Source organism: Aquila chrysaetos, chromosome 21, assembly GCF_900496995.4.
Source record: "Aquila chrysaetos chrysaetos chromosome 21, bAquChr1.4, whole genome shotgun sequence".
Classification (NCBI taxonomy): Eukaryota; Metazoa; Chordata; class Aves; order Accipitriformes; family Accipitridae; genus Aquila; species Aquila chrysaetos.
Window position 1 is genome coordinate 357,003 of NC_044024.1, and position 141,461 is coordinate 498,463.

Sequence of the window (141,461 nt, forward strand, 5' to 3'; positions counted from 1 at the left end):
AGTTCTCTTGTTTGGCGGTGATACAACAAAGCAAAGCCCTCTGTGACTGTCAGAGGAAAGATGTTCTGTTTCCAACAGGTTTTACTACAAACATGCCAAAAATATAAATAAAAAAATTATTGCATACTTGCTGCATAGGGAGAAACAACAACCTTGGCACTAGAGAGATGCTTTTGTGTTTCCACTGTTCTGCTGCTTATGATCAAAGCTGTTTTGCTGCCCAAACTAGAGGCAGTGCCAATATGGGGTACGTAGCATCTGCTCCAACTGGGACATCTGCTACCCCTGTCTTAACTCCTGTTGCCTTCTTCCTCTGCAGCTTCTCCCAGGCTTCAGGTCTTCTGAGGAAGTTGCCCAGACCTCCTCAGAGCAGACCAGCGCTGGGAGGAATTGAAAGTTGGAAAAATCATGGTGTTACATAGTCAGTGAGGGAACTTGGAGCTGAGAGCTTATAATGGCAGCAAATCTTGCATAAAACATTAGGCTAATTGAAAATGAAGGAAGATGGCACTTGTGGGGCAGGGGGAGGGAGTGCCATGCCCTGTGTTTTGGGCCTGGATCTGCTGATGTGAGGCTGGGGAAGCTGAGAAGTTTTCAGTTCCCTTCCCACACAGCATCGACCTTGCACCACACGCTTCTGCCCTGCATGAGGATGGTTGCAGCTCCCTGTTCCCCTCATTTCTTTTGTTTTGCACCACCTCTGAGATCACTGACACCAGCAGCTGCTGCTCCAGCCCGGTGTCTCCAAGGCCAGCTTCTGGGAGGGTATGCACTAGCTACAGCAAATGCACTGCTGTGTGGGGTGGATTACCTCACCCCAGGTGCAAAGCAGGAGAGACCCTCACACACACTTCTAATGGTCCCCGCGCTTCTTGCCCTTGGTCAGGGCACAGCTCCCCTCCTCTCCATCTGGGACGGGGGAGCTGGCCAGGTCTGGGAGCTAAGACACCAGTGCTTGGAGTGGGGCCTGGGACTGCCATCGTCCCTGCGAGGACAGGCAGGCCCTGCTGGCTGCTGCCTGCCTCCCCTGGGAAGCGCAGCAGCCTGATGCTGCAGCACAACCATCCCTGCGCATCCATTGCTGTGTTTATGAAACCTTCATAGTACAGACAGGAGACATTCCTCTCTGATCTTGCCTGATCATCACCTGACATCCCAAAGAAGTGTCATTGTAATTCAGAGCACTAAAGGCAAAAGTGAGGCTCTTCTTCCCAGTGCTCAGGCCATAAAAAGCTACGTGAACCTGCTGTTAGGCTGCTGACCTGGGAAGGGAAGATCCATGGCAGCTGAGACAAAAGCCATGTGGGTCCAAGTCAATAGAGGCCTGTACTGATTTAATAAAAGCCAATAACTCTTCCTACAAATTTGCCTTGCTAAAGCCAGGTGGCATGCCCCCTCCCTGCCCCTGGTCTGCCTGCCAAGCCTGTAGGACAGAGGGATGCTGGCTGTAGGTCTCCGACAGACAGGGAAGGCAGAGCATGGCAGCAGCACCCCGGCACATGTAAGATGCAAGTGATTAATACTGAGGAAGCAAACTAGGCTGTTGAGTAACAGAGCGTATTGCAGGAAATCCAGGCACAGCTAAGCACGCAGCCTTGCTGCTTTTGTAAAAAGGAATTTTTCTTCTATTTTATTTTTGCCAGGGATCCAGGAATGCCCTGGGGTGGGTTTAAGCAGCAGTGACAGATGCCATACTCCACAGAAAAGCCTGCACCCCATTAGCACAGGGCTCAGAGTCTGGGGGCTCCTCATCAGGACTGCACAAAATCCAGCGTTAGTGAAAGTGATGGGGTTTGCATTACAGACAGTACAGTTCAGCCCTCCTGCTTGAGATGAAGATCTTAGAAATGCAAAGTATGGCCTTGTAGCTCAGGACCCACTTGGCATAAAAGGAGAAGCCAAAATGCACATTAGGTCATGCGGGCTGCTTATTTTTAAGCTGATCTCATGATTTTTAGAGCAGTCAGCAACAGAAGTACGGCTGATCTAAAAGACACATGGGCCAAACAGCTCCAAAGCCTGCAAGCATCAGAAGATGAGGAAGATAATGGCCCCCCCCCCTCTCCAATTTCTTCAGCATACATCTGCAGTGCTTTGTCACTTCTCCTGCCTTACAGAGGGCTCCTTCAGCTTCAGACACCCTCTTTCAGAGTTGGTATCTCGCTGTGAGCCCTGACGTGCTTCAGCTGAGCAGAGGTATTTCTTTCCCCACAGGAGTTCCAGTGCCACTAATGGACCTGGACCCCATCTCTCACCCCTCTGTTCACAAAGCACCCCCCATTGCTCCTGGAGGATTAGCCTCCTCCTCCTCCTCCTCTCCGAGGCTGCAACTGCGGCATGCCCAGCTGTCGCCCAGGTTGGCCACAGAACTATTTTCCACTTGGAAGGGAATATTTGATTTGAGTGTCTGAGAGCCAATATATAGGGAGTTGCAGAACTTTTTTTTTTTTTAAATAACTAACTGCTTTTTAGAGCAAACCAATGTGTTAAGCAATGGCATAAAATTAAAGAAGTCACGGATTTTTAACTCCTGAGCTAAATCACATGCAAGTTTGTAACATCATTTAGATGACCTCTCTTCTCAGGCTCTTGAGCATACTTTAGCCTTCTGCTGGCAGTGATGGAAGACTCAGTAATAAGCATCCCCAGAATCCTTCTAACCTCTGTCAGTGATTTAGTAGCACAACACTTTACACCCTGCTGTGAGTGATAAATTCCTAAAAAACCCCTAGAACTAGATGAAGCATCTGGAGGAAAGGTGCTAATGGCAAACCTTCCGCCCTAAATATGCCCAGCTCAAGCACTGATGCTGCTAACCAGCTCACTAAAATGAGAGTTTTCCCATTGACTCCAGGCCTCAGCCTGATGTCATCAGTGTTTGGAGCACTGTGCCTTACCAGGCTTTCACTGCAGTAGTAGGTGGCTGCAGGTTTGTGACTTTGCACACCATGACCCTAACAACTAGCTTTGGGGGCTCTGGTGACATGTAGTCATGCAAGGAGTCTGGGGTGGGCTGACTTGATGCCCCCCCCCCCCCCCCCTCCTGTCGTCTCCTCTTTAAAAGGGAAACCCAAGTCAAACTTCCAAGTCAACCTGTGGCCACGACTGTACCCCTGCCTGTTCTGCAGAATTAAATCAGAAGACTGAGAAAAAGCATAAATTTGCAAGCAACAGAAGAATGATAGTGCTGGATGGTGAAGTACCAAGGAAGTCAGAATCCATATGCAACAAAATCCTTTGAAGCCTTTTGTATTTGCCCTGGGAAAGAAAATACATTGTGCTAATAAAGCACTTTTCAAGGCATTTTTACAAACATGACCACTCACAGCATCCCCGTGACATAGGTCAGCATTAATATCTCTGTTGTAATCAGACAGATTGACTGGTGTCCCACAGAGTGAATCAGTGTCAGTCTGTAGCATCCAGGGAGGCTCCTTGCTCAATCATTATTCCAAATGCCTCAAATTTCTCTCTATTTTGTTACACCTCTGGCCCCTACCCTGTAAAAATAAAATGCTAGCATTTCCTTCAACACCGGTTCTGCTTTTCCAGGAGAAAACCAGAGGGTGGCAGTTAGGAGGCTCAACGCCTACAGGGCCATTCCTTCTTCCTCTAAGCAATGAGCTCCAGTCCGATAGCAAAAATTACATTCCTGGGACATCACCACCCCCCCCCCCCCCCCCCCCCCCTGCTTTGTTGTCCTTTTGCCATGCTCTAACAAAAAAGACTCAAGGACAAGCAGGATGTACAAGCAGTATTTGTTGAGCTGTAAAAGCCAGAGGATGCCCATTTCCAGCACGATCGATCCCTGGCTCCTCGCAGTCTGGGATGTCCTAACAGGGGAGCATGCACGTGCTAGTACACCTTGCTAGTGTTATAGGCTAGCAGCATTGCACCCAGCTACACCTTGATTTGCACGCTAAAGGCATTTGTGTTTCCACTCCTTCAGATCCTCTCTTCCTCACTTTGGTCCTTCAGGCTGCTCAGAAATTATTTGCTCTATAAAAGTAGATAGATGACCACTTGGCTGAGAGTTTCTGCACCAATGGGCAGGCCCTCATTTGCCAAAGCCCAAGAAGGTTATGCAGTTCCTCTGCATTAAAGAAAGCAGTGAGGCTGGTATATTTATCAGAGCAGAAGGCAGACAGGAAGAAGAGTTTCCTCTGGTAAAGTTTACCATCCAATATCTGCAGCTCTGCATGGCTGCTCATGTGGAAAAGCTGGTACTCTACTAAATGCTTTCATATTCTGATTCCATTGCATTCACCAAGTTCTCATACTCAGGATTTTTCCTGATGCATATGCTGTCATGGCCGTTGTCTTTCATGGTGAAAGTGTCATTGGATGTTTCAGTCTTAGAATTTGTCTCCTTGTGTAGGTGCTTAACAGGGACTTCCACATCAGTCTCCAGTCTTGTGACATCTGCAGTGCTATGGCTGAAACAAGAGAGACACTATTGAGAAGAATGACTAAATCAGAAGTCATTTGATTTACATCTTAGTCAAAGACAAAATGTACCACATATAATCTGTGGAACAGCAAAATTTATATTAATCTAGTGAGGACCTGGGAGGCTCTGAAAGACACTAGAAAGTAACATTAAAAGAATTGCATACACAAAAAGAAGCAATAAACAGTTAACATTGGTACCATAAACTCTCATGGCATTAGCATATTATACTCAGAAGAGTTACCAGCAGACAGTCTAGCCTTTAGAAAGTAACTACCAGTAATAATTGGGGAAAATGGCAATGTGTGAAGCTACAGATGGCTAAGGTAGGTCTCTGAATAGGAAAGCAGTATGACAGGATTAAAGGTTGAGATTAGGACAGAGCAGAAGATGTGTTTGTATAATTGTAAGCAAATAGGAATTGCACAAAATAATGCTTGGATAAGCACTGGGATGTGTTTCTTAAAAAGAAAGGCATGTATAGAAGGAACTTATCTCAAAAGAAGAGCTGGGAATTCCTGTCCTTTGCCTTGTGAAATAATGGTGGGAATTTACTACAGAGACCAGTTTTCCCACAGCACCTGCAAGGCAGAGTGAAGGACCCAGAATATCTTTCTTTCATTCTAACATATTAAAGAACAGACTCTTGCTACCTCCCTCCTGCACCAAAATGTTAATGTCCTCATGCTGCTAAGTAAATGGGCTGTCAAGGTATTCAGGTCCTCCCCCTGCCAAGTCAAAGAAATCTTTGGCTTTTCACTGAGCAAAGAGGCTTTTTGGAAACAGACATCAGCCCTCAAAGTCTTCTTAACGTCCCAGATGAAAAACTGTACTCACAAAGTGACTTCATAGAGAGGTTCTGGGAAAAAAAAAGGGGAATCGAAGATGTGCATCGACATGTTTTATGTCTCACAGAAAAAAAACCCCAGCTGCTTCCAGGTATTCCCACCTTCCGGAATCACCCTCCCAGCCTGCCTCTCCCCACAAGGGACGGGCTGGGGCCGATGGGGCCGGGGGGGACGGGGATGGGGACGTCGGGGATGGGGGAGGGTCGGTCCGTCCGTCCGTCCGTCCGTCCGTCCGTCCGTCCGCCCTGCCCTGCCCCCCCCCCCCCCCCCCCCCCCCCTCGGACCCGCCCCTCCCGCTCGCGACCCCCCTTTCTCGCCACCGCCCCCGCCCCCTCGGACCCGCCCCTCCCGCCCGCGACCCCCCTTTCTCGCCACCGCCCCGCCCCCGGCCCCGCCCGGCCCCGCCCGGCCCCGCCCCGGCCCGCCGCTCACCCTCCCGGTTTCGCCGCCGGCGCAGCAGCGCGGCCGGGAGCGCCACGAGCGCGGCCCCGCCCAGCGCGGCCGCCAGCGCGTAGAGGGACGGGGGCGGCGCGGCGGGCGGGGGACCTGCGGGTGGAGGAGAGAGCGCCGTGAGGGCGGCGGAGGCAGAGGCCCGCCGAGCCCCCCGCCCCCGGCCGCCCTCGGCGGAGCCCCGGGGCGGGGGGGGGCGTTCGATACCCGCGGGGAACCGGCAACTGCGGCCAAACCCCGGAGAAACCGCGCAGGCCGGAGCTGCGGTCAGCGGCGGCGCGCCCGGACCCTTTCGGGCAGAAGGGCAAAGCGAACCGCGGGCAGTCGTTGAGCTCCCGGGGGGCGGGGGGAGCACGGCGGCTCCCGCCCGGGGGAACCCCCGGTGTTTGACAGCCCCGGGGTTCGTTCCCGGCGGCGGCCGGGTTCGGGCCTTCGGTCTGCGGGCGGCGTTCGCCAACCTGGCCCTCGGCAGCACGGGTCCCCTCACCTGTGGCAACGGGCGGCCCCTCCGAAACGGCATCCCTCCCGGCGGCCTGCTTCGCGGCGGGCGCATCTGCCAAAGCGTGAGGGTGAATGAGTCGTAACGCTCCCCGGAGCTGCCCTGCGGCCTCGGCAGAGCCGGGGTTGCTCCGCCAAGCAGCAGCGGGGCGGGCAGCGGTCTCCCGGCTGCCCAGCGCTGGGGGTCACCGGCACAGCTCTCCTGAGCTGGAGGCGACCGCTGCCCTGAAGCTGCCTGCCCTGGTTTGACGAGTGATGCCGTGAAAAGCCAGGCTCAGGCTTCACAAGCACGCTGCTTTGATTCTCTTGGGTCTGAGGTGGATGGGAAGAAAACACCCACTGGACCTGCTCTCGGGGTGACGGGCCAGATTTTTATCCCTGACGTGTCATCCTGTGCGTGTTCTGCAGGCAGCCTGTGGCACCCACGTCCCCCCCTCCCCGGCCGTTGCCCCTGGGGCTCCCTGGCAGCCCTGGCTGACATGTCACGTCTCTGTGCACCAGCACTTGTGGCTGGCTACACCACGGCCAGGGAATGCTTTGGCTTTGTCTTGCTGGGACTGATCTGGGTTTCCACAGGATTTTCTCACTTCATCTCTCCTATGGTGACTCCCTGGCTGGTCTGGGGGGGGGGGGGGGGGGGGTGTTGCCATCGGCAGCTGCACCTTAAGGCTCCCTGACACATGGAGCCCCAAGCCAGGCTTCTTGCCCCAGGTGACCTCCCCCTGAAGCTGTGCAACCCCCAGGTTTCCCAGGCCGTGGTCCCTCTAGCACTGGCTCTGCTGCTGTCCCTGGGGTGGGGCTCTGACCCAGGTACCCACAGCTGAGCACCTGCACCCCGGGGATGGGGTGGACTGTTTCTATCCCACCTGCAAAGAGGATCCACAGCCCAAAAGGAATGTCAAGTGGATTTGTCTCGCTCACCTTCTGTCACTCACAGAGTGCCAGGGTTTTGCACCCCTTCCCCTGCAGCCCAGGTCACTTACCCGTGGGCACTCGCTGGGGCGCACCGCCTCGGGGGGTGAATGGGGGTCTGGTGTGCCTGCTGGTCCCCGGGCTGGGCTGCTGTGTGACTGGGGACTCTGCGGGAAAGACTGGTCATCAGGCCATTTCCCCCACTCCCTGTCTGCAGTACAAGCCATGTAAGAGCAAGATGTGCCAAGGGCAGGAGCCAGCCTCCTATCCTGCACAGTCCTGAGCCCAGAGGGACACAGGGGACATTTTCCTGACCCCTTCTGAAGCAGGGAGGATGCCAGCCCCTGTGGTTTCTTCTCTAGGTAGGAAACAAAACGCAGTTCATATTTGGCATTATGTGTCTGATCCTGCTATGAAAGAGGAAACTCCCTGCCTCACTCCTGTGCAGCAGAGATGAGGAGCTCTAAGCTGTGGACTCACCTCTCACCGTCAGCTGAACGGCATCGCTCTGCTGCACAGCCCTGGCCCCAACCCTGTTTTCGGCCTCACAGTAGTACTTCCCGGTGTCGGAGGGCTGCAGGCTGTCCCACGCCAGCTCGGCCTGGCTGCTCAGGAGCAGGGCTTTCCCTCCCGGCACGCTCCTGAACCAGCGGTAGCTGATGGGGGGGGACCCGTTGGCCACACAGGTCAGGCTGGCCCTGGCTCCTGGCGGGAAAGTCAGTCCCGGCTCGCTGGCCCTGATGACGGGCTTGGTCGCTGCAACTGGAAGACAAAGCAGATGGGGCCCAGGTCACGCTGGCCCTGGTCGCGGTGGGGAAGGTTCCTCCCCACCTGCCATGGCAGTTCTTGCTCTGGCTTTCAGTGCTTTCCCAGGAGGAAGAGGGGCACCGCTCTCACGACACCTCTCTGCACAGGTTAAGCTCAGTTAACCCGTGCCTAAAGCCAGGTTTACACCAGCTATGCCACCGTTGCTGCTGCCGATCACGCAAGTCCTGCTCTGTTGAGTGGGTGCCCCCCTTACAGAAGGACAGTTCTTTCTAGCGGACACTGAGGACGCTTGGGAAGGGGAGAAAGCAGATTTGGCTAGTACAACGCCCACTTGCTGTCCCACTTGCTACAAGAACCAGAGATGCTGGCTACCTGCACAAAACCAAAACCAGATGTGGATGTTATCTCAAGCACCACAGGTTCAAGTGGCCCATGAGCAGATCCAGATTAGGGTGCGTACTAACTGATCCCCCTTCCCCAGTCCATCCCTACACCTCCATGAGTGGAGAAGAAGGGCTAACACAGCAAGGGAGGAGGATGCCTCAACACCCAGCCTGGATGTGGGTAGACAGTATGGTGTTAAAGAGTATTCCCACAAGCTGCTGCTTCTCCGGCATGCTCTGTGGATTAGACTGGCTACACAAGAGCAGGGCTTTATTGCTGGATTTACCTTTGACAACTTTAACCGTAGTGGTCACCTCCTTTGTTATCAAGCTGTTATTTTTAGACCTCCAGATGACTTGACAGGTGTAGTGTCCACTGTCGGGGATTTCAAGGTTCTCGATTAGGAGTGAGGCGTCCCCTGGGCTGTGCTTTGGGACGCTGACCCGGTCTCGGAACTGAGACAACAAGACATGGTCACCAGAATCGTCCCTCCGAAAGATGGTAGAGGTGCCATAGTCTCGCTCCATGCTCCAGATGAGCGTTTGCTGTGTGAAACCCTCTGAGGGCATGTAGGTACACGGTAAAGTGGTGGATCTCATCCATGTGCCCTTGATCTCTTGGACACCAGACAGATCCAGCAGGGCTGCAGGGAACAACAGTTGAAAGGAAGAAATAAGAACAGAGCAGACAAGGAGAACATCCTTAGCATAGGTGGGAATCACTAGGAGGTGGAAGCCAGCATGCGGCCACATCTTAGATGTGCTGTAGACGACAGCCAGCTAAACCAGGGCCTGTCCCCACCTCACTGAGCATAGGGAAGTGAACAGTTGCTTCGACCTCATGGCTATTTTTATTGTTTCTCTCTGGACACTTGCCAGTTCTCAATTCCTTCTCAGTACAAAGAGGCACAAATCCTGCTCCTGGTGGCAGCATCACAGCTACAGTCTTCACAAAACCTTAAGGAGCATCTCTTATTCCTGCTCTCTAGCCCCAATCTTTACACCCTACTTCTGCTGCTTGGCTTTCTGCTTACACTTGCACATGATGAGTCAAACAGCAATGGCCTCCCCCCACTGACATGGGATGCTCTGACAACACGACTTGCAGTGTTGACTTCTACATTCTACATGGGAGGAAGGATGAACAAAGCAAGTTTACTGCTTCACTGCAATTAACAATGAATGCAACATGCTTGCATTCATTAACATCACTATTTTTTTATGCAACTTCCCTGGTGCTCACAGGACCCAGCAGTAGCTGTGTGGGCAGAAGCACTTCTCTTTGCAACAGCCTGTCCCAGAGCTAACAGGAGGTGCCAGCTGGGGGAAGGCAAGTATCTGTGGATCTGTGTCCATGAGGACAGCCAAGGGGACTGCTGGGACTGAGCATAGTGGAAGCTTGTTTCTGAAATGGAGCTTTGGTTTTCCTTTATCAGATGACTTTGAGAGGGCAGGCACAACTCCATTCTTCAAATCTCACATCCCATTCAAACACAGCTCCTTGATGTATAAGCTTTTAAAGGTTTTCCATTTCTTTTCTTCCTCTTTTCATAGACTCCCACCAAGAAAAACTAAGAAGGGCGAAAGCTATTTAGAAAACTGCTCAGAAATACACTCAAGGCATTTGGTGTGCTCAAGTTCAAGTATGTTTGCTATGCATTGTATTCATCTGGACACAATTTTGTTTAAACATCTCTCCTGTATTGTTTTGCATTGCTGTGTGCCGTGAAATAGCTGCCAGTTTCCACTGGTTGCCTGCAGAGCAGCTGCACTCTGTATGTGACCAATTTCAACATTAGCAGGGATGATTTCAAAGGAGGGCTGATTGGAAGGAATGGGAGAAACTCAGCATTTTTTAAAGAAATATTTCCTCCCAGTGACACTTCTTAAACTGGGATGTAGTCTTCTAGACAAACAATGTGAATTCTCCCACTGGAGGGAAATAGAGCTGGACCAGGCAAAAACCTGAGGGGCTGTGTTAGAGATTAGAAGACTGATCAGAAGGATTTGTATTATCTATAATGCATGCTAATGGAAAAAAAAGTTGAACTCTCATATTCTGGCCCATCTGCTAAAACAGCTGAGCATCTTCCTTCCTAGCCTGCCAGCACCAGCTGTCCTGGTGGCATGGAAGCACCATGCAGGCAGGAGCCTTTAGAGATCTGCTCTGAAGTACTGGACCTGGAACAGCAACAGTGGACCAAACACAATCTTTTTGCTTTAGCCTTAGAAGACTTCAGATCTGACCTAGATTTCTTGGATCATACCTGCTTCAACCAGATAAGCACCCTGCCAAGCACTCAAGTGGGCACAGGAGAAGAGGGGGTGGATTTTGTGGTACACAGCTCATTCTCACAATCTGCCCACTGAGACCACAGCTCCTCTGGGAAGTGCTTCTTGTAAGTAGCAAATTACCTGAATTTAGCTGGATTTGGCTCTACCCATACCCTCTTACCCCGCTCCCCCTTTCCCCTCCGCCCCAGAAAGGCACTGGTTATGTTCAGCTGCATTAACTCACAAGAAGTCGCTTGAAAGACAGATCCCATAAATCTGCAAAGCTGTTTTTTTCTGATGAAATGGGGGACTTACTTTAACCCATTTTTCTAAATGTCAGGAGCAATTCTGTGCTTCTGTGTGCAACTTGTTAAAGCACCTTTTTCCTGTCTCCCAAAACTTTCCTCTGCCGGTGTCAGTGTCGAAAGTGCCCTGGGAGGGGCCATATGCCTCATGGGCATATGAATCAAAGCAAAGATACCAGTGTCACCTCTCCTAATGCACCTAGAGAGTCAGCAGATCAGGAGAGACCAAACAGAATCATGTGTGTGCCCGCACTTAGTCTCACAATTACAGCTCCTCTTCTTCCCAGGACCACGCTAGCAGACAATGGTGATGCATTATTAAACTCTAGAAGAATGCATATTCCAGCTTCACAAAGGCTGTTTTGGAAGCTAACTCACCAGAGCAGGTCCTCTCCAAGGGACTTGAACAATCCTCTTTTGTTCTTGCTTTTGGGCATAGGAGCTGACCTTTTGCCCAATACTGGTCCGTTTGTACCAGTCTTAAAAGCACCTTTTTGTATCTGCTACCAAAAGAGACTTGTGAATTCTCAGGCTCTATTTTTCATACAAGAAACTAAAGACTTTCCACGCTTGACAATTTTTAAAAATTAAGACACTATAATTCAAAAGATTTTCCCTACCCTCTTAGTAGTCTGATTTGTTCTTACACATTGAAGTGTTTACTCACCGTTGCAGCTGATGAAAGCCATCACAAACACCACTATCCGCACAACTTCTCCCATTCTCCCAGAACTGCAGGTCCGTCCTCCTTTCCCTGCACTTTGTGAGAGCCCCCCACACTCCTGGGACCAGAATGCAAGTGAAGGACACTTCCCTTTCTTCTGTCCTTTGTCATCTAGGATCCTCTTTCTGAAATATCACGAGTCCATTTCACTGCTGAATTAGGTGGAGGGTAAAGGATGGACAAAGACTATATGGATCTTCCCAGTTCCATTTCATATTCCCCTGTCCCCACCCACTTCTCTTACCATTGTCTTGACTTTTCTGACTAGTGCTCTTCTTTATTCTTCATAATTGTGTGTTTCTTTTTTTCTTTCTTTTTTTCCTTTCTTCCACATTTGCATTCACTTCACAGTGAAAGAGCTTTATGATGACTACACAGTCAAGCACTCGGTAGCAAGGGAAAGCAAACTTGAGGAGCTAGCTTGTGAAGCAAGAATTCAGTTCCCTCTGACTTGTGTGTGTGATGATATTGCTCAGCAGAGTGCTCAGCATCTCTTTCCATTGTACATGAGGGCTCAAAATGGGGCATCCAGAAATGGAAAAGCACAGGTCTGAGTACACTGACTCACCTAACACCACGCAGGAGCATGAGGCAGAGACCAACTTGTTGATGCTCAATTCCATTTCCTTAGTGTCTTCTCCTGCTGATGGTACTCAGCTCTTCCACCATGCACATGTACCAACTTCTACAGCAACACACTGTCTGAGGGCAACCCCGTTCACCTTCTGAGTAGGTCAGTCTGTGACCTGAGTGAGGAAGAAAACCAGCCCTAGTTCCTTTGCCAAAGACTCTGAGCCTTTTAGACCAGAAAACTTAGCACGCCACTTCTACTGCTTTCTTCTGTTTTAACAGAAAATGTGTAGAGAAGAAGTATTAAAAAAACCAGCATCCTGCTCTTTACTATGATAGGAATTTCCCTGCAGAAGCTCCATTTTCTACCACCTGCCCAGAATCTGTGCCCTATTGCAGTGCAGCTACAGATGTAGTTATACCGACGAGGGCCATGGAGAAGATGCATGAGGAAACGAAAGGTTAACAAGCTAGAGTCAGCCACATTTAATGTTACACAAGATTTTACCATCTACCGGTGATCAGATGGTCACTGCCTGGTACTCTGATTTTCACAGCATCACAGACTATCTTGGTACACATTTCTGCTGCAATAGTCCAAGCTCATGGGCAAAAGTCAGCATGTTTCATGCCATGCAAGCACATGCAGTGTTTTCTAAGGAGGTGACTTATGGCTGGTGCCAGAGGGACTTTAATCCAGGAGACATTCTGGCTATGCTCTGTAGGGGTATCTTTGAAAGTACATTCAGTTATCAATAGGTGTTATGCACAGGATTAGTATGTGCCTGCTCATTATTACCAAAAGGAGGAGGAATTACAGAAGATAAGAAACATGTATAAAAGCAAATCTACTGACCTAGTGAATTCTGTTATAGGCTTTTAATCAGTCACTAAAGCAACTTTTTGGCATTTATTCAATAGACATGCCTTAGCATACAGTTTTAACAACTGCACCAGGAGAATAGTATCTTTGAGCAGGAGGCAGATGTGTCTGAAATACAGGGAGACATTTTCTGTTGGAGCTGGGAGGGAAAGGTAATTGGTGTACTTTTGCCACAGCTACATCCTGTCATGACAGATACCTGTTTGCTTTAGCTGACATGTTTACATTGCAGCTGAGCTCAGACTGTTCTCTGGACATGCTGCCATTCATCAATGATGGCTTGTTCCCTCTCTGCACAGGACAATGAAAACAAAGTCAGTAAACTCATGGGAACTGTGCAGGTCTCGTTTCAGTCTTTGGGTGGAGGCACGTCCACACTTGGATGGCTTGCTGAGTGCGGTTTCAGTTGAGCTCTGCTTATTGCTGCAGTAATACTCGCCTGTGGCAAGCATGTGCAGCCTGGAGCAAAAAGCTGAATGTGGTGTGGCAAGACCTGGTACAACAAATTCATACGAGTTCCAGGCTAAGAGCTACCACCAGCTGTCATCCTGCCCAGGAAGACAACGGAGGCAGCAGCAACCCCCTTTCTTGCAGAGCATGTCCTTGCTGGTGCAGCGGAAACTTGATTTTTAGTGCCTTTTCTTCCTGACTTTGCTGAAGCTACCAGTGTGGTACTAGTTCATACTGCCTGTACCCCATCTGCCCACTATGCCACCAAGAAGCCATTAGCTGTGTTTAAATCCTGCCCAAAAGCAAGCAAGCAAGCAAGCAAACAAAAAAGAACTTGTTAAAATTCAAGCAATGTCACTGAAAGAGTGAATATGACTCCATTTTCAAAGAGGTGATTTAAACCCAACCTTTTGCACAGCCTGGCCCATGACTGGCAATAGAAGCTTATCCCAACAATCTACCATCTCCTACACAAAAGACTTTAAAAGAGCTGGATTTTGGGGAACATGCCCTGGGACAAGCTGAAAACCCAAGCTAAAACTGCTGATATGACTACTTTCTGAACCAGACATGCAAGACTTCCTGAAGCTGTAATTATACATGATAAAAAATGACGATTTAGCTAAAACAAACACAAAGAACTGTAGTTCCTCAAATGTGATGTACATGACATCTTTCTCTCCCTGGGACAGAGATGTAGCTGCTAGTTTTCTTCTCCCCGAGTCATATAGTCAGCCCATTTCTTTCTTACCAGAGGGACTCCTCATAGTTTTGCATCTGAACACATGAAGAAAAAACCTTTAATGTCTCAGACATTATGGCTAGTTACCTGGTTTATTATAATGAAATACATTTATTTCAGTTTCTCTGCTTTGGATTGAATCCATGGCTTTCTCCCTTGCAGTGCCAGGTGGGTAAGGCACCCTGCAGCCTTTCCCCCTGCAGGCACCCACCTTCCATCCACATACTGGACATGACATGCTGTCAAGCACGATTTCTTCAAGTATCGCAGCTCAGGCAGTGACCAGTATGACTCTTTGTTCTGCAAGTTCTGCTACTATATCTCGGGCTAATTAGAGGTGGCACAGTAAACTCCCCGTTTCCCCCAAAATGAGTGCAGATGAGACCTCAGACCCTGCTCATAGGGACAACATCTGCAGAGCTTCATGTTTTGACATAGTCTGCCAGAGGCTAGAGAAGTTTGCTATAATTTTCCTGGTGATGAAAGAAGATTTTTAGCCTGCAAGGGGGTGAAATTCAGTACCAAGCTTTGAGCAAACCACCAAAAATGTAGGTAACTGAAGAAGGTCTCAAAGTGCTCTTTTTGAACCATTTGCACTCAGAAAAAAAGGTGATTTTTACTGCAAGACTTGAGACATTTGTATTTGGTCCATCCATAGCCAACTCACAGATCTGACTAAACAGATTGTTGTGTACTAAGTATTTTTTGGATGTCACACAGAAGCTAATTGTATGAGCCCCTAGTCATGTACACCACAATTCTCTCACATGTATCAGACAATCGTACAGATAGTCATGAAAACTTGACCTTTGTTCCACCTTAAGAAACAGAAACTTAGTGTAAACGAGCGTCTCCTTCAAGGCCTGTGTGGCAGAAATGTGATATACAAGTGCTCTTTCTGAAAACCAGCTTCCCTTCCCAGGAAATCCCAGGTCAATCACATCAGTTCTGGGTTACCCATTATCTCGGCCAAATCCTTGTAAGTACTTCCTAGCACTAAGAAAGAGACCCATGTATATGATGTCATCTGAATATTCATTTCCTACTTGGTGCCACAGATGGGCTTCACAAATTCAGCTGTTAGAGCAATACAGATTTTACCTTTACCTGCAGTTATCACACGCACTAGCTACTGATGCTTTTGATAGCCTCACTGCTATCATAATACTTGCTGTTTGCAAGCTTCCCAGTTTCCCTTTTAGTGGCTCCATGAAGGCTGGTTGAGCTCTGGTTTTGGTAAACACAAGTGCTGGTCTAGGAAAATTTGCCTTAACCTCAGCTTGTCTTCCTGGCATGCAGCTGTACACCACGGATGTGTTGCAAAAGATGCACAGCAACTGCCCTTTTTCCCAGAGATATCCCACACTGAATTAGGATCCAATGCCTGTCTTGCATTGTCCAGCTGTCCAACAGCGCATGCAGCCACAAAATGCACAGAGAACCTAGTTCATGGATTCCTTTTCAGTTTCATGAGCTTGCCTTTTCCTGCTTGCCTTAAAACCATTTTATTTAGCATCACCAGCTCCTGGTTATGGTTGTCTAGCCAGTATAAAACTGCTATTTATCCATGTTTGTACAGCTACATTGCCTGTGGCTTTGCAGTGCAACTGAAATTGAATTGTTTTTTGATTTTGTGGCACAGCTGTGGGATACCCGATAGCAGTCATCCACAGAGTGTCAACAGTGAGAGTGCCTGATGTGCTCAGACCACGTTGTGACCAGCCTGCTCTTCCTTGGAAAGCCCTTTGTCTCCATACCTCTATCTTGCCTTAGTGCTCTCTTCTTCTGGGACTGGAGCTCTGGCCACATCACACCACCTCAGAGGAACAGCACTGCAAGTCATCTCGGGCAGTCAGAGCCAAGTCCCTGTTTGGGGAGCCGTGGCAGTCATGCTGAGGTACTCTGAGTGTATCGAACGTTACCACACTCCCACCTGAGAAAACACACCTTGCAAACCCAGTGCTTTTACTGATGCAGTGGGTGTCTTTGTCCGACTGATGACACTTTGACTTCCCCAGAACCTTTAGGGGCGTTTCATCATCAAGTGCAAAATCCACAATTTCTCTCTGAAAACAAGGACAAAAGGAGAAGGGAAAGCAAGCTAACTCCTGAGAGAACTGATAGCAGGGATGACATTGCTTAAAATAACTGCCTCAGCCTAGCACAGCACAGAGGGTCTTTCCCAGCTAGGTCAAGACCAGCAGTGGTGGAAATACAGGCAGGGAGGGAAGAGCTCATGGTGCTGGCTGCATTGCTGTTCTTTTGTTCATACAGAGCTCGGCTCTCTCCCCTTTGAAGACCCAAGGCTACTGGTCTGGATGGCTGTACCCATCACACCACTTACAGAAAGGACAAGCTCTTTTCTTCTCATTCTCCAAGCAGCACATGTCATGTCCACCTCCTTGCTCAGAAGTTCACCCTGTCGCTTGAATTCTTTGGAGTATGTCTGCTTCCCAGTTGCTCCATATAGCACTGAAGCCCCATATTCCCATTGCAGTAGGTTTGTTTCTGGGGTGGAGCTCAGACAGGTGGGCTGCTTTCCAGTAACAGTGACATTCCCTTCCCACCCCCTCCCTACCAAACACATGCACACATACACACACGCTTTTTTTAAACACCCTTTTTAAAGAATGAGAACATTACCACAGGGCTCCAAAAACTGCAGCCTCATCTAGAATTGAAAGATTAAGAAAACATGACAGTTTCCCTGAAAATTTCAACATTGTCGCTTTGTCATCACATTAACACACTATCCAGTTGTCGTGGTTTCAGCCCAGCCAGCAACAAAGCACCACGAGGCCGCTTGCTCACTCTTCCCCACCCTGGTGGGATGGGAAGCAGAAAATAGAAAGAAAAGCTTGTGGGATGATGCAAGGACAGGGAGGGATCACTCGCTGATTATGGTCACAGGCAAAAAACAAGACTCAACTTGGGGAAAAAACAAAATCAATTTAATTTACTACCAATCAAATAAAAAATAATGAGAATTAAAACCAAACACCTTCCCTCACCCGTCTCTCCTTCCTGGCTCACCTCCACTCCTGGTTTTCTCTACCTCCTCCCCCACAGTGGCACGAGGAATGGGAGTTGTGGTCAGTTCGCAACATGTCTCTGCCGCTCCTTCCTCCTCAGGGGGAGGAATCCTCACTCTTCCCCTGCTCCAGTTGGGGTGCCTCCCATGGGAGACAGTTCTCCACAAAATTCTCCGGCATGGGGTCTTCCCATGGGCTGCAGTCCTTCAGGCACAGGCTGCTCCAGTGCAGGCTTTCCCACGGAGTCACGGCCATCTTCAGGCCATCCGCCTCCTCCGGCGTGTGGTCCTGCACCAGTGGCAGGTGGGCATCTCCTCCACCATTCACCTCCATGGACTTCCGTCTCACCATGGGCTGCAGGGCCGTCCCCTCCTCCGGTGCACCTCCTTCCTCTCCTTCTTCACTGACCTCGGTATCTGCACAGGGGTTTCTCTCACTTTCCACTCCCCTCTCCACTGCAGGTTTCCCCTCTGAAATCTGTTCTCCCAGAGGTGCTACTACCGTCACTGATGGGCTCAGCCTTGGCCAGAGGCAGGTCTGACTTGGAGCCAGGGAAGCTTCTAGCAGCTTCTCACAGGAGCCACCCCTGCGGTCCTTCCCACTACCAAAATCCTACCACACAAACCCAAAACACCAGTCATGATTTTTCTGTTGTTCTCTGGAAAACCCTTTTAGTGATAATTGTGTGCCTTGCAGTACTATTGCAACAGTTCTCCTCCCCTACTCACTTTCCTGCTTAGGAAGAAAGACTGTCAGACTTCACTGGCTTTTTACACACTTCGTAAGAGAACTCATTTTCTTTCACATCCTAAACTAATTCCTCTGCTTTCAAGTAGAGGGATCTAATATGTTCCTAGGAGTGTAATTCCTGGGCACACACAGACATTCACACCCACCCACTTTCATAGGCAAAATAAAGAGAACTATTACAAAATCTACTAACTTTGCAGTCCTGAAGTTTAATGATTTTCACCTGCTTCTCCACATTGCAATAAACTGCATGTACATGTCGACAATTTTTTCCAAGAGATCATCACCAACCAAAGCAGCTGTTTGTTCCCCTTCCATTTTGAAATCAAGGTTTCCCAGTCCTTAATTTTTAAGTACATTCTTAACAAAGAGAAATAAAACTTGTGGTACAGGAAATTCAGGGAGAATGTATAAGGTCACTGATAAATACCTGTAAAGTGTGCCTTGCGGTTTGTGAATTTTGATGAACTTTTACATCATTCATTCCTCTAATTTCTCATTGGACCTCTGTGTACTTTGGGTTTTCATAGCACTAGGTGAGTAGCATTGTGTTCTACCCTCATTTCTGTATTGCATAGAAGAAGTACCTTTCCTCTCCTTTTAAAAGTGCTACCAGATAATTTTTAGCTAACGTCTGCTTCCTTTTCCTTTGGAGAAACTGTAAACAAATAGTCCCTACTGATCTTCTCCACACTGGTCATGATGAGTAGAATTTGCTCATTTTGCTTGTTCTTTTTTTTTTCCAAGCTGAGAAAGTATAATGCATTCGCACAGAAGTGGTTTCATGCTGCTCATCATCCTTTATTATCATTCTCAGTAACTTTTCTAGCTCTGTTAAACCCTTTCAGGATGAGAAACATCCTACATGCATACATAAGGTAGAAGCATTCCATGAGTTTTTACAGTACCACAGTCCTGTTTTCTGTTGCACTGGAATGCCTTTTCTAATAGCACCTAATACTCTTTTTGAATGCTGGTGAATTTTGAGCTGATGCTTGCAGAGAAGTGCAGATGCAGATCTTTCCTGAGTGTGAACAGCAAATCTGGGGGCCCACTAATCCTGTGTCTGTGTCACCAATATCCTCCTCACCCCTCAGATCACCTGTTATGTTTTACATCTGTCTGCATGGCTTTTAATCGAACACGGTATTGCCCTGTCGTTCACTATAGAAAGGTTCTTCCATAACTCTGCAGTACCCATGTTACAGATTTACTCAGGGCAGTAGAAATTACGAATAACACAGCTTTTTGGCTCCGTACTTGCCCTTCAGGCCTTCTAAGGTGGGAGGAAATTAATTCATGAATATCTACTGAGGAGCTGTAATTGTGAGTGCTTGCTGGTATTTTAAAGATGAGCCAGTTGTGCAAAAACATTCATACCAAAATAATGTAGGCATGTGTAAACAATCTTACCCACAAACTTATGGAAAAGTATCTAATATCTTTCAAATATTAAACATGCATTAAAAGAGAGAATAGAGAAGGTGAACTTGGAAAGAATGTGCCTTGTTGCAGTATCGGAATCGCCCAAGCTGTCCTGCGCCAAAACTATAGAAAGTGTGCCCAGACCTTATGGCGAGTGCTGCAGAAAGGCACATTGAGTACAGCACGATGGGTGCATGAGACATTTCTTCTTTTTGTACTGCTGCTCCTAGTATGGTAAGGTTCTTGGTTTTATCCTAGCTTTAATCTTTCAGTGTTTCTTTAAGGGCTATCTCACATTAAAAGGACATTCTACCACCTATGCAGCACTTGAGGTGGATGGGAGGAGAAACGCCGATTCCCAGGCCAGCCTCATTCTGTACTTCTTACCCAAAGGTGATGGGGAGGTTGAGCAGCCCTTGGTGCTGGTTCTACTCCTACCCCATGAAGACTGTGAACGCAGATCCTTTTGGTCATATAAAGCAGTAAGTTTAGTACAGTGCTCTTGGCCAGGGATCTGTATACCCTAGCTTTCAAAGGGCTTTCTTCTACAGAGGCGGTGAAAGGGAAGCAAAAAAAGCAAAATCAGAAGATCTATACAGCAGTCTGTAACTGAAGTTCCTAAAGAGGTTTGCATTTTCACAGCAGAGATTGTTAAGGCTCCACAAATTGTGAAGGAGCAAAAACTTCTTGTCCAACCTATTTTTCAGAGGCAAAGGTGAATAGGAAGATAAATTTTGCCTGGATGAAGGTACTCTTCAGGACGGCTACCTGTAGAACACTGTTGGTTATCATACAGTGTCCCCTACTTCATATACAGATTCTTCGGTGTTTCCAACATATTCATTCTTTTTTGTATTTATTTCTTCATATCTTTTGTTTTCCACGGGCTCCATCACATAGTTGTTTTCAGTGGAGGAGATGGGTGCCTCATAATGATCCGTACTTTCACACCTTGAAGAAGCTGCTGTTCTTGAGTTATGGCTGAAATCAAAATACAATATGAAAGAATAGTTGCAACCAGAGTAGACAAAGCATCTCCCAACCATCAAGATTTTGAGCAAGATTGTTGTCTGATCCAAACCTATGTAAACCTGGGCCACTGGATTATGATAGGAGAGAACCTTGTCCTTTACTTCTAGGTGGCAGGAGAACCTTGGACGTTATAGCAGCATTGCCTCCAATCCAGGGAGAGTTTCAGAGGCAGCAAAAGGTATGTAAGCAGCACAAGGATTACCACCATTTCTTGGAATGGCACAGCCAGACAACTGCTCTTTGCAAGATACACACACACACATATATATATATAAAGTGGTGGAGGAATGGTAAATGGTGAACTGCATGCAGACTACACCCACCATGTAGCTTTTTGTATCTTTAAAATTAAGGTAAATCCTCTGAGGAGAAATGCCATCAGGGCAATTTGTTCAGTTGCTCAGGGTTCAACTGTTACTTAAAATGTTGCTTTATAAACTGCTTGGGAAACACAGCACCTGGGCAAACACTGCTGGCATGTTCTACCATGGCACTCAAATCATCAGCACTTCAATTTATATCTAGATAAGTGGTTCTCCTTTTATGTTTTGACTGGATTATGAGGCTTTTCAGTATAGCTTCCATAGGTTACAAGTAGATCAGGATGTTGAAACTTGAGTTTAGAAATAGCTGTACCTTCCTGCCACAGCTATGATTAAGAGAGACAAGTTCAGCCAAGGATATTTCAGGGATAAATCAGAGTATAATCTCTGCATCGGGAGCCATAGCTCTGTAGAAGGGGAATTCCTGTTCTTTGCATTTGAAAAAACACTGGGAATTTATCCTTGGCAATGATCTTCAATAGGCCTCATTGGTCTGAGGAGTTAATAAACAACTCTTGCTCATTTTTATGATTCTAATACTGCAAAGGAAAAGCTCTTTCTTCCTGCACTATGTGTTGATGTGGAAAGCCCACAGATCATCAGTACAATGTACTACTGAGCTAACTTTGAACCTCTTCATCCATGCTGCTTACGAGGCTTTTCATCCTGACAGGTAAGTAGCACCATGAGTTTGGTGTTTTTTCCCCCTGCTCTCGTGCAGGCCCCAAAGACCCATCAATATGCTAGAGAAAGGGTTATACTCACAATTTTACTTCATAGACTTGAACTGGAAAAGAAGAATCAGAAATGTGTGTCAATAATTTGCATTTATATTCACACAAAAAAAATTTCTACTATGTCTCTTCTTGATATAAGAAAGCGACCTCTGGAGACAAAATAAAAATAGGAACCGTAGACATCATGTTAGGTGGGTGATGACTCCTATTCCCAGGATTCAGTGCAAGAAAATGAAAACAACCCATATCCCAGCTGCAGCACAACTGGCTCAAAATAACTGGCCCAAGGTCAAAGGTAAAGTTGAGTTTAGAAACTAGAAGTTCCCAGTTCCCACAGTTTTTCTATTCATTAGAAGTTCAATAAAGAACAATTTAGAAAGAGGTTATTCTGGATTCCGTAAAAAAAAAGAAAAAAGAAAGAGGGCAAAAAGTATTTGATCATAATTCTTATTAATTGGTGGCACAGAGTTGTAGAAGGGTAATCAAAGAAATAAAGGGACAAGGAGAAAACTGTGGCCATCAGCATTAAAAAACCCCAACCCAAACCCCAGGGTGTTCTCTGTGCACTACCAAGTGCTCGTGGTGAGAAAGGGGACGCTAAGAAAGCGTCTGTCAGGCGTTTTCTGGCGTCAGCGCAGAAAAGAGGCGTTCAGTAAATACATCCTGGGTCTGAAGACTAGAAAGGAAATGAATCCGTACTGAACGGGGAGGATCGGGGGTGAGCTCTTTTCCTCCGGGTCCCAAGGGAAATACTAAACAGCAGCTGGTGCAAACAGGTGTGTTAGAGTAGCAGGACGCGATTACCGGCTGCCGGCTACCTCAACGGATCTGAGCGACGAGCTCGGTCGAGCAGGTAAGCCTGCGGGCCACCGGCTGCCCGTGCGGAGCAGAGGGACAGGGACGGAGCCGTCCCCGGGCGGCGGTGGGCGGCGGGCCGCCGAGCGGGCCGCCCGGGGGGGCACAGACCCAGGGCCCCGCACCCAGCGCGGGGATGAGCGCTGCCCGCGGCCGGGCTGGGGCGGGCAGCGCGGGCAGGGCGGGCAGCGGGGCTGGGGCGGGCAGCGCGGGCAGCGCAGGCAGGGCGGGCAGCGCCTGCCCTCTGCTGCGCGCTGCCGGCGGCCCGCGGGGACGGTCCCGGCTGGGTCCCGGGAGCCCGCTGCGGCCGGCGCCTGGCAGACTCCCCCATCCCCGGCTGCTGCGACTGGTTTTCCCTGAGGGAAAGGGGCTCCTCTGCCTCGTTAGATCTTCCGCCACCTCATTTGATCCATGCGCCTTTTGATGGACTGCCTGCGCGATGCCGGGGTGTGCGGGTTTGGGCTGGGATAGTTAGTTTTCTTCACAGCAGCTGGTATGGGGCCACGTTTTGGGTTTGCGCTGGTAACAGTGAGATGTGTTAGTTATGACTGAGCCAGGTTTGCACAGCCCCAAGGGCTGTTCTACTCCTCACCCTGCCCTGCCAGTGGGCAGGCTGGGGCTGCACAAGGAGCTGGGGGGGCACAGCCACGACAGCTGACCCCAACTGACCCACGGGATTTTCCAGACCATATGATGTCATGCTCAGCAATAAAACTGGAAGGAAGGCGGGGATGTTCGGAGTGATGGTGTTTGTCTTCCCAAGCCACCCTTACACACAATGGAGCCCCACTTTGCTAGAGATGGCTGAACACCTGCCTGCCCATGGGAAGTGGGGAATGAATTCCTTGTTTTGCTTTACTTGCACATGCGGCTTTTGCTTTACCTATTAAGCTGTCTTTATCCGAACCCAGGAGTTTTCTCATTTTTACCCTTCTGATTCTCTCCCCCATCCTACTGGGGGGGAGTGAACGAGTTGCTGCATGGGGCTGAGCTGCTGGCAGGGATTAAACCACAATGAGGTGCCAGAGCTGCTACCGGTAGCTGCAAGCACAGTACCAGCCCCATCCCCAAAACCCCTCAAAGGTAAAACCAAGCGGGGCACGTACAACACATTCAAGTTTTCCAGAACATTCTACTCACCGTCTTTGGGCTTTCTAATGCAAATGATAAGAAAGATGACGAGGAAAACCACAGCACCACAAACCACAGCAATCAGGATGACCAGGTACAGGGACAGGTGAGTCCCTTGGAAATCTAGAACAGTACAGCAGAAGACTTTCAGAGAAGCCCTCCCAGGTCACAGTAGCAGTTACATGACACTGACCGCTTCCCTGAGGACAACAGCAGCCAGCCCTGTCATGGGCACGCAGGGTTGTACTGCATGTGCCTGTCCCTGCTTGTCCCCAACCTAACAGCACCTTACTCACATGGCTCTGAATAGGTGCAACTGTGTGAGCCAGCCAGACTGACTGCGTACATCTCGCTGAGAGACTACAGCCATAAAGCCAACCGGCAAAGTCTCTCAATGCTAAGGCTAACTAAGGCTGTGAGCTGGGCAGAATAGTTGCAGTACGCATCATGAAATAAAGGGTCTCAGCTTTTCTTTCAAGGATACTGTTCAGTTGTATTTGGAACATATTTAAACCTACCACGGCACTGCAAAGCTATAGGAGGTATAGAAGATCTGCTGGAGTTGCACACTGGGGCTTTTCTGCTGTTCCAGCTTTGACACTCAAAGAAAAGACCAAAATGGACTACTGTTGGGAAACACAGCAACAACTCTGTATGCTCAAACTATGAAAGCTTCCCCCCCTGCTCCATAAAACCATCTGGAGTCTTTTAAAAAGAGAATAGCCATTAATACAAATTGCAGCCAAAAAGCAGAACACTAATTTTAAGGCTGAAGGTACTGACTACTGTCCCTAATCTCGTTCTTAGTTTTGTTTTGCTCTCCACTTACTCTGGGTTGTGTAATTCTTTTCTGGATATCCCACACCATTCTCAGGAGTCACTACTGGCATGGGCAGATCTGCAAAACAAACAGGAGTGAAAGGCTCACAGTGCATTTCCAATCCTTATTTTAGCACCAGGAGATCTGGGATTATAGCTGTAGGATCAAAAGAGAATGTCTCCATCACCTTTACAAGGCAGTGAAAATAGACAAACTCTATAAATGAGTACTATATACACACTATAATATATAGAGTATACTATATACTATATGCACTAGAGAGATACTACATATAGTATATATACACTATATATACTATGTATACAGGAACTATATATAGTATGTATGTCAATACACATACACACAGCTATAATAGTGGTGGAGCCCCATGGAGTCCAAGAGGTTACTGAGGTACCTCTGAACACCAGCTCTGTTTGGTTTTTTTCTGTAAGAATAGTCAACAACTGTCAACATCTTCCCTTAGCTCCTGGTCACTGATGCCGATTCCCACAACATGCTGTGTGATTGGTGGGGCACTATAAATTCAAATGAAACATAACCCCAAAATACAAAGTTTCCACAAGCAGATCTACTCTAGCCCAGGTCTGAATTCCCACATCCCACAAAACCAAATGGGAAACGACAAGCCCTCCCTGAAAACAACTGTCCTTGCTAAGATAGGCTGTTTCCAGTCAGATCTGAAGCAGCTTTTGCATCACTTGTATCTGCTACTAGAGATACCAGCTCTGCCTCCCACTTCAGCAGCTTTCATTCAAGACCGGAAAACAAGCAAAAAAGCCCTTTAAAAAAGAAGAGAACAGAACCCAGAACATCCTATATGGCCTACAAGTTAGGAAATGGTATTTCTAGCAGCCCTAAGACACATACAGAGCCTCTCCTACAGAGACACAGCCTCCCTAAGAGCAAGCTAAAAGCCCTCTGCAGACTGGAGACTGAGGAAAGGAGGATGTTCTATGTTCAGAAACATCTGGATTAATAACTGAGGCATATGGACTAAAATTCAATATTGTCAAGACTGCATTCCCCAGCAACCAAATCCACTGCTAAGCGCTGGTGTCAAATCCTCCCGCTGACTCCTTGTCCTTGCTGTCAGCCATAACTGCTGTTACCCCAAGCTGTGGTTGGCTAGCGTCTCCCCGAGGTTCCCACATCCCTCGGAGAGGGATGTTGTGGGCAGGTCTGCAAGGTGAACAAGAGAGAGGCTCACACAGGAGCTGGACCATGTTTGTGATGCTGCTGCAATACAGAATTTTCCACTGGTGGGCCAAGACCATGAGGAACCAGCCACCATCTAAGGACAGGTGGGGGACTGCATGCTAGTAGCGTTGACAACCATGGCCATCATTAATTCCTGTTCCCTTGCTGTATGTTCTGAAGTGCGACTGCTATGAAAAACAACATGTTGTTTCAGCCATAACCTCCATTCCACTGGGAGCCCAGCAGGCTTTGCCTCTTTCGAAGGTCACTGTGTGGTGTCCGACCTTGGCTCTGCGATCACAGGCTTCAGGGCTCTGATGACCGAGTTACCACCCAAGGAAAGTAGCAAGTCTTCCACAAGGAAGGCATCCATCACGTACCATCTTGCAGAGCCTGGATACATCAGAGTGTGTATAAAGCACAATGTGTTTTCCTGAAACATGTAGCCAATCACAAGGAACAAAGGCCAGTTTGATTTTTTTCACCCACTGAATTGCCACTCGTATGTTCCTCATACTCAAAATGAAGTCCTGATTCCTCATCTAAACTTGCTAAACTGCAATAGGCAGCATTACACAGCCACCAAGAATTTAAAAAAAGCCGAAGAGGAATAAATATGTGTTTCAAATACAGAACCTCTTCTGCATCAGAAAAGAGCAGTTCTTCTAAAGAGGAGGAGGGAAATAGAATACGGAAATAAAAAAGGATAGAAAGCCAGAGCCAGTGATGAGAGGCGCTTCAGAGTGCAGAAGGCTAAGGCTTTTTGCATTTTCTTCTTTCAGGGAAGGGAAGTAGGAACATTGTTCCGTTCCAGTACGGAAGGACTCCAGATGTTTTCTGTCCAGCTGCAGCTCTGGGGACTCACCTCTCACCGTCAGCTGAACGGCATCGCTCTGCTGCACAGCCCTGGCCCCAACCCTGTTTTCGGCCTCACAGTAGTACTTCCCGGTGTCGGAGGGCTGCAGGCTGTCCCACGCCAGCTCGGCCTGGCTGCTCAGGAGCAGGGCTTTCCCTCCCGGCACGCTCCTGAACCAGCGGTAGCTGATGGGGGGGGGACCCGTTGGCCACACAGGTCAGGCTGGCCCTGGCTCCTGGCGGGAAAGTCAGTCCCGGCTCGCTGGCCCTGATGACGGGCTTGGTCGCTGCAACTGGAAGACAAAGCAGATGGGGCCCAGGTCACGCTGGCCCTGGTCGCGGTGGGGAAGGTTCCTCCCCCCCTGCCATGGCAGTTCTTGCTCTGGCTTTCAGTGCTTTCCCAGGAGGAAGAGGGGCACCGCTCTCACGACACCTCTCTGCACAGGTTAAGCTTAGCTTAGCTGTGCCTGTACCAGCTCTGCCACCCATTGCACCTCCTACACAAGGGCGGGTTTGCTGGGTTGATGCCATCTCCGTTCCTATATAAATCACTACTGCCCAGGCAAAGGGAGATGGGGCACATGCTGATGAAGTTTGGTCAAAGAAAAGCAATGCAATATCCCAGGGACTTCCCCTCTGGTGCATGTCCCTTGGAAACATTGAGCCATCGGATACAGGTAGAGCCAGGGACAAATAGGTAAGAGAGGCCACAAGTCCTCCCCCAGCCCCTGAACTGCAGGGCACAGTATTGTGGGCAGAATTCCTCTCACTGACCTATTTATTGCTTCTCGCTGGAGTCTGACACTGCTCAGCAAAACACTCCTGCATTGGAAGCGGGTGGTCACTGCCTACCTGGTCTACTCAATTCCCAAAAGCCTTCCTGAGCCAAGCCTTCCACTCCTGCGCAGCTTCCTTCTTGGGTTTACCTTTAACAACCTCCACTTTAGTGGTGATGTCTTTTGCTATCAGGCTGTTGTTGCTGGCTCTCCAGGTGACCTGGCAAGTGTAGGTTCCCCTGTCAGAGACCTCCAGGTTCAGGATGTGGAGAGACACGTTCCCTGGGGTGTCCTTCAGGACACTGACCCTGTCCCTGTACTTGGACAGGAGAACGTGGTCACCAGAACTGTCCCTCCGAAAGACGGTGCCAGAGCTCTGGTCATGTATCACAGTCCACTTGAGTGTTTGCTGCACAAAGTCCTTCTCAGGCACATAGGCACATGGCAAGGTGATAGATCCCTTCCATATGCCTTCAACCTCACTGGGGCCAGTCAGGTCCAGAAAAGCTGCAGGAAGAATGGAGAAAGAAAAAAAAAAAAAAAAAACAATCACGGTGAAGGCAGCTCCTGGGGGATGAAGGGGTGGTGAGAGCATTAGCAAATGGAATCCACCAAATCAAAAGCATGGGCAGTCAGTATAGATGATGACGGACAGTCTGTTCAGGGACAGGCTAACAAAAAAGCAATGTGGCATGAGGAAGACAGATGGGAGACAGCTGATTGCCAGGGGCACTGATGTGTGCCACCTGTGCAGTTTGGCTCATGCTCTGCCTGGTGCTCACCTGCAAGCAAGGGAACACCATGCAGAGCATAGGATCAGAATTAGCGGATGACTTAGACCTGAGGGAAGGAGTTTGTCTCAAGCCTGAGTTGCACAGCTCCCTGGTCACAGCTGGTGTCTGCCCCTGCCACCTGATGTCACTCTTGGGGCTTTCCTGGGAAGCACCGCACGTTAACATCGAACCAGGGGTTTTATGGTTTTGTCTCCTCCACTGCCCATTTGGTCTTCTGAAAGACACTGCTTTTTCAGACTAAGCTGAATTTAAGCAACGGATCAAAGTCTAAAACTCTTTAAATTTTCCTATAAAAGTGAGGTCCGTTGCCTTTGTCTCAATACACCTTTGTCATTCCTGGGGCTGAACCTATGATTCCACAGACATTTCTTTACCCTTTCCTCCTGGTTTCCAAACCTCCCCTTTCCTGGGGACACAAGAACTAACCAGACCCTTTGTGCTGGGCTGCTGGTTGTGCTCCACGAAATAACCATCACAACATATATGGGATCTTTGTACTTTAAGTACGTGGGCAGCGTTTCCATAGCCTTCACGGACCATTGCACTCCGCAGCCAGTGGATGTGAAACAAGTGAACACCAAGCCAGCAAGACATTGGCCTTTTTGCCATACTTCTATTCCCGAAACAGAGCCACCCCTGTACAAACACACACAGACACACCAGCGAGAGAGACGGAACTGCCCCGAGCAGGAGACCTTTCCATAGACTCACCGTTACAGAAGAGAAGAGGACTCATAAGCATGGCTGCTCTCACCAGCATTCCCATCCTTCCCAGGGCTGCAGCTTCTCCCTCTCGAGCAGGACAGACCTTCTCCCTCTAAGTCAGGGGGTAAATCAGGAACACTTCCCTTTCTTTGCTCACTTTGTCATCGAGAATGCAGGACAGCTGCTGATGGTTTTTCCTTCCGCTTTTTAAAAAACAAAATGTGTCTCAGTGACTACTGTCAGAGATGTGGGCAGGGCAGGAGCCCTAAGGGAGAGTGAAAAGAGGAAAATTTAAGAACTACTTCTACTCTATTTCATATTTCCTGCTGACTATGCTTTTTCACCCCTTTTGTTTTCTAATTTCACTTTAAAAAGTTTCCTTTGTTCCTTTTTATTCCTAAGCACCTATTTCTTCCTCTTTTCCTCTTTGCATTTCTTTCTAAATAATAAGTTTTAACACATATGTTACATACAAGAAGGTCTGAGAGAGTACTTGTAAGGAACTAAACAACCAGGGTCCTTACTATTCGTTTTCTTACCAGCTTTTCCGTGAAGCTCACCACTGTGTTTTAAATTAAGATTCATGAAACACCCTAAGTCTTTACATTACCAGTGTGAGACAGATGATCATTATAGGTCACTGCCAACTGAAATATTCTATTCTGTATCATTATATCCCTTTTAAGAGGTGGGGAATTTAGGTATTAAATTCTGAAAACAAATAATTTCCAAGAGCTGCAGGCACCTGGCTTGACCATCCCACTCTATGCCACAGATTGATCCTTCTTTCTCACATAGCAATTTAGCTGCTTGGTTGAATTGATTACTTGCATTCAATTAAAAACATGGATTAGGGCCATATGCACCTGCATCTCCCTGTAGACTAATTTGGAAACAGGTAAACAATTATACACCTAGAGAGAAAAAAAGGAACTTATCAAAGTAGAGTATCTCTGAGACTATGAATTTGTGACTTCTTAACTGCAATGAGATGTGTTATTATTAATTAAAGGTAATATTAGCTACAGTTAATCTGTATTATTAAGTAACTGAGCACTAGGCCTGTCTAGGAGAAGTATCTGTTCTCTACTGAAACATTATCTTCAAGAGATTTTACATGCCCTTTTCTGTCTTCTGTAGCTCTTTATTTTTCTTATGCTCTAATGACAAATCTCTTCTGCTTCATTGTATTGAGCTAAATTGATATGAGCACTTTGCTATCATCACATCCAAATTCAACATCCAGTCCTCAAATGCAAGTAACCAGAATAATTAAACAACGCAGTCAACAAAATCCTAGACCACGTTCTAAAGTCCAACCCTCCCTTAATGATAGTGAGACAATATTTGCATCTGTAGAAGCACAGTACAGGATACCAGAGCAATCCATGCTGCATACCTCATTCTGAAGTAGTGGCAATGTGGCGAAAAAAATATTTCTTATAGTCTTACATATGGCTTAAAGATGGCTCCACCTACGTTGTCATTCGTAGGCAGCTTCATTAGGTTGTTATGTAATTTAACATTAAAAACAGGAGATTTGTCTATACAACCCTGGGAGCTCTGATATTATCTTGTTCCTTTTCTTTTGAGGTCTTTGCTTTCATTGCGATTGCTTGCTTTTACATATATTCTTACCTTAGACTAATTGATAGCTCATTCTGCAAAACAATGGTGCTTAAAAGCCTATATGTATATAGAAGTGTGATTTTTTTTGACTACTTGTTATTAACATTGATCTAATTAAGACAATGTTATTGGTATGAGTTTGAATTTGGTTCTTTTCAGGTTATAACATCCTGATCTCTGTTTCCCTGAAGCTGGTGATTTTACTACACACAATTGTCATGCCTTTATTTGGTTAGAAAATCTTTATATCCTTGTGGTTGTTTCAGTCATGGCCTAGAGAATCATCTGTTCAATTAATTTCTTACCATCTCCTATATTTGCAGTTATACCTGTAATTAAAGAGGACATCTAACCAGCTTAAGGCCTAAATGCTTCTGAAAATATCCTACTTGATAAAGCTGAGAAAAAGGTTCAACAGAGATTCAAGAGATTTTGGGACCTGATTTCACATGCTCCTCCCTTGTAGCCCTGTATTCCTCCGTCAGAAATTTTCCATGAGATGCAACTCCAATCTGCAGTCACTAGGATGGGGAGAAGCAGGAAAAGCTTGGGTGGGTTGCAGTGTCCACATACTTCTTCGTTCAGAAAAGGAAGAGAAAAGAACATGTTAAGTTCAAATTAATTAAACTCCTTCCTGGGGAACACGGCTGGCTGGACAGGAGGGCAGAAGCTTAAACTGACTCGGACTAAGTCATAAGGGAACCTACCACTAACAGGGCATGTACGGACCAGGAAGCTAAAGCTCAAACTGCTTGACAAAAAAAAGATGTGTATATGTTTATATGTTTATTTATATATTTACATTTACATTTACCTTTATGGTTGGGGGGACAGTGGCAGGAGAAATCTCTTGTCCTTTATATGATGCGAGTACAAACACCTGTACACTAAGACGACCCTTGGTAGCACTCTCTTGCTTCTTCTTCGGGGAACTATGATAACACAGATGATACTACTTTTCAAAATGGCAATCTTGTTTTAGGAGATAGCAAAGCATTTTGAGCATGGACTGGATGAGGTGGCATCATACAGTCCAGGAGAGACAGACCAAAATAATTTTTTCACGTATTCTGGAAAGCTCTGTGTTAGCAAGCACACAGCAATATGAGATAAAAAATTGATGGCTAGGCTGCCGTGGTTGGTGTGGGGAGGGCTAGTCTGGAACAGTATGAAAAATAATTATGAAAGGAGCATGTGAGGGGCACTTTTCACTTTCTCACGCTGTGCTTGCTATGCCTGGGCGTTCTGCAAATTCTCAGCACAAGAAAGTCAAGGAAAAGCAGCCTTTCCTTCCCCACATACAGGACACTAAAACCAAGAAGTAAATGCGGCAGCTGTGCACATCGATGCTGGAGGAGGAAGGAAACTTGCAATATATTGAGGCAACGGTGATCACGGGTAACCGAAACTCCTTACGCATCAAGTTGCAGTGACATAGTAGTCCTGACCAGCAGGCTGTTGTACGTCAAGGGGTTAGTGACCCGCTGCCTCCCAGACCCCCGCGCTGCACCCACTGCTGGGCCCTGGGGCTTGTGCCGTGCTGCAGATACCACCTGGCTGCAGACAGACCTGCCCGGCTCCTCGCAATGGAGCTGTCTGTCTGTGGCTCCCCACGCCGACGGCGCTGACGTCTCCTTGTCCTTACTTTGAAGTGGAGCGACACGTTTTCATATAAACATCCTTTTTCTGGGCAGTGGAAATGATGAACAGATTTCTTTACTTTGAGGAGAATCCTACAAAGACTGTGAAGCCCACAGTGCCGGTTAACCTCGGTGCGGGCTCTGCACAGTGTGCCATGCCCAGATCAGAGGTCTGCCTGATGCTAGGGTTATCTATGCTCTTCCCTGTTTCCTTCTCGTGTTATCTCCCACAAACATTGTTTTAATCAATACCTTATGGAGCTGAGGTCCTTTCTTACTGGAGTCTGTGAAGAATGCTTGTGCTGGTGCGCTACATCTGGTGTAGTTGGCAGAGCCCCAGCAAGAAATAGCTTTTTGGGAAAGGACAGGGAGGCGAGGACCAGGCAGGTGCCAGGCTGGCCCCACATGCAGGCGTGAGAGCACTTGCACAATCTTTGGGCTGAGTGACTGTCCTGTGAGTTGGCAAACAGGGACAGAGTAATCTGGGTGTCCCAGCCCAGCTGAAATATCAACTTGTCTCTGAAAGGAAAAGGAAAGGGTGGTAAAAAAAAAACCAAAAAAAACCCAGCAGAATTTACATTGTAGGTGGTTGTTACTAACACACTTTCCAAACAGTTCTGGTAAGTTTTGACCAGGCAGAGAGTTACAAAAGACTGAGATATGGGAAGAGCTGGTGTGGGTACCGCAGCAACAAGAAGAGCTGATGAAAGAGCAGGAGCTGCTGTGCCAGCTGGGGGGACAGCCGTGGTCCTGGCAGCAGGTACAAGGCTGAGGCCTGGATCCTGCAATGTGGGACCATGAGTTACGAACAAGCAACAGGGACCGTGGACAGCCTTTCAGACTGTCTCTGTGTGAGATGGCATCCAGGGAGAATTGTAGAGCGTGGTTGAAACTTACCAGCAAAAAAACGGGGAAGAAACTAGGGCAATGGCTCTAGAATAGAATTGTTGATTTCAGTAATGTTTTTTCTTTTTAAACAAATGCATAAGGGAATGAATCTAGAAATCAGAATAGAAGTTAATGTTAAAGGAAGAAGGCACAGATAAGTATTAGAAGATACTCAAACCCGTCTGATAATCCACCTTAACAGCTGTAGTCTAGTGAATCTAAGTTAACCTTGTATGATACATGACCTTAAGGTGCCAACACCTTCCTTTTAAAGGAAAGGAAAGAGAAGATGGTGTCTCAGTAAATATACCAACCGCTGATTTAAACTAAAATGTAAAGTTTGTCTGTTTATTATAGAGAAGACGGGGGAGATGGAGAAATGGAGGCAGCAGGGGGTGTGTGTGGGGGGAAGGTGAGTGAATATATTGGGTGCTCCTATGAAGGAAAATTCTCCAGCTCTGGGAACAAAGATAGTTACTAATGAAAAGCTTTTGTTACTCTTTTTTTTCAACTGGTAACAGAGGAACTGGATATCCCCAAAACTTCTGGACTCTTACCAACTTAATGCCATTTTATCCTCCAGGACTTTTGCACAGAGCCCCATTGACTGCTCCAGATTATTTGAGGGGACAGATGGTTCCTACACCTTGGCAGCGCAGCTGAGGGCATCCAGAGATTTCTATTAACTTTGTCCTAATAATTTTCATCCTGTCTTTCATCTTACTCTCCCTTTCACATCCCATGGATTCACTTCAGTTGATTTGTGTTTACATAGACCTCTTATATTACTCAGAGGATACCTCTGCTCCTCCAAGTAACATAAGAGGATTCAAGGACACTTGCTCCTTTGAAACAGCAGTAGCATTTGTTTTGCTGAGCTTGGGGCATGGTGGCAATCTTTACAACAGCACTTGTTTGTACAACAGGTTCCTGAAGTTGCCATTTCACAGTGCTCAATCTGTCACCACTTCCAGTTGTCAGCAGGGGAGCTTTCCACTGCAAGTCCATTTCTCACTGGCACCCAAGACAGTATTGTGTGCTTTCACGTCACCACCTATGAAAAAACAGTATCAGGTCCCCTCACTGCTTAGATGTGAAGGCTGGCTCCCTGCAGGCTACCTGCCTATAGGCAATGAATAAATGCCCAAAGCCAGCCTGGCCCTACGCTCTCAGTGGTGGCCAGTCCCATTCCCACAAGCTTTGATTCCACAACATGTTGAATATGGGTTAATAATAAACCTAAACTTCCTTCTTTCTCAGGCTGACAGCTCTGAAAAGAGGTGCCAGGCTGACCTTAGCATTTCAGTTATTTTTGAATCAGCAGCAACTGCATAATGAGATCCTCCAGAGAGTATTAAAGCTCTCCTTTCTAGAAAATTCAGTAAACAGGTTTTGGAAGTGTTGGCACACACAGGAACACACACAAAAGGAAAGTACAAGAAACACAGTAATGGTTTTGCAATTGTGGAGTTTAATTACTTCAGCATGTAGGTTTTTGTTGCTATTCAGCCTTCCCCTTTCCATTGCAATCTTTCCCAGTAAACTTGCATAAACACTTTTCCTAGACCAGTACATAAACCAGACACAGATACACAAGTTTTTATTTGCAGTTTTCTTAAGCCTTGGTTTCTTAACTTCTTAAGAGAGAAAGTGTATTAAAAAGCTATTATGCAATCAGATCAAATATCTGATGGTGAGATGCACTGAGATCAGAGGACTCCATGACGGAAGAACATGACAGTAACCCATAACAGGAACTACACTTCAGTCTAACCTGTTCAGAGTGAGAGGCTGATCTTCTGTAGCTCTCACAAGAACTTTGTTGTCTGCACTGTGCTGTCAAAACAGCACAGAAAAGTTTGCTGTTTCACTCTTGGCAAAATTGAGGCCCTTGGGGAAGAAATAAAAAAACCCAAACAACAGAACCCAAGACAGAGACACAATTCACTAATTTCCTCCTCTCCCTTTAGCTCACAAAACCTTCAGACTATTCAGCCCTTTGTCTCAAGAAATAAGCAAAAGAAAGACGAAAAAAGGCTAGAATAAGACACACTTGACAAAAGGCAATTCAAAAGATACAAACATGAAGGATCACGAGGTAAAGAACAGTTACAGCAGCACAGGAATAAAATGACACTGTGAAGGCATTACACATATACACACACTCAGTAGCAAGATCCTCCTCTGCAACTCAAAAGATTTGACAATGAAGCACAAATCCAGTTAAGCAAGGCCAGCACAGATAACATGCATTATCTAGTAGGCTTCAGAATATCAAATTACCTTGGATTCTTTAATATAAAAGAACTGAAAACTTAGTACTTCAGAAACTTCGGAGAGAACAAAGCCTGTAGGTAGCCTGAATTCCTAAACCTGAAAAAAACTGCAAGTAATTGCATTGGTAGGAAATATCACGTGATATTATACAACGGGTTTTCTACCTGCCTCCAGGCATCTTCTAGCCCCAACAGTTTTGTATCGCTACAGCAAATTTCAGGTTTGTGTGGGCTAGTGGTAGACTGCTACAAACTTGGTATCAATGAAGGAGAACTTGCTATTCCACTGACACCAGGGGCTGATGTCTACATGACAGCTGCTCAAAGAAGTTAGGAAAACAGTGTAGAAAGGGATTTTGAGAAAAGATTTTTTGATTAAGCAGACACTAGTTTTTGTAATTTGCTGTCAAAGAACTCAAATGCATCTAGTTAATTTAGCTTTAAGATTCCACAAGCAGAAAATGCAGCAAGAAGTCCAGTGTTCATATAGGGTCAGGCAAACAAATAGCTACTGCAAGCAGAAGAGAAATCTCAATGTGATGTCCTATGTCAATGCAAGTTACCCCATGACTCCCTTTTTTTTTTCTTTTTTTTTTTTTTTTTTTCTTCTTTTCCCTTCTCATTTTAAAGGACAGCTGCTGGACTTGCTAGACATGAATCAGTTCTACTCAAAATTTCTGAGGACACATGACCTGTGAGCTAGGTGCAAGTTACCCTAGAAGAACTGCCATGCAATGTGCATGAGAAATCAGCATTACGCAGGGTGGCAAGCACTTCCTACCACAACACCTACAATCCGTGGCAATGGATGTGTGTTAGCATGTTAAAAAGTAATATCCCACAGTTAAAATGTAATTTTCCATAGGAAAAATGTTCCCTGTACCTAGGAGCAAATCTAGGAGTACGAAAGTGATCTAAGCAGATGCAAACAATTGTAGCCACAAACTATCAAAAAAGAAATCTCAAATTAAAAACAAAATTAAAAAAAAAAAAAATCTTAATTTCAAACAGTAGACAAGCCACCTATTGAAACAGGCTCTCAGAAAGAGTAAAACTCATGTTTAAAATATTACATACCACATTACTATCCAGCTAATTAAAAAAAACCAAACAACAAAAAACCCCAGCCAAACTTTACAAACAGGATACAAACAGATCTCCTCTTGCAATAAGGGTATCGGATAAAAAGTTACGGAATACATTGCGGTATGTTTACAGGGACATTGTTCTTCTCCTCTGCCCACTGCCTTCACTCCCACCAGCTCTTGTTTTGAGCCTGTTTTCAGTTTTTCCAGATGTGCTCTTTGCTTGTAAGAAAGAGAACGTTCTTTTGTCTATACAGACTATGACACCCAGGAAGTAGGTGAGGAGAGAGGTCAAACTTCTTGCTGATCCATTTCTTGTTGTCTATTCACACCACTAAGCCAGTTACAGATGTTATGTGAGTTCAAGAAGTTTCTATCTCAGAGGCCTCTTCTATGAAGTTAGCAACAGGACTGAGGAGCAAGAGTGGAAACAGTTTATACTCTCCGTTCCCATCTTCCGAGAGGAGAGGTGGATCACCCATTCCCAGAGCATCCAGAGGCTCAGCCTGGCTTGCTGGAGCTGCTAGCGGCAAGCCAGTTCCACTACCTGAGGGAGGATGAAGAGCAGGTTTCTCCTCCAGGGGGGGCAGCAGAAGGTCTTTTGGATCCTCTGTCTTCCCTGCAGCTTCACTTGAAGGTAGTTCTTCAAATAATGAGAGCAGAGGATTGGCCCTGTACTCTATCAGCTGCATATCTGAGGGAAAACAAACAGTTTAAACTCCAGGCTCCTGTGTCACATTAGTGACAAGACAAGCAAAACCAGAGAGGCTGCTTCAAAACCTGGTTCACTAAAGAAAACCACACAGCTGAGCTCTGACGGACTACATCCACAGCTGCAAGAGGGGAGCTAAGGCTCCTGTGCCTGTTCAGATCAATATCTGAAGCACACTTCAAGCCCCTAATACATACAGCATGCAATGGCAGCACTGAAGTAGTAAAATGAGTAGCACTGCATTTGTGGGGGTCGTAGCCCATAGAGGAGATACTTCCACAAGGACATTTGCAGTTCTGCTCCCTATTGTGGCACTCTGTCACGTATAAGAAAAAGGAAATGGTTAACACCAACATGGGGCATAGGATGGGGCCTCTTGATTGAGGCACAGCTTCATCAAGATCAGTGAAACATTCCAGTCTTCACAAAAATGTTAAGCCCAGACCAAAGACGGAGAAAAACCACATTACAGGCTACAAAAAATCCATTTCAACACACAGTTTTGGAAGAGTTTGGACCTGTCACAGCTCTTTATGTTCCTTCCTGCCCACCTTTGCTTCCGGCTGTTTCTCTCTCTCTCGCTCCCAGATCTTCAGTGCTCTCTGCCAAGTTTGCAATCTGAAGCAAAATGGGCAGAGAGTAAGACAGAATGCTCAACAACAACAAAATCCAAGCCTTCATTGACTGGCTCATAAAATTAAAGGTGAAAGGAGTAGGGAAGAGAAATGAAACACTTGACCAATGAGCCCACTGTTCCACATGAGGGCCAGCAAACAGGAGCTCTCAGAAGGAGGCATGGTGAAATACAGACAAACTTAACTTACTAAAGCCAAACAAGCTTCTGACTAGCAAATATTTATTTTATGTTCCAAAGCAGAAGCTTTATTATAGTCTATCTTATTGGAATAACACCGTTAAACATGATTTCATCAATACAATTACATTTTGCAAGCCCTGCTTGAACACAGCTGCATTTTACCTCAGTTGTGGTGTAAGCTCTTATGACTGGGAAGTCCTAGTTTAAATATTATTTCAGGACTACAAAATAAGTGACACTTGCAAGGTTTTTTTTAACATGAGTCAGTTTTAGGAACTGGACCAAGAGAAGTAAATTTGCACTGAACTTTTGTATGTCCTCTGAGGAAATTCCATACAGCAGCGTTCAGAATAAATACAGTATATTGCATTATATTTTTCATTTAGTACTTTTTGTTCAGACAGGCTGAAGGCACTCAATGTTATCTGAACTATAACCCCAGACCTAGTTATTACCTGGCTAAAAGACATCATGGGAATCCCTGAGGCTAGGAGAAACAAGCCAAGAAACTGTTCTCACAAACTTACATCCCCAAAAGACAAGATTTTCTACCCTCCTCATTCTAAACAGAAGGTACAGAAGTAATAGATGGGGGGGGCGGGAATCCTCAATACAGACATCTAATTCAACAGACGCCAGTTTGTTTCCCTCTTCGTTATGTTCTAAGGTGTATTCAGAAAGCAAAAAACATGTTATTCAAAGCGAAGTGACAGTTTAAATCAGCCCACTGAGTGTATTACTGCAGCTAGGAACGTAAGACTTGAAATTATCTTGAGAACCCTCTTAAATTCATATATGCCAACAGCAATAACTGAAAACATTAAGTCAGCGGGACTAGATAAACAGGCAGTTTCATCCTGTGCTATCAATCCGGTCCCTACCTTCAAACTGCATCAGTCAAAACTTAGCTCTCGACATCGTATTAACCCTCCCCATCACAGAAGCAACTCTTACTCTTACATTTTCCATACCAGGGGAAGTTTCCATCAAGCTCATGTCCAGGGCTGGCAGCTCAGGATTAAGCGTCTGAAAATAAAAACAGACAGTATGTGGTATAATACAGTTCTTAAACGAAACTTCAGAGAACTCCTGAAAGGACAGCAGGATCCAGAACACCATTCCATCCACTGAAGCACAGGGAAGGTGGCTCCTCCACAGGCCTACAGCGATATACTTTCGACATGTGGCAGTAAACTGAGGTCACATGAGAAGAAAAGGACACCATATTTCCCAGTGATTCCAGGTATATGGCTGAGTTTCATTCCATACCATAATGCATAATCAAACACATAGTCAGGATGCAATGCTATGTGACAAAGGCTTGAGGAGAAGAGTGTCCAATTTTTTCCTTCCCCCCCCCCCCCCTTGAGTTATGTATAACAGAAATACAGTATGAACTGAAAAAGGCTCTCAATGTTACAGTGTACATTGTTAGACTCCTAGAAAGACTATGTATCATTCTATCCCTAACTATTTGTTTTTCAGGATTTTCCACCCTCTTGCTCATTACAACTCAGAATAAAACAGTAAAATTTCATGATGCAACCTAGTAAGTATTTTTCAGAAATCAGAAAAAGTGAAAAGACACTCACATCGCTGAAAGCTTCAGAACCAAAGTTATACTGCTTCCCAGATAACATTGCTTGAAGCTCTTCAAGGCTGGCATCAATGCAATTAAGAAAATCCTGAATTTCTTCCCTAAAAAGACAAAATGATATAGTAGTACTGTAAGAAACAGTTAGCAGTTAGGACCTTCTTTTGCACCACAAGGCAGGAAAAACTCTCAGAAATTATCTGCTAACCTCTCAGCTATTACAGCTGTGGGACAAGATGAGAGCCAGACTAGGTTGCTCACAATCCAAAATAGCTTATTGCCAAATGAGTGAAACTGCATTCCTGTATCACTTTTCACGGTCCAACTCTTTGAAGGACAGGTACAAAGAAGACCATCTGAACAGCACGTATAATAATAGCTATCACATCAAAAAGCAGCTCCTCCTTCCATACGTACTACTTCCTTCATTTTAATATCTTTCAAATGTTCTCAGATCCCATCCTATATACCAGTATCTGTTCAAACTAAGGTCTGACGGCTTTCACCTGGGGACAATAAATGATAAGCAAAGGGCTGAAAATAATCTGGATCTGAAGAAACACTACCTGTTTTGAACCATCAGATTGTTGCCAACTTGTACACGTTTCCAAGGACAGTGGGCAGGACACAAAGGACAGTGAATGAAGTGGAAAGGAAGCTGCACGCACGGTGCCAGTGCTGAACTTCTCGCTGTGCTGCAAGCTACCTCCTATGCTGGAACTCCCAGCTACAAGGAACAGAGAGTTCCAAGGCACTGCCCCACATTTTGCAGTGCCACCGAGGCACTCTGCTCTGTGAGACCCCACTTGCAGTACTGTGTTCAGCTCTGGGGCCCCCAATGTAAGAAGGACATGGATGTTGCTTTGGCCAGCCTGGTCTGGTGGAAGGTGTCCCTGCCCATGGCAGGGGGTTGGAACTAGATGATCCCCAAGGTCCCTTCCAACCCAAACTATTCTGGGATTCAGTGATATTACAGGGCCTTCAGTTTACACTGAGTGCTGTGACACATCATCTCAGTACTTCCTACCTGAAGCTAAGCACAGCAGAGAAGCTGTCAGGAGAAAGAACTAAAAAGTTTGTTCCTTGATCCAGCTCACCCTGCAGCCACACAAGTGACAGCACTGATAAAGCTCAGGGGCCAGTGCAGAGTTGGGAACTGCTTAAGCAGCAGTGCTGCTGAGTGTGAAACCACAGCCTGCATGGTTTTGAACCCAGGGGCGAGTCTGACCTGACAATGCGCAAGGGAAATGAACCTTTGCGAAAGTGAGGAGCAAAGAAAGGAAGCAACAGCGAAACAACATCAGACTACCACCGATACGAATCCATATCCAGCCCTCAGAAACCAATCAACATGTGGTGCCCTCCTGAAATCACCACCCTTGACCTGCTGTTTGGCAGTCCTTGGCAGTGCCAGTAGTTGGCAATACAAGGGCTGATTTGACAGACCGACCTCACCAGTCCTCAGAGTGACACACCAGAAGTCAGGCACACTCATTATCAGAGATGTGACAGATGAACTTGCCCTGCTTTTAGTGCATGATGCTAACACTTGTCTTTTTTAAGACCTACTAATGAAGGGGCAGAAAATTCCGTTCATCAACGACATTTAAAAAGCTAAACGCATCCTCTGAAACTTTGACAAGATCCCACAAGATGACGACAGCAGAACAGTTTCCAGAAACAAGTTAATACCTGTCCAGTAAAGGATCATTTTGGTTTCCAGAGTTGTTCTCGTTCAAGATGGAGTCAATCACTGACACAGGGTCTTCTGGAGCATTAGGTTGTGCAGCATGGAGTTCCACAGCAACATTTCCTATTTCACTGGATTTGCTGACATCATTTATATGAACTGGTGGGATAGTTTCTGCACAGTTTAACTCATTTGGCTGCGATACTTGACAAATAGGTAAGCCAGGATCCAGAGCTGCCTGTGTCTCTCTAAAACATGACCCAAAGAGAAACAATACACAGAAGAATTCATCAACTGTAGTACTACTCATTTCAAGTTTAGTACCTCAAATCTTAACACTGAATAAGGTCAGGGTAGTCAAGGGTTCAAACAACCAACTGGTCTTTAGGAAAAGAAGAGAAGTGCCTTCCTAAAGCCAGATGAAGAATCTCTTATTACAGCTTATACAGATAATATTTTTCAGAGCAAACCACCCCATTTTGCCGGGCCAAAAGCGGCAAAATAGTATATGGAAATTAGGCAGGAGGGACCCTCTTAACATTGTGTCTCTGGAAAGAAAAGATTCCAAATTGGTCCCTATGTCACTGTGGATGTTAACAGCTAAACGGTTTTTCACAAGAATCTGATGCCACACAAAAGAATGCCTTCCCTTCAGTTACGCTTAGCATAATATTAGCGAGAGTAGTAGTGAAACTGGAGATAAAACTATACATCTTGGTTTGTTTATTAGTAACCTATATACATTTTGGATTGTTTATTAGTAACCTATATATGCATTCAGGTCCCTGTTCAGTCAAAACGTTAAGTATGTGCTTATTTGTTGAATAGACAGAAAAGCCTCAGCAAATTAAACTTCAAGCGCCGATCAGCTTGATAGGCCTCCAGGCACTCCTGAAGAGACATGAGCTCTTAAAAAGCTTTGCTGACCAGGACCAATGCTACACACTGTAAAAAAGACAGCCTACAAACAGGCCTGTCATGCACAAATAGAGTAAAAATTCAGAGAGGTTGTTTCCCAGAATTCATATGGATCACTTATACTAATGTAACTACCTAGTTAACAACCTAAGCATAAATACTGCCACATCCTTTAAATGTACCTGGCTCTGCCACTTGTGTGTGCTACAGCAAGGAGACCATCGGTGGCATTTTCCAGGGTATCAGTGATATCTCGAATGATGAGACCTGTACCATTTCCATCCTCATCATCTGCATCATGTTCAGAAAAAGCCACCTGCAGGATACAGGAAATAGAATGAGTAAATCAAAAGGTCTGACTTTTTTTTGATGTTGAAGCTCCATTCTTCTTGCAGCTTCTCCTTCCTGTTCAGATTTCATCTTTGACTAGTTGTACTGATTTGCATGATTTTACAGACAGAGCAATGCTTTAAAGCTGCCCATTTCAAAATGGAGTCCATCTGATTATAAGATTAGGGTATTAATAGTTAGAAGGAAGACTCTGAGATCACTGTGTATCACCCTGTCCAACCCATTATCTCTTTCCCTGGGAAGACTTACTGCTTGGCCACTCTCCACAGGTATGCGAACATACTGACGACTGTATTTGGAAGGTGAAGCACCTGCAGCATCCGTTAGAGACCTGAGACAAAATATGGCCTTAGTATATGGTTCCGCAGTAAAAAGCTGTAGCAATGCCAAATACATGCAGTAATGGTAAGAAAAATCGTTCTTCCACTTCTAAGAAAACTGGCTTTTGGAAATGTTTTTTAGCAAGTGTATTGCAGACCGGTTGCATTCTAAACATGCTTTTTGTTTTGAGCAAGTCAGTCACATTTGCACATTTTGAAAAAGTTACCATTTCTGGTAACTATGCCATTCGAAATTCAAAATGTATAGTATATTCTCTTCCCACCCATTTTTTCAGTGATAAAGAAGAGGAAATCTTTATTTCATGCTTTGTTCAGCTTCCATCAGCTTTCTCAAGTTTGAATATAAGAGTGATAAAAATATTCTTCATACACTTTAAGTATCTTGCTTCTAGAAGTTGATTTATCCCTATAATTCACATCTGACATGGATTTGTGACCTATCCAGTAATTACCTTTTTCTTTTGACCCCAACAATGTAATTTCCTCGCATCAAACTTAGTATAAATTGAAGAATCTAAAAAGGAAAAACAAAAAAACAAAAACAAGTGGTCAGCATAGCAGTCCTAACATTAAATTATTCAGATTTTACTAGAAAATTATGTAGTTATGTGATTGAAATTAATAAGTAAATTAAAAATCCATTTGTGTTCATGTCTTACAACACAAAATGATAGTTACCAATGGCATTGAAAAATTATCCCACTTGGACAGTTGTGGTTTTTTTTTTTTTTTTTTTAAAAATGTAATGTAACACCACAAGTCTCTAGAGGATTCCAGACCAGAAACAGCTGAGGGATAAACCAGAGAAAATTTGTGCCATTGCAGAAGTTCCTATAGTTTCTGGGTTCCAAGTTGACTTCTTGAGTGGTCTAAGTCTGTCTTGGTCCAAGATCTTTCACAGACTCCATTCCATGTGCCTGCAATCTCTTGTTTTAGGCTCCTGTTACCATGCACTGCCTCCAGCCCCACGTTTACCCCAGGTCAGCTGGATTTACTGACTTCTCTCCAAATAAGATACACTGAGATTTCAAACACACTGAAATCCTTCTTACTACGACTTTTCCTTAGTATTTTGCTTGTGGTTCTTTGCTGTGCTACTTCTGGGACGCTTAGGAACTGTGAACATTTTCTTTATGCTGTATTAATATAGCCTGTTCAGCTCTGTGTCATTTGTCATTCTACATAAGCAAAGAATGCCATCAAGTATCACAGAGGCAGGAATAAGGATGGTAGCACTGAAGATGCTGCAATGGTACCTTAGACAGCAGCTTCTGTTGTTGACTGTGCTTCTGCCTTAGAACTGCCACTTCTTTCCACAGGGCCTTATTTTCTCTGCAATGCAGAATAAATCAGAAGACAGAGGATGAACAGAGTTTACTTTATATGCTTTAGTGTTACAGCTTTCAAACTTTCACAGTACCTTGCAGGACCAATGGCAACACTCCTTCCGTGGATAGCTAACAATCAGTTAATCCGATCCACTAGTATAAACTCTGGGTTAAATTAACTCCGTTTTCCATCAGGCAGGACCAAACACTCGCTAATAAGGACATTCTCATCCTCTGCTGCCCCACCAATAATCTTGGTCTGAGGTATTCCTTTGTGTTTAGAAAAGGAAATGCTTTGATGGCCCTAAAAAACTACTACAGGTGATGGCAACCAAAATGAAATCTCAAGATAGTCAACAAACTCCCAGTCTTAATCTCTGGTCTGCAACTGAATTATAAAAACAAACAAGATTCAGAATGTTGTGTGGGGTGGAATGGGGCTTCTTAGAAAAAAATATAGCTTCACCTGTTTCCAGTTCAAATGAAACCCACATTTAGAGTCAAGCTCCATTAGATATAAGCAACATTCAGCGTATAAGCGCCTCTGAAACAGACGGAGTCTACCTCTTCATGTTAGCCAGTCTGACATCCATGTTGTTCTGCTGCTCTCTCATTTCCTGGACTTCAGAGAGTACTTTGTGCAAATCCTCCGTACAGACCTTGAGATCCTCAGTTCTTACTGCAGATACCTAAAATAGGACCAGGTTACACATGCTTTACTACGAACAGTACCTTGCATACTCCTTCCTACAGGAACAGTGTAGTTAGTCTGTGGAAGAACAGGTACAAACTCCATTAAAAGATTAGGTAACACTATAATTCTTATGTATCACAAAATACCACAGTTGCAATAGGTGACAGTCCTTAGGAGAGCCTACACTGTATGAAAAAAACAAGTTGTCAATGAAAACACGAGATTAGCACTTCGTACGTGTAGACAGTAGATTCACCATTGCAATTCATGATAAAAACCTACCACTGATTGAAAACAGCCTTCCCTAGGGGGTTCTCTCTGACAGGTCTGGTGACAGCTTGCCCTCTAGTGTCAAAGAGTAAGACACCAACCAAAACCAAAACACAGAAGTGATAGTGGAGTAAGAACAAGATGATGGCATTCCTTTTAGGTGTGGGTAAATCTGTGAGCAGAGAGTAACAAATTTCCATTAAGTTATGGGGGGGAGGGGGGAGGTGTCTAATTAGATGCATCCTACTCTACTTGAAAATTTGTCCCACACCACCTAAATTGCAGATTCCCATATTGGTGTTCCCTCTATTACCTCTCTGCTCAGTGACACTCCAAAATTATAGAGACTTGTCTCCAGAGAGTCAGAGTCCAAACTGCTCTTCTGCCCACAGCAGAATCCATGAATGCCACCTCTTCAAACGATGGCAGAAGAGTCATCAGAAAGTAAAAAGCTCACTCTCTCCTCCCCACAGTTCCATATTCAAAATTTTCCAATGCCTTCAGCAACTCTCTCTGTGGTGGTGGCATTGATGGCTAACATACAATTCAGGATTTTGAAAAAGATAGGTCTGGTGCATCACATGTCTGAATGACATGTCCCAGTTTTGTGGGTGTAATTTTAAAAATCATTTAGCCAAATACTGACCATAATTGAACCAAATGGAGTTGCACCAGATAACCACCAGATGTCCCTTCCAACCTACAGCATGCTACGATTTTTCTTATTATTCCACTAAATTGCAAAGGGGAGGTGAAAGCATCTGGGATTGGCCTGCTGAATTGCGAGACAACTTCCATGCAGGTTGGCTCACAGACCCCTTTTCTTCAAAGGAGAATGGGATGGTCAGAAATGGACCTACGTTGTTATAAAATAGCATGCCATCACTTCATGATGAAACAGAACATAATTGTTATGCAATCATTCCACAGAAATAACTACTTTCTTAACATAATCCAGCATTACAAAGGATGGACTGAATGGCCTGACAGTTCTCTTCTCTGTCTACATTTTTAGATGCTTTGCTATTCATTGCGGATAATACTTTATGCCAAGGTACATGAGCCGTATCCCAAATGAAATTCACAGCCATCTGATTTCTCTTCAGCATACCACCTCTCCATGGGGAAGACACCCAAAAGATGCAGACAGCAGATGGAAGTTTCAAATGCAGTCAGCCTCCCTCTCCCTCTAAAAAAAGGGCCAAACTAAAACATTCTGCCCAAGTGCAAGGAATTGCTCTCTTCAGAGTCTCTAACTAATTAATGTCGAGACTGAAGCACACCAGCAGAGCTAACATTAAAAGGGAGTAAATGAAGGAAGTCCTGCATTCAAACTTGCATTCCTGTTAGAGGCTTGAAATCCAGTTTATAGCAAGTACTGAAATATGACTCCATTCCAAACAGTAAAAGAGCAGGAAAAACTAATGGATGTTTTGCAAAAAATCACTAACGTTTCCTGTGCAACAAAGAGTATGTTTCACCAGCCTATTCAATAGTTTCATATGAATGTCCTTGGCACTAACTAGAGCTTTTGTCTTTCCATCTAGAATACTCCACCCAGTGCAACACCCCTGGGATACATGGAGCCATGCATAATGTCATCAGCTGACTGCCCCAACACACCAGCAAGCAAGGTGTGCAAGCCAAGACAAGTTAGCGATTACAGCATCTGGGAAGAGCACAGCCCTGAGTCAGAGAAGCAGCTGTATAACTATATTTAATCAATTGTGATTCTTAGCAGAGACAGCTCAGTGAAGAATCAATCAAAACACAATTGTGACTCTCAAGCCTACCCTGTGCTTTTATTAACTTGGGCAATGTAGCTACCACATTATGACATTCTAAAGAAAAGATTCTGCAGTTCAAATGTCAACATGATGTATCACGATACTCTCTTTCTCTGGCAGCCAGGATATTATGGGCTGTAATGTGCCAATAGAGGATAAATATCTGTGCAGAAACAGGTCACACAAGGCCTGAACGTACAAAAGAAAACTGGAAAGCACTAATAAAGATGTAGCTTAGTGGCAACATAGTTTTGGGGAACGACGTAATTTACGGAAACTCGCCCAAATGAATGGATTACTGATGCCCTTGCTAATTTTCAATGAGCACCAACTGGGAATGTGTTTTCTTTTGCTTCTTTCACTTTGTGACTCTTTCCAATGCTGCTAGGCTGGCAGAATTGAAGACCATGCTAAGCTGTAATCGGGTATATGAACTCTCTGTGGAAAAAGGGCTCTACTTTGACAGCTATGAAGAATGTGGTCCTACTCCAGTGCATTACTAAACAACAGCAGGGTGTGTTTTGTCTAAGAGCTGGCATGAGGAGGCCAAGCCAAGCACTAGCCTGCCATTCAGGAGGGAGTTACAAAAGCTTGCATCATGATGCACAACCTTGGTTCCCATGGAATTTGTTGGCTGTAAAGTGTTTGAAAGCCCTGGACACGCTCTTGATAAGCTACTTTTCATAACAAAAAAAGCGAACTAAATACATGCTTAGACTATACCTTGCGCTTGATGTTTTCCAGTAAATGTGCCTTCCCTTGCTTGAAGAAAGGGTGCTGGAACTCAATGACTGAGCTTTTCTCTGCTGTAATCATACCATTCTCCAGAGCAATCACCTTCCTGAAACCATCTGTGGAGAGGTATTAACAAAGTAATTTCTTTCAGTGCAAAGCTGACTGTTACAACACATAGCTAAAGAAAACCCCAAGGCTACTGAAACGCCTACAGCACTACAGTTACTGGGAGCAGAAACTATGAAAAACAGCCAAAGCAGCTTTTCTTTGGTGGTCAATGATTTGACTGCTGCGATCTTCACAGCTAGAGAACACATCCACAATACCATCACATGACCTTGCAGGCTGTACAACCAGCATGCATGGCAGAGGCCAGCTACTGTCCGCAAGCAAGACAGTGATGTCCAAATAATCACAAAAGTTAGTTAGAAATGAGATTTATTAGGACATCTTGAATAAAATCTTGCCCCGGAGGAAGCGGCGGAACGGTGCACCTTCCCCTTCATGCCTATAATCCCAGACAAATACATATCAAAACAATTGTTGTCTTGTACCACCAGGGTCTACAGAATAAAGTAAGGAAGAGAAATTAGTTCTCAGCCTATGCAAGCACATGCACGCAGAGTACCTTCTCCATACCAGACTGCCTGTGTGAAGTAAGACATTGCCAGGTCTATTTCCATCTGCCTCAAGTACCTCAGGGTAGATGCGAAATACAGTTGACAGACCAATCCATGTCTCACCTTGGTCAAGTTTTTAACATAGTTAATGTATTCCAGTTTCATTGTGCCCCAACAGCGCTATCATTAGAAAACTTTACTCGAAGCTAGCATAGGTCCAGCAGGAAAAGGAAGCTGCCATCGCATTGCATGTCTTCATAGGATTATTTGCATTTTAGCATTTACCCTTGCTACAAGGCAACTGACAATTGTTTGCTTGCATTATCCTTTGACACTCAAGTGATGGAGTCCCAACCAACACTTGACACGAACAGCAGCATCCACCCTGTGTCAAGAGGCTAAATGTATGCTTTCTCTCTCATGTCTGACAAAATCTAAATAGGCATTGGCTAGAGAGACCAGGCAAACCTACTGGACAAGGACAGAGAGTTCCTCCCCCTTACTCTGAATGGAAATTCTAAATAAGGCAGCCATCTTCTATGCAGTTTGTACCCTCCCTCAGCCCATAAGCTGTCTGCTGCAAAACAACTATTTCTGCTGTGCGTTGCAGCCCTGCACATTGTACCGTACCTTTGAATTACCACCTCACTCCAGCTTCTTTCCCCGTACAAGTTGTACATGTGTTATATAATGGATGCTACATGATTGTCACAAGTCGAGCACAGGAAACTTAATGAGAAACTTAGTCCAGCTCGATCCATCAGTGTGACTAATCTTGTTTCAACACAGCAATGCAGGCAACAGCATAATCTAGGCAATTTTTTTCATATACTAGCTGCAGTCCTAAAGGAACTGTAGGTATAGCCTTTGTTCCTCTAGGTGTGCAGAAGTTTGCTGTTACCATTACCATTAACACCACCACTGGAGCCCAGTGAACTCTACCCAAGCTTTAGGTACCAGCACATGAAACAATATTTTTACGGTTGTTGATCAAAAGGACTCGGAGCTGAAACACAGAAAACAAAGACTAAGCCAAGCTCTCCTGTTATCTTTTCCTTTTGCAAAGCAAACTCAAGACCAGAATTCAGGTTTTCAGGGATGAAAGACCTGCCAAGTCAATTGGTTTGTTTAAAGAAATTCAAATCGATACCAAGCAGCAATGAAATTGGCAGAAAGAATACATGAGAACAGCTGATGCTTACACATGTTAAGCTGTCGTATGAAGCTAGAGATATTGTTGTGTTTGAAGTACTTGGGGAGTAGCTCCTTGGCAAACCTCTGCTCATCCAGAATGCAGAAGTTCTCGCCATTCTAGGAAATAAGCAGAAGCAACAGTTAGAGAACAAGCACAATTTTTCTAAGGTGTTGCTCGTAAGCCAAGACCATAAATCAACAGAGACAGTTCCTACAACAGGGAAGGGCAAAACACTTAGCAAAGGGAATTGCCTGTGTGAGCACTTCTGAGTACTTGGGACTGTACCAAAAAATTTGAGTCCAAAAAGACAGTTACATGGAACACTTCTATTGAACAGGAGATTTTTTGTAAAGCCCTGAAGTTTTGACCTTAACCCAAAGAAAAATTGTTCTAAAAACCCGCGTATCTGCTGCTCTCTTCATCCACAAGAAACGTAAATATTGCTCAAGCACAATGGAATTCATGTCACTAGAGGGCTTCGATCTCCCTCGATCGGAGCTGCCCAGCTCCTGACGAGATTCTTCCATTGTATGTACTATGTCACCACTAAAAATAACTAAGTAACGTCGCGGAGTTACTAAAAGTTCAGGCGACACAACCCAGCGGTAAAAAAGGGTAACTGTGACACAAGCAGTTTCGGATTTAGCATAGTCTCAGGTTCAAACTTCCCGAAAGCGGGCAGGTCTTGGTATCGTTTTTAGGAACAAAAATACTATGTTTCTTTCCACCTTTTCCTTTGTAAAGCCTAAACCCCTGAAAAAAAGGGGAGAAAATCTAAAAACGCTCTAAAAACGACGGGGGACAACACTGAGCACCACGCTTGTGTCCGAGACCTCACCAGCTGGCGGTGTTTGCAGTGTCCTGCGCCAGCGAGGCCTGTCCTCCCGATCTCAGGAAGGAAAAAACGACAAGGACAGTACTTCTGGAAGTGCCTTTTCCACCGCTTTGCGCTCACGGCGCCCACCGTCAGGCTGCGATGCTCGGCTCTGCTGGGCCAGCTCACGCCGGAGGGTCGTGCGTGGCCACCGGGCAGGCCGCGGGGGCACCGGGACACACACCCCCCCCCCCGCCGCAGAGTCTCTTCCACGCGTCCACCTCTCGCCCGCCCCTGCCCACAACCGGGCTCCCCCCGCCGAAGCGCCGGGCCACGCCGTTACCCGCCCCCCCGCACCTACCGCGCACACCAACCCCCGCTTCGGGGGCGGCCGCTGCCCAGGGCCGGGGAGCCCCGACCCGCCGGCTCCGCAGGGGAGACGAGGGGCGCTCCCCGCCCGCCGCCCCCGGTCCCGCTCCCCGCAGCGGGGCCGCCACCGTCGCCGCCCTGCGCGCACGGCCCCGCAGCCCCGGCCCAGCGCTGCTCCCCCCCCGCCCCGCTCCCCGGGCCGCCCAGGGCCCTCCGCGGGGGCCTCCCCGGCCCCGGCCCCGGCCCCACTATCGCGCCGCTCCCCGCCGCCGGCCCCGACTCCCCGCCCCGCCCCGACTCCAGGGCCCCGCGGGCCGCCCTCACCCTGCTCCAGCAGATGACGTCGTCGCTCTGCGGGTCCTCCACCAGCGCCCAGAGCTTAGCCAGAAAACCGGGCACCGGGGCGGCGGCGCCGGGGGCGCCGGGCAGCGCCGACCCTTCCCGCATCCTCGGGCCGGGCCGGGCCGCGCTCCCGTGCAACGGGCCGGGGAGGGCGGGGCGTTGCCGACGGCGGCCGCGACGCTAGGCGGGGCGTTGCCGACGGCCCGGGGAGCGCGCTCATTGGTGCGGTGCCGCCTGGCCCCGCCCCCTCGCCCGCCCGGCCCTGCCCGGCGGCGGCGGCGAGCGTGACTCCTGTTGTGCTCCCGAGAGAGCGCGGCGCGCGGCCCCGTGACATCGCCGGGCGCCTTTAAAGGCACCGCCGCCCCCCGCCCCGCCCGGTGCGTCCCCGGGGAGGGCCCGCTGCCGGGGCTAGGCCGTGTCCCATCCCGCCAGGCCCCCCATTCCGCCCGGCAGGTAGGTGCCGGCGCCCACGCTCCGCAGCTCTGGCCCTGCCCCGTGCCCACCGCGTTCCTGGGGCTCGCCTGGGGCTGGCCGGGCCGCGGGGCACCGAGCCCGGGGCGGGCAGGTGCGCGCCGCCGGCGGCCGCGGTGGGGCCCCGCGGCCCGGGCTCCGTGTGCGGGGCCGGGGCGCGTCCCGCAGGTGCGTGGGGAGGAGCGGAGCGGAGCAGCCCGGCCCCCGCGGGCGGGAGGGGCGGCGGGGAAGGCGCCGTCGGGTCTGCGGGGGGTGCGGGGCCCTTGGGGCGGGGGACCGGGGTCCGGCGGCTCGCCCCGGGCCGGCCGGCGCCCTGCGGGGCGTGCCTGCGGGAGCGGGCGGCGGGGCCGGGCCGGGTCTCGCCCCGCCGGCGGGAGGCTCGGCAGCGGCCCTTTTACAGCCCAGACTTTGTCCCCTCTGTGGTGCGGCCGCAGCCCGCAGGCTCCCGCCGCCGGAGGTGGCTGCCAGCCGACGCTCTCGGCCTTCCAGCAGAGCCTGCGTCCAGCCCTGCTCCTCAAGTAAGGGGTGAGGGGTTTCCTTCCTTCGTTTTATACTGTTCTTCCCTCTTTCTTGGGCAATGGTTTCTCTGCAGTCAGGTGTCGGGAAAGAGCCCTGCGGTCAGCCCGTCTGCCTTGATCAAATGGAGGTTGGTTAGCTACCAAAGAGACCGAGGTCTGATTTTCCATTTGTTCACAATGCCTGTACTAGTAGTAAATCGGCAAAGGGCAGTCCGGGGAGCAAGGATTCTGCTGTAAAGTATCAAGGTTCAGGGATGAATGTAATACAAAGTTTGGAGTGGCTGTGCTGTTTTTTTTTTTTTTTTTCTTTAATCAAGGCATACGTTTCAAGGACAAATTAACTTTTTTGACATGAATTTAAGGTTGTTGGTTTCCTTCACCTTGCAGTAGTACAGTAACTAAATGGTGATCAGTCGCTGTAAAGAGATTGTGAGAACACAATCGGTCTAGCCTGCTGCATCTTCATTGAGTGATGTTGTTTTGCTGTTTCCTAAAATTGCCACAGAGGTATGCGTGATGTCGTAATCAGACTCCAGCCTGAGGTCCAGACGGGACTTTTGTAAAACCTCAGTAAGGCTGTCCCAAAGACTTCGTCCTTGGTTTTTTTCAATGCCAGAACACATTCACAAGGCGTTTAGGTTGCCATGACTTCTGGTCGTCTCTCATTTATCCGATAAGCATCCTGATGCTGCAGTGCAGAGCTTTGATGTGGTAAGTAGGGACTCTGCTATGTAGAAAAAGTGGGCTGATGCAGCGGGGATCTGTCTCAGTAGGCAGTTTTCACAACCAACTTTAAGAGTTGCTGTTCCCCCTTGGTATAAAGTCTAAGCCTTGCCCTTTCCTAGGATTTGATATTGCTCTCAAAAAATGTTAACGTAAGAGGATATAAAGATTAGCCCACCCTGACTCCCTGGGCTCAGTGGCTCCCAGTCCTTGATGACGGCCACCTCGCGCACTGGGCGCACTTTCCCCAGAGAGCTGCTCCTGCATACTTTGACCCCCGTTGACAAGAAGGCCGCTTCTTCACCTGAGTCAAAAGTATCCCCTTGCCCTTCCCAGCAGGGTGTGTGCCGACAGGTTGGGAGGTTTCGGGCTGAGGGCTGGCACTGCTGGCTTTGTCCTGCCTCATTGCTGTCAGCACTGCCTTTTGCTAGTATGGTGTGTGTGTGACACAGCATGGGTGCAGCTTTCCGAAATCCTTGCTTCAAAACCTCTTAATTGGCACAGAATGAGTGGGTCAGGGCAGGTATTTCACCTGCCTGTGAGCAGCACTGGTTACTGGAGCAGCAGTAGCAGGGAATAAGGTCAGTGAAGGTTAGTGGACGGTGCGTAGCAGCAGGATTGAGCAAGCACTCTGCCATCATCCCTGCTCTGCTAGGACCCCGGGGAAGGGGCTGTTCTGTACCCAGGTGTCTTCAGATGTGTGACAGGGACCTTCTGAAGGGCTAGCTGCTGGAGCAGAGCTATAATCTGTTGATGGATCAAAAACATCTCAGATTTAGAGTGATCCCTACAGCCCCCTTTTGAGAAAGGAGGGAAAGAAGGGTTTTCCAAGGCTTTCTCTCAATTTCTCAGTTTAATGACTGTTTAGAATCAGTAATACTTGATTATCCTTAGCTTCTGAGGGTAGTACAGCATGTTTGGAAATCAGAAATACAAGTTTGGAAGTGATATGAATAGGTAACTAGTCCATTGCCATGTGCTGGTGTTAAATCCCGTGTATTGGGTATTGGATGTGGTAAGAGATTTCCCAGCTTCTCTAGGAAAGCTGTTCTAGTGTGATGCTGTGCTAGCTGAAAGCTTATGTAATATCCAGCTTTGCTGCAAATAAACCTGATATAATCATGTCACTATTACCAAAGACAGGGGAGAATAGATAATGACAACCTCTTTATAAAAAAAAAACCAAACCTTTCTGTGTTTGACGTGGTGTTATGTCACCATTCCCTTCTTTTTGAAGTTAAAGAAAACTGATTCCTTTAAGCTTTCTTGCTAGGTCACATTTTTCTAATTCTCTTGCTGTCTGTTTCTCTCTGTTGAACATTTTCTAAGTTGCTGTTAGGTGTCTCAAGAGCTGGACATCTGTTTTAGGTGGCAGTTTGATTACTGGTTACATCCAGCTTTGTTAATTAAGTCAGTGGATGAGATCTTCCTCAGCATTTTCATGTGGGTTTTTATTTAGTTTGTCATACCTTTTAACCCTAAACTATTTTCTTATCCTTTGGTGTAATTCTGCTATCCCATATTGCATCAGTTTCTCTTTCATACACTTAATTCTTTGAACTTGTATTCACAGAACTATATTTTGATGATTTCAGACTATTTCTGCAACTTGCCCTGGATCTCTATTCAGAGTATTTCTGGTGCTTATTCACACCAAGCTTGGTATTGAATGGAAGTTTTATGACTAAGCTCCTTACTTCGTGATCTAAATCATGGGGAAAATATTTAATGGAACTAGACTAAGCAAAAAGCCTTGTGCAGCCCATTTGAGATGTGCTGCCTGGATTACAGAGAACCATTCTTTAAGAGCAATCTTTAAAGAAGTTAAAATTTAAAATTACTTCATAGTGACTAAATCATACTTCCTCAGGTGGCTTAGTAGAACAGAGACATCTTGGCAACAGTTTAAAGATACTTGCTCAGGATTATTTCCGTGAGCTTTGTATGTGGTCCTGTGAGATGATTTGGGACATCAGAGGTGGTGAAAAACCAGTCCCTTGACGTTCCAGCGCACGTGGCACTTTCTGCTCAGGACCCCGCTGCCCTGAGACAACAGTTACACAGCATATAGGATTTACAGGTGCCTTTTCTGCTAACATAGTCCTTGCTGTGAATCTGTTCACCTCATCTCCTACTGTGTGAAAGCTTACTGAATTAGCGGGATTTTCTCAACACTATAGAACAAAGCATTTGGGAGAGAACTACGGACAAAAAAAAGGTTAATCAAACTGTGACAAGAGAAGCACATTTGGTATTGGGGACTGAATAGCAAGGCATAATCTCCATCTACCTTGTGCATTAATTTTGTTATGGGAGTGATTTGCTTCTTGGATATTTGAATAATGATCGCAATAGGAGTTCTACCCGATTTCTTCATACCCTCTCAGAATGTCCAGTAACTTCAAACCATGTGGCCATATTCTACTTCTGTTTCATTACCTTTCATTACCTTCTTTTCTCCCAAATAGGTGTAAACTCCAAAAGCGTCTTCACTTCAGGCTATGATGGGATCGTTTTGGTTGTTGCTGCTTTACATCCACATGCTATCACCAATGTTTGTTGGAGGTGTCACCCGAGTCTATTACCTGGGGATCCGTGAGGTGGACTGGAACTATGCTCCAACAGGAAAGAACGTACTCGCTAACCAAAGCATTGCACATAACCTGTATGTTTAGTTCTGTTAGAATTTAGTCTGGTTCTGGCTTAAAATAGTAATTTTATGAGTAATTTCATGCAAGTATTCTGGGGCATCTAAGCAAGCAAGAGACACTATCTGATAGATGTCTGATCTTTATGAGCTTAATGTTTAACTTGTTTTATCATAGGAACATAGAAACTGTATCAGTGAGAAAACGAATGGTCAGTTTAATGGAGCATCCAGTGGCCAGTGCCCATACACGAGAAGGAAGTACAAACACTCTATAATAGAACAGATTGTGCCATACTCTGCCCTGGGGTTTAATTTTTCTTAGTTCCAGCTGGTGATCAGCTTGTGTATCCTGAGGCATAATGACTTTTCACCTTGATGTAAATGACTTCACAGAGCCGGCTTGTTTTTATTTAAATGGAATTTCAAGCCTTAGACTTAATGGAACTTCCTGCGTGAAATTTTAGGGGTTGTTTGAAAAATGTGTTTGTTTTTGTTGCAAAGGTAAATCTGGAAACTGCAATAATTACTTTGAGTCACTACAAAAACAGGTTTTGGTTTTAGTTTTCAAAACACCAAACTTTTTTCTTTGGTGTTTTTTTTTTTTTCCTTCTTCATAGCTTTCCACAGCTTTTTAAAGGCATTTGTGCTCCCCTCCCCCCATTTTCTATGGCAAATAACATGTATTTCTTAACCCGCTCTCAGTCATTTACCTCTCCATAATAAATAACACTTGGGTTTGTACATATCTTTCAGAAACAGCACAGCAGTAATAGGAGGGGTTCACAGAAAAACATCAAGGTCTGTCAGTTTAGCGTGAAAAAGTCTCTGTTCTCTGGAGATGCTTAATAGACTTAAATTAGTTCACAGAAAAGGAAACCTTCCAAAATTCAGGATTAATAAAGGTGTTATTGCTGACTCCTGCAGTGATAATGAATGCAGTGGGTTTTGTTTGCTTTCTGTCCATACATGAAGAGAAGTAAATCAAATTCAAGGCCATTAAACTTAAAAGTGATTTAAAAACTGTTCTGTCACTGCAAACAGTTAGCTGATGCGACTTGTACAATGATTGCAGAAACCAAATGGCTAGCAATAAGAAAAGGATGTGATATTGATAAGAATGATGGAGGTAGTAAAATGCTTGAAGAACTTTTTTTGTTGGGAAGAAATGGGCTATGTGGGGGGGAAAAAAGAGGCAGATCTGCAAAATAAAGTATGAATTATCTGTAAGCTCTTTGCTAATAGTGGCTGTAGGCATGACTTTGCAAAGGGGTGAACTCTAGATTGTATAGCTAGAGCCCAGCCCTTCAGAATTTTGAATGACAAGGGCAATGCTTAATGTTTTGGTCTCAATTGTTCATCTTCACGCATTAGAGTTCGCCTGTATTTCAGGGCTACTTATATTACTGCAGGGTGATTGATACTAAGGGGGAAGTGGGGGGAGTAACCTCAGCTCTCATTTACGCTGGTCCCACTAATACCTGGACCATGATTCATCTCTTATCTACTAAGAATTAGCCATAAAGTGCAAATATACTCATGAGTTGAACTTTAGTACCTCTATGAGGTTTTAACTCTGGAAGCTGGTTATGTGCTGGGTACATACCTGCCTGACTTGTCTGCCATTCTACAAGTAATTCAGAATCTGTTAAGTAGAAATTTGTCTTCTCCAGAGAGCTCAGGAGACTTTTTTTTTTCCCCCCTTCTCTTGTGATTTAGCTGCAAATGCCATGAAGGCATTGAAGTGGGTTTCTAAAAGCCCAATGAAGGCTGAAGCCAGCATGAGGAGGGCTTTGGTCTTTCCTGTGTCACCCACATGTGATTGTCAGAGAAGTACCATCCTTCCCATTCCTTGTTTGCATTGCACAGTTCAAGGGTGCACTTTGTGTCCGTTCATGAAGAACTGGGGATGAGGCTGTGGCCAGGCATGGCAGGAGGTGTCTGGCCATGCTTGTGGCTGTGGTCCCAGGCTCACCAAGCTGTGAATGTGCTGGTGTCCCCCATTGTGTTTCACATGCTCAGAAAGCAGACAGGTCTAACAGCCAGTGCTGCCTGTTTCTCAAGCAGGCTGTGCTATCTGTGTCACAGCAGTCAGAGGTATGGGACGAGGAAGTTCACGGACGGCTTAGAGCATGCTAGGGTAGAGCACAGGCAGTCCTCTGTAATGCCAAAGTTTTCAGGCTTATCTGGGAAAGCTGTGTGTTGTCATCACTCTACTGTGTTATTGACCAGCTGTTTTATATGATGCATGACTCATGATGCCTTTCCCTCTTCTGAATTTAACAGGAAGGCCTCAACATTCCTCCAGCGTGGCAAAGACAGGGTGGGAAGCACGTACAAGAAGTCTGTCTATAAGCAATACACAGATTCCACGTACACCACTGAGATTCCCAAACCTGGCTGGCTGGGGTTCCTTGGGCCTGTCATCCGAGCAGAAGTGGGGGATACCATTAAAGTACACCTAAAAAATTTTGCTAGTCGACCATATACAATCCATCCTCATGGTGTTTTCTACGAAAAGGACTCTGAAGGTAAATAAGCCACTGCCATAAAGGAGACAGATTTTTCTCACTGGGAACTTGGGAGTATGCACTGAGGAGAGATGTCTGTAAAGCTGCAGACTCAGTTAGCCCAAAGCTATATTGCTGGAAAGCAACTGCACTTAGGTGTTTAGTAAAATCACCTGATGTTGGGTTAGCAGGCTTGTGGGTCTGGGAGTAGTTTCCTGACCTGGGTGATACAGTACACAGCCCAGATTTCTTGATTTTTAGAAGAACCTCCAAAGCTTGCCAATGGGAGAGTGGCGCAGAAGGAAAAGAGCTATATTCATTATTTGAAATGCTGTAGTATGAGTCACGAATGTGATGAGCTTCAGGGAGTACACAAGACTGGCGAAGTATGAGACTAAAGAGCTGCTGTTTAAAGCTCCCTTAGAGACTGTAGAGAGGCTGACTGTGACATATGCAGAGTTGAAGGCAAAGTAGCAATAGGTAGAATGGGAATCATGGAATTTCTGACTCTGTGCTGACCCATTTACTGAGCAAGTTGCCTTACAATGGCTCTGTGCCTCAGTTTCTCTTTGAGAGAATGATAATTAAACAATATTTCAGTCTTGGGATGGTGAGTCTCACTTTAAAAGCTGCTACCCAAGTATATATGTGTGGCTTTCTACTGAGAGCAGCTCAGTATAAGGTTACATGTGTGGACATCTCTGCTCTTCTTGAATGGATGTTGTGATTGCTCAATTGTTCTAGGATCCCTGTATCCTGATATGTCCCCCCAGGATCAGAAGAAGGATGATGCTGTTTTCCCAGGAGGGAATTACACCTATGCTTGGACTGTCCCTGAAGATCACAGCCCAACTGCTGATGACCCAAACTGCTTGACCTGGATCTACCACTCTCATATTGATGCACCAAAGGACATTGCATCTGGATTAATTGGGCCATTACTTACATGCAAAAAAGGTAAAAACTCCAAGAGAAAGCAGCTGAGGGCTGGATTTTCATACTGTGAAGATTTTGTGGTGACTTGAACAAGGACAGGATGAGAAGATACTCTGGTGGGCAGCTCCCAGCTTCAGGGGAAAATGCAGCATGACTGGAGAAGACAGTACCTCTGTTCTAGCTGGGTTCTGGTCATTATGTTGTCTTTATGCCTTAGCGGCTGGGCAGGTGAGCTTGTAGGCCTCTTGACCTGAGAGTGCTGTTTCAATCTGTTAAAAGCAGGAATCTTGTCCAAGACAGTTTGTGTATTAAAAAAAATGAGGACTGTTTGATTTCAGCAGGAGTAAGAACACTGAAGGTGTTGCAGTTCAGCCATGCAGTGGCAGAGCTGCTTGGGTGTGAGAAACATATTAGCAGGGATATATTAGAAAAGAGTGAGCTTGCTAGTGTGGGAGCAGCTCGGAACACCTGGCATTTGTTTTCAAGAGTGACCATTAGAATTTGTTGTGCTGCATGTTTGCCAAGCCTTTGAAGAACTAGTTTCACAAGGTCAGGTTGGAGGATGGCCTTGTGTAGGCCTGGGAAGATGTGGCTGAAGACAGTCACGAGTATGTCTATGGAATGTTTTTATCTTTAACGGTTCTGAGGACTGGCAAACATCCCAGCTGGGCCAGATATGCCCTCCTGTGCTAGTAGTATTGGCTGTGTGCCATTAGTACTTTCTGGATCTTTGTTGAAACATATATAAGCTGGATTCTTTTGTGAAATAAAGGGAATCTTGCACAGAGGGTTTGAGCGCTTAATTGAGTCTCTGCAGCCAGAATTCTGCAATGAGCTGTGCTAGGATGGTGAGGAAAGCATCTGTCTCTAATCTGTGTGATAAGAGTTACTCTTCTATTGGTGTTTTAATCCCTTGACTGATGTCTGCTTTTCTGCGTGGGTGGGTATTCATTCATCTTTTCTTTCACCCTAGGAATACTGACTGGCAGTTCTCAAAGACGCCAGGATGTGGACACTGATTTCTTTCTGATGTTCAGTGTGGTAGATGAGAACCTAAGCTGGTACCTGGATGAGAACATAGCATTGTTCTGCACAGAGCCAGGCTCCGTAGACAAAGAGGATGAGGAATTCCAAGAGAGCAACAAAATGCATGGTCAGTGTCACCTCTGTGAAGCCACTGACTCTGCCCAGACACTCCAGGGCTGTCAGTGCTCTGGGATCTTGAAATGCACTTTCTGCTGTTGTATGCCAGGGTGTGAGTGGAGGGGGAGGAGGGAGACAGCAAGCTCTGAGATCATGTGCTATGCGAACAGTATCACAGGGACAGTGCAACAACTCCGGAAAAGAGACTTGTTATTTTGATTTAATTGTTGGCTTGAGTGAGCCTTTGTTAGTTGTTTGGATATTTTGAATACACTTAATTTTAGGAATGTGTTGTAGAGCTGGGATCTCCCGAACAAGAATAGGAGGATGAGTTCTGGTTAGGTCCATCCTCTAAACATGTCTGTACTGTGACCTGCTGGCAGAAGCTGTGAAGGCCCCTTTTCTAATCTCTGATTTTGGCTTGCTTGGTTTTGCAGCTATTAATGGTTATGTGTTTGGGAACCTCCCTGAGGTGACGATGTGTGCTGGGGATTATGTTTCATGGCACCTCTTCGGGATGGGCAATGAAATTGATGTTCATACAGCCTACTTCCATGGAGAAATGCTCAATATTCGAGGCCACAGGACAGATGTGGCCAGCCTCTTCCCAGCCACTTTTGTTACAGCAGACATGATCCCCAGTAACCCTGGCAGATGGCTACTGAGCTGTCAGATCAATGATCACATACAAGGTAAGGCACTCTGTGGCCTCCCTTTTTTTTTAGTGTGGTCCCGTGATGTACAGTGTGATAGGGGATGCTGCCTTGGGCAGCATTCCCACTAAAAATGTCCCTAGATGAATGGGGTGATTCCTTGTCTTATATAAATTGGGGTGGCTTGATTATTAATGGGCAGGCCAGACTTAGTGGGGATGACTTGTACCACTGTATGATGTTCCACATTGGTCAGCGGTGAAGACAGTGAGTTTGGTACAGCTGAAAGCTAAGATGAGGCCATGCCTTAAGAGCTCTAGCCCCTATAAGAGGCACTTGCATGGTACATCTGAAGATAGCAGAAAGCTCTATTCACTCTCTGTCCATGTTTCCATAGCATCCAATATCTAAGGTAAGAAGCTCTGCTCACTAACACAGAAAACTCCTTACTGTGGGAACCACCTAATCACCTTCTCCCAGCCATGTGCGTTTTGGGACAACAGAGGAAAAATGGCCAGTTCATATTAGGAAGGTGGGACTGTGTTCATTGCCCGGTCAAATTGGCTGAGAGATGTTAAGTGTGTGTATCCTCCATGTCTTGAACAGCTGGGATGGGGGCACTCTATGAAGTCCGGCCCTGTTCTCAGCAAGCTCCAGCATCCACCCTGGAAGGGAGAGTTCGGAAATACTACATAGCTGCAAAGGAAGTGCAGTGGGACTATGGACCTTCAGGGCTTGAACAAAGCAGTGGGAAACGGCTGAGTGAGGCAGGCAGGTAAGCAAGACTGATGGGCTAGGGCAGTGTTTGGGGGTCTCTGCTCTGTGTCAGGGAGGCTGCTAAGGAAAAGGCGGAATTTCTTTCTTATCAAAATACTTGCCTGCAATTCACGTGGCGTACACTTCCTGGGAAGGCAGATCACCCAATCTGGAAATGTAGGCTGCTGTAGCTAGACGGTACTGAGAGCAGTACTAGGTACCTCGGGGGACTTCATGCGGAAGTGTGCTGTGTTTCATAGCCTTACCCACAGATGCCAGGAGTCCCAGCTTGTTATGTGAGCTACCACATTTGTCTCTGGGCTTAATTTCTGCTTGCTGTGCCTGACCTAGGAACAGATCCATATATTTGATGAACTATTAAGAAAGCACATCTTGCAGCAGACACGGGGTGGCAGAGCTAGCCTGCAGATATGCTTCAGTGTAGCCTTGCTGCAGCAAGAAATTTTTAGGAAATCAAATGCAGTGACCTCAATGACAGCCTTCCAGCCTATGTCAGATGGTTGTGATAGCCGTTGGTGAGTGGTTTCCTGTTCAAACTTTGGCTAACTGAAACAAAGACATTCCTCCTCCTCCATTCCCTTCCTTGGGAAGCTGTTGGAGAGGATATACCTCTTTTAGATGGAGCACTAGAAATGCAGAGTGGTTAATGATTTACTCAAAGCCATGCAGCAACTCTCTTGCAGACCTTAGAACTGAAAGCTCCTTAGACCTGTGAGCCAGCCTTGTAACTAAGATGCCTCTCCTATGAGGCATGTTACATTTGTCTGTGTGTTTGGAGAGGGTGGTGGTGGAGGAAATAAGTCTCTCTTTACAGCTGTTGTGTGCGAATTTTTTCAGTTATGACTGCAGTTGTCCCCTGGGCTGTGCCCTGGCCTCTGAAGAACTCAGTGTTTTAGCACTGCCTTTCCATTTATGTACTGCACTGCAGTTTTGTTCACTGCCCTCTTTTCCACAGCTTGTATAGAGATACTGTTCAGACCTGTGCCATCGAACCCGGCTGTTTCAGCTGGGAGAGACCTGCTTGCCAGAGGTGCTCCCTGAACACAGTGGGTAGATGAATCTGTAGGATGAAAAAGCTTCACAGAGGCAAGCTCTGTTCCCAAACCAGAGATGCTGTCCTTGTCTGAAAAGCTGCTTGGTTTGGAGATGCTGCTGGCGCTGCCAGAGGGATGTGAGGAGGGAGCAGGAGAACAGGACTAATTTTCATAGAAATGACCTGATATTTGCTTTTTGCATTTAGCCCTGCTGAGCAGTTTTTCAAGCGTGGCCCCTACCGAATTGGTGGAGTCTATTGGAAAGCAAAATATGTGGAATATACTGATGAGACGTTCCGTGAGGAAAAGCAGCAATCAGAAGAAGAGAAACACCTTGGGATACTTGGTAGGAGTCATTCAGCAACACAAATCTTCTTTCAGTGTCAGTGTGAACAATACCAATGTCAGGCATACCAGTTGGCTGTAGTCATCCTCTTGTTTCATGGTGCAGTGGGTGGCACGGGGGAGGTGTTTCACAGCAGTTACATCTAAGAGTGAGGGGGACAGACGGAGGATGTGGAATGGTAGAATAGACAGAATCGCTTTTCTGCTGGGGCAGTCTTCAGAGGTTAGTAGTAAGGGCTGAGGGACACAGTATAGTATCTGTAACTAGAGCTAAACTGCTCACAGTAATAGCCCCCAGTTGTGTGTTTTTGACTGAGCATCTTCAAGGTATGCTACAAACCCCACTTTTTCTCACAGAAAGCTTCCTCTCCTGAGTGAGTGCGCTCTCTGTTATAGCCAGGTAACAGGGAGGGTGGTGAAGAATGATGAGAGAAGAAAATAGGGAGTCTGCAGGGGCAAATGAATTGTGTGTGAAGGCTGTGACGTACACGGTAGAAGCATATAGGTGGGGTCCAACTTCCTGCGTCAGCAGTGACTAATATTCTAATGACACCAGAAATTAGCAATAGCAATGCCAACAGAGGCCACAGAAGGAGAGAGCACATGGAGTAAAATACAGACTGGGAGGTGGGGAGAGAATAGTGGAGAGGGGCAAAAAAGAAGTTTAAGCAGCTGAATGAAAGTTGAGTGGTGGAGTTATGCATAGGAGAGATGCAGCATAACTGTCAGGAGCTGACGGCGTCTTGCTGGACCTTGGGAACCAAGGGAGGAAAAAAAAAAAGGCTAGCATTACCAGCAACAGCCACATTCCTGTAGAAAGACAAGTGACTGAGGGAAAACTCAGATATGACTTTGTAAAAAGAAATTACAGGTATTTTCTACTGGTAAACTAAAACCACTGAAGGATTAACTGATGAAAATCCTGGGTCAGATAAACAAGTGACATCCATGGGGGAAGATGCATGAAGTCATTTGAACTGGCTGATTAAAGCAGACTTGATAAAGTGGTTGGGATGTCTAGAAGAGATACGGGGCCATGAAGGACCGAGCTCTGGAACAGTGAGCTGCTGAATGTGGTGTGGTGCAGTGTGGATAACCCATGCTGCACGGGCATGCACTGGTGGCTTATACACGAAACTGTACTGTGGGGAAGGCTGGGTGGTTGGTTGTTAGTGCTGTCATTTTTCTTCAGGGGGCTGTTAAGCACACCAGCTGTGGGCACCTGATGGTTCCTCACCCCGCAGCTTGCTCCTGCTGCCCTCCACGTGCTTTCCCTCACAGCGGCTGGCAGTGGTGCTGCCCAAAGTCCCACGTGCTCACTAGACACTGTGGGTAGCCTATCCAGGTCACTAACCATGCAGCAGGTTGCTTGCTTTTTGTTCCGAGTCTGTTGGTTTTATGGCCTACATCAGTTGCCTGAGACATTTGATGAGCAGTGGGGGTGGAGTCTGGGCCATCCTGGAGGGGAGGGATGGGGAAGAGGGAGTCTTATGGGTGGAAGAGTTGCAGTGGGATTGCCCCGTGGTTGACCAGCATGCTAACGTGGTCCCTCTGAACTGCAAGGAGCAGTCAAACCCTAAGGCTTAGCTGATGGAGGGGAGAGGGACACGGCTCCAGGCCGGAGAGACGAGCCCTCTCGCATATCAGGAAGGCGAGCAGTCTGTTAACAAAGGGCTCGGCTTGGGGTTCCTCTGAGGAATTGGCCTGCCACCCAAAGGAGATGTTGAGGCCCAAGGCAGCAGTTGCTGGGGTGCCGAGCAGGGCCTGGGAAGACCATGGTTACCTGTGGCTTTCAGATGTTCTCCACAGGGGGACCCGAGCATGTGGAGGGCCATCAAGGCACAGGTCTCTGCTGGTTTTGGTGGGCAGCAGCCCGGCTTTCCTCATCCCCTCCTGTGGCTTTCAGGAGCAGTCTGTGGACCCAGGGGTCTGCAGGCTGGTGGGAACCAACAGGCATATTAAAGAGTCGTGGTTCCCTTCTAGCTGGCTGGGGCAGTGTCTCACAGAGACAGCGGTTGGTTTAGAGCATCTCGCACCCCTCTTTATGTGCCTGCCTGATGCACATGCCTTGAAGGCTGAGGGGGCCTTATGTAGGTGTGCGAGAGACAGAGGCCTTTCCCAAGAGCATTTCAGCACATCTGGCCATTGTGTTACTCCTCCTGTGAAGGCCTGAAGCCTCTCTTGAGTTCTCCTGCAGACCCAAAATGCTTTCAGACAATTCTTGTCAGCCCCCTGTTCCAGCTGTCAGGGCTGAACAGCCTTAGGCGGTGCTGACACGTGGGGCGTCCACCTCTTCTGCGTCTTCTGCTCCCCTCAACCTGGGTGAAAGGTGTCCCCGGCTGCTTCGGTTTGCTTGGTCATCCAGGGAGTTGCTCTGTTGCTGACATGCTTTCTCTGCTATTTGTGTAGGTCCAGTGATCAAAGCTGAAGTTGGAGACACTGTCCTGGTGATGTTTGTTAACAAAGCCTCCTGGCCTTTCAGCATCCAGCCTCATGGAGTGTCCTATGGGAAGGCGTGGGAAGGGATGCGGTACCATGACGGTTTGTGCCCCCCCTTTTCTCATGTAATTCAATGCTAATGCTGGTGATGGAGCTCCACAGCCCATACCTTCTCTGTGCTGGGGAGTTTCTGCAGCCAGGAAGGACTGGATGTCTTACTGGGTAGAAGCCAGCATGGTCCTCTGAGCCTGCCTGAGGCCTCACCGAAGGAGACCTTCCACTGAACTGGTGCCCAGGGAGGGTGCCAGAGGGAGTACAGTTCTTGCTATTTTTCAGATGAAAATTTTAAACCAAAGCTCAGACCATTTCTAGCTGTTTGAGACCCTGTGAGCAGAGGAACATGCCCAGCACACTCCAGCTTAGATGACCACGTGCTTCCAACATTCATCTCCCCAGTTGCAGCTGGATCCACTTTGTTATTTCCTGATGCCATGCCTGTCTCTGCTGTGGCACCAAGGGGAATTTACATGGTACTGAGAGCAGCTCCCTTCTCGAGTGTGCCTTATAAACATGCCCACATATCACCTCAGAGATGCTGGGTATTTTAGTGACATGAATGTAGCTGGTGAGAAGATGTAACCAAGTTTGTACAGGGACCTTGGGAATAACCATGCCAATCTCTGTTTTAAAGGTCTGTCCCAGAATGGGGTTTCTGTTGCACCGCTGCACAACTTTACGTACCGCTGGACTGTGCCAAAGCACGTTGGGCCCATGTCCAGCGACCCTCCTTGCCTGACCTGGATGTACAGCTCGGCTGTGAATCCCATCAGAGACCCCAGTTCGGGCTTAGTAGGGCCTCTGGTCATCTGCAAGCCGGGCACTTTGGATGGCAACAACAAACAGGTAAAAGGGGTTTTCCTGCCATGCTCTTACCAGGTTCTTTCCTTCCATGTAGAGAAAGGAAGCATCAGCAAAGCATTAGGGGACATAATGGAAACAAACGTACAATAGTGTGAGTCCAGGAGAGCTGAATCAAAGCCACGAGGCAGGTTAACATCAGGACAGCTGGTGCCCAGGTCTCACGTGGGAAAGGCTAGTGTTCTGGGCTCCCAAGGGCTGCCCTTGAAATGGTTTCTGGGCTCTGCTTTAAAACTCAGACAAACTTGGCTGAACAACTGTACCTTGGATGTGACTTTATAGGTTACTTTTGTCCTGAGACTTGCATAGCAGGCTGCTTTCATAGGCATGTGGAATATTCATTGTAGTCTCAGAGACATTGAAAAGACATTTTCACTTACTTACAGGTGGTTTGCTTGGGTGATACAATGCTTTGAGGTTTGGGTGACCCTCATTTCTTCTGCAAGATCAGTTCATTTTCAAGCAGAGCTAACTACAAAAAAGCATGTGAAAATCCATGTCTGTCTTTATGCTTTTGATGAAAGAGAGGTGAAATCTGAAGGGTGACCAGAACTTCCTCTTGGAATTTCACTCAGGGATGGTCTACTCATGGCAGTAAGTCTAGGGGAGACAGTAAATTAATATACTGGGGAAGTGCAAGACAGATTAGCAGAGCCTTATTGTGAAAAACTGTAGGCGGCAAAAAAACAACCTCCTGCCACCCTGCCTACCTTGTGGTGTAGATCAGGGAGTGGCTTACAAGTCTGAAAACAGCTGCCATGAGAGCCTCCCTAGAGGAGTTTGCTTTCAGTGGTGGCAAGATGCAGCTAAATTAGGAATGCAGATGAGATCAGCATGCTACACAGGGTGGAAATGTGAATCTGAGCAGAGAGGATTGTGAATATACACAGCCCACTATGCAAAGGAGCTGTGATAATGATAAAACATTTGCAGGTATTGAAAAGGTGTAAACAAAACAGACAGACTTGTTTGTAAAGGCAGGACAGGGAAGAATCACCTGGGGCAGCAATTCTGGCTCCACTATCTTAGGCAACCCTTTAATGAATGCTTAATTGGGAAAGGTGCATGGCCACTCCTAGTGCACAGTGTGCCAGACTGGGAATCTTAGCCCTCTCTGCAGGGTGTCTTCCTGGGTAGAGCTGAGGGAGCTGATACCAGAGTGAGAATCTGGACAACACTGGGGATGTTCTTTTAGTGGGGAAACACACCATGCTTTGGAATGCATTTCTTAGGACAATTAACATTTTCAAGGATTTAGTGTAATAAAAAAGTCCCTGATCCAGACCTGTGGTAGGAGAAAGGAGGGGTGGAACATAGTCATCAGCCTGCCTTGTGGGCTGGGCTCTGATCTCAGGTCTGATTTGGACAGACGGTGAAACCTACACGTAGACGTAGTGGGGGGAAGGAGGCAATGACTTCATATCCTTGGCTGAATTTTGATCACTTTACTCACATGAAATATCACAGAAAATCTACAAGTGGTGCCTCTCATGGAACAAAAGGGGAGTTTTCAACATGAGTAAAGGGACAGAGCACTGGCCCTCAATGAGCCAAGTTTTAAGGTAAAGGAGAACATGAGAGCCAGGCAAAACAGCTTTAACTGTAAAGATAGTTAATTGGTGCATTTTAAAAATTAACAGCCATCGTTGTAATTATAGAAAGGGATCGACAAAGAATTTTACCTTCTCTTCAGCGTGTTTGACGAGAACGTCAGCTGGTATTTAAATGCAAATATGAAGTACTATTTGAGGATGGAAGACACTTCTGTGAAAAAGGAGGATGGCTTCAAGGAATCAAACAGGATGCATGGTATGGCCTGACGCTGTTCTGCGTGCAGCAGGAATGAACCTGCAAAATGTGGAGTGGTGTTCACCTAAAGACTGAGTTGGGAAGCTGGAGTGTCTGTGTGTTGTATTGGCCTGAAATCAAGTGAGGCTAGAGGCAGCGGGTGGGATGGGGGCCAAGAAGCACAGCTGTCTCAGGAAGCATGTCCTGAGTGTATTCAGGGGTGAATTACAGGCAAGCTACATTTCCACTGGCAGGCCTGCCCTGTCAAAGTGCATGCACAAAACTAATCTCTTGGCTGGTATGTACCTGCAGAGAGTTAATTGTTTTCTCCTTTGCAGCCATCAATGGGTTTATGTTTGGTAACTTGCCTGGGCTGAATGTGTGTGAAGGAGACAATGTGTCCTGGCACCTTCTGGGCTTGGGCAGTGAAGCAGATGTACATGGAGCTGTGTTTCAGGGCAACACCCTGCAGGTGAATGGAATGCGGAGAGATTCAACCAATCTGTTCCCCCACACATTTGCTACTGCCTTCATGCAACCTGATAACAGTGGTAAGTGCCTGCACATCTAACTCAGCAGCAGGAAAAGTCTCCCATTGTGGTATTTGCTCCTGTGGCTGATTCTTTAGCACAGTGTAAACTCTTATGGGGTGAGCTGTGCTTTAGATCCTGTTTGGTCCCATTTATGAGGCCACAGCTCCTGTAGTTGCATCTGATTCTGGAGAAGAACAGGAGATACAGGATTTTGTCCCATATTGTCCCAGACTGATTCTCCAGGCTGCCACTTCCTAATAAATATTTGTAGTAACAGCCCTGATGGACATTGTTGCCTGTGACCCATAGAAACATGCAAACATCTCTTTCAGAATAAAGCAGCAGACAGTTGCCAGAGCTTAACTGCCCTGTTCATGGCTTGCGAAGATTCACATTTATGACAGACCCCAGTCTTCCTATTTTGCTGGATAGGCACACAATACCATGTCTCATTCACACAATGTGATGGCCTCAGCTGCTGGTTGTCTCCTGCCCTTTGGCCTTTGGCTAGATCTTTTACTTAACCAGTGTCTCAGCAGTGGTGGCACAGTTATGTCGCTTTATTGGTTTCTTCAGGTCTAATAAGCTGGTTATTGTGTAAGAAAGCCTCCTGAGATGATTTTGTGTAGGACTTTGTTCTGCCATTCCTCCTTGGTTTCTCTAACAACTCCTTTTATTCTTGGTCTGTGGCAACCAAGCTCCCTAAACAAATGCACAGATACACACAACGCACATACCGATATCAGCCACGTCACAAGCTCTGCATGGGAAGCAGCTGTTTCCTGGGATCCTTAAAAGTTGCCGATTTCCTTGTTTGTGCTGCCTCCCTCAGGGATTTTTGAGATCTACTGCCAGACGAGCAATCACTACCAGGCTGGGATGAGGGAACGCTACTTCGTTTCCAAGTGTGGAAAAAGGGATCCTGCTCCTGCCCTTCAGTACAAAGGAGTGCGGACATATTACATCGTGGCAGAGGAGGTGGTGTGGGACTACGTGCCTGACCGAAGCTGGGAGAGGGAACGGCACAACCATTCTGCAGAGAGGTAGAGCCCTTCTTCTGGGGAAGCCTTTGGCAAAGTCTCTCAGTAGACCTTGGTGAAGCCTGTTGGGTATCTTGGCCGTCTTGTGACCTTGTGCATATGCTACTGCTGGTGGTGCTGCTGCTGGGAGCTGCAGCCCCCTGCGTCACTGTGCCCACCTTTGCAGCCAAAGCAGGTCTCTGGGAAACCCATTCAACTAGTGAACCCCCTGCCACAAGTTAGCTGTTTGTTCCCCATGAGTTTTTGGGTATCTCAGCACTCATTCTGCATTTCTCAGCTACGCCGATGTATTTTTGAGCAACGAGAATGGACTGCTTGGCTCCAGGTACAAGAAAGCAGTTTACAGGGAGTACACTGATGGGACTTTCCAGACCCCCAAGGCCAGGATAAATGGTGACGAACACCTAGGGATACTAGGTAAGGGTATGTGCACAGGGTACATCTTTCACTCATGCAGCGATGGGACTTGGACTCTAGGGCTTCAGTGGCTAAGGGCTGTAATCTGAAGGTCTCCAAGATGTTTAGGCATCTGCTGTGTATACAGGTGAGGAGAAATTCAGACTGTTTATAGTAAAGACTGGGTTCTCCTGCCTGCCTTTGCACCAACGTCCTTTCATGTCTTAGGCAAAGCATTTTTCACACCTGCATTTCTCTGACTAGAACAGAAATAACTGCTGACTTCTAGAGAGCAGTCTGAGAGATGTAGGTGAAAATCTGTAGCTGTGAGAAATGCTTTTGAGGCAAAAGCAGGCAGGCCTTGGGAAGTGGAGGAGCACATTACAATGACCAATGCAAGTCTGTGGAGACTGTGTTACGAACCCAGGACTATAAGTGGTGCCAGAGCAGCAAGGCCGAGGCAGTATATGCCATTTAAAATAGGCTGCAGCTCTGATTTGTGACACTGTCAGGCCAAGTTTTTTGAAATGAGCAGCAAGGGATGATCAAGACATTGTGAAACTTAGCATAGCAGTATTCAGAAATCAAGCCTTGGTTGTACTGGGCACAGATAAAATGCGTAACAACTTTCATTTCTCTCACTGTGAAACATGTAGTCTGGTTTTCTAAGACTGACTTGAATTGGGACTGACATCCAGTTCTCTTTTTGGGAGGTAGAGATAAGGTAGAGAAGAGGGAGGGAAACACCATAAATATTATAAGGGAATATCTCCAGGGAGAAGGTGTGGAGAGAGAGGTGGGAATATCCTCAGGAGATATGTTGACAGTTTTTGCTAGTCTGAGTACATTATTCCTATCTCAAGGCCCTTTTCTGTGGGCGGAAGTGGGAGATATTCTCAACATCGTGTTTAAGAACAACGCCACACGACCCTACTCCATTCATGCACACGGGGTGCTGGAAAGGGAGACGGGACAGCCGCAAGTGGCAAACCCTGGTAAGTCACTGTGGTCTCCAGTCATATTCCTGTATGGGCTTACAAAGCTAATTTTAGCCTATAGCTAGGCTGGTTTCCTTAAGTAGGCTTAGACGTACTTGTTTTCTTATGGTAGAGAACTAGAACTGAACAATAACCTGAGTTCACTGTGGTTTTAGTGATACCATTTGTGTGGGAATGGCAGCCCTGGGAGTTTATCTGCTCTGACTTCTAGGATAAGTGTAGCACAAACCTTTCTGTGTGCAGCCTTATCCCCTCCTCTGAGCATGACCTGTCTATAGGAAGGAGAAGGGTGGTGGCGGTTTACAGCTCAGCCAGTCCTTGGTAGCCCTAGGCTGACCACCCATGATGGGGGAAGCCTGCCCCTCTTCTTTGGGACCTATACTTTTTGTGGTGTGCACAATAGTATGAAATAGGAGAAATTCACAATTGCTTGCCAGGACGTTGAATGAAATCACCAATTTGTTTCATGGTCCAGATGTGAATTTGTATCATGTTTGGTCCCCTTTGACTTGCACAGGCTGTCTAAGCACCAAACAGGTTTTCAGTTGGGCCCTGTCTTTCTGACATGTATTACTAATATGCAAACCAATACTTTTAAAAATGAATTTGAATGAACATCGTAAATATACTTCAAAGAGAGGAAAGATCATCTCAAGCTCCATCTGTACTGAAGAGAGGTGGAATTTCCTTGGTCAGATCCAGTCTCAAAGGTGGCAGATAAAACAGAGTTGTGCTGGTACCAGATAGTGTGTGCATCCTGGGACCCCTCTGCTTTGCTTGTGAGAGGGGAGCTTCCATCCTGTTTTTCAGTGTTTGGGGAGGGAAGATGCAATGTCCAATGAAATCAGAAATGAATTTGCACTTTGGAGACGGGATCTTCTTTTTTTGCTTTCCTTTGCATGCTGCTTAGCAAGCTGGCAAGTGGGTGTATCACACTGGTGTTAATGGTCCTTCTCTGTCACTCAGGTGACATTGTGACATACCGATGGGAAGTTCCTGAGAGATCTGGTCCAGGGCCAAATGATTCAGCCTGTGTTCCTTGGATCTACTACTCCATGGTGGACCCAGTAAAGGTAAAATAAAAGTTAGAACCAGAAAAGCCCAGTTAGACCAATTTTTCTCCCCCTCTAGAAAACGTTGTGATCTGGATGCAATTTGGAGATTGGCCCAGCTGAGAGGTAGAGGAACTACCTGGTCACATGTCCAGTGTCCTCCTGGGAGAGGAAATCCTCCAGATTTGTCCTGATGTTTGTCCTTATTTTTTCCAAACACGAACCTTCATAAAACAATTCCACCATCTCCTTGACACTGACCTTGTATCAGAACATCTCCCAGTCAGTCATGGTTTCTATTGGTGAGAGCCATAGGGCTAATCTAGAAAGGCAGAAATTGTCCAAAATTAGGCCCCATGGATAAAGCAGGAAGATTTGAGCACTGCTAGGATCAGTTGTCATAGCACTGATTTCACAGGGAAACAACCTGGAGGATCCTGCAACAAACCATTGCATTCAACCCAGAGATTACTGCCTTTTTATCTCAAGTTGCAGATGTTTTTCCAGTCACAGAGTGGAGAATATTTTTATATAATTCATATTTATGACTTTTGGATTTGCATTCATAAGAGCATGTATAGTCTCTGTTCCTGTGCTTTGGTGGCTGATGTTCACCAATGAGAGTACTTAAATGGTGCTACTGTGTGTTTTAAGTGGGGTGATGCAGGGAACAGAAAATACGGTTGCTGAAAGGCAAAGAAGTGCGTACAAAAGGGAGAGTGAGAAGATCATTGCCTCAGAGGTTTTTCTCCTTCATTCTGATTAGGATATGTACAGCGGTCTGATTGGACCCCTGAAGATCTGCCGGAGAGGGGCACTGCAGTCTGATGGGATCAGGAAGGATGTAAAGAGGGAGTTTGCTTTACTGTTCCTGGTTTTTGATGAAAATCAGTCCTGGTACTTGGAGGAGAATGTGGAACGTTACAGTAAGGGAAATCACAAGATCAACCTGCTGGATGACAAATTTGTGGAAAGCAACAAAATGCATGGTAATGCCTGTTAGGCACCTGAGCACCCATTACTATCTATGCAAAGTTGATGTTGACTTTGCGACCTCTATAAGTAGTCAGCCACCCAAAATGCAAGAGCCTGACTCCTAGTGAATGCCTTCATCCTTTTCCATTGTCAGTGGCATGAACAGAATTAAACTGTCTGTTGTTCTCAATATTGCAACATATATATGGCACAAATCTCTGATCTACAATGAAGGCTAATCATTATGGCTGTCCCTGTCAGGAGGAATAGCAAGATATGGGCCAGAGGGTAATCTCTGATGTGTCTGAGTGACTCAGAACAGGAAATAAAATCAAATGTGAAATTAACTTGTCAGACTAATTTCATTCTGTTTGTCTCAGGACTGTTAGAATATGCTAGATTTCAAATTCATTGGCTAAGCTATGTGGCTGCAATACATGGCTTGGTTGTTGTAGTTGATTACCAAAAAGCCATTTCTACCACAGTAGGATGAATGCATTTTTCTAAATTAACGTGTTATGTATGATAATCTTTCTCCATATTATATCTGGATCTATCTGAATTATTCTTAGCAAAACAAGTCTCTTGGCAGTTGTGGAGATAGGAATAGTGAAGAGTTGCATTATGTATACTGTCATTACTGCTGGTTTTGTACAGATGATATAAGGAATCTCCAAATATACATGTCCATGAAGTTGTTATAGCTAGTAAAACCAAAACATTGAAGTTGGATGCTTGTTTTGGGCTACAGAAAGTGCTTATGGCAGATCTGGGAGCAAAGCACCAGTGTTCCTGCCCTCAGATCGTGTCTCTTTCCATCTTATTCCCTCTGTTGGCACACACATGGAAACTTTCATGCTCAGATGGCATCACATTCATCTCACTCACTGTTTCAGTCCTTTTCCTGCATTTGCAGTCAAAGCAGTATTCCTTCTGGCTGTGCTAATTATGAAATAATAGTCCTGCTGTGTAGCGATTTTTACAAGTGATCAGTATGTAATGTGTGCAGCCAGCATGAGATACAGAATGACAGGATTGCCTGTTGGCAGGATTTACCTGTTTTCATTGTTCAGCAAGTAAATTTGTCAGAGATTTATGTGTATATAGGTAGATACATATTTCCCTATCATTGGGCTAAGAAGGCCATTTTTACACATCTTGACTTCTAGAAACAACCACCTCTGGCTGACTGCAGGTTTTCAGCAAGAGGTAATTTTTGAGATTTGAGCTGAGCTACAGCATGGCCTTGGATGCAAGTCACTTTTCCTATCTGTTAACAGAGTGGATAAGTAGTTGAGCTGGGGAGAGACTGCCAAACTTTTGGGGGACTATCATATAGAAGACACCAACTGTTGATGCACTGGTTGCTATGTGAGCTCTGTAGCATCTAACTTGACCTGCATGTTCTTCCTCTGAGATGGTTCAGTGTCTTTACTGTTTCAATAACAGCCTTTTCTACTCTGTCTGTTATTTTCTGCGCAGCAATCAATGGGAGGCTCTACGCGAACTTGCCTGGGCTGACCATGTTCCAGGGAGAGTGGGTGAACTGGTACCTGCTGGGAATGGGTCAGGAGATTGATGTCCACACAGTCCATTTTCATGCTGAGACCTTCATGTACAAGGTAAGAATATCCTGCTGATGATAAAGCAGAGACTGACCACCAGTATCATCACTTTTGCTTGACTCTGATGGACTTGAACTTCTTGAATGATTTCACAGCAATTTCATCTAACTAGGAAAGGGATGTGATTTTACACATCCAAATCTGACTCACTGAGCCTCTGTATTGTGCTGGTATGTCTAGCTTAACCCTCCTTAGGCTTAGGCATTACCAGATTGTGTTTGCTTTCCCAGCTACAGCCCTGGAACTGCTCTTTGAAATCTTTTTTTGAGCTATTAAAGTGGTCTCCAGAAACACTGACAGAATTTTCATTCTGAAAGGATGCAGATAGCACTGCACACTAACAGCCTCCATTCCCTTTAACAGAGTGGCAAAAGCTACAGAGCAGATGTTGTGGATCTGTTCCCTGGGACCTTTGAAATGGTGGAGATGTTGGTTGGGAACCCTGGGACATGGCTGCTTCATTGTCATGTGTCTGATCATATCCATGCTGGTATGGAGATAGTCTTCACAGTCTTGCCTAGACCAGGTAGGGAGCTATCACTGATAGTTACGGTAAAGTGTTGAACAGCATTTTCTACTACTGCTGCTAAATTCTGAGTGTTTGCATCACACTTACAACTCTTTTACGTACCATAAACAGCCAGTTAATTGAGCAGATAATTACTTAAGTACCATTAATTTAAGACGTTCCATTTGAATATGGTAATACATGCAGCTGGAATTAATAACAAATTGGTTTCTGGCGTTTACATTGCCTACATTACTATTATGAGTTTTATTTTAGCTTGTGTCTGAGAAGCAATGTTCAGCCATCAGCTAGTAATTGTTCTTATTAAGAATATTACCTGTAATCTAAATGCACATCCTAAGGCTTCTCATTTCACCAGGAAACACTGGGAAGTGCTCAAAGGTGAGTTACACTCTGCACCGGGTTTGGCTGCGATGGAGTTAATTTTCTTCATAGCAGCCCGTATGGTGCTGTGTTTTAGATTTGTTACCAAAGCAGAGTTGATAACACACTGATGTTTTAGCTGTTGGTGAACAGTGCTTGCACAGGGTCAAGGTCTTCTCTCTTACTCAGTAGCTTGGGGTGGGCAAGAGACAGGGAAGGGACACAGGTGGGACAGCTGACCTGAATCGCCCAAGGGATATTCCATACCATATAACATCATGCTCAGCAATAAAAATGCGGGGGAGTTTTTCCAAAGTAGCCGTTGCTCAGGGACTGGCTGGGTATCAGTCTGCTGGTGGTGAATGATTGCTTTTGAATCACTTGGGTTCTTGGGGGTTTTGTTTAGTGGGGTTTTCTTTTGGTGTTCCCCCCCCCCCCCTTATTAAATTGCCTTTATCTCAACCCACAAGTTTTTTTTTCCTTGTGTTTGCCCTTCTGATTCCCTCCCTGATCCTGCTGGGGGGTGAGTGAGCAACCTGTCAGCCGGCAGTCAGCCCACCACATGCTCAGAGCCTTTGATTGTGCTCTTCTTCAAAGGCTGTAAAGGGTTGTGCAGCAGGAACGGGTCTGCTTTTGAAGCAGGTAATACAAAAACACTCTTGGTGTGAGGCAGAGAGGGAAAACATTGACAGGAGAAAAGAAGACCTGCAAGCCCTGGAAAACCATGCTGCCTCTGGATCTGGTCCTTGCCAAATGTGCCATGTTCTAGACTCTTAACACTTTCTCACCCTCTTTTTGTTTCCTTTCAGAGCCAGCACTTGAAGTTGTAAACTACAGCGCAGGTAAGGTGTATGTTGCACTGCTAAATACTGTCTGTGTGTGTGAGGTGGAGGAGGAGGGAGCTCTCCGATCGGTACAGATTTAGATCTGTTTGAGGAGAAGGGAGGAGCATGAACACCACTTACAGCCTCTTCTCTGTCAGGCTGGCCAGCGTGTTAGTCTGAGGCCTGGCTGCTGATGGACAACAGGGAGGGTTCCAGGTTGGTTTGTTTATCTGTCCTCCAAGTGTCTGTGCTCTGATGATAAAAATAAGGAAGTTGGGCTTGTTAGGCTTGTTTTACCATGTTAGGTGAAAAAGGTTAGTGGCCTCACATTCTGTTGTACTTGCTATGTATGGATTCATCTTCAGAGGGGAGCACAAGCTTAGAAACTGGCAGAGATTCAAAGGGTTTTAAAGGAGGGTGTTGCAAAGGAGGTGATTTTTTTTTTTTTTTTTTCTTACCCCTTTTGATCAAAACCCAAGGGGCACCTTAAATCAGTTGTCCTGCCTTCTTGGACTGTCAGTGACTATGTGGTTTAGGGAATTTTCACATTCACCATTACTAGCTGAAGGGACTGATTCAGCATGCAAACAAGCACATCTGCCTTCTGATCTGTTCTTCTACCAAGAAAAGAGCCTAAGCACATGCCCTGGGTCTTTCAGGTATTGTAAAGAACAGATGTGAGAAGATGTTTGGTTGAGCAGCACCAGGGAGAAAGGGAGTAGTAGATAAGATACCTTTAAAATTTTCTGGGGTAAAAGTCTGAATAGTTTATGGTGGTGATTTCTTTCCCTGATTTTTTCATCTTTCTCCACAACTCCACTTTTCAGCCATTGTGAATAAATCCAGATTTCAGAGCCAGCTCAGACCAACTGAAAATACAGCCATCTACTTAGAACTCTTCAGTCTTTCCCTACTGATATGTCAGTCATTTCCTTCCCAACAATGTTTTCCCCTCTCAAAATTCGGTGTAAAGAAGAGTAGGAAATGTGTCAGGGCAGTAATGACAATATTAAATAATTCAGTTTTATACCATACTCAGGCATCAGCCTGTGTGTGCTCACCAGGCAAAAACCTTGATCAACAGTTGTTACCTGTGCAAATAGCCACTTTTCTCAAAAGGTTGCTGCTGCCTCTGTGTGGAAGCATAAGAGAGCTCAGGATCTTAAGTGACTCACCACTGGCATGACTGAGCAAGTGCACTCTGAAAAGTGGTGGTTAGGACAACAGCCTGTGCCTGGGGAGCTTGGAGCAGGGTGGGGAACTCGCAGCAGCCCTGGTCCGGATGCTCGTTCTCATCTCCATATTTCTGTTCCTAGCTTAGCCACTGACTCCCCACACAACTGCAGATCACCTCCCTTGTGAATGGGGACAGCAGTGGTTAGCTGATTTGGCTGAATAGCTGTGAGACATGGTAAGGTCCTGGGATGGAATGGATTAGGTAAAAGAACCATTCATTCTCAAATTTCTGTGTGACCTCAGGGATGAGGGTCTGTTAGATGGATGGCGACTGGGTCTCCTTTGACTTGCTTTGATTGTGTTGGGTCTTTCTTTTGCTCCTTTTTAAAATTTCTTGGAACCTTTCAGTTGTAGTATTTCTGGCTCTCATTGGAACTATCTTTTTGTTTGTCTCTCAGAGTTGCCACCTGAGGATAAGGATGAGTCCCAGAAGATCATGTTTTTTGGAGCTAAGTTGGCTCAAGGGCAGATAGAGGCCACAGTCATCACTCTAGCCATTGCAGGAATGGTGCTTTTCCTGGTCGCCTGCTTCCTCCTGGGAATGGTCATCTATCTTGAGAGACAAAAGAGGTTAAGACGCAATCGGAGGTCCATCCTGGATGACGGATTCAAACTCATGTCTAAAAAGAATTCAGGGCTATGAAAGCCATGTACAAACTGCAGGTTGTGTGCTTGGAGCAGAGGCTGGATGGTTGCCTACAGCAAAGTTTTTTGGGGCTTCATTTCAATTGTACACTGTACTTCTAGAAGCTAAGGAGGGAAAGCTGGAGCCCTGACCTCTTCATACATCTTCTTCAGCACTCTGTAAAGAAAAAGTCCGTCCAGGAGAGGTCTGAGGACCCTTTGAACTGACTGAAGACAAGTAATGAGTAGAAAGGTGCTTCTAAAATACTCCTCTTCCCCAAGAAAGAGAAGAGACATTTCCCCTATGTTCTTCTCTCCAGAATAACTCCACTTGGTCTTTCTCAGCAGACTAGCTTAGGCCAGATTCCAGTCTTGCTCCATTGCCAGAGCTGAGTTGGGAATTGTCTCCCAAGAAACTGTGAGCCTTTAAAGTAATTAATCTGAAGGGGGAAGATAGTCTTTTCATTTTTGTGAATCAATTAAGAATACAGAAAAGAAAATGTTAATTTAGATTTGGATTGCTGTTTTTTGATGAGTAATTGGACAGATGCAAATTCAGGGCAGCACATGTCATGGTGTGAGAGAGCTCCAACAAGGACCATGGCAACAGCTGTGCCAGCCTTGCTGTGGCACATCCTTTTGCTCCCAGTACCCCAGGCAATGTGCTTTGATATTGGGCATCCTGTGTCTTGTGCTGGGAGAAGAAGCTTTTCCGAGTGCTGCAGAGCATCATGTTGACTTCCCTGCATTGCAGTTCTGTCGGTCTGTGTGCATGAAGGGCTGTACCTCAGCACCTGTGCAGCTCCTTGTGCAACAGGGTCAAGGATGCTGTGATGTTCTGTGATGTGGCTTGCTCTCATTCAAATACATTTCATTGAAGTTATCTCCAGAGTTGAGCTGTTGCCATGTTACTGCTGTGAGCCAAGCCAAAGACTCAGTCCTGTGTGAGCTGGAGTTTATGCTTGGGACAGAAGAAGTCAGGGAGTCCTTACCCCATTGTGGTGCAATGGCAGGTTTGTCCAGGCAAATGTGGCAACAGTGAGGGAGAAAGCTAAAGTGTGGTGGAATTTAGCAGTGCAGAGTGAATAAGCTGCAGTCTGTGGAGTGTGAGGTAGTGCAGCCTGAGATAAGGGAATGTTTGCCGTAACGAGGGGTTGTACTAAGGGGAGCCTTGCCTTTTAGATAGCACAGAATCGCAGATGTTAAGAGATGGAGTGGCCTGTCTTGATAAACAAATGCTCGTGGAGCATTGCTGTCTACTGAACCCTCTGTGGCTAATGACAGTACCCATGGGGAGAGGAGCCAGGTGCTGGGGGGAGCCTGCTTGGAACCAGGAGGGGATGGGGACATGGGGCTTCCCCTCCAGCCCTGGGGGTGCCTTTGGGTTGGGGTCAGGCACCTCCTGGTGCCTGCTCTCTCTGCTGCAGCTGCCTGCCAGGAGCCAAACTGGAGGGGTGGGTGGTGTAGCCCATGACTAACACCAGAGCTCTGTAGCCCACCCCGCAGGCTGTGGTAGTCGTCCTCCAGTGGCAGCCATGCCCACACACATCACAGTCACATCACCCCACATGTCAAGTACCAAGCAGTTCCCTATAAAATATCTATCTTCCTGGCTCACCCACCGAATCCCCATTATCTAAATGGATGCAGGTTAGTGCTTACATATTTCTGTCCCTGTTTTAAATTGAAAAGGGCATAAAAGAAATCCTTTCTGGGTGGCTTTCAGAGGCAATTAAAGCAGAGCCAGCTAAATGGCTGTAATGACAAGTGACTGCTGTAGGCTATTTAGGTATAACAGTACCATTTTATTTAGAACAATAGTCATACTTAATCATGCTCAATTCATGTTGGGTCCCTGCCAATTTCCAGCTGCCCTTTCCTCTGGCTATGGGGACAAAGCTCATTAATTTCCTTTCATTTCACTCATTAAGCCTGGTGAGGAGCTAGAGGGCTGTTGAATGCTCTGAACATAGGTACTCTTTGCTCATTGTCGACCCTGGTTCAGCTGCTGTTGCAAACCAGAAGTTTACAAGCCCAGCAGTCCTGGGTGAATTTTAGAGCTATGTCATCAGAAGTAAGAACCAAGCACGAAAAGTTGTGGTTTGTTTGTTTGGTTTGGTTTTTTTCCCCTCTCCCCCCCCCCCCCCCCCGCCTTGTGAAAAAATAGATCAAAAAATGTTCTCAGCCCACACTGAGACAAAGGAGTTATTGTAAATGTATTTACTTTCTTCAAGAAAACAGAGGGCAGTCACCCTTTCTTTAGTTCTTCAGCCAGTAGCCAGGGCGCTAAGCTGGATGACAGCGGACTTGGGTTTCAGCAGTGGCTGTGAAGCAGGGCAGCACAGGGACTTGGAGCTGGGTCTCCAGATTTGCATACATTCCTTAAACAGCAGGCTGCCAAAAGTCCTCCAATGTCGTGTTTTTTGGGCCAAGTAGAGCATCGGTGGCAGAGGTCTCTTCTCCAGCGTTGGTAGTTAGGACACTCTTCAGCCCGCACCCTAGAAGAGGCCTTGGCTGAGCGGCTGTTTTGGTGAGGACTGTGTCCTCTGATAAGCAATTCCACCCCAGACTGAGAAAACTCAAGGGAAGGCTTTGGACAAAACAGATCATTTTGCTAAAACCTTCTGTTGCAACAAACTGTGACGAAGAACAGTTTATCAGCAACTTCACAACTGTCTCTAATCAGAAGTTGGCTGTCGCAGCTAGTGGGCAGAGGAGGAGGAGGAGAGATGTTTCACAGTTCTGGTGACTGAGCTGGAGCCGCAAACAAATGTGTGTTTGCTTTGGCAGCAAGCCTTCTGTCTGAGCATCCTACAGTGTCTTGTTTGTGCTTATCCCTGATGCACATATGGCTGCCAAGGAGCCCACCTTGCTGTCTTTTTGAGCAGGTGACAGGATCAGGGTCTTGGCACTGCTGCTCCACAGGGAGACACTGGGATGGCAATAGCTCCTGCGCTGAGCTGAGGCAGTAGATTATGCGAGTGCTCCCACTTCTTTTGCCAGTGCAAAATAAACTAGCTAAGGTTAAACTCTGTTCTGTAGTGGTTCAAAATAAATCGTTTGCAATAATACACACTAAAAAGGATTAGAAGTGTTCAGGTCATCCATTAGCATGGCTCAGCTCATAGGGACGGAAGGACAGAAATACACGTAGACATGCTTTTAGATAGTTTGCTATAGGAAACTTAAAAAAAACTCCACAAAAAAACCCACCCCACTTTAATACGTGCTGCCAGTATGAGTCCAGAACAAGTTTATCTTTGTGGAGGAACTGGCCTCTCAGGTTTTGTATGGGATAAACATAAGCAGCAGCTAATATTTTCTGTTGTATTCACTTTAGGTAGTGCTTCTTGTCTGCAGTTCCAGGCCCCAATTAGATGCAATAAACTTTTGAGAAGTTTGCCTAGATGATCACTCACCCATTTAAAGTTACCCACACACTTGCAGGCTGTCTTAGGTGACAGCAAAGCTGAGTTACTCATTCATATGGCAGCAGCTGGACATTTGCAGCAGGGCTGAGATGAATAATCCCTTTATTAGTGCTGTCATCTTGTTCAGTAATGGGCACAATCACCACTACATTACTCTAGCAGGCAGACAGTTGCGTCCTTGCTCCATGTCAGGGCTGGGCCAGTGTTCAGCTGATGTTCCTTTGTACTCCCACTCATGCTATAGATGCGAGAGATGTGTGAGTCAAAAGCAGGGTGCTTTTTGGATGTGCACATGGAAGTATAAAATGCTGTCTTGATTTTTTTTCTCAAAATACAAAGGTTAATGTCAAATTAACCTGAGGCACGCCATAAAAAAGACTAACACTGGTAATTGTCAGTGAAAGGATTTGAATGTCTTTCAGGTGTAATGCAGTCTTTGGTTCTGAATTAAATGTATGGCTTAACATGCAGCTTGTTTTGTAATATATAATCGCCATGTAGACCGTTTACAGTGGTTATAATTTTGTTGACACAGCAAATTATAGGAGTGATTTTAAGTCTGGAGCTATGTGTATCTATACTGCCTGGGGAAAGGAATTCAAGCACAACAGCTGCCAAAACAAGGTGATGTGCAAGATCACAATCAGAGGATGGATCTGAGTAGAAGTAAAAGCTGGCCTCCAGCTTATTCCTATATGGAATATAGGAATAAGGCACCATGCATACACAAGGTAGCAAACTTGTCAAAGCATTAGTCTCAGAAGCAACTGAAGAATTTAGTCACAGACTATTCTGGTGATGTGAGAACAGGACTGGGCATGTGATTGATGAAACAGTTATTACTGGAAATTAGCATTTATGGTGTTAAAATTCAAAGACAGCCTGTCTTGGAAATCAATTTGTTTGTTAATTTGCTCCTATTTTGGGGAAAGTAAATCTATTATTCAGCAGGTGTTCTTTATAAACCTCCTTTCATATTCTTGAGAGACAGGTTTCATTCTGTATTCTTAAACTGAGGGAAGGATGGGAGAGGTGAAACAGTCACTTGTCCCCGATGAGCCCTGGAGAAAGAGTAAGGGAGTAATTCAGTCTGTTGGGAGAAGGTGCAGGCAAAAATCCTGCTGCCTAAGGGACAGTTAAATAGGTGTGATGCTGCTGCTGCTGGCAGCATGTCTGATGGGTGCAGGAGAGAGAAGTTCTCTCTGTTATTCAGTGTCATCAAGAAAAAGAAGAAATTCTGTCTTATCTTTTGTGTACAGAAGGATGTTGATGTAGCGGGAGGTTTTGGAATCTGTCACTGTAAGAAGCTTACAGAAAACCCTGCCTCTAGGACCTTCCTATCGGATCCTTATTTTTCATATTTAGGCATTATTTTCTTCAAATGAAAGTTTTCACTTTAGAGGTAAGCAAAGAACAGCCATCTGCTTTCAGTCAGGCTGACTTGCTTTGAGAGAAATAAACAAGCAGAAAACAAAGCTAAGGATGCCAAGAGAGCACGGTGTGTCCTTGCCTGCTGTGGGCTCCTTTCGCCAGCGGCTGTGTCCAGAACGGCAGTTGCTGTGCCGCAGGAAGGAGGTTCAGGTCGTCAGTGAGGAGGTTCCTTCTCCACTTGTCGGTGCAGAATACGGAAAGGTCCTAAGCCAAACATAATGTGCGGGCCCCCTCTTGTAGCTTCAGTCACTCCAGGTTTGGTGTTTGCCCATCAGTCATTTTACAGATCTCTGCTGTCGCCACGGTTGGGAGGCAGTGGGCTGGGTGATTTACAGTTAGATTTGGGTGGGCTTCTCAAAATCTAACCTATTGAACAAGACTGAGCATAAGGGTTGCGACTAGTCCAATTTGCAGACTCTCAGTTTGTTAAGCATCAAAAAACCCCAAAGTGTAACAGCAATGTGGGGTTTAAAACAGGTGCCTTGTTAGCTGTTTAACTGAAAGCCCTGCAGTGCCCCGGCTCGTCTAGAGGAACTTGTTAGGGGTGCATTGAGCTGAAATATTCTTCAACCTTCTTTCATCGATACTTTGTGAATATACAATTCACCAAGGATCATCTTGAAGCAGAGCTGCTATCTGAGCACAGTGGCTGCCCCTTCCTCGTGAGCCCACACTCCTCCCGGCCCATCCACACTCTGTCTAAAGATTTGGCTGCAAGTCTTGTTTCAGAATAGCTCGTGGCTCTTGGTTTTCTCTCTGCAGCCTTTAGACATCCTCAGCTTGGAGGTGTTTCATGAATTAGGCTGGAAGAACCAGCCAGGATCCCTTGGTGTTGCTAATTGCTAGCCTGAGAAGCCCAGTGTGTAATGAACCACCTCTGGGTATTGCAGTCATGACTTCTAGGCTTTTGTTAATATTCCAGATGCACAGCTCAGAAATGGCTTCCTTGTGGGCACTGTTCTCTTCCTAGAATGAATGGGACCTGCAGGCTGAAGGGTTTGCTGTGAAACTGCAAATTGTAGATGTAATAAATACCAGGTTTACTGTTGCTTTATAAGGAAGCTTCTGGGAAATCTTCTGCTGGTGTCATGGCTGAGTTATGTGATTTCCATTGGGTGAAGCTGTACAAAGGTTTGATAAAACTGATAGCAGTGTTTCATTAGCCAGCAAATTCCCAAAAGGCTGATCATCCATCATAGCATCCAATCACTGTCAGTAATGATTCAGGATGTGAGAGAAGGCCACATATTTTACCTCTTTGAGAAACTCAGATAAATCACTGTCAAGGTAAGTCATCGTGTTCAGTTGTGTTAAAAACCTGAAGAACAGTTACAAGGCTCACAACAGCAGTGGAGAGGTTGTGGGGAAAGGAGTCTTGAATGATTCAGCTCAGCCGTGGTAATGCAATGGGCGGAAATGCCCTGGGGCACAAATTTAGTTAAAATAATGGTTATTGTCTACATGCTGTAACCTAAGGAATTATAAGGAAGCAAGCACCTGACATCTTGAGAGCTTGCACAAGGCTTCAGGAATAAATTGCTGTTAGCTTCTTTATTTTCTAAGAATTTAAATAGAAATAGGTGATGTTGGCATTTCATGCTGTGCTACAGACAGCAATTTCATTCTTACCCAGGGGAACATCAGTATTGCTGATACAAAAACCATGTTACAATTTGGTGGATTTTGAATAGTCAGGTGAAATGGAACCAAGATTTAAAATTCTTCTCCTTCTATTTTGCCCAAATAAAACCTGATCAAACCAAACACCTTCTCAGATTCTGCCTATATTCAGTCAGTCTTGCAAACAATAATTCCGTAATCATCAAATACCTGTGTCCTGAGTCATACAACCACTGCTGTTGGCCTGTGATCTCTGTCAGCTCTTAGTTACGCAAGCATGGTCCATTGTGACTTTCCTATTAATCCTTTTCTCTTAGCCTGCTTTCTAGTGCTTTATTTAACTGACTCTGTAACCTCAATGCCTCAGTACTGCTTCCGGACAGCAGCTGCTTTATGGGTTCCATCCCTGCATACCCTCCAGGATCTGTCTCTCTACCTCTCCCAGGGCCTCCTGATGCTCTACACACTCCCGTTGAACTGGTTCTTTGGGTCATTTGTAACGTCAAGCTTTACTGCCCCTTCTCTCCGAATTGTGAGTCTTAGAAAAATAGCATATTTGTTTTAAAAGTGTGTTGCCGTGACAATGCTACATTTGGATCTTGTAAATATTTGGGAAGTGTATATTGTTAATCTGGGAAAAATGAGACTCACCTCAATTATGCATCAGGTGCCTATTCATAACTGGACACCTTCATATAACTGAGAGAGTCTGGAGGCAGTAGAGTGGTTCATGATTTTGATGGAACAGGGCATGCACGTGTGCTCTCGTGGTGGCCAGTAAGTTATTAAAGCACATGTTCAGAGAAAACAGTGTTGGTGATTTATGCCATGAGTATTGCCCAGCTCTTAAGAAATTGAGTAAATTCTGTAAAAAAGAACCACTTTCTGCCTACAGGACTAACTCTGAAACAATTGCTGATTCTCTCCCATGTCTGAAAAGGAGACAATTTGTTGCCTCTTGATGGCTAAGCTCTCAGACCTTATCTGGCTGTCACTTAAATTGAAAGTTTTAAATCTAGATTGGATTGATGAAGCCCCAGGTTCATTCATGCACCCATTTTTTATCTCTATCCCACAGTACAGTGTGGATAATCAGGCATTTTTCTCACATGTTCCTCACTGCTTTGCAAACACAGTGAGAGTTCCTTGGCTCACCTGGAAGCCATACATATTTATTCTGGTACTTGCTTTTAGATTACTTTCACTTCATGCAGAAACGAGTGTCATTTACAAATGCTCAGAGAAGCCTGGGAACCTGCAGTTTGTTCTCAGCCATTTCAGCCCACGGGTGACTCTGCAAATGAGCATGTCAAAAATAATTCCTTTTGCTAAGAGCTATGCAACAAGCTATGAGCTTTCTTTGCTGTTAAGAAGTCTTTTAAAAGTTCAAAAAGTAATGGCTTCCAAGGTCTCTCCTGCCTGCTTAGCCCATGCTATTTCCAGGCGCTGCTGCAGTGTTGCTGTGTAATTGGGCTGTGATTGCAAAGCACATGTTCTAACAAGCACTACGCAGACTTCCAGGGTCTGGCAGTGGCTGTGATTTCATGCTGCTTGACAGGAAGACTGTAAGTATACATAATACTTCCTACCAAAAAGGTAACCATGGAGTTGGAATTTTCTGTTCCATTACATGAAAAACAATCCTGACACTAAAGTCTACCCAGACACATCTTACTTGCACAAACCAGGCTGTACACACACCTCTTAGGAAACCAGCTATAGACCTGAATGCTCTACCTAAAATAATGGTTGAAAGCTCACTCAGGGGGTTATGCTTTGAGACATGGCTGGGTCAACAGTTCAGGGGAGATGGAAATAAGGCATTTTAAAGTCTGATGAGCCCCACCTGAGGGTTTACATATGTTCATCTGCACCTTTCTGGGGTCTATCCTTAGGCTGCAAGATAAAGGTGATCGCCCAGCTTTCTGTAGGCTAAAGATATATAAATTACTAAACTGAATAGAGGAGAGTCAGCAGATTCCTGCATGCTTTTTCTTAAGGTAATGGAAAATAGATTTCACCCTGTGGAATGGAAAGGCAACCAATATTAACTGGCTTCATTGCACTGGGCCACCCAGCACAACAAACTCCCTACCACAGGGCATGATCCCACAAGTGTCAGAGCTCAGCTGGGCTTCTGTGAGATTCTTGTTTGCTTTACGTGATAGCAAAGAATCTTCTCAGCAGGTCATTTACCTGTTGCATTTGGCATTTTGATGCCAAACAAACACTATGAAGATACAGAAATAATTTGTTTCATTACTGCTGAGTAAGCTGCTCCCTGGCATTCCCTAGTTACATATTACAGCAACAGTCAGCTGGCTGTGGCAAAAAACATGATTAGCTAAGTCTGCAGAGCACAGTTGAGAGAGGCAGAATGTAGAGAATTAATTGAGGGAAAGTCTGCAGGGGCTTTGGAAGGGAAGGGGGCTCCTGGAGGAGCCTTCGTCAGAAATATGAATTGCAGTTTGTCTGCGTGCCTTCCAAGCAGACTTCTCTTAAGGAGTGATTTTAATTTATCTCATGCCTCTGTGAAAGACCTACATGATGACCTGTTCCATTGCCTGCTGGCAAGATGTCGTGAGCTACCAGATGCAAGTACCCAAAACTTCTAACAAGCCATGTGCAGAGAAAAACAAGGATTCCCCTTCAAAACCTAAAGACTCCTAGAAAGTGATCAGACACCAGTGAATGGCTTGGGAAAGCCAGGTTCCTCACCTACCATCACGGCTTGGTGTTTGAGCTACTCCTGAGGAGTCTTCTAGGTCTGGTGGTGGGGGAAACGACTGATTTCTTACACTTACTAAGAGTAGATTCCTGCTACTTAAGGAAGATAATCTTTTAAGAGAAAAGAACTTACAGAGTTCTGCAGCTAGTCAAAACACACCATCAGTTTACAAATATATATTTTGTTTCTAGTTGTCAAGGAAGAGAATAAAATTTAGCACCATATTAATGAAAATATTGAGGAATGTGCTCTAGAAAAACTGTTTTATCCCTTTGCTGTTCTCTAGGCAGCTGTGTCAGAGCAGAGGTAAGGGAGATTGCTGAACTCCCAGACTTGCGTTTCTTGCGACACCGAGTGAAACCCAAGCACTGATTCCCCATGCCATGATGGGTGGCAGACATCTTGACAAAGATCACTCAAGAAGCAAAACCATGGCTTAGCTAAGGTGTAAATGTTATGACATATCCCACAGTCTTACAGGGTGCTGTTTTATCTCCTTCCTACATACATTTTCTATCTTCTCTAATATTTAAACAAAAATCAAGGCAGGCAGAGATAAGATGTCTCATACAGGCAAGTGCAAGGTATTCGCTGGCAAGCATTACTAGGCAGAATCGTATATTGGTGAAGAGGTAGCTCAGCTGCAGGAAAGCAGGCTTGGAAGGGAAAGATCCCTGTGCCAAAAGAACCTGGATAGAATTAAGTTGTTGTTTACAATGAAGTGTTTCTCATTTCTAGTGTGCTGATAACTTCAGAGCTGGAATAGCATGAGCACCGTTCTCTGAGCACTGTCAAATAAAAGCCCTGACCTTCTGGACTGGGCAGTTTTCTTTTAACGTGTGTTTTGTTTCATAAGTATATAAACATATCCATTATTTTACTCAAGCAGCCAGAAGGGAAAACCAGATTGCAGTTCACCCCAGACATTCAGCTGGATAGCATAATGTTTAAAGTCATTACTAACCCTCCAAATAACACTTGGGGCAAGTCATCTGTAATGGATGACTCTGGTCCATGTCACAACTCTGCCAGGTAGAGCCCACCCTGACCAGGAGGAGCCACCACTCCCTGGCACAGCCTCATCCACAAAAGCTCTTCCAAGGCTCCTCACCCCTGAGCGTCTGCACCCCGAGCCAATATCTGCTGGCCTGGAAGCATTAACCTCCTGTCTGTCTGCCTGAAGTTTGAGGCAGATCACCTCAGCCTGGTGCTATGGGTTCCAGCCCTGAGTAACCCCTCTCCAGACCTTTCCAATATGCTGGTTTGCGCTGATATTCCTCGCTAACGCTCTGAGACATGTTTTTCATTGCTGTCAAAGCATTTAGCACAGACACCAGCACACCTTCTGAGTCTTGTGTTTCAGCTCTGAGAAGTTGGCTGCATAGAAAACAAAGAAAAAAGATCATTATTGTCCAAGATGCTAATGACTGACCAAGGTGGAGACTAGAAATTCAGGGCTGGTTTTGTCTTCACTCAGCCTGCTTTTTCTATAACAAAAAGGCACTAAAACAAATAAAAATCCTAAACCAAATGTTTTTGCAGAAGTACTTTCTTTGATTTTTGTTTCACGTGCATAGGGATCTTTTCAATGTTCTTGAATTTTTGGCCAGCTGCTTATGATTATTACTGGTTTACCTTCCAGCAACTCTAGCCGCTCAGCATTTGCTCCAGAAGTGTACTGCCCAATGCATGTCAAGGCACAACCACGGATCATGGGATAAAAAGGCATCCTTTGTTTGCAGGGTTTGTTGTTTTGCTTCAGGTTGACTCACAGCAAATGTTCCAATATGACTCAGAAAGAGACAATATTTAATTATGGAGACATTCTGTACTAGCATCTGAGGTTCAGCAACTTAAGGTGCTGTTGCTGATAATAATAACTTTGCACTAATAGCCACTTTCATTCAAGAGTCTCAAGGTTGGTTGAGCATTATACTGTTAAGTTGGCTGAAGGGGTTTAAAAAACTGCCAGGCACAGAACCCTCTGCCCAGCTTGGGAGAAGTTTGGATGTAACCCAGGGCTACTTTACTTCACATTGTCTATAATTAAAAATTCATAATACCTTCTGGAGGTAAGATTTACGTGCAAATCAGATGGCCTGGTGGCCAGCCACATAAAACCTTTTTTGGCCAGTGTTAGAGGTGCCGTTGTTTTGAGTGTGTGAAATGAGACATCCTGTTCCCAACCAGATTGTTATTTTTGATCTTTCACAGGGCTAAGTTCTGGGAAATTTTAGGAAAACACAGACAATAAGAATGCCATTCATTTCAAAGGGATCAGGATTAAAGCTAAAGACAGGAACAACAGTTTTCACCTCTAAGATACTTTTGTGAAATTAGGTGCATCTCTCTGTATTTTGGCTTAGTCTTTGGTCAGCATCTCTTGAGCTGCTGGCGTATCATTTAACAGGACTTGTGCTTCCAAACAGTCTTCAACTCAGCTGAGCTAAAGCAAAGCAATACAGGATGGCAAGTATATAAACCGCCTTCTATCAGGTGATCCTCCTTCTTCTAGTCACCATCTCCTTGGTGCCAGCAGCAGCGGAGCATTGAAGCAGCACACCCCGAAAGCCCAGGTGCCCAACTCTGCAGTAGCATCCTGACAGTGCCCAGTGAGGCAGATCCACAGCCAGTCAGATGAGCAGCTCCAAGGTTGAGGGCAGAGCATTCTGCTTTTCAAAACCCACCTTTTTGTTGCTAGAACTGTCACTTATGCTATCGTTAAAGTAGTCACAGCTGTTCTTGGTTTAAGACATTAAAGAGAGTCCCAGGTGCTTGTTTTATGGAGATGAGTAATTAACTGGCAATTTTATAAAAGAAGCCTTGCTTCGTGGCAAGCAGTTCCTCAAGTGCCCAGGCTGCAGGAGAGCTCTTTCAGAATAAAATCACATGGTTCCTGTTTGTTTGAAAGCAAATTATTCTCTCTTCCACGAGCTTGAAGAGACCTGGGAGCTTCTCTGGAAGGTAAGTGGCTCATGACTTTGGCCTGTTTTGCTCTTGTTCCTCCCTTATTCCCCTTGTGTACTGACTCCAAAGTCACCACAGACCTGCAAAGTCAAGTTGTAATGAGTCAAACCAAATAAATAAAAAGTGAATGGGGAGAAATATTTCTAACTTGGATTATTTGACTCCCCACAATTGCCCCACCCTGGCTGATTTCAGGACAGCTGCAATTGCTGTATGATCTCTTGGTGAACAAAGGAGATCTAAACCCTCAGAGAAACTGTCTGCATTTTGTTTAATGCCTGAGTCTGTCCAACCTGAAGAGAAGTTCCTTAAATTAAGTAACCAGCAGCAGAAAAGAAAAAAATGTAGGAAGTTGTAGTCTGTGTTGGAAACCTCCCACAGAGGAACTCTCCCATAAATTTTTGTATTTCTTTTCAAATTCTGACTGTTAGGAAAGACATAATACAATCTCAAACTCTATTTCTTTCTCTTCTGCAGTTCCCTCCTTTCAAGCATCTCTTCCAAGCAGAGAACCTCCTAAATTCCTAGGCACAATTGTAGTCTTTGTAAGAAATGAATTATGATGATGACAGCAGCCCCAGTGGCATCATTCCTGTTTGAAATTCACCAGTATTAAAGAAATGAATGACACTATCTTAAAAAATGTTTTCTGGAGGCATATGAGGTCTTGTCAGACTGCATCACAAAGCAAAACCTTTAGGATAGTTTGACTCAGTCACTTTTTTCTGTCCCTAACACATGCTTCCCTGCACCAGTGGAGTCCTGTTTTCAGTGACTCAATCCTTAGTCTTTTAAAACAGCCCAATAAAGAAGAAAAAAGGGGCTTTATCTATCTTTCAGAACATTTTTGCCTTTATTGTTAACTTAGTTACTTCCAGGACAGTGAATAGTTCAGAGCTTGCTAACGGGTCTTGCTGAGCTGTATTCCTTCTGATTCATAGTGAATACAACATGAAAATGTTCTTCTCGTTCCTTACTCATTTTAGCTGGATGAGGTACAAGGGAGCCTCTTTGAATTTTTTTTTTTTTTTTTTTACTCACTCTTGTAGATCACGTTGCAGAGAAGTAGATAAGCACAGATGCTTACCTTTTATTCTTTCACTGACTTCCAAGTAACTCTTGAACACTTGCATGCTGGGGAGAAAAAGAACATCAAATAATTTCTACTCTGCTGATCACTTGTAATTTACAGTATTGCCGAGAACTTTAAAATACAAGTTGCTTGGAGTTAAAAAAGAGTTTCAAGAAAGGTTTTAAACGGAAAAGTGACTTACTGGGGAGAAGTTTGAGATGGATGGAGGTGACGGTGGAGGGACTGCAGAAGTGACTGGTGGATACAGACCTGTCCAGTGCTACTGGTGACCCAAAGGCAGAGCAGTGCTGGAGGTGGGGGTGATGCTTGGAAGTAGCAGCCTGGAGACAGGGCACTGGTTTTGTGGTCAGGCTTCCCCTGTGCTACAGGCTGGGTCAGGTAAGCCCCACTCCTTGACAGCGTTTTGGTGCCCACAGCCCATTGAATGCAGTGGGTGGAGAATTCAGCCTGGGGTGTCCCGAGCCCCTCCCGGATGCTCAGAGCTGGCCCCGGGGCAGACGGTGGGCACAGGAGTCAGGGCATTACTGCAGGCACCGGGCTTGGTGCATTACTGTGGGCACAGCTAATGTCTGTCTGAAGAGAAAGTCCTGGAGGTCACTTGGGTGAAACCAGTTTGGTCAGGGGAACCAAAGCTCAGGACTCCCAGGTGAAAGACTTCACAGTCTTGTGCGTGTTCTGGAAATACTTTTTTTAAGAGCTGCCTTAGCTCAGTCAATACCCCTGAAAACCCACTCTATCAGTTTTGAGCTAACTCTGGTTTTGGCCTTCCCTTCCCCTGCAGGCAGGGCTGGGGGTTTGCCACTGGGGCTGTCCCAGGTCAGGGGACAGTGCTACAGCCCCATGTCCTGGTGCCATGCAGCAGACCTCTATGGCAGGAGATAGTCTTGGGTTTCTTTTCTCGGTCTGAAGAGGAAAAATTATACTTTGAGAGGGTTTTGTGGTTTTTCTAACATCTTTTGATCTTTAGGACCAGCCAAATCAAACATATTTTCCTGGATACACACTCTGCTTCTTTTTTTCCCCAACTTTCTCTCAAATCCAAGTTTCACCTGGAGTCCCCCAAGACAAATGCTTGTTGCTACCTGTGCTTTGCTGCACACCGTAAGGAGACTGCAGTGGCCCCTAGCAGGGGCATTGCTCCAGGGAAGCCCGGATGGTTTGGCATTGGAATGGCCTGGTGGGAGCCATGGGACGAGCCTGGTGCCGTGGGGCACGGGGGTTGCTGGCTCCTGTCCCCCCGAGATGTGTGGGAAATACCTCCTGCCTGCTCTCACCCAGGGAGAACTGCTCTGAAAACACCTCCTGTGATACTACTGAAAGCCAGAAACAAGTAAATGCACTTTAGGCTCTGCACTTTAGCTTTTCCTAACTCTGTTTTGCTGAGCTAACCGCTAATGCAACCCACCTGCTTCCCTCCCCTCCAAGAGGAAAAAGAGGCAGCAGGCTCCCAGAGGCAAAGAGAAGGAAAACTAGGATATTGTAGAGAGAAGGTAGCAGCTGTGTAATTTTACATAACAAAGCAATTTTGGGAGGTTTTGGCTCATTCTTGTACTATAGTAAAATTTTTTTGTGTGCAGCTGATGCAGCTACAGTTGGGCTGCACTCTGAAATGGATCAGCATGAGAAATGGGTTGTTAAAACCATAAACCTTTGATCAGGTGCAGAAGTGAAGCTGGGTCTTATTTTGATTCCTGCAGTTGGTTTACATCTCCAGAAAGAGATGCCTAGGCACAGGGTGGCAGGTGGTGAAATCTAGCTGGGAGATGGTCAACAACCAGAGGTGGGCAAAAGGGTGCTTATGGAGACATCCTCCCAATTTTTTTCTCCAGCTAACAAGCCCTTCTTTGGTGCTTGGTTTTTGAGTGCCAAAGTAAAAAACACTGACATAAAGCTTGTGGCTTGCCAACGAGCAGTTTGGAGCACAGAGTCAGAGATGGCTCTCGGGAAAGGGCTCTTCCTGCTGACAGTGCCCTCATCTCTGTATGTCAGTTTGCAAAAGAGTGAGGTTTGCCTTCTAGAGTGTGCTGTGTCTCTATCCCTGAGTTTTTTGATGTCGAAAAGAGATGTGGGGGGTTCATTCAGGAATGTGAACGCAGCATCTAGCATTTAAAGGAAATAGTAGGTATAAAGTTTTTTTTTCTTGAAAGTCAGGAATTTTAGTGAGTGCAGCTGGGGATGTGGCAATCATGTTAAGGAGAGAAAATAAAGCATTGGCTAATTATGCTTTTCTTGGAGCAGAGTTGAATGAAGTGCAGTTGAAAAGAGAGAAGGGACTGCATGCAAGAAATGTTTTTTGTAATACGAATGCAAACTAATCCAAGCTGGAATAGTCATCAGTGTTTCAAAAACTTAGCCTTTGAAACAGAGATATTTGAAAAAATGACACACACACACCCCGCCCTGTCCCAGAATGAGTAAGAGCCATTGAAAGAGACTGTGAATATTATAAGGACAAAAGAATCTAGTGGGAGACTCCTGGGCTAGAAGAGATGTAAAAGAATGCTGTCAAGTAGGTGAGCACTGGTCAGGTGAAGGTAAGGAATGCTATCTCAGGGTGATCTTCTTCCAGAGCTGACTTCCATGTACGTGAGATGAGGCTGAGAAGCATTTTCTGCTTCTTGCTGTTATTCTGCCATGGCTTTCCTCCCTGAAAGACGTGCTGCCTGCACAGGGCTGTGTCCTCTGAAGTCATTTGCCTCCTCCAGCTCCATAGCAAGACCCTCATGAGTTCACAGCAGCCAAACTCAGTAACCATAGTCTGGCTTGAGAGACTGAAGTTGAAAATTTTGGGTTTTGTAGACAAATATTTGCTTCCTAAGGAAAACAAGATTTTTTTTTTTTTTTAATGAATGGGGTAAAATTTTTTTGTCCATAGCTAAAATTTCAGATTGGCACTGATTACATTTATGTCCTGGCTTTCATTCAGCTTTTCAGTGAAAAAACAGCGTGTTCAGAACACAAATATAACTTGCAAAACCTATTCTCTGGTCACTTTCTGAAAAAGCAAGCTGCTGTTCAAGGATGGGTTTTGTAATTGTGTGTTTCAGGGCTCATATCATCCCTGTCTCCGGGGAGTCTTCAGAAGTGTTTCAAGGCTTCTTATTTCAATTTTCCTTTCAAATTATATTTTATCTTCTGCATCACTTATTAAAGGAACAGGGCTCTCAGTTCCCATTTGAACATTTGTAGCTGCTAGTAAAATCAGACTAGGGGGTTTTTTGGTTACTTTTCAGAAACTTCAGAGCAGTTTTTACTCTAGTGCATTGTCCCATCCTCCCAGAGGACTTTTCTTCAAACTAAGGAAAAAAAAAAGGCACAACAGAAGCTTCAACAGCAACTTGCCTATCTCTGCCAATGGGACTTGGCTCCAGAACAGGCTGTCTGGCTTTTTCTCCTGCTATTGAATCCTCTGCAAAGGGGAAAAAAACCCCCACATTACCTGAAGCTGGTAGTGCTTGTTTCCAACTCCTGATGGACTATGATCAGCAGCTGCCACATTGCTGACGATTGCCTTCTCTGTATGTGTTGTCTCCACTATATCAATCAAATCTTCCATGTCAAGAGCAAATCTTCCAGATTAGCATATGTCAAATTTCATGTCCTGAACTGATAGTGTGTCCCTTGGTTACTCTGCTGTGTTTTTCCTTTACAGTCATTTGATAGTCACAGGAAATAGGAAATAACATGAAATTGTAGAATATAATTTTGCACTTTCTCACTGCTTAGAATTATGTGCTATAATCCACTTGAGCATTTTGCTGTGGATGACCTATATATACTACAGCTGACCTCTGCTGTGCGTGTCTGGCACACTGAATTAGAAATAATTGCAGATACATTAGAGAAGTCACGGAAAACCTGTCAGGTACATTTGTACCAAGCTTTATAAAGGCGATTGGGCGGAGCTCACTCCCACTCTTGAATTGGGAATTTCTCCCTCTCCAGGCAAGGGACACACATCTAATTAAGACCGCTTTCTAGGAAAGGAGCAAAAGGGGGTCCTGCAGAGCCGAGTTCCCTCTCAGAAATGCTGCTGGATATCTAGTGTAGACGTGCTTATTTGGCAATAAAATGGGATAACTTATGCACATCCCCTTCTCCAAAGACCCTAGAATAAGTGAGCTGGTATGAGCAAACCTAAACTCCTCTGAGAAGAAAGTCAATGGAGAGAGAGAGATACTTTTGCTTTCACAAATAGTCCTGCTGGGATGAGAAAGGCTGCAAGCGACCGAGATGAACGGTTGCTGATGGATGGGTTCAGCCTCTCTTGGCCCCTCTGAGGATGGAGAGCGGCTGTGGTCCGGCTCCGACGGCCCACAGGGAGTCTGCTCACGGAGAGGCTCTGGGTGGCAAAGGGTCACGTTCCTTTTAAATGACAAAGGGTTGTGCTGAATTAAATTGCTGTTGCAAAAAGAAAGTAGCAAACATACTCAAATGTCTCTTAGCACAAAATATTAGATTTGCACTCGTTCCAGGCTGCAGAACTGGGTGTTTTAGGTGTTTCAGGGTAAACATATGGGGTACTGTACATGGCTCCTTTTAGTTATGTTTGCAAAAGCTGGTCCATGATAATACAGCATTTGGAGCACAAGGTCATGTAGTTCCTTACCATGCATCAGTTCACTGTGGATATTTTTACAGGTTGCTTATATGTCAATCTTCACTATGGAAAGTGAAGATTGGCCCAGCACATCCAAAGAAGTTATTTTCAGCTCCTAACTCAAGCATTGGCATCCTGGGTAATCCCACACAGGTCCTCTGATAATCTGTCCCTTCCCTCTGTCTGCAAAATGGGAATTGTGTTTCACTGCCTCGCAGGAAAGCTGTGAGAATGAAAGCTCAAATACTATTTCAGGGGGATTTAAGTACCTTGGCAGATAGACAGTCTGTGCCCAGCTCCTTTCTTTCACGTTTTTCCCCCACAAAGACGAATTTTTTTTCTCTGTGGAAAAAAAAAGACATTGAAACCGTACAGTGTCTTTTTACCTCAGGGCAATCCATTCCATGAAGAAGAAAGCACTGCACTTCAAGCACGACCTGACAGTAATTAGCGAGTTTACTTTGGCATGACTAAATAAACTGTGCTCCGCCCACTCCCTTTTTGGCTGAGCATCTTCTCATTACACAACTCGCTTCTCTCTTTGTTTTCCGATGCTGCTTCTCCCCAGAAGCGAGCAGGTACAAAGCGCTGTTCCAGAAGCCCTGCTCTAGCAGAAGGGCTGCAGGTGCTGGTGCAGCGGCAGCATCGCTGCGGTGCCGGCTGAGCAAGGGTGGCCGCAGCCCCCAGCCCACCCCAAATGTCAAACAAACCGCGCAGGCTGAAGGCACCAGCTGTGCTCCTGGCAGAGCTGGCAGCCTGCATCACGTCTCCGATTCGGACCAAAGGGAAAATGATAATCTCTCCAAGTGACATACAGGATTCGTAGGCTGAAGTTGGCTCCTGGGCACAATTAGGAGCATTCAGAGCTTTATGTGTTGCAAGTCTTAGCAATGTGGAGGCAAAACCTGGTGGGAGAGCAGATGCAAATGAATATGAAAGGAGAGCTTCATCGTTTCTGGGAGCTCAGTGTGAGTATGTTCAGCTGGGTGCGAGTGAGGACATAATGCCCGGCTCCGCTCAGCTTGTTGTTTGCAGAAGCAGAATCCCGTTTCAATTCAAGATAATTGGCTGGAATAGGTTTACTTTTCCTTCAGAGCTTGTTCCATATAACATGTCCTCTTAATGGTGGATTCTTCCTCATCTAAAACCATTGACAAGCCTGGTAATAGAAGGAACTGACAATTTCACGTGTGTGTAAAGGTAGTGCAAAGAAATTCATCCATCTTCCCATCAGTCCCGTTAGCTGGGAAGAAAGTTCTGCAGCAGATTTGCAGTGACTCAGCACGAGTTCTTGGATAAGGGTGTTCTGCAATACGTCCCCACCTTGGAGGGTTTTTTTCCCAAGTGGTTTGCTGGGTCTCCCAGAGGGAGTAAACTGGCATAAGGATTTCAGGAAAGGAGTTTGTGCACTCAGGTGCTGAACTATGATTTGGCTTATCCTGTTCAAGGATCCCATAGTAGGAAGAGCAGGTTACTGGGAGAGATACAGGGCTTAACTTCCTCCTAACTCTCTCAGAACTGGAGGCCCAAACAGCTCAACTGTCATAAACAATTTTCCTCAGTTTTACAGATGTCCAAACTTTGAGTCGTAGGCTGATACTGATGGACTGTCCCTGCATATGAACTTCTCGTGTTGTGCCCGGGTCATGCTGAAGGCAGCAGAGTGACCCTGAGCACACGAGCATGAAAAGGGGAGTGGGAAGACAGAACTGTAGCTGTTTATTTCAGCGTATTTGAGGGAGAACTAGTAAAAACAGTAACTAAAACACACCTTTCACTCTGAGAGTGGGGGCCGAAAGAACCTGAAACAAAGAAGAAATACTGCAAGGCTTTGCCTACCAAAAGCCGCTATTCTTTACTGCAGATTGCTGAGATGGAGAACAAATTTGTTCATGCTGTGACACTTATTTGATTCTGAGCAGGTCCTTGACAGTGCTGGAAGTAACCCTGGCAGTGGGTAATGGCATGTAACCACAGGCAACAGCAGCCCTGAAGCTCCACACTCTCTATTCTCCTCTGTAGTTAGTACCCTTTTGCTTCTCGAAAGCACCTCTCCATCAGATTTTCTGATGTTGCTTATTAGGCTGCCCTTCTCCAGAGTAGTGTTCCTCTGCCTGGAGCGGATGTGGCTCTGCGGGTCAGATCCCATCGTCTCCACGGCCCCCAGCTCCAGGTTGCCTGTCTGTAGTCCTGAAAGCCAGAGACATTGCCAGCAGCTCCCTTGGCTGATGCTCAATGATTGAAGAGCTTTAGTTCAGTGTCCACATCATTGAACACTGCATTAATTGGATGCTGAGACAGATCGGCAGACATCAGGTAGGATGTGTGATTGTTTGCAGGTCACACCCGCACAGATCCTGCCTGGGTCTGAATCGAATCACTTTGACAAGCAATACGGAGTGCTGCACTTAGCAGAAGGGGCTCCCATTTTGGGGCTGCACTGAATCATTTAAGTGTTCACAATGTGAAGATCGAACTGCAGACTTACTAGACTCCCTAAATAAACCTTATCTGCACCAAACACACCCATCAATTTTATTGCCATCAAGCAGATATAGAAGGAATTAGTTGTCATGGAATGCTTCTAATTTAAAGTTAGCAGCTGTTATTTCAGAGTGGCAAATTTTGTGATTTTGCCTAAAAGTGTGCCCTCAGTAAATTAAAACATTTTGTAAAAGCTGGATTATGATTATATCTGCAATGGCTCTCACATATTGAGAGGGGAATGTAAGAGAAAGCCTATAGTGAATAATGTTAGTGGGTATGAAGGAACAGACAGGTAAAACTCGTGTTACCAAGTGATGCAGGCTGAGCAGATCTTTTCCTCCCCAGAAGCCAAACCTTGGCGTACCTGCATAGAAAACCATTCCCCAAAGCACTTGGTGTCCTTACACCCCAGAACACTGTCACGGTGTAAAAGGCCTCCGAATGCCTTTTAAAGGAAATGCAGTTTGGAGTGTTGCTTCCACCTGTGGTTGTGGCTGCGGCAATGCCGGTGGGACTGGGCTGGGTGAGCAGAGCGAGGCATGGTGCAGGCTCTCAGCAGGCTGCTGTCCCTCCCGGCCCTCCGCATACCTGGCACTACAGCGGGACACTGCTGCTTGGCAGGTCCGGACATCCCAAAGCTTGCCTGCCTTTCCCTGTCTTCAGATGCAGTCTACTGTAGGCTTTGCTATTGCCATGACATTAAGCTGTTCTGCAGAGTCAACAGCCCCTAAGTTAAATATAGTTGTGATTTTGAATGGTTAGCATCTGTCCGAATTACAGAGCTGTTTTATTTAATTCATTACTGGGGTAGTCACTCCATTATCACTAAACATGGTTTATTTATTAAGTCTTATTATCAAGTCCATGAAATGTCCTGCAAGATTTCTGTGCCTGTTCATCCTACGTTTTCTGAGTCACATAAGCTGTACTAGTCATTGCAAATGAAGAGGAATATAGTGTCCTCAGTGCATTAAAGCAAATATAAAAAAAAAAAAATTCCCAAATCATGGATTTCAAGGACTGTCCAAACTTATTTACAACACACCTTTTGAGTGAAAGAAAAAAATCTAGGGGTTGATATATAGGTCTCATTGTTTCTGTTATTTACCAAACCTGTATTTAAAACAGAAAAGTGTAAACTATTAGCTGCTTAGGGAACGGGAATCTTTCAAAAGGCTGCCGGATGCAACAGGCACATTGAAGGAACTTTTCCTCATTTAGACTTGGGAATTATAGCTACTGAATTTTCTCTCTCTGGACAAGGCTCAAGCACTGAATCTTCCCGTCTACTCCAGCTGTTTTCAACTCTGAGTGGCAAAGCAGAGCCATTTTCTTTTTCAAGCCAGAAATCTCATTTTTGCACCAGAAGACCTTGTTTTAGGTTTTGCTATAATCTGTGTGCTTCTACCTCTCTGCAGCATGGTCCCCTGGGAACCCTGGCCTGGGAGGACAGAGGATGCTCTTGGAGGCACAGTCGGTTTCTCTGTGGGTTGCTCTGTGGATCTTCATTGTGTGTTCTGAAGCAGAAATGGCTCAAAAGTGGCAGCAGTTCTGAGCAGCAGCTTCCTCTTGAGCAGCTCTCACGACCTTTCCCTACAGGCCTGTACTCGGCACCAGCAACGGAGCTCAGAGAAGGATGGACAGAGACACAGACAAGAAGCTGAAAATGATAGGAACTTTTGCATTAGGAAAATGTTTAATGTAATGGCCTTGTATTCTCGGTATTTCTATTACGCCCTCTTATGAGGTCTTTACATACCTCATAAATATGAAATATAGTAATCTGCAGGGACCTGTAGGGACAATTTTATTCAGCTTTGCAAGCTCAATACTCCGGTAATGAAAGCATTTTCTTCACATCTTCATGGGAGCAGACAGGGACAAGCATTTTAATGTGTATACCTACTAAGACTGTGGTAACACAGCCCGGGGAGACAGATTCCATTACTATCATGATTTGGCTCATCATTAAGTACTGCCCAGTAACGAAGACGAATCATGTCTTTAGAAGCCATTTCTTTAAAATTAGCTTAAATTAAGGTGCAAGAGTGAGCAGCCCGAATGCAAACCTGCCTGTTCCCCGCTCAGCCCCTTCTGCCAGCCCTGCAGCCCGGTGCTGCCTGACTCCCCCCACCCCAGGGTGCGGGAGCCTGCTGCAGGAAGGCAGCACAGAAAGGCTCTTCACATCTGAGTTTCTGAGCTTGGAGCCGGAGGCTGCTCTGCAAATGACTGTGTCTGCAAAGGAAGGGAAGGAGAAGAGAAGGGATTCCCACCCATGTTGCTGCTCTTTGCTGCTGCTCTCCCCCCTTCCTGGCTCAGTGCACAGAAGACCTGGCTGTGGCAGGAGTCTCCCTGGACACCCAACAGCACCCTGAAACTTCTGTTCTTGTTTTCAGGTTGCGTTTCATGTTTTACACTGTCCTCCAAAACATGGGAGAGCGAGAAGGGGATGGTGCCAGGCGCAAAGCTGGGAGCTCTCTGGAGGCAGACATGCTCTGATGTTCTCTGTCTACTAAAACTCTGGAACAGAGAGAAAGAGAGATGCTGCCAATTAGTAAAGATGCTTTACCCCATGTAGCTGTTGTGTTGGGAGGAAGAGGAGAGAGGAGACAGGGAAGATCAGGGCACATCTGCTCTCTCTGTATTTTGCTGCTCTGCTAGATCTGCACGTCAGACTTTCCCATTGTCTATGTGTGGGGTTGCAATACACCTCAGGATAAACTAGGAAGAGATACGCTATTGGCTATTTGCTAGGCGGTGTGTCATCTGGCAGGCTGTATATATCACAGGGAAAGCAGGGACCACTCAGCCTCTGAGCAAAGCTGCTTCAGTGTATAGCTCAGAGATACTTTGAGAATGAAAAGGGAAAGGCAGCCCTTGCTTTTTTGATTCTGACAAGCTCTGAAAACTCCTGGGAAACAGAGACCTGATGGATGAAGGACTACGTGGAAAACCAGTAAAGCAGATTTCAAAGGAGAAGTTGCAGGAGAGAAGCAGAGCAGTGCCCAAAAGGAAATATTCACTAGCATTTCTTCCTAGGTGCAGAGAGAAAGTGTTTGGGGATCTCTGATATTTCAGCATCTGAATCAGCTTCTGTATGTAAGACATGCGGGATTGAAAAAGGACAGCAGCTGGAGAGTCCCTGGAGCAAAGCTCACAGGTAATCAACACAGGAAGAAGGACCCATTTATCAACTTTTGTAGGTAGTTTGCAACCACGGGGCAGATTTTTAAAATACAAGCACGTGTTCCCTCCTGCAACCACTGACTTTAGCACCTGAGCTGCCAAGAAGGAGGGCAGAGAGGAACGTGCAGCCTACCCAGGGAAACGGGCAGCACTGGAGCTTTGCTTCCCGAGCCATGAGCAGGCACACGTGGTTCCCTTTGCAGTACATCTCCAAGCCCTTCTGGAGAGCGGAGAATCACAACACGACCAATTTCTTCTCTGCACTGTATAGCTTCCCTAACCAATCCTTCTTCCACAGTGGTTTGGACCTGGAGGACCTGGGGGACTTTGACAGCAGGACCAAGTATGAGGGCGAGTCCCAGAGCCGGACGGTGAAGGCACTGCTGATAGTAGCTTACTCTGTGATCATCTGCATCTCGCTCTTCGGCAACATCCTGGTGTGCCATGTGGTGATCAAGAACAAAAGGATGCACTCCGCCACCAGCCTCTTCATCGTCAACCTGGCTGTTGCCGACGTGATGATCACCATTTTGAACACCCCCTTCACGCTGGTGAGCATCTGGCTTGTCTGTGTTTTGCTGGTGTCTGTCTGTGCCTGTCAGCTGTGTACACATGTATTGAATGGCCAGTAACAGGCTAATATGCAGAGTTTCTTTTTGCCTCCCTGCCCCCCCGGCTCCTTCTGCCTCCTGGACAAGCTGCAGTTGTGCCCCCCCTCTCCTCAACACCCCCTCGCAGGCAGGCAGGGCTCAGTGAGCAGAGCCGGGGCACTTGTGCCCCCACCTCGTGATCCGGTTGGGAAGGCGACGCTCCTCTGCAGCTTTCCTCCCTCTTCCAGGACAGTGGCAAGGCTCGGATGTCAAAGCGCTGTTTGTCTTTTGGTGGGGAAGGAAGCCGGGACAAGTTTGACACTAGAAAGTTCAATTAACTGCCAATTTCCTATGGAAATGATGCAAACAAGGTCAGTCCTTGTGAAGATGATTGCAAGGGAAACTGCTGGGTCTGTGCTGAGCCGTGTCAGCTTGGCATGGCTCTTACTTGGGTGCTACAAACTGTGCTTCTTGGGGCTGATTGTCCTTTGTTTATTTTCAGTTACTAAATAATGTAAGACACAAAAAAATATTAAAAGAATGAGGTGGGAAGAATTAAATGGATTCATTTCTTGCTCCACTGTCACAATCTATAACAACATGTAAGTAGGACTCTCTGTATAGCTGAATTTGACACAGCCCTCTGGTTCGAAAGCATCCCAAATACTCCTGCTTCAGTCCTTGCCCAGAGCTGTCCATAGTGTTCTTCTGCCTTCCAAAAGCAGTCCCTGAATTATCAGTTTGGATTCACCCTTTCTTAAATTGGTTCTGTTTCTTTGGTGGGATTTCTCTGTCTTGCTCTGATGGGTGGAGAATGGATTGAAAGCAGCCCTGAGGAGAAGGACTTGGGGGTGCTGGTTGATGAGAAGCTCAACATGACCCGGCAATGTGCGTTTGCAGCCCAGAAAGCCAACCATACCCTGGGCTGCATCTGAAGAAGTGTAACCAGCAGGTTGAGGGAGGTGATTCTCCTCCTCTGCTCTGCTCCATGAGCCCCCATCTGGAGTACAGCATCCAGCTCTGGGGCACCCAGCACAAGAAGGACACAGACCTGTTGGAGTGAGTCCAGAGGAAGGCCACTGAGACGATCAGAGGGCTGGAGCACCTTTCCTATGAGGACAGGCTGAGAGAGGTGGGGTTGTTCAGCCTGGAGAAGAGAAGGCTCCAGGCTGACCTTATAGCAGCCCCCCAGTACCTAACGGGGCCCTACAGGAAAGCTAGAGAGGGACTTTTTACAAAGGCATGCAGTGATAGGACAGGGGGTAATGGCTTTAAAATGAATGTGGGTAGATTTAGATTAGATGTAGGGAAGAAGTTGTTTACAGTGAGGGTGGTGAGGCACTGGAACAGGTTGCCCAGAGAAACTGTGGATGCCCTGGAAGTGTTCAAGGCCAGGTTGGATGGGGCTTGGAGCAACCTGGTCTGGTGGAAGGTGTCCCTGCCCATAGCAAGGGTGCTGGAACTAGATGATCTTCAAGGTCCCTTCTAACCCAAACCGTTCTGTGATTCTATGATTTGCATCCTGTAATCTGTTCAGGGAAAGGATAATGCCCTCTTGTGTGCTTGCACAGCAACAGTCACACATTAGGCACGAGTAATTAAATAATTGTAATCTCTCTTAGGAAAGAGCTTTGTATTAACTTCAAAGAAAAACAGCACATTGCTACACGTTCAGTGACAGAGTCATTACTACTAGACTTGTCTCTATAGGGAAATTAATTAGATTAATTGAAAACCATTAGCTAGTCTTGACTAATTTTCTGTGTGGACAGATGTTTTGTAGTAAATGTACTCTATTTCAAATTAGCTTAATCTGCTTCCAGAATGAGTTACATTAATTTGGAATAAATATTGCGCAGTCAGGAATAACAAGGGAGTGAGACAATAACCATTATTTGGAATAACGTCCTCTGCAGAAAAGCCACACTAAGTAACACCTCTCTGGGAACTCATAAGAAATGCCATGCTGCCCTTGCCACTGCAGTCTCAGGGAGGCTTTAAACTCCCCCTGCCTCTCTCCCCTCCCAAGAGCGGCTGGATTCATGCCCAGGTGGAGATGGCTCCCATACCTGCAGAGGTCAGATCAATGAGGAAGGCAACGCAGCTGGTGAAGTGTGAGTTGCTTTTTCAACTGTAGGGTAAAATTTTCCTCTCTGTTTGTATACCTTAATTGACACCTCTGAAATTGCTGTTGATGCATCTCACACAACGTGGTAAGAGGAGAGTTTGGCTTAGAGACCAGCGCGTGAGCAAGACCCTGCCACCCAGCTTCATGTCCTGCTTCTGAGTGCAGCTGGTAGCTGCAGACTCCAGGAAGAGTATATACACAGGGCAGGTAGGCAGGGATGCTCCACAGACAGGCAGTCCCTAACTCAGAGGTGTTACCTTGCTATTTCAATGCCCTCAATGATTTTTTCTTCCATGAATTTATCTCACTAAGTTTTGAACCCATGCAACTTTCAGCATCCACAAATTCAAATGTGCAACTGTTTTTAAGGAGGCAAGCTACTGTTTTTCCCTGCAGAGCCTCATCAAGGAGTTGAGCTAAGATTTCTTTACTTTTTTCAGAGGGGCCATGTTATGTGTGCACATGCACGTGCACGTGCACATGCACGTGCACATGCACGTGCACACACACGGAGCACTACTCAAGCGGATTTGTTTGCACAGCCTAATAAACCCCACCTCTGTTTCAGAGCCTCTTGCATAGTCACTGTTTCCCCAGAAAAAACTGAGTATAATGCATCTACAAAGCATAAGGAAACTATATTAAAGCATTTCTTCCTTACCATACTCCTGTGAAGCCTATTTGCTACTCTTCAGATAATGCACACTTTTTAATCCGATTTTGTCTGTTCTTCAGGTGCGGTTTGTAAGCAGTACCTGGATTTTTGGAAAGCTGATGTGTCATATAAGCCGTTTTGTTCAGTACTGCTCTGTTCACGTGTCTGTGCTGACCCTTGCTGCCATTGCTCTGGATCGGCATCAGGTACGTGATATACATCACCCCTATGTTTGCTAGAAAATAAGGCACTAAATAAGTAGTTTCTTCCCTTTCAAATCCCATTACCTGGAAACCTGCATTGTCTTGGGAATCAAGGAATGGAGGGGAGAACTCTAGTTTTCATGGCAGTGGACAAAAAAACCCATGTTTTTTTACAGTGAGGGTGATCAAACACTGGAATCGCTGCCCAGGGAGGTTGTGGAATTTCTGCCCCTGGAGATATTCAAAACCCAACCAGAAACAGTCCTGGGCAGCCTGCCCTAGCTGACCCTGCTTTGCACAGGGCGTTGGACTAGATGATCTCCAGGGGCCCCTGCCCACCTCAGCTGCTCTGCAGAGTACAGCCCTGAAAGCATGGCAGGAATATATTCTGAAGTTCAAACGCCAGCAAGCCAATGCATTATCTCAGCACATATTTATGAAGAGTCTTACAGTTTTTAGGCTTGTCCCATTATTTTGGGATGCCTAAGACTGGAAGCAGTGAGAACTATGTTAGCACATTCAGTTCAAGGTGAGAAATTCTCCTCTCCTACCCCTGCCCCAATACTTTCTGGCACATATCAACCAGGAAAACCTTACAGGTCAAGCAATGAGTGCAAACCGAAGGGTTTCCTTGAAGTATAATACAGTTCATAATTTTTGCTTAAGCTGATAAATGCTGTGCACTGGGAGAACAGATTCTGCAAGGTGTGCTCTCAGGCAGACTGTATTTTTCTTGCAGTGTTGGAGTCACTGAAATGGTTGTTACTGAAAAGCAATTTCACATGATAAATGACACGGCTAGATGAAGTTCAGAACAATAACGGATTCCACTCTGATTGTTTGGGATGTGCCCCATCTGGTGTCAGAAAATTACAGTGACTGCCAGAGTATAGATAGCCATTTCTGTCTTTTTTACCACAAAAACTTTGGTAGTCTGCCCATTCTATGTGCAACATTGCAACTCCTGAAAGCAAAGTATTTTGATAATGATTCATTTTAATCAGTAGATTCTGGGTTGATTGCAAAGCATGGCTAGGTATCAAGAAGTGTTTGTTTAATTAAGGGCAAATGCAATACCTGCCTTTAAATGCAGTGGAGTAGGTTCCTCAGAACTGGGATTAGCTAGTATGGCCCAAGGAGATAAAAACAGAAGTAAGGAGATGTCACTGAGCAAAAAGAAATCAACACTTGCCTTTCAAAATATTGCTAGTCCTGAGAGGTACCAGAGTAGACAGATCTCCAGGGGAGTTGTAGAAGCTTGATTAAGTAGATATTTATAATGACACTAGAAAAGACATGCAAAAAATACCAAAGACTTCACCAGCCAAGAGATCATTTGGATGACATGGTAGGTCTATTTTTAATTATTTTTCATTGCCTAATATAATCATCCATAGTGCATGTAGCTCAACAGATATCTAACCATCATGATCTCTGAAGTCAAGCTGATGGGTGACACTGAGCGTGTTTCTCTGCTCAAGGCACTGGGCCAGCAGTAACATTTAATACTTGCATAACTCCTTGCATTTTCCAGCCCTTTTACTCTCTGAAGTCCTGTAAAATGAGTCTCTCCTTTCTGCTTTTTAACACTAGAGGGATGCAGAGCTGCTGCAGCGCTTCGAACTGCAATGTGAGGCTCAAAGAGTGACCAAGATGTTGTCAGATAAAGTAGCCTTCCTTAGCAGCAAACACATGGAGTACACCATGCTGTAGCCAGTACTGCACAGGGTAAACTGAATATAAAAGAGACCAGCCTTCAAGTTTGTTCATGCTATGTCGGCCAAGGATTACATTCAACCATGGTTCTCAAGCATCTTGTCACTCTGTCTTGCGAATCAACCAAATGCCAAATGTTGTGAGCCCCATGGCTGCCATCTGTATTGGAGACCTTGTCTCTAGTAATTAGGAGACTTTTTACACTCCTTATAGTACAAGCCAGAGCAGTGCCTTGGCTTTCAACTTGTGCCACACTTAACGTCTATGCTGAGCATTCCTTGCTGTACTGGAAAGTATGCATGCTGTTTGCTTCTTACTCAGTGATCAGCATGAAATGCTTGCTCCTGGACATGGACAAAGCAAAGACGCACTTTTTTTCTAAAGCTTGCAGCTTGTTTTTATCAACTGAAGACATTTTAAATCCTCAGGATTGCTTGTTCTCTGCAGGTTATCATGCACCCTCTCAAGCCGCGCATGTCCATGGTGAAAGGAGGTATTTGCATCATTCTCATCTGGGTCATGGCCAGCTGCTTCTCACTGCCTCATGCCATTTATCAGACTTTGACAAGATTTTATATCGGGTAAGACATTTACATGGTGCTTTTTTTTTATATGACATATGCAGCTTAATCAAAGCCCCACAGATTCTGAGGCACACATCTCTCCATCTGTGTTATTAGAAAAGGAAGTATGGTGAAACAGAGAAGTCTTCCTTCTCTTTGGCTAGCTGGTGTGTTACTCAAGAAAGGACAATGAAAATTAGTGGAATTGCTTTCAGGCTTGTTTGTTGGTTGATTTTGGCTGAGAGATTCAGCCCTGTAATTTGAGGAAGGCACAGAAGAAAGGTTCTCTTCATCATTAGAGAGCACAGATGTCAATATGGATTATTTTTTTCGTTTCCTGGTGATGTGTTTAAAATATCTTCACTGGGGCCAAAGGTCAAACTTAAAGCAAAATTTTCCATTCAAAGTGGCACTTGCCTATGTTACTAAATGAGTTCTGCTATCTATACCTTTACTGAAACTTGTAAAAACGTCTGAGATATTTGTCCTCCGGGTGTTGTGTGCATCTGGTAGTGGAATTGACAGTTCTTTCTCTCTGTGATCTTTAGAAACAGAACAATACGAATGGTCTGCCTCCCCAGCTTCCCTCCTCCTGCTGATCTTTTCTGGAAGTATTTGGACTTGACTACTTTTGTTCTCTTGTATGTCCTGCCCTTGCTTGTGATCTCCATCACATATACCACGGTGGCCAAGAAGCTCTGGCTGAGAAATGCCATCGGGGACCTCACCATGGAGCAATACTATGCCCATCAACGGAAAAAGAAGATGACACTGAAGATGTTGATGGTGGTGGTGATTGTGTTTGCAGTCTGCTGGTTCCCCCTGAACTGCTATGTGGTGTTGATCTCCTGTAGGGCCATCCACAGTAGCAATGCTCTGTACTTTGCTTTTCACTGGTTTGCCATGAGCAGCACTTGCTACAATCCCTTCATTTACTGTTGGCTGAATGAGAGCTTCAGATCTGAGTTGAAGTCCTTGCTGTGTGTGTGCCAGCAAAGAAGTGCAGCCCAGAGTCATGCTCTGCAGTCCATCTCCCCCGCTTTCAGGCACGCCTGGGTTGAGAACTGCCGTTATAAAAGAGGCAGCACCTGCCAGAAGGCAAGGGCATCTTCCCAGAGGAACTCTGCGAAGGCAGACATATCCAGTGTTCAGCCAATTGTGGCAGAAAGCTAAACCCTTCATCTGATGGCCAGGCAGCATTGTGTTGTAGTTGCAGAATCATGGGAAAAATTGAGTTGGAAAGGACTGCTGGAGACCATCTAGTCCAACCTTCCGCCCAAAGCAAGCTACCACCAGTTTTCAACTTGGTTGGTCATGACCATGCCCAGTCAGGTTTTCAAAAGTCTCCAGGAATGGACTGCCCATATGTGGGCTCCAGAATGAGGGGTGTCGAGTGAATTCTTCACTGGAACAGTCAGCACAGATCAAGAGAATTCTTTAACAGCACACAAAATCTGTCAAAGCCTAAGCAAACAAGGGGAACCTACACTGATTATACACACGCCAACTGATGTACACTGTTTTAAAGTAGATGGATGTTTATGCATATAGAAACACTGTATTGATTCTTTCTTTTTATTTATTTGTAATTTGTTCAGGATGAACAACATTTATAGCCATTCTCAAATTTATACCCGCAACATCTCAGCCATTTACTCTGCTGTTACAGAAACACCACAGCTCTGCCCGTCTGCCTCAGTGTGACCCAGGTGTGTTCCTTGCAGCATGGCAGACAGCCCTGCCTGCTGGTGAAGGGGGAAACATCTCAAAAATCACAATGGAAACACAGCTTAGAAGCAAGACAGCAAAAACTCACTCCATTTTTACAGGTGTTCTTCTTTCAGTGGCTTGTTTTGTTCTGTAAGGATTACTAGTAGTCACCATAAAACACCGCTTATACTGCAGTCTGTGGTCAAGAAATTATGCAAGTGAGCTTATTCTCAAGCACTAGCTAGCTGAGGAACCAACCCTTTCTTAAAACATATACCACCTGTCATTTTGTTAAGGACTAAACTAATGCTCACTCACCAAACACCACCAGACACCCAATAAATAGAAATGGTTCCAGAGGAATTTTTCATTTTTGTGCTTTCCACCATATTTCTTTTTTGATGTATTTCTGTTATCTATATAGGAGATACTAAATCTGAAGTAAAATGTTGACAGTCAAAATCATTTTATGGAGCTTGTACCAGTGGAGACACCATTTTGAGTCTGACAGTGTGACAGTCATGTCCACTGGTCCCAGCAAGTTAAGCTGTTTGACTTCAGTGTAACTCCCCAAGATGGGTGACAACGGCCTGTAGGGTATGTTCAGAGGAGGCCCTCAGGGACTGATGGACTTCGGAGACCAACCTCCCTCCCTCCCCTTCCAAATCAGGGACAGTCAGCTGGCAGGCCAGGGCTGGGAACTGGGCTGTGACCAGTTTCTCTGGCACTGGGAGTGCAGGCTCACTGTAGGCAAGCAAACTGGGGCTCTCGCTCTGTGTGTGAGGAAGGGCAGGTAGGTCCACACAAATATGCTACACAAATATGGCTCTTTACCTATTCCATTAAAAACTTCATGATTAAGCATAAAAACTGTATGCAAGCACTCAGAGGTGGTAAAGTCTGAATTGCCTTGCCAGGATGTATATGGAGACAAGGAGTGTTGGCCAGTAGGTACCTGTACTGCTGATATATGTCGGGCTTCATTATAGTCTCTAGACTTTCCCTCAACAATGTCTCACATCATTATATTTCCTAAGAAAATTGTATATTGTCATGTTTTAACGCTATTAATTGACCTTTCTTTAAAGTCTAAATTATTTGCAGTTGCAATAATACTTTATTTTTTACCAGTCCTCAAGAACTGTGTCCTTCGTGGCTTCACTGTCAGACTGGCAGCCCTTGCCCAGTGTGTCAGCCTGTCTGTCTGTCCTGGAGTTAACCCACCGGGCAGCAGCAATAACTGCTTGGCAGCTGCTGAACAGAGCACCCTGCTTTGCCTGAGGTGGAACCTGCAATGTAAATCTAAATGTTGGGAAAAATCTGCAGTTTTTAGAACCAAAAGGCATGAGGGAGAAAAAGTTGGCACTAGATAAAAGAGTTCATTTGTAAACCTTTATATACTCCCCTGCTCAATAAAACTGAACATCTGATCATGTGCCACAGCAATTGCCTCAAATACTGATACTTGCCTTCCTGCTGCTCTTAGTGACCGAGTGCTTTCAGCAGCGTTTATCCTGTTTTGAGCAGTGGCTCCCCATACGTAACGAAATAGCTGAGATTCCTCGGCATGTGGGCAAGCGGGCCTGCAGTGCCTGGACAGCTGGTGCAGGCAGCTGCTGGTCTGACGGGGCACAGTGGGAGCCAGCCCCAGCATTTCAGAGCTGGGTTTGGATCAGCAGTGAGAAATATCAAGTGGGAGCATATGGCCAACTTCAAACCAATGGCTGTGAAAATTCACCAAAGTTGCATTTTTCTCTTTCTCGGAAAGAATAATCAGTTTATTTCTGTCCATTTAGTGCTGGCTTGGCCTTTGTGATTGCAAAGGATTTAGCCTCAAAAGACAGCGAAAGGAAAATGAGTTTCATCCTTCCTATGCAAAGTAACACTAACTACACTTCTACAGCTTGGCATTTCCCCCAAAGACTGGCAGTTTGCTACAGTTGCAGACTTGAGTGAAAGACTATTTAAATTTGGAAATCAAGATGGTTTGATAGGTACAAAAATGTTGACATGTGACCTGAGAATGTTATTTGCATCTAAAAAACAAACTGTGAAGCTCAGGAAAGAGTAGCAGGAATCTTGCTTCTTCCTAAGATAATTGTGGGAAGGGGAGAGAACAGAAGCACACTAGACAAGGAACAGAGACCTCACGTGGCTTGAGATACTGCAAAACACACCGGCATTTCCAGTGTTAGTGCTTCAAGTAATTGCTCCCCTCTTACAAACAGCTATCACTTCTCCCTACCCCACGTCTGCAGGAGTTACTCTGCAGAACGATGCACTTAAGGGAGGAAATTGAATTAGAAAACTCTCTTCAGAGAACAAGCACCCAAGACTCAGATATCTTCTCTGATTCACCTACAAGAAATGTGTTTAGCAGACTTTCTCCTGTAGGCTTTATGTGTGAGCCTTTTTTTAGTTTATGCTAATAAAGAAGTGTAAGTGGAGATCTGAATGGAGCTGGCATGGTGGAGGCAGGCATATGAGTCTTTCATTTTATGTTACAAGTAAATAACAGCATAAACCTGATATTACTACTAAGTTGGGGTTTTTACTGTGTGGAAAACTTGAAACTTGTACCACTGCAAATGGTGTTTCCATAATGTAACTGTCTAGAGGGTTTCTATAAACAAGATGTCTCTTGTTAAAAAAACAAACAAACCACAAACCCAAATACAACATTGTGAAGGTGAGTAATTTAATGAAACATCTTCTCATTCAAATGTTGTTCTTTTTACATTGGAAAAATCCAATGAAATTAAATAATGTAGTTTGCATGTATATCCCACCACACTCCCAGACAACTGCTAGAACTGATTACTCTGGAACAAATAAAACAAACCGAGTTGACACATCTTTTTAACAGGACAGCAAGCTGGGTCTGGCTTCCTTCAGCCTTTGCAGGGAGGGATGCACAGTGTACCCCAAGGTCAAATCCACAGCCTGGCTGTGTGACAGCAGCATGTATGCAGAGATGTCCCTCACCTGGCAAGGTTTCTCTAAGGGACAGTTTGCTCCCAGATAGAAAACTGACGTTCGTTTCCTAACTGCACACCCTATGCTAATGCTTACACAAACAGTGCTTTCTTCAGTAAGAATCTGCAGTCAGGCAATGTTGAGCTGCCTTAAAAAAATATTATTTCCTTGAGGTGATTGTCAAAAGCTTACATTTTTGTAAAAGTCTGGCAAACTTCGCCATCATTATATGCAACTTTCCGCTGGATGCTCTTGCTTTAATATGAGCTCTGTTAAAGTTTCCATATGGTTGTAATATAACAAGATTTGATTCACCAACGTTTTTGGGGGGCTGATAACAGCCAAATAAAACACCTGGTTTAGGACCCTCTCTCTCCTGTGGGTTTTGTGTAACTTCTAAGTTTTCAAAGGGAGATAATCCCTCTTACAAGAGGATTAACAAGAAAGCATAGACTGCTGCTCCTAACAGTCTCAAAACCATGACAAAAACTTATGTCTGCATGTTTTGACATCTTTCAGCATGAAAAGCCCTTTGCAAAAAGCAGAGCTATGATTACCCAGATGCGGGGTCAGTGGTAGATGTGTGCCGAATATAAATGCTATTTAACTCCATGCATTTCATTGCCGCTCCATGCAGTAAATAGTTGGTCTTGGCAGCACTCCTCATCACCTAGGTGCCTCAGTCCAGAGAGGAACATGGATGAGCACGTCTAACTTGAATTTAATTTTTATTCTCCAATAAACACTTCCATGAGGGGAAGCACAGCCCGATTTCTCGTGCATTTCTCCCAAGTGGTCCTGCCAGGATCCTCAGCCATCTCATGGGTCCCCTTCCCCTTGCTGGGGACCTCGCTCTCTCCTGCACCTGCCACCAGGCAAATAGGGTAGGAAACGTGCACCGCTGAGGCAGCTACACCTCTGTCACACTTCTTTGAAACTGGTTAATGAAGTCGTATTTGGTTTGAAGGAACTGCTCTGTAACAATACATGGAGCGTGATTGTGCAAGACCTAGGCTCTTTGAACAAAGCTGGAAGTATGATAGCAAAGTCTCAGACAGGTAGCCTGGTTACTGAAGTTGCTACATCAATTTCCAGCTCCACACCTACCGAAAAAAAGCAATATGCCAAATACAGAGCGCCCTACATCTATATTAAAATAACCCTTTAGTGTTCAAAGTGCTAAAATTAGGCGACTATACCGAAAGAAAAGAATATTTTATTGTCATCTCTGAAAAGCTGTTTCTTCTATCTCTCCTTTTGAAGAAACTTTGCAAGCAGAATAATGAACTTGCAGCTGCGAATCATTTAACCAGCTCTGATCAGCTTCATGCAGCTCCAGAAGGGTCACAAGACTCCCTTCTTGAGAGGAGTCTGATATGTGTAAATATTTTAAGTCACCGAATACAATGTCATGAATAGAGACACCAAACGATGAGGCTAAGTACCACCCAGTATCACAGCCAAGGCATTTTGTCCAGTTGTTTGTACTAGAAGGTGGTTCAGGCAGAATAAGGATCAGTCCTTTTCTGTATGACCTTGGTGCAAAACCCTTTTAGAAAGGGTTGACAGAGCATAAACACAGGAAGGTCCCCAGGAGACGCAGAGCAGCGCAGCTCGCCTCCCCCTCTGCCCCATGCCACCCAGCACAGAGGATGTCCCCCATACAAGGGGCTGAGCATGACACTGGTCAGAGCACCCAGTACCAGTGTCCTGCAACCCAGGCTGCCCACACCGCCAGCCAGGGCTGGGTGGAGAACAAGGAAAGCAGCTTTCCAGTGCCTCCCCTCTACTCCACTCAGGCTAAGCTGGTGCAGCAGGGAAAGAAGCAAATGTCTTTGTTTTATGCTGAAAGTAATGGCTGCCATCCTGGATACTGACCTGCATGCCTGGGTCGTGGCTCAATATTTTATAGCATCTGACAGAGGTTTAATAGCATATGATGGTGTGAAATGTGCTGTGAAACCAGAGAAAGACCTCTGTAAAAGACGTTCCATGAAAATGATTCTTTTTCCTCACTTGGAAATAAAAGATATGCTCTTAGGAGCTTAGCTCAGTGAAGAACGATATCGTCATGTGGCACGACAGAAACATCCGTCATTCTGCATAACATAGGTAAAGCAAGTTTGGTACTAAATAACTTCTTTTAATATGGAACTGTCTTTTTTCTGTGCAAATACTCTGTGCCATACCACATAATGCTGCAGGAACAACCTTATTTCTTTTCTATTTAATACCTGAAAAAAAAAGAGGTCTAAAAATGATATTGCTTCACATGGATGTTTTTCCTCCTCTAGCAAAAGTTAAAGCAGCAAAAGCTCGCTCTTTTCCTTCTGCCGTAACCTGACTCAAAGGTCCTTAAACTTAATGGAAAAGCCCTCACTGATTTCAGGCAGGTCTGCATCAAGCATCTGGCACAGAAGACAATGTGTTTGCTCTGTGACTTCCCCCGGCATGGGAGGGAAAGGAGGCGTAGGTGTCCTCACACTCTCCTGGTGCAGGATGCAATGCCACAGGCTAGGGGGGAATTAGTCACACCCTGAGCTATTAGAACTGCACCAGTTAATTGGGTTCACTACACTACCATTAAAACACAAAGCATCGTGGCTCTCTCCTAATCAAGACCAAATGCCTTTATTTTTAAAAACAGGGAGGTATAGGAAGAGAGAGGTATTTGTAAGCGAGAGGAATGGGGAAATATATCCATCCATAGAGGGTCATTCTTATTTTGTCTTTGACTGTGTTAAGAAGAAATCTGAAGATTCACTGGTAAGGCTCTCTACCTCCCAAACACATTACTATAAACATGTCAGATATTGGTAACCTAAATTTAGAATCAGTTTAGGATTATTGCTATTACTAAATAATCCAGTGCTAATTGTGCAGGAGATAAGCTTGCCAGTGGAGTGATTATTAGCTAATCATGTAATTATTAAGCTGGTAAAACTAATAGCAGCTTTACTTCTACTGTGGACTTTGTCCATTTTTTGAATTTTTGATCACTGACTCAGATTCAAGAATTGCTCCTTGTTGATGATTTTTTTCTTTACAAGAAAGGCTTTAACTCTCATGATGCCATTATTTGCGCAGAGATTGTTGTCTGGTAAGGTGAGGAATAGTGGACCTGATATTTTATATGACAAAATGAGAAGTCATTCTTTTTTTTCCTAGAACAAAATTCTTAGTTTTAGCAAGTGGAAAATCCTCATCTGTGACATCTGTGCTGACCCCTATACAGTCCCTAATTAATTTTCATTTTTAATATTCTCCTGACAAGGAGTGGACAAGAGTAAATGGGATTTGTACTGACATTCTTCTCATATAAATCTGGTGTAAAGCTGTCCCACCCATCGCTTGAAGTCCCACAGGCTGTTTATTGGCAAGGTGCTGTTCCTGGGTGTGCCACCACAAAGGCAGATGTGAAAGCACGTCTTCAAAAATGGAGACACTGCAAGGAGAGGCACAATGGAGAGCCAGGAGGGGAACTGAGCTGCAGGCAACTCATGAAAGGTCTGAGGACCCGGCGGGTGGCACACAACATGTGCTACGTTATGTCTCATCTCTCCCCCACTGTAAATCCAAAGGCCTGGAAGAACGGAGTCTATTTTTCAGCTGGAATGTGTCCCACTAAGGTCCTGACATTACTGAAGGTCTTGTAATTCTTTATAAGATTAGCATGACCAACACTGCTCATTTATGTTACTTCTATAGCCACACTTCACTGTTTCAGCTGACACCTCTGTTCATTTGCTAAAATGCAGTGGTTTATTTCTCTTGTGGTTTGCTTTGCTTTATTCCAGAATATGCCAATGAGGTATGGAACAGACTTTTCAAGTGAGAAAAACTGATTGCCCCGATCACTGCCAATTCAAACATTACTGGCCGACCTGCAGTAACTTGGAAGCTCTGTAGGTTTTGCCTGGCTAATTCAAAACTCACTTATTTCCCAAAGGAAGTTTTGCATTAAATAAGCATGAAAATAGAGCAGGTCTCATCTACATAAGAACTTCCATGAAACCCAGAGCTGAGATGCTAATAATTAATGACTGGTTCTGAATCAAAGCCACCGAGAAGCACAACAGCCAGCATCTTTAAACAGAGTAATGAGTTTCAGGATGTTCCCAGTAACACTCCTGTACATTTACCCGAGTGCTCCTACTAAAGAACCATATTGATGAAGTTTTCTTATAGCATGTTGAGCCAGAAAGAAGCTGCTGTCATCGGAAGGGTGGGTGGCTGGCTCCAGCACTGCCCTAGACCTGCTGGGGTTCACAACGCACACATTGAAGCCCTGCAATAAGATGAAGGCTCCGACTCCTGCCTCGCCCGCCACCGGCATTGGAACTTCTGAGCTGCGCAGGCTGTGGCTGGCAGAGCCAGGGGCACTGGGATGGCTGGCCAGAAGGAACAAGGAGGTTGGATGCGGTAAAGAATAAATACATTAGGGGAAAACAGCTTGCCTTCATTTCCACACTATGAGGGGCAGATTTCTGGTAATTTCATCAACAAGTTTAGAACTAGCTCTGATCCCACCACAGGATGAGATGAACCTATGGGCATGTCGTTGCAGGAGTCGCACTTCAACCGGCCGTACCGCCTCTCATCAGCACGCACGGCCGGCCGCCATCCCCCTCGCTCGGCAAGGGCGGGAAGCGCGCGAGGCGCCTGAGGGGGACGCACGCGCAAGCGCGAGCCGGCCGGCGCGCGAGCAGTAACTCCGCCCCGCGCCGCCCCCGCCCCTACACACCCCACCGCCGGCGGGAGGCGCCAGGGGGCGCTGCGGCACCGGCCGCGCGCGGCTGGGCGAGGTGAGGGCGTGGCCGCCATCCTCCTCATGGAGGGCCCGTCCTCGCCCCCGCGGTCAGGGCAGATGGTCAGCCGGTGTCCGTCCGCTCAGATGGCCACTCGGAGGGGCCCGGTGGAAGAATTACCGCCATGCCGGGTAAAAAGCAGCACCGACCCCTGCCCGCTTCCTCCGAAGGCCGGAGTGGAGCGGGACGCTTTAAAACAACCTGCCGCGCTGCGCTGCCTGACGTGACTGCTGAGGGGAGGCTGGCGGCATCACCTGGAGCCGGGCCGAAATGGCGCCTGATGAGGCGTTGCTGGCCGAGGCTGGGCACCGGCAAGACTGAAACGGCAGTGCGCAGCCAGGAGGAGTCTAAATAAACGTCAAGCATGACGTCTTCCACCGGGCAGCAGGCTGTGGGGCCACGAAGGTGTTCAAGGAGCTGAGCCGGGGCTACCCCCGCCTAGGAGAGGTGGTCCCACCGCTGACTTCCTCCCACGAGAGCAGAAGTAGCCAGCAAGGGATGTCGTACACTGGAAACAAGCCTAGCCTCCAAACCGTGACCCGAGATGGGCAATTTGATTAGTTTTCAAGCTGCTTTGGCAGTGGAAAGTAGGATGAGGGCTGTCACACGTGCAGCCCTCTTATTAAACTGCTGGTTTTCAGTAGTGCTGTAGTGGTATGAGCGAAGAGGGACTTCTCGGAGAATTTGAAAAATCATATGAAAATACAATTGAAGACTTGAGAAATACAGTACGAACTTGGGCACCTATTTAGAGCATTTTAGTCAGCTATGATAGGAGATGAGATTACCGATATACATTAAGAGATTATTTGTGCGTGTGCATGTATGTCCCTGGAAGTTCACCTGCAATTCAAGAAACCCGAGGTCCTGATAAACCAGAGAACCATCCTTTTTCAGGGATGTGCCTCAGTTTAAATCACTCATCGCTAATGCCAGCACTGTAATTCTGGAGCTTCGCCTACTGCCTTGGCAGAGGTCTCTTGGGCCTCAGACATAATATACATCTGAGGAGTTCTGTATCTGTTAAAAGAACACATTAAAATAAGTAAGATAAGGTAGCCTGACCTCAAGTTCCTAATGCAGCCCAGCTGGATAACTACACTGAGTCCTGAGTTCCCAGAAGTGATAGCACAGATCGGCAAAGGAAGTGGAGCAATTATGCTCAAAACACTTCACTGACAGATCTTAACCAGCCAGCCTGGCAGTGAGGACTTTGGCAGAGGCTTTTGTACTCACAACCATAGAAAACAATCAATAGAAAAGCTTAACTTCCTGGACCTATGCTGAATACTAAGTTAGCAAAAGAGTACCTCATTATTATACTACTTTTTACAAGGAAGCCGTGGGCAGAGGAAATGTGACTCACTACAAACACTGGGATAAAAAGGCACTGTGCAAATGAACAAATAAAGCACTTGCAAGTAAGCTCCGCTGAGTGCCACTATCACATTCTTGTTGAGTCTCAGGACATTTCAGGATCCACTCCAAAAGTTCTTCGTTATTCATAGGACTAAAAATAGGTCTTGACAGCTAAATTGCAATGGTCAGCCAGAGCAGAGAGTAGCCAAATACCACTGATACACTGAACTTAAAACTTTGGACTCTTCCAAAAAAGACAAGGTAGGTGACAAATTTCCAGTGAAGTTGAACCAAATGTTGACGATACCAGTTTTTGTCCTCTGACATAATGTCTCTCCTTTCCAGCTTATGATTTGTCAGTAATAATATTGCACCTAAATATACACAAGCCCACAATTGGAAAACACTTGCCCTGGGGAAGTTAAAACAAACAGATGAATCCCACATATATTTTTCCCTGTCATTAACTTGTCTTCCAGAGTTTCATTGCCGCTCTGAAGGCTGTTTCGAACAATGTGCCATCTTTTTTCTCCATTTCTTCTCATGAGTGGACATCCTGTCTTGTCCACTCTTCTCCTGGGTCCTCTACATTAGTCTCAAAATCACAAGACTTGGTATTTTTTATATGAAAAGCACAATGTATGCAAGGTTTGTTACAGAAGAAAGGATGCTAAGATCATAGTGCTATGCAGAAAGTATCAGAAAAGGAGGTGTTGGTTTAGTCTTGTGAGAATAATTTAAAAAGTGACAACTTTAAGAAGTCTGTGGTGGTACAAAAAAGTAATGTCCCTCTTTGTCATAGGAGTGGATGCTGCGATACGGAGGTTGGACTAATTTGGAAGGACCAGAATGAAGAGAAAGGGCATGTGGCTGTATGGGACCGCAGGAGAAAGAGGTTTGTGCGCTTCATTCCAGCTTTTCTCCCAGCATCAGGGTGGCCGAGTCACGCTGTTAATGCCAGTGAAGAGATGGAAAAATGAAGGCAGTGAGACTTGTCCACTGCAGCACAAAGGCAGCTGGCAGTGAGGCCACCGTCACAGTGGGTTCAGCCTGCTCTGGAGCAACGACCCTTGGCCCAGGGGCCCGCAGCAGCTTCAGCGAGCCACCCCACACAGGCTGCTTCACTTCAAAAATGTCTTGAGAAAACAAGGAAAACTTTTTACCCCACTGCAACAGGTCTGACCAAAAACCAGCCGTGGGGCACATCTGAAATCCACAGTGGGATTTTCAGCACATCCAACAGACTCGCTCTTCTGTGACTTTCACAGGCGCTCGCGTGCATGACTCTGCTGTTCTGCGCTATCCTGGCACAGGGGTTTGTTCGCATCATTTACCTTAATGCTGCCTTGAGAACAGAGAGATGTGGTTCAGTGATACTAAACCTGAACGTGTAGGGGACACAGCCTCACATGTCTAGGCTGATTGCTCCTCCCAAAGCTCATTGCCCTGCATGCTTCTGGAAAACTGTTCCACCCCAGGGTGAGCAGTGAGGTGCAACTAGTGCAGCCATCTTATCTCACAGCTGAAAAAAAACCTGACAAGGTCCTAAACCCTCCCGAGCTTTGAGATCCTAAAAGGGAGCACCTCAAAAACAGTATTAGGGCCCTGCACAGCCCTGGGCAAAGCTCTGTTTGAAGAAAAACACGACCAAGGTGCTTTTTAAAAGAGTAACAACTCCAAAAGAGATGTAACAGAAATAAAAGGAGTCACAGATCCTTTCTGCCTGTTGTGTCGTGGCAGGTACTGGGCTGCAGTTCAGCAATCTCCTGCCAGGCTGCAGCTAACAGCACACCATCTCTTAGGAAAACACTTTCTTCACAATGCGTCTATGGCCTGGTCCATGGCAGCTCCCTGGATTTACTGTCCATCTCCCCATCCTTGCAGGAGCCATAAGTGCCTTTGCTGCAGGTCTGCTGCCATGCTGGGCTGCCACCGGCAGGGTCCCTCCGGGGGCCCAGCCGGACCCATGCGGCAGCAAGCCCAGCAGCCACAGCCAGGGTGAGGGCACAATGCCCTCCAGTGCAGCAGGTGTCAGGGCTGTAAAGCCTCTCTTCCACCCCCAGCCAGCACACTGATGGGCGTGGGATGGGGGACACAGACACCTTACAACCATGACCCCACTGCAGAGTGCGCTGGCACTTTCTGTCCCGTGGGAGCTCTTTTCCCGTGGGTGAAATGACAGTGGTAGTGCTTGTTTTCAGAGGACTTTGTGGAGAGAAGACACCAGGTAAGCACCTTCTCTTGGTAACGGGGGAAAATTAAATGATGGTGCTGTGAGACCAAGGCTGGCTGTTGCCTTTTGACATCTCTAATTTGAGCAATTACTGACAGTGCTCCTGAGGGGAATCAGACCATGCTGAGGTGTGTGGGACCTGTAACAGTGAGCTGATAGGAGAAGCCCTGCCTCTCTCCCTCGCCCCAGCTGCACAGCAGCAAGCAGGCAGACACCTTTCAGGAGAGTGCTGCTCGTGTCTGGCCCCCCACGTTGGTGCAGGCAGGCTGCAAAGGACCCCCAGGTCATCTCCACTACCTCCCCGGGGTCGGGAGAGCTGTCACCATCCACAGCCACACACCTTCTGAAAGCCTGCTCCAGTGGCGACTGGGCATCGAGGGCTGCTCAGAGAGCCAGGGCTGCTCTGCCACTGCCTGCTCTGCCCATCTCCCGCCTCGCTGCAGGATGGCTGCCTGGGCGTGACCAGCCTGCTGCTCACTTGGATTTATCTTGGTAAAAAGCATGAGCACAGGATGGGGGAAAGAGCTGAAGGCAAGATCTGCTATAAGTCTCTGCACCCGTCACAGTAGAGAGAAGGAAACTGAGGCACTGGGGAAGGACGGGGCCCAGCCGCTGCTGGAAGTGCGGCTTGGCTCTCCCAGTGCATCAGCCCCATGGCTCCCACACTAAAACTTCCCTTGTTTCCTCACCTCACTGGTTTCCCTTATCACATCAATCAAAATCCCATTTTCTCATCCCTGTTTTAGCATCTGAAAGCTGAAGACATAAACTTCAGTCAGCTCTTTAGAATTAATGTCTTGGTAAGGCTTTTCTGAAGGAGTAGGGTAGAGCTCAAACCCACACCTCACTAACACCTACTCACCTTCAATATTGTGAGCAATTACTTAATATTTGTAAAAGTTCTGTGAATGCTGTAAGTGATAAATACTGCTATTACTTGCCATTAGCTTTTCCTTCTCCTCTTTCTTCTACCTAAAGCTCCTGCTTTGTTTACCCACAAGCGCCAGATTCAACCACAGGGTATTAGTACCTCAACACAAAAGCCCTGTATGGGGAACAAGGCATGGCTCAGTGTGTATGGAAAGGTGGCAGAATTGGACCATAAATAAATTACTATAAATCATTACTTGTTTCCACAGCTTTCTGGAAGGGAACAAAACATTTCCTTGGCTGTGTAGCTGAATTAAAGAGACTTTTCTGTAGCCCATTGTACCACAGCTAAACATAGGTCACAGCAAGGTTTTCTGGAGATGCACCCAAGCCTGCCGTGCAGCAGATCAGCCTGATGGGACCAGGCACCCAAGCACCCAGCCAGCCTGCCTACCACCTGCTGCTGTAAACCACTGTTCACTGCCTCTGCCCATCGACTGGCTGAGAACGAGACCTGCAGGGGATAATCTTTTAGCCCAATCTCACAGAACATCATGTATTGAATACCAGCGGTCCTGGGCTAAAGGTTGTTGGCTGTGTTATTACCTACAGTGTATTACCCTAGTTTATGTGCCTCCAGGGTATTTTTTGTGTTTCCAGATGTGGGATGAGGTCTTTCTGTTAATCTTTTGGGAGAGTGCTTCCTTCTTATTACATGAACACAAGTGGGAAAAAGGTTTCATGGTTTCATTTTGTATGAAAAGCTACAAAGCTTTCAACTAAAGCGTGTTGTAAAAGCAAAACACACAATTCTCATTATGTATTTCTTCTTTTTTTTTTTCCTCCTTTTTTCTTTTAGATAGAAATAACAATCAGAAGCATTATTAAAAATGCTTTGAATATGCCATCATCTCAAGTTGGAATGACACTCCTGACAGCTGCTTTATTGCACATTGCCAGCTCCTGCTTTCAAGAGTTATATAATTTACAGTGTTTGTACTTACTCAGAAAGGTCATCAAAAAGTTAAAAGTTGATAAATTCAGGAAAATATCAGCCAGACGAGATTACTCACAGCCACTTAGCCAGGCTGCACTCCTTGTGTTTGGAGAGATGCTTCAGGGCTTTGAGGCTAAAGCCAGGGCTTTGCAAGAAGGAACAACTTTGTCCAGATCCCAGAATTGTTCCTCTTCTCCTCTCTCCAACACACTCCAGAGTTAAAGTGGACTTCTGGTGAGAGGTCACCCCTAAAGATTTTTATCCTGTGTGAGATGAAGCTGATGAGAGTGCCCTATAAGTTGCCTAAATGCATAGAAACCCTTCCTGGGGTTTAGCAGGCTTAACCATGCATATAGCCTGGGGAAAGCACAGCGTCATTACTGTCAAGACAGATGACAATGGGTGAGATGGCTTATTAGGGCTCACTGCTTTAAAAAATCAGGACATTTCTTTCAAAGTATATACATGCTTTTAGGTTACAAAATGCTGGCAGCTGACTGAGATGCCACGGGAGATTGTGGATGCTGTTGAGTAATGTGAGAAAAGGAATCAAAGCTTATTGAAGACAATGACTCTGCCAGGTGTGATGGTGGCGATTCCCTTCAAGTGTCTGCTGTGTGTCCCCCCCGAGCAAGCTGCAGCTCATCACCTTATCACCCAGGGCTTATTTCTAGGAGCCTACTCACTACAGCTCTTTTGGGTCTAGTTCCTCAGCACCCTGCTCTCCTCCTGCGGCTCCTAGCAGATGGCTGGATCCATTGCATCCAGCTCCCAGAGATGGGTGAGCTCATTGCCACGAAGTGGCTCATTTTGGTTTTTTTCATGCCTCTTCCACAGTTTCCTGAGTTGGTCTCCTGCTCTGCAGGACAGATAAGGATGAGCTTGCCTTAAGAAACTTAAGATAATAGATATTAAGATATTAAGCCAGATTCCTTTGTGTCATCTTGTCATGATATGTACCAAAAGGTATTTTGAGGAAACGTCCTTGATTTAGAGAGAACCAGGCACTGTGAAGTCCAGGTACAACTGGGTAACAGAAATTCAAGGGCCACTTGCTTTCCCCCATGTCTCCAAGAACAGGTTTCAGAGGTGTTCTGGGGGACCTCTTCTTGGGATTAGAGGTGAGCTTTGGTTTCTTGCTCTCTCTGCTGAGAAGAGCTGGCTTCCACCCTGGGGCTCAGTGCTAGGGCTGGAAGTTGACATAATTTTGCTTCAATTATGGTTCCTCTTTTGAACTGAACCCCCCCCCCCCCCCCCCAATCTTGCCCAAGAATGTTTGTTCTCTCCTGGAAGATTTTTTTCTGTCTATATTTTAGCCTTTGCTGGTTTGGATCCTGACTGTGAGCTCAGTCACCATTGTGATTAAATATGATTTTGCCTTTCTTTAATTTGCTGAAACTGACTTGGCTTTCAGGCAGCAGTTCCCAAAGCAAGGTACCTAGCAATATGCAGTTTGTGATATTTTCAGTCTAGGAAACTCATCCGATGTGCTCATGTCCCTGGTAATTAGTGTGTGTGTGTATAAATGTTGGTTCAATTTTCTTTATGGTCTGAGATCTTTAGATTAACTAAAGATTAACTAAATCATCTTGTTCTTTCCTATGATAATAAATGTCAGTCTAGTAAAACACTTTTTGTCCTCATTACCATGGTGCCTTTGTGTCTACCTGAAGAGACAAACACCCCTGGTGTCCGTCTGGCCTTTCCACTTGGGTTCTGTGTAGCAGGAGATTCCTGTTTCCCTGTAAAGCCCCATCATGTTTGTGTTAGGCTCTTCATAGGCACTGCTTGCCTGAAGTCCTCAAACCATTGTGCTTGCTGGGGTGCTGTTATTAGTGTTGTGCAGCTAAATAAAGTTAGAGCTTTACCCTGCACAGGGCTCCAGGCAGGTCAGGGGAGCAGGGGGTGCAATCCTGACCTCGGTGCTTTGCCGTACATCAGGTAGCAGAAGCTTGTCCTGATCCCCTGCCCTGCGCCTCTGCTAATGTGGATGCCATCATTCTCCCACTCGCTCTTCCACGGGGGCTGTCACTAGTGTCCAGCTGGCATGTCTCACCCTAGACTGCCAGACACTTTAAAATCTGGCATTTAAAAGGCAAAAAGTTCTATTTTTGTTCCTTGTATAAAAAAGTTGAAAAGAAAGAAAAGTTAAACTTTGGCACGTATGTTTAAAGAAAGCGTAAATTGCTTCAAATCTGAACCGTGAAAGCTTTCCTCTTTTTTTTTATCTGAAAATGTGCAGTTTTCTCAAGCAACTGTTTCTGCTATTTCTAGAAATATTAAGTGAAAAATATAAACTTCTGCCTCTGGGTAAAGAAAAATTCTAACTATAATTTTTTTTGTGTGTGAATTCCTAACCTGCCTTAAAATCAAGCAAACACACACCAACAGAAAAAAGCCTACAAAGGCACTGTTTTTAAATGAAAGCTCTTTACGTGTCCCCTTTAGCAGACTACTACTTTTGTCTTTCAGCTCAGAGATTAGAGGCCACTGGATGTGTAATAACCTGCCAGGGCTCAGGCCAGGAGGGGACCGCAGAGAGTGGTCACAGTGAGGGGCACTTGGACGGTCCCCGGCTGTGTCCTGCCGGGCTTGCAAAGCTTCGCCAGTGCTTTCCATGCAGCAAAGACCTCAGGCACTGGATGTGGAATCCACCTCACTAATGTGATGGATGTGGCACCACACCCTGCCACCAGCTGGTACCTTTGCACAAGGGTGACTGGAGCTGTCCCTGCTGCTTGTAGACCTGGTGATTTCAGTATCATTTGCTAGAGAGGAAGATCATAATCTGTAACCACTGCATGGGCAAAAGAAGGGATCCCAGCAGTTTCTGCTGTTCCTCTGCTGGAAGCTTTTTGCCAGTTTCCCAGAAATTGTTGGGATAGTTCAGAAACACAGTGAGTTAAGGAAGATGAAAGGGATAAAAGAAGAGTATGTGAAGCCAGCATGACAGCTGTCAGTCACACAAGACTTTCAAAATGCTTTAAGAAAAAGAGTAGTTTCACAGGAGATCTAGCCAGCAAAAGGAGTTGCCAATTGCCATGGAAAAATCAATTTTTTTTACCTTCAAATACAAACTAGCACTATCAATCTTAAACTGAAAAAAATCTTTGGTGAAAAATACTTTCCAGCAGCAACTTAAAAAAAATTTCCTATTCTATATTTTCCTATTGTGGACAACTGACTTTCTGCTTGAAAATTTTTTGTATAGGAATCCTCTGCTGCTCTTGGCAAAGAGCATACTTGTAAATTTCTTTCATTAGGACACAGACATCAAAGAGTGAACAAAAATAAGCCATTATTTTCCTTCTTGTCCCCACTCTGACTACTGTGCTTAGGCTTCCTTCCAGGTCTCTGTGGTTTGGGCCCACCTGTAGGCTCATGTCACCAACCTCATCAATCTTAGTTTAAAGGTTTCCTCATTAAGTTAGCAAGTCTGTGATGAAAGAAACTCTTCCCCCTGCTTCAGATGGACCTTGTTCCTGCTCAGCACTTCTCTTCCCCTGGCAAATCACTTCCTCTGGGGCTGCCTGTGCAACCAGACAGGTGTTGCCCCATTTTCCTCTGTAGCCTGTACAATTTTAAAGCCTTTGGATACACTGCAGTTTGGCTTTATTCATTTTAAAACATTCCAACTTTATTTTAATGCCTCTGCTAATGAGCAGCCTAATAGCAGCATGATCTCCTTTTACTTCTTCAGGGAGCATTTGGTAATACAATGTAGGCCACAAAAAAAAAAAGAAAGATCTGGAAGGTAAAATGCAGAAACAATGGGAAGAAAGAATTGTAAGACTAATGGTGGTGTTTTGCTAGGCCCAGTGAGGTTCATGGGAGGATTCCCATGCCCTTTTAGTACTTGATTTTTTTAAAGCCTATTGAACTAAATTTCAGTGAGCTCTGATCAGGGCCTTAAAAATCCTTACAAAACTTTTCCCAGGGCTATGGGATCAGGGAAGAGGATTCACCTTCCCATGAGTGTCAGTAGGCATCAGATGCTTCATTTTGACGAAGGTGTGCTAGAGTAAATCCCTTGGCTAACATGCTTTGGGACCTTTTCAGGGAGAGATGCTGCAGCAGTATCTCGCCATCACATAAGGTTTATAACTGAAATCCTTTCTCTGCTGATAGTCAGTGGTGGAACGTAAGCCAAGTGAAGATTTACTTTCTCTTGTCAATGTATTTTACTGATTTGTCAATCATTAAATTCTAGTGTGAAGAAGTTAATGGTTTGAAGCAACAATAAGTGGTGCCAGGAGCAGTGTTGTCCATGGGGTCCTCAAATTTCTGAGCAAATGGGCAAGTCTACAAGACCAGCACTGACTGTCACTCTTAAATCTTGCCTAGCTCCTCAAATGACCAATCTCCAGACAAGACTCTGGTATAGGAAGGGGTGTCAGTAGAGAATGGGTTCAAAAAGTTTGGAGAGACTCCTGGGAAGGTAGAAAAAGGGGTTTCTGGAAATATGGATTTCACCTGGAAGAGTTAAGAGTTTAAAAACTGTTCCAAATAAGCATATGCTTTAGCTTGTCTGAGCTGAGCCGACATTAGGGTGGCATGAAGCCTGTGAGGAATAAATAGAAATGATGCTGTGAACACGCAATCAGCTACAAACCATCAGCATTCCTCTGCTACCGCATCATAAAGGGAGCAGAGCATATGGGCAGTGTTGTTCTTAAAAAGGCCTAGAATCTGCCAGACTGGGCAAAAAACATTGCTTCATGACTCCTTTTAGACCGGGGTAAATCCCTCCCCCTGCTCTGAATCAAATATGAAGCAACATCAGTCTCTAGTTCCACAGTGTCAGAGAGCATGGTTACCCCTTCTTCACCCTTGAAAATATGTGTTTATGTATATGTACATATATATACAAGCCCTATTTGAAATGTAATCCCCTTCATAGATACAAATGTGAAGGGCAGACCTTTTCTATCTTCACAGAAACTAGTGGAATTAGACCACAAATAAATTTGGTCTGAGATCTTAGGAGATTGGATCACATCTTGGCAGTTGTTGCAGTCACCACCCTTCCATGATGCCTTGCGAGGTAGAATAAATATTCACTGAACTGATACTTCTGGGATTTTTTTTTCTGCTCAGTCAGACCCAGAGGCTATTCACTGGTATCACCAAGTTTACTTTAGGGTTAATTGCAGATTCTCTTGGTTTCTAGAAACTGATATATGAAATCCAAACCATGTGCAAGGAACTTGTTTCTTAGCAGCTTCATCTACTGTCATGTTCTGTTTACTGATATTCCTCCTCAGTAAATCACAGCTTGTGGAGAACAATAGAGGTACAGACTCATAGCCAAACCGAGGAACTTATTGAAGTAGTGGAGGAGTTAAATACTGGTGAGACAGCAACAGTCAATGGAAATAAGCATAGCTCACATAAAAACTTAGAGGTTGTGTGGCAATCAGTAAGATGCTGACAGACGAGGCAACCAGAGCCTACTCTACCCGGGCTCTGAACTGCTCATGTTTTGGGACAGGACCTTTCCCACTCCTTTTTCCCAAGCCAGACAAAACTTTGACAACAGGCATAGGTTTAGTTGTTCTCTAATATTTTTAGTTCTGGAAGCCTTGCAAGCTACTTCACATCCTTCCCATCACTTGAGGTGACTTTCCCATAATGGCACCAACTTCCCTATGTCTGGTGGGATCACATCTTTTCTGTTTCCTTCTCCCTCTTTCTTCTTTTCTCTTCTGGTGATGCTGAACTAGTCATCCCAGGAATAAAGCTGTCAGGGGAGGAGAGTGCAGTGTTCCTTTGCAGTGATTAATGGGCAGTGTATTTGGAGCTAATAAGCGAGATGAGTCTTTAAAATAACATTCATCAAAGGGAAGAGCTTGTTGGTTGCTAATTTATGAGGAGAGTCACTACCCTCCCACTGTAGGCTGATAATCCGGAACTGACTCACTGACTAAAATTGTTTAAACCATCATATTCCTGAAGTATTACATTTCAGATCAAGGCCTAAAGGGCCAGGAGCATAACTGGCTGACACCCTTACGCATGTGTCACCATCCATCTTGAGGGAATATTGCAGCAGCAGGAGCAACCTCAAAAAGCTCTAGCCATCAAAGGTGCCTCTCTGGTGGCTCCTTATAACCCCAGTTTCCTCTGTTTTCCCGTGAACGCCACATGCTCTGGAAAGAGGCAGTATGCTTAGGAAGCTGGTGATTTAGATAGGACACGGAAAAGAGATTCTTCCCACCAGTGTCTTCTGAGGGGCTTAGTCAGGCAAGCTCTCACAAGGCATGCCAAACACACACAGGCAGAATTGGAGTGATCCTCACAGCTATGCTTGTACTGAAAATGCACAATTAAATAACTTGCCCAGCAAAGGGGAAACCTTCTTCCTTGGTGGGAAAATATCCTGAGCTGGAGGGGGCTTTGGCCAATGTACCTCCCTTCCTTGGAGAACACCCTTGCCTCCAGCAGACACCCACATGGAAAGACTGTGTTTGAAACACAGGCCTTCCTCTGGAAAGCTGTTCTACTTCATATCTATGTGGAAATGAAAAATAATCTAAAAAAAGAACTAGTTACTCTGCAGTCTAATAGAGAATTAATCAACTCATTTTTCACCATGATCACCTAAGTAGGAAGAGATGTATCAACTGCAAGCTGGTGGGGCTGAGCAGGTGTTCAGGGCCCCATGAGCATCCCTGCTGCAGGCAGTGTATTGCCTCTGCTCCTTGAGGGACACGGGACCAATAAGAAATACAGTATCTTGCACAGGAATGTGCATGGTACCACATGCCTGGGACCTTGGCAAGGATAAAGACTTGATTGCTTTTCTAAACCCAGCTCCAGAGTCCCAATTCTGCTTGTCCCAGTTTGGTGGCTGGGCACTTATGCAGGAAGAGAGAGACTTGGCAGGTTCAGCAGTGATAAGCATCTGTGTTTGATAAAATGGGATACTGAACTCTGCCATGCATCCAGCTTTCAGTCTTTTATGTCCTCAGGCACAACCAACTGCAGGAAAGAACAGGATTTCCAAGCAGGGCAATGCTTGTTGGTCAGCACAGCCCTGTGCTGGTGCACTGGCTGTGTGTCCGTGGGGCTGGGCTGGCAGTCCAGGTCAATGCCATTGTTCAAAGGGGAACAAATCCTATTAAAGCAGCAAAGAAGAAAAGCCTTTATTCTTGGAGTCTTACTCAGTTTTCTGCAAATTGCTTAACTAAAACTAAAGCATTTGAAAATGATACCAAAACTACTGTGAGTTATATGGTTGGGTTTCTTGATAGCCTGGGTATGGAAGCCTGCTGCAACCCAGTTCTGCTGTTATTAATGCTATTTTAACTTTCGGCTCTTCATGTGGAAAAAGCATTTCATGTCTTAAATACTTCCCCTTGCCCCAGTCATGGCCCTAGTCATGCAAGAGTCCTAAATAGTGGAGAAGTCTCATTAATTGTGCTCAGCCTTCAGCTATCAGTCAATAAATGAACATGATTTTTATGGCAGAGGGGTTTTTTTTAGTGGTAACGTCATACCTCAGGCTACAAGAAAACTCTTTTAGTGAACACATTTCTTGGAAAGTTAAACACATACCCAAAAGACCAGGAAAAATGCAGTGGAGAAATAAAATCCTCTCCAAAATAGAGAGAAACAGAAAAGGGAAATTAAGTGTCTTGGTTGTACAGTAAGATAATTTTCCCTTCTCTCAAGCCTCAATAAATATCTATGAGGCATTAGTAACAGGAAAGTGTGTCCCCTAAACTGCTGCATAAGCTCTGCTTTGTCTTTTGGCTATATTTGTGGAGTGCAGCATCCTGTGTGTGTGCAACAAAATCAATCTTCTGTACAAAGAGTTTTTCATAGTAATTGCACTTCACTGACTGAGCTTGTCCAGAACTTCAAAAATATCTTTCCTGACACCTCCCCAAGCTGAGATGTAGTTTTTGGCAATCTAGGCTTCTGCCAGCTGAGATATGAGTTTCCAGTACATGTAGCATTAAAAAAGGATGCCCAGTGACTGCTCAGGAGAGCACTTGTTTTGTTCCTGTGTCAAGTATTGTCGGCACGTTTGCTGCGGCTCAGGCCTGTGACAGCTGGGAGCCAGCTAACTGCTCCTGTGTGTCAGACGTGTCACTCGGCAAAAATAAAAACAGCTGAGAAAGCCCTGCCTTCTGGGAAACCAGAGATACTGTCTCTGCATGTCAGAGCTGTGACTGTGTCAGGGAACGACATTATCGTTTCACCCTGGCATGATGTGCGGTGTTTGTACCAGTGTGCTCCCATGGTTGTGGCAAACCCTTGCTGAAGGCAGAGCCGTGCGGCACCCATGGTGTGTGGCGGCAGTGCCTGGGCTGTCCGGTGCTGCCCCAGCCGCACCTGCAGCAGCTGCTGGTCCGACTGCAAAGACCAGCGACTGGCCGCAGGAGATGGATGGAGCATGCTCTCGCTGTGAAGGGGCATGGTGTTGTCTTTGGGCTGAAGGAAAGGGGCGCTGAATGTGGAAATTTTCAACGCATGTCGCTGCCAGTCTGCTGGAGAGAAGAGGAAGAGAAGGCAGGCTTTCCTTGTTGTTCTAATGCCTGGGCACCCCTGGTGCTTATTAAAAAGGTTATGTGGAACAAAACAGAAGAGAAGATGTGAGCATAGTGCAATGTAGGTCTCTGTGCTGGCTACCCAAAAAAGGATGCCTGGCACTCGGGATGCTGAGGAGAGGGATGGTTCAGAGACAGGACCTTTGAGCTCTTACTCCCACGTTAATGCTGATTCTCCCTCTTTGCCCTCAGCAAATCACTCAATTTCTCCACACTCTGCTATCCATAAAATGAGGTTAATGATAGCAATTTCTCTGCTTCACAGGAGGGCTGGGTATGAATTAATATTTGCCAAATAATATGAGACATAAAAGATATGGTATTAATGTAGGATAAAGTTGCTGCAGAGGAAATGCAGTTTTCAGATTGTTGGGATCTCAGAAGTGAAATAGCTGGGCATGATGGGTCTAGACTGAGGAATACACATTAATGTCAAAAAGATTTGGGAGTTCATGTGATTTAGACTGGAATGACTGTGGCCAACACAGTGAGACTGTGGGGTTTAAGGAGCAGGGCACTGGTTTTCTGCAGAGTACAGAAAAGTGTTAGTTCTATCACTGGAAATGGAAAGGACACCCCAAGTTAACAGCAAGCATCCTAGTGATGGTTTTTTTGTTTTCCTTTTTGCATTGGCAAACATTCATAGCAGCAGACAACAGGGATGTCCCTTGCTTTCTACCCTCTAGCTAACATGGAAAGTCTGGTCCAACATTTATCCCCATACCAGCACTGGAGTGAGGAAGATAAATGAGGAATTCATATTGTTGGACTAGATTCTGTGTTTGTCAATAATTCCAAAGTAGTTCTTGAATTAGTCTATTACTAATAATCTATTTTCACCATAATTGGGAGGACAGGAAGTTCTGGCAGGCGGCGCATGAGACATACAGGAGAAAATTATTAAAACAGAGCCAAAAATATCACCATACTAGAGTCATGAGTCAGATCCTGACATTTCAAATAAGCACCACAGAGAGACTGAGCTCATGTGGATGGGATCCCAGTGATCCAGGTGAGAGTAACAGGACAGCTCAGCATGGCTAGCTTTTAATAGAGCGGGGAAACTGGGAATGTCCCAGAGGGACACTGGCATCTAAAGGGCACGAGGGGCTTCAGACGGGTGTGTGTCTCCTGGGGTCTTCCTAAAGGAAAGGATCACCCTACGCTGTTGGGCTTCACTGTTTTACATGGCGGTACTTCTGATCAGCTCCTTGTAAAGAATGTGCATCCCCTGGTTAATGTGATTATAAACAGTAATAAATTCTAGCTCCCTCTTGATTAGCGGTTTAAAAGCCCTCTAAGCTTGTGTCAAGTCAGATTTGCTGAGGAAAGAGGACTAATGTAAACTCACTTCTTATGAAATTCACAAATCTTTGTGAAATGATATGACTGCAAGAGACAAAATTTCAAAGAAAAAGTGCCTGTTCTGAGACTTGGTATAAAACTCAAAAGCTGGTTCTGCAGAGCTGCAGGCAGACTGTCCTGTGTGGCTGCGGGGGGAAGGCTCCATGTTGTGGGTTTTAAAATGGCAAGCTGCTTCTGCGCCCCAGGATGAGCTGGGACAGGGGCAGGTGCTGGCCGCTCAGATGCTGCTCGGGAGCCACCGGTGCCCCATGCTGCCCCCAACACCACTGTATGTGGAGCAGCAGGAGCAGCTCGGGAGGCTCGGCTGCCCTGGGAATGGAGGGACCTGGCCATCTCTCCGTTCACACCTCAGGAGCGCTGACAGTGTGTGAAGCCCGGGGATGCTGAGAGCAGGATCTATCCTAGCGCCTGGGGACCCTGCTGTGGGGAATCACTAGGAGACAGGAACCCTGATGTGTGGCTGATTTGTGACTTAGGAGCCCTCATCCCCAGCTCTGTGGGGTGAGACTTGCCCGGGCGGTGGTATGGGTCTGTCCCTCGCTGGCTGCTCAGCACATCCCTCCCCAGCGCCGTGGTGGTGATATGGCCAGGTGGGCTGTCCCATTGTCCAGGAACATGCCAAGGCAAGAGACACACTTGATAGGAACAAAATGCTATCAATATCAGAGTGAGTTTCTTCCCAACTTTGGCTCAGGATCCAGGCTTTCACCAAAGTCAGAACACACTAGACTGGTTTATGGCTCAGGCCATAGGGGCTGCAGAATCACCTGCTCCTCAGCAAGCAAAGATGTAACCTAAGCTTAACCCTCAGCCTGCATTTGTCTCAAACTTGTACTTCTCCTTTACCCCTGTTTTTGCTCTGTGCCTGTTAACACCACCTAAGTGCACCACAGGAGACAGGAGCGGTGTGTGCTGGGGGGTTCTGCTGTGCGGGGGTTCCCCGCCAGCACCGCGTGCGAAGCAGGTCCCACTGCTCAGAGCAATGCAGTGGGCTCTGCTCCCAGGGCTGCGACAGACTGGGAATGAGATCCCAGGCTTGTCAATCACCTGAGCTGCTGACCTTATCCCTTCTGCTATAGGAAAACACTTGTTGTCACTCCATCATGAATGTAATGCACACGGCCTCCCTCGTCCGGTCACCATGAGATCCTCCGCAGAGGCAGAGAGGAAAAGCCCCACCTTTGCCCTGAGCAGAGATCCCTGGGATCCTGCTTCACGCACTGTCCTGATGCCTCTTTCAGGGAAGCTGCTTGCAGCGGGACTCCCCAGGGCGTGCGGCTCTGCCAGCCTCCGGGCAGCCCTGGCTCACGAAGGGGGCGAGAGCTTTCATGCCTCGTACCCAGGGCCTGAAGCTGTGAACCCTGCAGATGTTTGTCTGTCACCTTGCCTTCCTGCTTCCCAGGGAGCTGGGCAGAAAGCCACCTGGCCTATGCACGCAACGCCTGCAAAACCATACAGGCGGCTGCCAGCAGGAAAAAAATATTTGTCTGCGTTCATTCTCTGTTAATAAAAAGAAGTCTTTTTTAAGGTCACGGGCAGAGGAGTTGTCATGTCACATCCTGCTCTTTATGCCTCCGCAGCAACTCTTAACTTTCCAAACAGGCAGAGCAGAGCAGCAATGGTGTCTCTGCAATAAATTAACTCTGCTCGCAACCCTGGCTTTGTAACAGCAGCACCCAGCAGGCCTCATCCCAGGAACAGGAGCATACAGAACTGCAGCACATGATAAAATGACACGGTGGTATCCTGGCAATCCTCTGTGCTTTGCTCCCCCTAAGACTGCGGGAGATGCTGCCTGTGCACCTCAGCAGAGCCTACAAGGTCTAATCAAAAGCTGGTATATGGAAAGAATAATTAGAAATGTCTCAATAGTCACTCTCCTCCCCTTGGGTCTGTGGGTGTTTGGCTGTAGATGCTTCATGGGATCATGGGCACAATTTTCTCTCTCCCAAGAACAAATTACTCAGCCAGATAAAACAAGCAAAAGATACTGGTTGTGCTGATTCATAAGGAAACAATTTCCCTTCTATTTTAGCACCATACCAGCAGGAAACTGCAGGGCAATTTGCCAGAGGGACATAGAAAATGAGAATAGGTGCAGATTATCCAGCATTTCCTGGGTGTCTGATAATTCCTTCACAGCTATCTGTGAGTAGGTTTATGCTGCACAATATGATGTAAAGAGCTTCATCCTCATCTGTAGTAAGCTTCAATACCAGGAGGAGCATAAATAAAGCAGCCTGGAGCTCAGTGGAGTCTAATTTACATCACTGGAAAATGGTACCTAAAGGGAAGCAAATCCCCATGGTGCTCCCTGTTTGTGCATGAGCTGCTGGGTATTTAATAGACCTTCCCTGCAGGGATGATGTTTGCCCCTGCCTCCCTCACCTACTGGCAAATGGGGCAGATCTGCCAGGGCAATCATGCCTCTGAGCAGCTTTTTTGGCACCCAATGCCTGGAGGTTCATGGAAGGGCTGAGGCTGTGTCCTGGCTCTGCAGGCAGAGAAGCCTGCTGCACGTGTGGTCAGGAGAAACACCACGAGGTGGAGGGAGTCCTCCGGGGCTGCAGAGAGCTAGGGCTGGTGGGCTGTGGGGAAGCAGAGTGAGGTCTGGTTGTGCTTGCCGTGTGTTTCTGGCTTCCTCTGGTTCGGTATCCACACCTTGTGTGGCTCTGGTCTTCACAGAGATGCAGCCAAAGTTTCAGTTCCCGCATCTTGAAGCACTTAAAAGTTTCAGTAGGAGTTTAGACTTCACTTTGCAACTAAAAGCCTTATTTGCTACCCATAGGAGTATAATTGCCTATTCTTGTCTGCTTTTGAAAGTCATGAAGTGGTTTCTCCCTCCTGTGAATCTTTCCATAATACCTCTCTCCTCTGTTTTTGGTAAGGCTCTTGCACAACTCTAGCCTCTGAGCACAGCCATAGTACTGTGAGAATTCAGTGGCATCAGATTATCCTGTGGCAGCTGAAAATGCTCTTTTTGCCTCTGCTAGCCTCACTCATCATCCAAAAAAATGATCTGCAATGCCCAGAAAGATGCTATTTTGTGGTGCTTGGAAATGCTGATTCAGAACTCATGAAAATTCAGCCCTTCACAATTTACCCCCAGCTCCGCATGGTGGGGAGGAAGCATCCTGGCCCCTGGGACCTGCTCTTTGTGTCTGGAGCCCCTGACTCAGGCTTTAAACAGTAGCCACTCCGATAAGCCTGTTCGGTTCAGGAGAAGAGACAAAAGATTCTCAAACAGAGCGAGCAATTTTGCTTTCTCTGAGAGTTAAGTAGACCCTAAACTGCTTCTCCACTTAACAGCTCCAAAATGTGTTTTCCCCCTGTATCTGTACTCATTATTGTCTCTCTGGGCTGCTGCGTGGCCAGGAGTGCAGTGATGCGCTGAGTTAGATCATCTGTTCCCTGTTTTCTCCTGTGTCAGGACCACACTATTTTGAGTGGAGCATAGCAGAACATTGTGGCTTGGTCAGATGATGGGAGATAACACAGGGCAGGGCAGCAGAGAACTGTTGGAAGGGAGAGGAATTATTTAGACATCACCAAAAGAGCAAAATGAAAGACATCTGCTGTCTGATTGAGTAATCCAGCATTCAAGATGTTGATCTGTGTTAAAAAAAAAATTAATTCAATATAATTGTATGTTGGTATTTCTTTACTTGTTTCTGCGATGATCTCACTTCAGTAGTGAAATAGCCTGCAAATAGAGGTACAAATTTAACAATTTGTTGCAGTCCATTGCCTACAGCCCTAAAAGATAATTAAATTCTCAGAAAATATCCTGCTTTCTAGCACCCTTTAAAGGAAATTATATACGGTCTGCAGTCTCAAAGGCATCTTGATGAATACACAGATTAGCTCATCTGCAGTTACCTTCGCTTTTGATTTTTTAGGTCATGGTCATCAGTGTCTGTGTGCAGTTTTTAATGCTAAGAGAGCCTTAAAAGCAAAGCATGTGCTCAGGTAAGAAGAAATAAAAACATGGGGTTTATGTTATGTTTAAGGGCACAAAGCAAACGAGGCTGAGCTTGAAGGAAAGGACCGAAGGAGCAGCACACCCCATCACCAGTGAGGGTTCCTTCTCCCTTCCTACATCCCATCTGTTCAGGAGGTCAGCATCACTAACAATGCCCCTTTGGTGATCCTTGCAAACTTCTCATACATTTTTATAAATTTTTTAAGAAAATTTGTTTCTGTCTTTCCTGGTTTGGGAAGAAATGGACAGTCCTATACAGCTCACAGCAGAAGCGTGTAAGAACGGGGATGGTGTTTTTCTGGCATCCGAATGAAACAAATCCTCAGGCTATCTGGGAACGTTCCCAGGAAATCTCTTTTCTACCCCAGTGATAATCTGCCTATGCATCCAGGAAGACTTTACTTGCAGCAACTCCAAAAGCACTTTCACAGCCTGCAAAGAGCTGCTCTGTGTTTTCTGGTTCCCTTTTATGTTTGATTTTTTCAGAGAGTTCAGATTAGTGTTAATTGCTGAGCCCTGTAGAAAAGGGAGTGTTTTGATGGAGCCTGTAAAAGGAGACCTCACATATTTCAAAGCATTTGAGAAACGGGCAAACAAGTGCAGATAACAGCATCAAAGCCAATATTATATTCTTCTGGTATAATGTACAGCATTTGGTAGAGGAAGCAGCTTTCATATGATAGTCACGTTTCTGGAGGAGAATACAAACCCACTTAGCATTTCTGAGCTCCAAGAGCCATGCTGCTCTCACCCTGGAGCTCGGTCGATAATCATGAGCAGCTCCAGCAGCATGATGGGCAGGACAGGGCGCAGGGAGGGACCACACCTGGGCCAGGGAGCGTGAGCTGGCTCAGCCCAGCATCTGCACCCTGTACGGGGGCAGGGGAATGGGGAAATGCTTGCCAAGAGCTTGGGTTGACAATTTCTTGAAATGATTTTAAAGCTCTTTGAAGTACTATTATACTTAACAGCTTTTCATTTTAATGCATTGACTTCTAGAAAGGAGGTATAAGCTAACATGGAGAAAAAAACATTGTTTAATCTAGAGTTGAAGTTTTGAATATTCATTGTTTATCTCCAGACCACCCCAGCATCTCCAGGATGGCATCCAGTAGTGAGAGCTACTGATTGATTCAAAGCTTTTATTAGAAAACTAGATACTTTTGAGTAAAAATGCCTATGTAAGAAATTGGAATGTCACCCAGCAGAAAGACTCTCTCATGCCCTGGCAGCTTATCTCCAGAAAGCAACTGCATACTGATAAAGTGCTCATTAAATAAATATTATCCAGTCCTGGTGGAGAAGAAACTGAAGTCCTGATGGAGAAATAGTACTGGACTGTGTAAATGAAGACTATCATAAAACAGACGCATAAGGAGCAAGGATTCATGTTGCACAGGAAATCTTCGCTCTGGCATGTATTGATTGCCGCATCTTTGGCTTTGCAGCCTTAGCAAGTGCTCTATCAAGGCACTTTCCTGTGGCTGTAACTGCAGATGAGTCTGCAATAGTTCTGAGCTTGGGGAGGATGCTGTACTCTGAAGCCACGGCACTTTGCTGGTTGGATGCAGGAACTGTCCAGCTGCAGCTAACCCAGCACCTGGCAAACCGCCACTGCTGGAGCACAGCTGGTTCTGCAGAGAAGCAGCCACCAGAAGATCTGTGGCATGGTTTAAGTTATGGGGTGCTATTATTTTGCTGTTCCTATTTCCCCATGCATACACACACCACTTCCTTCCTTTCTTTTTTAAGTCTTCCTTTCAAATGTGTTGCCAGCATGTATGTTCCCAATCATATACTAAGGAGAGAAGAGAGAAAATTGCTTGCTGAGCAGCCTGGCAGAAGAATCTTGCTGCTTAAGGTCTTCATCCCCCTCACTGCAGCAATGAAGCTACTCAGGTGGCTTTGTAAGTCGCTTCCATCACTTCATTGCAGCCCTGGTTGACTGGAGCAGAAAACACTGGCTGGCATGATTAGGAGATGTGGAGATACAGCTGCCCCAAAAACTGCCCCTAGCTTTAGCAAATCTTTTCTGACAAAGAGCTTCTCACATGTGGGGAAGCTGTCAATTTATTATCACCTGAACTGCAAGCAAAGCAGAATATTGGCCTGTCTTTGTTCACAGCTCCTGTGCAGCTCTAACAGCCATTTCTCTACCTTCTCCTCTTCCAAGGTAAACAAATACTGTTTCCTGAATCAGAATGGGAGGGCTTAGACCGCAAAAATAGAGACGGGACCAGCCCTGAGGTGTATCTCTGTGCTTGTATGAGGTCTCCAACGTTGACAACAGGTGACTGTTTTCATCACGGAAGGATTTTCAGGTCCACAAATCAGTTTGGTCTGGTCTAAGCTAGCCATCCCTCCATCTCCGCAAGCCACATCAGTGACCAGGGTCACTGACCTGCACTGTCTTTTTTCACTTATAGATTAGATAGATTATACTCTGTTGATTAGCACAAATGAACTGAACAGAAAGAGGAAAATTGCTCCCCAGGCCCAGCACTTGGCAATAAATTTTCTATACAAAAAGGAAATGCCTGCCTCTTAAGTTTTAAGTGTTCATATTCTAACAAAAAGGCGTTCCTGGTATTCCTCCTCTGCAGCCATTCATTTGCCTCTGGGAAAGGTTTGGCTTCTGTGCTTGCCAAGCTAATCAGTGAAACAGAAAACACAGAATGTTAATGTGCATTTAAATCCCAGGCACTCTATACTTACCAGAAAAAAGAAAAAAATGTTTGAAAGATAGGTCCACCTGATGCCCATGGCCACTCAACGGTAAGTGCCTTACTTGGTCTAGGGAGAGAGCAGCAGAAAGGACTTTTTCAATTTTAAGCTTCCTAACTGAGATACCAGCTAGGACAGGAAAAAGACTGGAAGAAAAATGGATAGGACCTGAGTTCCAGATCAGGTAAGCCTCAAATACACAAATTAATACATTACACAGCGTAATGAGGCATCGCTGACATGAGCAGCGGGTTGCCAGGGAGGCTAATGAACAGACAATTGGGGCAGGCTTTCCAGAGGTCCCGGTGCTGGCCTTGGCACCGAGGAGGATGGTGTTAAGTCGACTAAAGGCTTTGAAATCCTGCTCCACCTTTCCTCCTGGGAAAAGCCTCCATCCGCGGTATTTCACTCAGCGTCTGTGTTTTTACCCACTGGGATACTCCTGCAATGTGCGGGTCTCCTTTCCTCTGACATCGAATGCCTTGCAGCTTCACGTTACGTGTTTCAGGTTTTCGGGTACATGCTGGGTGAGTGCAGCATGCATTGGGGAGTGTGGGCAGTCCCCTGTGAGCCTCCTCTCCCCAAACGCTGCTCCTTTCACCCCTGTGCTGTGCCATAAGCAGCATCAGACTGGGTGGATGGTTAGTGCCTCCTCTCGTTACCAGCTTGCTAACATTACAAAATTGATAACGTTACAAAAGCAAGAGAGGGTTTCGTAATTTTTGCTTTCATATCTGGAAAGGGAGGAACCCCACAGGACTGTGATTTAGATCAGTCCCTCGAGCAAGAAAGTTGAACAGAAGCAGGAAATCAGCATTCCTGAAACCTCTCCTTGTACCAGAGGTACCTCAGCTTCAGAGAGGGCTAACAACCTCTCATCTGTTCTGACAGGTACCAAACAGCTGAAAAAAGCTCCCCTAAAATCCCCTAAATCTGGAGGGAAACCTGGGAGTTTCAAAAATATTTTGAGTCTTCATTTGAACCCAGTGGCAAGGAGAACATTTTCCACCTTGGCCGGGGAGGGGGACCAACCCCTGCAGAAATCCCATAACCTGAAGACTAATGGCAGGGACGCAGCGTGCTGCTCCTGCCACACGCCAGCCGTGGTGGCTGTGACCCCCGCTGCCGGTGTGACAGCTTGGGAGGCTTTACAAGCTGTGCTTGCTAATAATAGGTATTTTTTCTCTTTTTTTGTGAGAACCTAATCTTCTGGTTTAATAAAGTTGCAAGTTGTTTCCTTAAGCTGAGTTGAGCAGGAATTTTGCAGAAGCTGGCAAATGTTTGGTATTTCCCTGGAGATAAACCCAGAGGGAGTGTGTGCAGGTGAATGTCCAGGGTGTCCAGCTGGGTGGCAGCACCCAGAGCTGGGTTCACTCCCTGCGGATGCACACCCATCACCACACATCAGGATCTCTCTGTGGGAGGAGGCTCCAGCGACTGCCGGCAGAGTGATGCTGGGGGTTAGAGACCAGAGACCCGTGAACCAGCAAGAGGTGGTACACCTTAATGTATTTCCTTTCCGTTTTTGCCGACTCCTGTGCTTGTTCCCCAATCCCAGCCCCAGAAGATTTAATTTTAAAATCCAGAGCAGCAACAGTGCAATATCAGCCAGAAGCGGACGGTAGAGGAGCCTCGTGCCGAGCTCCGGCTGGGTCCTCGGGGAGGAGAAGAGGAAGGGACTGGCCAGTGCCTAACTTCATTCCCAGTTTAAGCTCTCATTTCTTATGGATCCCTGATCTTTTAAGAAACCACCTACAATAGGAACTGCCTTTTAAAAATTTGTATTTATGCTTTTTTTTTTTTCATAGAAAACAGAATACTAATATAATGAAGAGGAAAAAATCTGCCCCAACTTTACCCAACAGTGAAATGCATATTGATGGGCCTAAACTTTTCACTGTGCAGCTATTGCCGTTTGAGTAAGTTGTACAAAACATTGCAGATAAATGAGCCAAAGCTTGCACATGTAATATGTGTTGCGCAGTAATGGAAGCTAGGAGCAGCCTTCATCCACAGAGGATGCTGGCAGGCTGTATTCTACAGCCATACGCTAGCTGGGTGGTTTGTGTGTTTATTTCTTGCCTGGATTGTTTAGGATTCTGTACCAGTAAGGAAAGAAATGGAAAATTACTACCTTGTCCGCAACTGTTACAGAAATCTGACTCCAAGTGGCTCTGGAAATCTTTCTGTATTGCTTGATCCCAGGTCCAGAGATCACTCCTCAGTGCTCTTATTTAGCTCCTCAAACCTGAGATTTGAGGCTCCAATTTTCTCAAGTGCTGCATTTTGATAAGACGCCCAAGCCCCTTAACTGTTTGTTTGCTTAAAGGTGTAGAGGTGCAAGTGTGGTGCTGCATAACTACATGTCTAAACTGCGGTATTTTTCCAGCACCTGAAGGCCAGCCCTTCAGGAAAGTCCCAGCACTGCTCGGCAAGCCTGAGGCTTTGCACAACATTGAAAAAATGCCCCTCTTCATTTCAGATCAGTTAAGTCATTCCTCTTTTGCTGCAGTGTTTCCCCTGAAGAATTTCTCTGAGCCTACAGCCCTGCTGTGGTTGTCCATGTGTCCTATGCAGGCAGA

General features: G+C 45.9%; 5 protein-coding genes across 12 annotated transcripts; 2 read left to right on the plus strand and 3 right to left on the minus strand.

Annotated features, from left to right (window-relative positions):
- Positions 1-3,233: 3,233 nt before the first annotated feature.
- LOC115333777 (V-set and immunoglobulin domain-containing protein 4-like) lies at positions 3,234-13,235 on the minus strand. 5 transcript variants are annotated; one of them, XM_029997195.2, is made up of 8 exons: positions 11,556-13,235; positions 8,597-8,953; positions 7,639-7,920; positions 7,230-7,325; positions 6,236-6,301; positions 5,731-5,844; positions 5,288-5,309; positions 3,234-4,436 (listed from the first exon to the last, which is right to left on the minus strand). In XM_029997195.2, the coding sequence occupies exons 1-8, from the start codon at positions 11,608-11,610 to the stop codon at positions 4,232-4,234; spliced, it is 1,197 nt and encodes a 398-aa protein (XP_029853055.1). In that variant the 5' UTR covers positions 11,611-13,235; the 3' UTR covers positions 3,234-4,231. The 5 variants fall into 5 exon arrangements, with proteins under 5 accessions (XP_029853055.1, XP_029853056.1, XP_029853059.1 ...); XM_029997198.2 differs by lacking the exon at positions 3,234-4,436 and adding an exon at positions 4,829-5,031; XM_029997196.2 differs by lacking the exon at positions 7,230-7,325.
- A 4,993-nt stretch (positions 13,236-18,228) lies between these two features.
- On the minus strand, positions 18,229-29,226 carry LOC115333780 (V-set and immunoglobulin domain-containing protein 4-like). The gene is given in 10 exon segments (XM_041119136.1): positions 18,229-20,445; positions 21,585-21,606; positions 23,552-23,665; positions 24,061-24,168; positions 24,372-24,443; positions 24,733-24,807; positions 26,446-26,632; positions 26,634-26,728; positions 27,362-27,718; positions 28,717-29,226. Coding segments are annotated over 10 exon segments (1,278 nt in total). The 5' UTR covers positions 28,772-29,226; the 3' UTR covers positions 18,229-20,252.
- A 5,092-nt stretch (positions 29,227-34,318) lies between these two features.
- On the minus strand, positions 34,319-50,965 carry LOC115333776 (heat shock factor protein 3). Of its 2 annotated transcripts, XM_041119135.1 has the most exons (14): positions 50,788-50,965; positions 49,288-49,396; positions 47,454-47,581; positions 44,544-44,668; positions 43,908-43,983; positions 43,104-43,165; positions 42,560-42,641; positions 42,142-42,275; positions 41,044-41,289; positions 39,350-39,455; positions 38,718-38,783; positions 37,492-37,558; positions 36,776-36,922; positions 34,319-36,639 (listed from the first exon to the last, which is right to left on the minus strand). In XM_041119135.1, the coding sequence occupies exons 1-14, from the start codon at positions 50,908-50,910 to the stop codon at positions 36,620-36,622; spliced, it is 1,491 nt and encodes a 496-aa protein (XP_040975069.1). In that variant the 5' UTR covers positions 50,911-50,965; the 3' UTR covers positions 34,319-36,619. The 2 variants fall into 2 exon arrangements, with proteins under 2 accessions (XP_040975069.1, XP_029853054.1); XM_029997194.2 differs by having other exon boundaries at positions 34,319-36,922.
- Positions 50,966-51,115: 150 nt separating this feature from the next.
- Positions 51,116-81,840, plus strand: HEPH (hephaestin). Of its 2 annotated transcripts, XM_029997192.2 has the most exons (21): positions 51,116-51,258; positions 54,986-55,182; positions 57,451-57,695; positions 58,419-58,631; positions 59,584-59,763; positions 60,191-60,445; positions 61,013-61,181; positions 62,424-62,563; positions 64,972-65,103; positions 65,693-65,904; positions 67,578-67,728; positions 68,046-68,258; positions 69,073-69,283; positions 69,558-69,697; positions 70,540-70,671; positions 71,641-71,747; positions 72,493-72,715; positions 74,184-74,323; positions 74,690-74,852; positions 76,028-76,060; positions 77,677-81,840. In XM_029997192.2, the coding sequence occupies exons 2-21, from the start codon at positions 55,019-55,021 to the stop codon at positions 77,919-77,921; spliced, it is 3,468 nt and encodes a 1,155-aa protein (XP_029853052.1). In that variant the 5' UTR covers positions 51,116-51,258; positions 54,986-55,018; the 3' UTR covers positions 77,922-81,840. The 2 variants fall into 2 exon arrangements, with proteins under 2 accessions (XP_029853052.1, XP_029853053.1); XM_029997193.2 differs by lacking the exons at positions 51,116-51,258; positions 54,986-55,182 and having other exon boundaries at positions 57,549-57,695; positions 58,448-58,631.
- Positions 81,841-100,365: 18,525 nt separating this feature from the next.
- On the plus strand, positions 100,366-112,297 carry LOC115333904 (probable G-protein coupled receptor 83). 2 transcript variants are annotated; one of them, XR_003920948.2, is made up of 5 exons: positions 100,366-101,996; positions 104,899-105,024; positions 107,185-107,318; positions 107,849-110,292; positions 110,807-112,297. XR_003920948.2 is itself a non-coding variant. In XM_029997478.2 (4 exons), exons 1-4 carry the CDS (start codon positions 101,619-101,621, stop codon positions 108,471-108,473), a joined length of 1,263 nt encoding a protein of 420 aa, XP_029853338.1. In that variant the 5' UTR covers positions 100,366-101,618; the 3' UTR covers positions 108,474-112,297. The 2 variants fall into 2 exon arrangements, 1 of the variants encoding a protein (XP_029853338.1); XM_029997478.2 differs by having other exon boundaries at positions 107,849-112,297.
- Positions 112,298-141,461: the final 29,164 nt, after the last annotated feature.

Coding starts and splice junctions, on each gene's coding strand:
- LOC115333777 (XM_029997195.2), bottom strand. CDS start 11,610: ATGGGAGAAGTTGTGCGGATAGTGGTGTTTGTGATGGCTTTCATCAGC. Junction 6,302..7,229: donor GCCCCAGCGAGTGCCCACGG/GTAAGTGACCTG, acceptor ACGCTTTGGCAG/ATGCGCCCGCCGCGAAGCAG. Junction 4,437..5,287: donor CCTCTCTATGAAGTCACTTT/GTGAGTACAGTT, acceptor CTCTTGTTTCAG/CCATAGCACTGCAGATGTCA.
- LOC115333776 (XM_029997194.2), bottom strand. CDS start 50,910: ATGCGGGAAGGGTCGGCGCTGCCCGGCGCCCCCGGCGCCGCCGCCCCG. Junction 47,582..49,287: donor CATACGACAGCTTAACATGT/GTAAGCATCAGC, acceptor ACCTCTCCACAG/ATGGTTTCAGGAAGGTGATT. Junction 36,923..37,491: donor AGAAACAGCCGGAAGCAAAG/GTGGGCAGGAAG, acceptor GTTTTCCCTCAG/ATATGCAGCTGATAGAGTAC.
- HEPH (XM_029997192.2), top strand. CDS start 55,019: ATGATGGGATCGTTTTGGTTGTTGCTGCTTTACATCCACATGCTATCA. Junction 61,182..62,423: donor CGGCTGAGTGAGGCAGGCAG/GTAAGCAAGACT, acceptor TTTTGCATTTAG/CCCTGCTGAGCAGTTTTTCA. Junction 74,853..76,027: donor CACAGTCTTGCCTAGACCAG/GTAGGGAGCTAT, acceptor GTTTCCTTTCAG/AGCCAGCACTTGAAGTTGTA.
- LOC115333904 (XM_029997478.2), top strand. CDS start 101,619: ATGAGCAGGCACACGTGGTTCCCTTTGCAGTACATCTCCAAGCCCTTC. Junction 101,997..104,898: donor TGAACACCCCCTTCACGCTG/GTGAGCATCTGG, acceptor TCTGTTCTTCAG/GTGCGGTTTGTAAGCAGTAC. Junction 105,025..107,184: donor TTGCTCTGGATCGGCATCAG/GTACGTGATATA, acceptor TGTTCTCTGCAG/GTTATCATGCACCCTCTCAA.